Below are 113,976 nucleotides of genomic sequence, written 5' to 3'. Positions count from 1 at the left end.
AATTTTGACAAAATTTCCCATCGATATAAAAATTTGACAAATTTTCTGTAGGAATAAAATTTTGACAAAATTTTCAATAGAAATAAAATTTTGACAAAATTTTTTATAGAAATAAAATTTTGACAAAATTTTCTATAGAAATAAAATTTTGCCAATATTTTCTATAGAAATAAAATTTTGACAAAATTGTTTATAGAAATAAAATTTTGACAGAATTTTCTATAAAAAAAATTGACGAAATTGTTTATGCAAATAAAATTTTAAACAAAATTTCTAGAGAAAAAACATTTTTACAAAAAACTTTTATATAGGAATAAAATTTTCACAAAATTTTCTACATAAAGAAAGTTTTGTCAATATTTTCTATATAAATAAAATCTTGACAAAATTTTCTATAAAAATAAAATTTGACAAAATTTTCTATAGAAATAAAATGTTGCCAATATTTTCTATAAAATTAAATTTTGACAAAATTTTCCATCGATATAAAATTTTGACAAAGTTTTCTATATTAAAAAAAATGTTGACAAAATTTTGTACAGAAATAAAATTTTGACCAAATATTGAAAAAAAAATTCTCTAAAATTAATTTTGCCAATATTTTCTGTAGAAATAAAATTTTGCCAATATTTTCTATAGAAATAAAATTTTGACAAAATTTTTTATAGAAATAAAATTTTGACAGAATTTTCTATAAAAAAAAATTGACAAAATTGTTTATACAAATAAAATTTTAAACAAAATTTCTAGAGAAAAAAAAACATTTTTACAAAAAAAAATAAAATTTTAAACAAAATTTCTAGAGAAAAAAACATTTTTACAAAAAAATAAAATTTTCACAAAATTTTCTACATAAATAAAGTTTTGCCAATATTGTCTATACAAATAAAATTTTGACAAAATTTCCTATAAAAAAAATTGACAAAATTTTCTATAGAAATAAAATTTTGACAAAATTTTCTATAGAAAAAAATTTTGAGAAAAAATTCGATAGAAAAAAATTTTGAGAAAATTTTCGATAGAAATAAAATTTGACAAAAATTGCTTGCAAATTTGTTTAGGCAGTCAGTAGCCGACTATCAAACCTTTTTTCGGTAGGTTCAAGTGTAGTTCATTTCGGGTTGAGTGAATTACCCGAATTTATTGTGATAATTGGTTGATAGTTTTGCTGCAAGTAGAGGATGCTGATGAGGAATGTGGTAATTCCGAAACAACTGTACTTCCAACAATCTTGCTGTCTATAGGGATTTGCCCAAATAAAATTGACAAGCATACTTTTTTCTGTTGGTTAAGCTACACATGTAGTTTAGTCAATGCATGGTTTTAAGCTGAAATCAAACACAAGAATAATGATTGAAGAATAAGCCAGCAATAACAAACAAAACAAATAAAATTTTGACAAAATTTTCTATAGAAATAAAATTTTTGGTAAAAATGAAATTTTGAGAAAATTTTTGTAAACAATGGTGGACAAATTTTCTGTAGAAATAAAATTTTGCTAATATTTTCTGAAGAAATGAAATTTTGCCAATATTTTCTATAGAAATAAAATTTTGCCAATATTTTTTATAGAAATAAAATTTTGACTAAATTTTGTAAAATAAAATTTGCTTGTTTTGTAGTTTTTTTAGGTAAAATTTTCTCCAAATTTTTGTAGATTACTTTTGGCTCGTGCTTCTGAATGAAGATATATTGCTCGTGCTCCAACATGATCCAGTCACAGTAGCCTTAAGAGTCTTACAACTTTTAATGTATGCCCGTCCATCTGCACGGATGAAAAAGACTGTTTTTTATATGTTTGGCTATAAACATTATATGTTTGGAACACAAATTTTTAAACACAATATTTTTGAGTGCAAGCATATAATGTTCATAAACTAGCATAACATGTTTGGGACATATATGTTAATATGTTAGAACATATTATGTTTGGGACATAATATGTTTGTAAATATAATATGCTTGGATGCAAACATATATTAATTTAGAAATAGCCTATAAACATATATGTGTTTAGTAGCTTGGAGCGCTATTTAACAGGGAGCGATATTGAATTAAGTTGGTGGTTGTTGCTTGTTATTACAAAATTAACATTTTATTTTTCGTTGGGCAATTGATCAGCTACTTCTTTGATCCTTACAAACTGTGTGGTCCGCTGTTCGAATCCCCGTCCGGCAAAAGGTAAAATTAAAATAAAAAAAATCATACAATTGAATAATTTCTTCTACAATGTTTGTATTACAGAAAAAGGTGCTAAGAACTAAAAAATCTCGTGGAAGTGAGAAAGATGTGGGGGAATATACAATTGAGCAGAAACAAAATTTTGAGCATTCAGGTCGAAAACCTATGTTGTTAGCACCTATATTACCTGTTTATTTTCATAATTCATTGTGATTGTAAATATATAAATAAATAAATAAAATTTTGAGCACAATATTGTTTGGGAGAATTTTTTTAAGCATATAATATTTTTGGGTGCAAAATGCTTCCAAACATATTATATGTTCACATAATAACATATTGTTTTTTGGAAGACAACATTATTGAATTTGGATGCAAAAATACAAAATGTTTGGAACTTAGACTACCCAAACATATATTGTTTAGACCAATATGCTTTCAAACATATTATATATTGGAAGAGATCAAACATATAAATGTTTGGGCAATACCCAAAAATGTATATGCTTGAAGCAAAATATGTTTGGGAGTATATGTTACAGAAGCGATTTTTTGTGAGAGTGTGCCAATTTATTTCCTGTTCTAAAACAGAAAATGCAATTTTCATTCGATCTTCACAAAATTTGCAAAAATATTTACGACGTCTTAGTGTTGACTAATGTATAGCTACTTTGTTTTCGTTGAAGTCATGTTATAATATCAATTTTTTGTTTTAATTTAATTTTTTTTTTAGTATGAGAACAATTATTTGGTAGTGACTTCATTGGACGGGACCCATTGTATATTGCCATGTATAGTTCTGATAAAAAATAAACACCAACATCAAATGGTGAAACCTAGACCATGACACTTTAACTTTCCAAAAAATAAATGTTGATTTGACATTTCTTGATCAACTGTCAACATATACGATAAGCATATATTAAAAATATCAAAACATTTTGACAGTTGATCGACATGCTACTATCTCTACTCACAGTATTCATTAGTCAGTCAAAGTGTCTTCACCATTGTATTCTTTTGATCCCAAAGAAAATTTTTGGACAATTTCTTGTGAAATAAAACTTTAACAATGCGAAATTTGTTTTATATTCTATGCTGTTCTCAACGTCGGCCTAAATATAAGCGGCCCTTTAAAAAATATCAAAAGAGAGATACTTATGGCAAGTAGATAAAATATTTATAGATATATCATAATTTAAACAAATGTTTAAAACCCAACAACATCAAATTTCTAATATTAAGTGAAAATTTATTTTTGGGGATTTTAGATAAATAGTATACCAAGATAAGGAGTAAGCTTAATTTATATGGGGGGAGATTTAAACCAAAATACAATATATAGAGGAGAATTATTTACTATAAATCTGCTTGCATATTTCACTCTTACAAAAAAAAAAAAAAAAAAAATCGATAAACGGTCGATTTTTAATGATGTCTTAAAAAATTTTTTAAAATATTCGAAGTAAATTTTTGAAGACTTGAAGAAAAACTCTTTGGGCTATTTCGAAGAAAATCGATTAGTCGGCTCTGAAGGATTGAAAAAAAAAATTATATCAAAACGGTTTAATTTGACATTGAAGAGGTTTCATTTGTTTAGAAAAAGTTTCATTTCACGGAAGGTTATCGTAAAGTATATACACGCAGAGAAGGAACATGATTGTCACAATCATATTCGAAGAGCAAAATAATATGATAGGAGCTATTTTTGCGGCGACCATGTAACATGTTCACCTGCAACCATGTTTGCTCAGTGGACATGGTTCTAAGAAAAATGTAATTGTTCTCATCTAAAATGTTATTATATTGATAAAAAGAATTTTGTTTGAATGAAAAGACAATAGTCACGATTTAAAATGTTATGGTATTCATTAAAAATGTTTTTCTCCTAGTTAAAAAAAACATGGTCACAACCTAAAATGTTTTGATCTTTATGAAAAAACTTTTTTCATCGTCGAAAAAAGGACGCCACTTGAGAAAAGAAAACACAAAATTAATTTTATTTGTTTTTTTTTTATTTATTTATAAACTAATTCATTGTTTATTTGTATTTATAATGCCGTTCAAGCAAACATATATTTTTACACACTCTATTTTATTTCAATTTCAACAATAAGTAATTATTCCATATTTACATCGTGCCCATCAAATGTACAAACTCAGACATCATGTAACTGCAAATAAAAATAAATGATACCATATAGCAAAATGCAGAACAAACAAGTAAAGAAAGTCTAAAGTCGGGCGGGGCCGACTATGTTATACCCTTCACCACTTTGTAGATCTAAATTTTCGATACCATATCACATCCGTCAAATGTGTTGGGAGCTATATATAAAGGTTTGTCCCAAATACATACATATAAATATCACTCGATCTGGACAGAATTTGATAGACTTCTACAAATCTATAGACTCAAAATTTAAGTCGGCTAATGCACTAGGGTGGAACACAATATTAGTAAAAAAATATGTGAAACATTTAAATCTGAAGCAATTTTAAGGAAACTTCGCAAAAGTTTATTTATGATTTATCGCTCGATATATATGTTTTAGAAGTTTAGGAAAATTAGAATCATTTTTACAACTTTTCGACTAAGCAGTGGCGATTTAACAAGGAAAATGTTGGTATTTTGACCATTTTTGTCGAAATCAGAAAAACATATATATGGGAGCTATATCTAAATCTGAACCGATTTCAACCAAATTTGGCACGCATAGCAACAATGCTAATTCTACTCCCTGTGCAAAATTTCAACTAAATCGGAGCAAAAAATTGGGCTCTGTGGTCATATGAGTGTAAATCGGGCGAAAGCTATATATGGGAGATATATCCAAATCTGAACCGATTTCAACCAAATTTGGCACGCATAGTTACAATGCTAATTCTACTCCCTGTGCAAAATTTCAACTAAATCGGAGTTAAAAATTGGCCTCTGTGGTCATATGAGTGTAAATCGGGCGAAAGCTATATATGGGCGATATATCCAAATCTGAACCGATTTCAACCAAATTTGGCACGCATAGTTACAATGCTAATTCTACTTCATATGCAAAATTTCTACTAAATCGGAGCAAAAAATTGGCCTCTGTGGGCAAATGAGTGTAAATCGGGCGAAAGCTATATATGGGAGCTATATCTAAATCTGAACCGATTCAGCTGATATTTTGCAAGTTTTTCGAGACTCATAAAATATTCGAATGTACGGAATTTGAGGAAGATCGGTTGATATACACGCCAATTGTGACCAGATCGGTGAAAAATATATATGGCAGCTATATCTAAATCTGAACCGATTTTTTTCCAAAATCAATAGGGATCGTCTTTGAGCCGAAACAGGACCCTATACCAAATTTTAGGACAATCGGACTAAAACTGCGAGCTGTACTTTGCACACAAAAATACATCAACAGACAGACAGACGGACAGACAGACAGACAGACAGACAGACAGACAGACAGACAGACGGACATCGCTAAATCGACTCAGAATTTAATTCTAAGCCGATCCGTATACTAAAAGGTTGGTCTATGATTACTCCTTCTTGGCGTTACATACAAATGCACAAACTTATTATACCCTGTACCACAGTAGTGGTGAAGGGTATAAAAACAGGTACATTTTTTCAATTACACTTTCTTTTTTTGTGTTCACATAAAGCCACGTGCCACTTCTAAATAAACAAATTAACACAAAACACATTAAATCCGTATTCTCCGTCCATTCCAAGAAACAATCAACACACGACTGACGCGCAAAAAGAAAATCGTGTGTACCTGCTCAATGTTTTTATAAAATTCTTTTCGCTGCAAACAAGTTAAAAAATTAAATGGTCACGAAAAAAATGTAAATGGTCTTTATGACCATGTAATGGTTCTAGACATGTCTATACTTAACCTATAAAAATACTTTTGTCCTTGTAAAAAAGTAAAAAAAAAATTGAATGGTCAGGTACATGATTTTTCCCGGATTTCAGCCGGATCAGATGAACTTCGTTCCCATAAGAGGATCCGGAGAACGATTCCTACTCGAGCCAAAAATAATCTACCAAATGTTGGAGAAAATTTTATCAAAAAAAAAAACTACCAGACAAAAAAATTTTATTTTCAAAATTTTGTCAAAATTTTATTTGTATGGAAATTTTTTTCAAAATTTTATTTCTATAGAAAATTTTATCAAAATTTTATTTTTATAGAAAAATCTTGTCAACATTTTATTTCTATAGAAAATTTTGTCAAAATTTTATTTCTATAGAAAATTTTGTCAAAAATTCATTTCTATAGAAAATTTTATCAAAATGTTATTTCTATAGAAAATTTTGTCAAAATTTTATTTTTACAGAAAAATTTTGTCAACATTTAATTACTATAAAAAATTTTGTCAAAATTTTATTTCTATATAAAATTTGTCAAAACTTTTTTCTATAGAAAATTTTGTCAAAATTTTATTTCTATAGAAAATTTTGTCAAAATTTTATTTCTACAGAAAATTTTGTCAAAATTTTATTTTTATAGAAAATCTTGTCAAAATTTTATTCCTATAGAAAAAAATTTTAAAATTTTATTTCTATAGAAAATTTTCTGAAACTTTGTTTCATTTCTATAGAAAATTTTGTCAAAATTTTATTTCTATAGAAAATTTTGTCAAAATTTTATTTTTATGGAAAATTTTGTCAAAATTTTATTTATATAGAAATTTTTTTCAAAATATTATTTCTGTAGAAAATTTTGTCAAAATTTTATTTCTATAGAAAATTGTGTCAAAATTTTATTTTTATAGAAACATTTTGTCGACATTTTATTTCTATTGAACATTTTTCATTTCTATAGAAAATTTGTCAAAATTTTATTTCTATAAAAAATTTTCTGAAAATTTATTTCATTTCTATAGAAAATTTGTCAAAACTTTTTTTCTAAAGAAAATTTTGTCGAAATTTTATTTCTATAGAAAATTTTGTCAAAATTTTATTTCTATAGAAAATTTTGTCAAAATTTTATTTCTATAGAAAATTTTGTCCAAACTTTATTCCTATAGAAAAAAATTTTAAAATTTTATTTCTATAGGTAATTTTGTAAAAATTTTATTTCTATAAACATTTTTGGTCAAAATTATATTTTTATAAAAAAAAAACATTTTCAAAATTTTTTTTTCTATGGAAAATTTTGTCAAAATTTTATTTCTATAGAAAATTTTGTCAAAATTTTATTTCTATAGAAAATTTAGTAAAATTTTATTTCTAAAGAAAATTTTATAAATTTTTTTTGCCACAGCAAATTTTCTAAAAATTGTATTTCTTTAGAAAATTTTGTAAATTTTTTTTTTATAAAAATTTTTATTAAAATTTTATTTCTACAGAAACATTTGTCAAAATTTTATTTATATAGAAAATTTTGTCAAATTTTTATGTCTATAGAAAATTTTGTCAAAATTTTATTTTTATAGAAAAGTTTGTCAAAATTTTATTTTTATAGAAAATTTTGTCAAAATTTTATTTCTATAGAGTATTTTCTGAAAATTTATTTCATTTCTATAGAAAAATTTGTCAAAATTTTATTTCTATAGAAAATTTTGTCCAAATTTTATTTCTATAGAAAATTTTGTCAAAAATTGTTTTCTTTAGAAAATTTTGTCAAAATTTTATTTCTATAGAAAATTTTGTCAAAATTTAATTGCTATAGGAAATTTTGTCAAAATTTTATTTCTATAGAAAAAAATTTTAAATTTTTATTTCTATAGAAAATTTTCTGAAACTTTGTTTCATTTCTATAGAAAATTTTGTCAAAATTTTATTTCTATAGAAAATTTTGTCAAAATTTTATTTTTATGGAAAATTTTGTCAAAATTTTATTTATATAGAAATTTTTTTCAAAATATTATTTCTGTAGAAAATTTTGTCAAAATTTTATTTCTATAGAAAATTGTGTCAAAATTTTATTTTTATAGAAACATTTTGTCGACATTTTATTTCTATTGAACATTTTTCATTTCTATAGAAAATTTGTCAAAATTTTATTTCTATAAAAAATTTTCTGAAAATTTATTTCATTTCTATAGAAAATTTGTCAAAACTTTTTTTCTAAAGAAAATTTTGTCGAAATTTTATTTCTATAGAAAATTTTGTCAAAATTTTATTTCTATAGAAAATTTTGTCAAAATTTTATTTCTATAGAAAATTTTGTCCAAACTTTATTCCTATAGAAAAAAATTTTAAAATTTTATTTCTATAGGTAATTTTGTAAAAATTTTATTTCTATAAACATTTTTGGTCAAAATTATATTTTTATAAAAAAAAAACATTTTCAAAATTTTTTTTCTATGGAAAATTTTGTCAAAATTTTATTTCTATAGAAAATTTTGTCAAAATTTTATTTCTATAGAAAATTTAGTAAAATTTTATTTCTAAAGAAAATTTTATAAATTTTTTTTGCCACAGCAAATTTTCTAAAAATTGTATTTCTTTAGAAAATTTTGTAAATTTTTTTTTTTTATAAAAATTTTTATTAAAATTTTATTTCTACAGAAACATTTGTCAAAATTTTATTTATATAGAAAATTTTGTCAAATTTTTATGTCTATAGAAAATTTTGTCAAAATTTTATTTTTATAGAAAAGTTTGTCAAAATTTTATTTTTATAGAAAATTTTGTCAAAATTTTATTTCTATAGAGTATTTTCTGAAAATTTATTTCATTTCTATAGAAAAATTTGTCAAAATTTTATTTCTATAGAAAATTTTGTCCAAATTTTATTTCTATAGAAAATTTTGTCAAAAATTGTTTTCTTTAGAAAATTTTGTCAAAATTTTATTTCTATAGAAAATTTTGTCAAAATTTAATTGCTATAGGAAATTTTGTCAAAATTTTATTTCTATAGAAAATTTAGTAAAATTTTATTTCTAAAGAAAATTTTATAAATTTTTTTTTTGCCACAGCAAATTTTCTAAAAATTGTATTTCTTTAGAAAATTTTGTAAATTTTTTTTTTATAAAAATTTTTATTAAAATGTTATTTCTACAGAAACATTTGTCAAAATTTTATTTATATAGAAAATTTTGTCAAATTTTTATGTCTATAGAAAATTTTGTCAAAATTTTATTTTTATAGAAAATTTTGTCAAAATTTTATTTCTATAGAGTATTTTCTGAAAATTTGTTTCATTTCTATAGAAAAATTTTGTCAAAATTTTATTTTTATAGAAAATTTTGTCAAAATTTTATTTCTATAGAGTATTTTCTGAAAATTTATTTCATTTCTATAGAAAAATTTTGTCAAAATTTTATTTCTATAGAAAATTTGATTTCTATGGAAAATTTTGTCAAAATGAGTGTAAATCGGGCGAAAGCTATATATGGGAGCTATATCTAAATCTGTGCAAAATTTCAACTAAATCGGTGTATAAAATTGGCCTTTGTGGTCATATGAGTGTAAATCGGGCGAAAGCTATATCTAAATCTGAACCGATTTCAACCAAATTTGCACGCATAGCTTCAATGCTAATTCTACTCCCTGTGCAAAATTTCAATTAAATCGGAGTAACAGATTGGCCACTGTGGCCATATGAGTGTAAATCGGGCGAATGATATATATGGTAGCTATATCTAAATCTACACCGATTTCAATAAAATTTGGCAAACTTGACTGCCCAACTAATTGTACCCCTAGTGCAAAATTTCAACCAAATTGGGGTAAAACTCTGGCTTCTGGGACCATATTAGTCCATATCGGGCGAAAGATATATAGGAGAGCTATATCTAAATCTGAACCGATTTCAATCAAATTTGGCACACTTGACTATAGTACCAATTGTTCCTCTTGTGAAAAATTTTAAGCAAATTAGGCTAAAACTCTGGCTTCTGGGACCATATAAGTCCATATCGGGCGAAATATATATATATAGACATAGCTCCCATATATATATATATATATATATATATATATATATATATATATATATATATATATATATATATATATATATATATATATATATATATATATATATATATATATATATATATATATATATATATATATATATATATATATATATATATATATATATATATATATATATATATATAGATATATATATATATGGGAGCTATATCTAACTGTTAGCCGATTTCTTCCAAAATCAATGGGGTTCTATTCTGAGCCAAAACACATACTTGTGCCAAATTTGAAGTTGATTGTACTAAAACTGCGACCTAGACTTTGATTACAAAAATGTGTTCACGGACAAACGGGCATGGCTATATCGACTCAGGAGTCCACCCTGAGCATTTTTGCCAAAGACACCATGTGTCTATCTCGTCTCCTTCTGGGTGTTGCAAACATTTGCATTAACTTATAATACCCTGTTCCACAGTGTGCCGCAGGGTATAAAAATGCAGAGATAATAAATACGATTTTGGGGTCATTTCATGACCCATGACGTAGTGTGAAGGTTTACGTCGGCCATTTTAAACCGAAATCAAATTCATATTTACTTTTGTTTTAAGAAAATTTACAAGAATAAATGTTTAGTTTCTGTGAAATTTGAAAATTGGTCCGCTGGTGTTAAAATTAGAATACAGGCATCAGTTATCAACGTTTTTTCTTTTATTTTAAATCTAAAGATTCAATATATGAGTTAATTTAAAGACGTTCTTTAAATCAAAATTTTTTTGTTTACTTTAAGGAAAACTTTTCGTAGTAGTTCAAAGATATATAACTGTAACGAAGGGATGCAAATTTCCAAGATTCGTGTCCTAAATTATAAAAAAAAAATTTTTTTGAAGCGAAAATTATAAACTTTGTTTTAATTTGAATTTCATTATTTTAAGGATTTTTTTCCCAAATATTATGTAAATTGCATGTCTTAAAATTTTTGTTGCATAAACTTTCATATTAGGTCAATACTTGCTTCAGTGAAGCAAATTTTCGCTATTATTGAAATCTTAAAAAAATTGAATAAAATTTAGTTAAATTTTTACATATGTTCATTTTGCCTTTAAAAAAGTTTACTTTTCTTTCTGTGTAACACATACTCCCACATGGCTTTTAAAATCTATAAAGGAAATATCTAAATGGAAAATGATATGAATAAAAATACCGCAAATAAATCAATTTAAATATCCGTTTCGTTGTTATTTCCTTCGGTTTTCATCCTGCATAAGTTTTGTCAATAAAAAACCAAAAAGGAAAGGTGCAGAAGAAACCCGAAAAAAATCGTACAAAATAAATGCTAATGAAAAATAAGAAAGAAAATCCTCGCCATCAAATAAAAAGCAATTTTGCGTACAATGGCTTAACATCAATCAGGATTCAAATATAGCCATTTGAAAGATGCTAACAAAACGAAATCGATAAATCGAAATATCAATGTGAAATTCAAGGTGCTAGCTCATACAACCATTGTGTGCATTGGTAACCGCCTTAAATCGATGTCCTTAATCGTTTGAGTGATGCTCGACATTTGTGTTAAGAAAAACAAAATTTATTTCGTTTTTTTTTGTTTCTCTCTTAAATAAATATGTGATGTTTATATAAACCTTCAACTCGCTCTCAACACACACACATTATTATTTATATGCCTTTATTTTGTATAAATGTATGAGTACATGTGTGCACTCTGTGTGAGTGTGTGTATTAAAAATCTATAAAATAAGTGTTAGTGAGTAGCTAAGTGTTTACCGTTACACAAATGAGTGATCGCGTTAGTCTAAATCCTACGGGGCGTTATGCCCGTGTTAGCCCCTCACCAGGTCGTGGCATGAAGGTTGCCTATGCACCATGTCCCCTATTCGATGCTCACGATGTAGAGCTGGGTGGCAATTGTTTGGCCATACCCATGTCATCACTACATCCACCACAATCCAAGTCTTCGAAAACGTCAACGACACCAACAGCAGCATCAGCAGCAACAGCAACATCTACGGCAGTTAAACCTCCAGGGCCCAATGGAAATAAAAAAGGTTTGTTAAGAATAAGAAAGAAAACAAAAAAACAATGAATACTCACACACACACACATATACATACATACACATGATATGTATGTAAATATATATAAGACATAATGATTATCTTAGTATAAGGGTATAACGTGTGGGGATTTTTATTAAAATTGTTGATCAACATAAATCAGAATAGAATATATCAAAAATTGTGAGAGTATACTCAAATAATAGAAAATTTTTGTCAAAAACTTTATCTCTATAGAAAATTTTATCAAAATTGTAATGCTATAGAAAATTTTGTCGAAATTTTATATTTATAAAAAATTTTGTCAAAATTTTACTTCTATACAAGAATTTTGTCAAAATTTTATTTCTATAGAAAATTTTATAAAAATTGTATTGCTATAGCCATATTTAATTTCTATAGACAATTTTGTCAAAACTTTATTTCTATAGAAAATTTTGTCAAAATTTTATTGCTATAGAAAATTTTATCAAAATTCTATTTCAATTAAAAATTTTGTTAAAATTTGATTTCTATAGAAAATATAGTCAAAATTTTATTTCTATACAAAAATTTTGTTAAATTTTTACTTCTATAGAAATTTTTGTCAAAAAATTTGTTTCCATAGAAAATTTTTTCAAAATTTAATTTTTAAAGAAAATTCTAACAAAATTTTATTTCTGTAGAAAACTTATGCTAAAAGAAATTATTTTTATAGAAAATTTAGTCAAAACTTTATTTTTCTACAAAATTTGTCAAAATTTTATTTCTATAGAAAATTTTGTCAAAATCTTATTTCTATAGAAAATTTTGTCAAAATTTTACTTCTGTAAAACATTTTGTCAAAATTTTATTTCTTTAGAAAATTTTATCAACATTTGATTGCTATAGAAAATTTTGTCAAAATTCTACTTCTATTAATAATTTTGTTAAAATTTTATTTCTATAGAAAATTTTATCAAAATTTTATTTCTATTCAAAAATTTTGTTAAATTTTTACTTCTATAGAAATTTTTGTCAAAAAATTTGTTTCCATAGAAAATTTTTTCAAAATTTAATTTTTGTAGAAAATTCTAACAAAATTTTATTTCTGTAGAAAACTTATGTCAAAAAAAATTATTTTTATAGAAAATTTTGTCAAAATTTAATTTTTATAGAAAATTTGCAAAAATTTTATTTCTATAAAAATTTTGTCAAATTCTTATTTCTATAGAAAATTTTGTCAAAATTTTATTTCTGTAAAACATTTGGTCAACATTTTATTTCTATAGAAAATTTTGTCAAACATTTGTTTCCATAGAAAATTTTTTCAAAATTTTATTTCTATAGAAAATTTTATTTCTGTAGAAATATTTTCTCAAAAAATTTATTTCTATAGATAATTTTGTCAAAACTTTATTTTTATAGGAAATTTTGTCAAAATTTTATTTCTAGACAAGAATTTTGTCAAAATTTTATTTCTGTAGAAAATTTTGTCAAAATTTTATTTCTATAGAAAATTTTATTGCTATAGAAAATTTTGTCAACATTTTATTTCTATGGAAAATTTTGTTTAAAATTTTATTTCTATAGAAAATTTTGTCAAAATTTTATTGCTATAGAACATTTTGTCAAAATTTATTGCTATAGAAAATTTGGTCAAAATTGCTATACAAATATTTGGTGAACATTTTATTTCTTATAATAATTTTGTAAAAAAAATTTTCTATGGAAAATTTGGTCAAAATTTTAAATTTTATCAAAACATTTGAAATTTTATTTCTATAGAAAATTTTTTCAAAATTTTATTTCTATAGAAAATTTTATTTTTGTAGAAATATTTTGTCAAAAAATTTATTTCTATAGAAAATTTTGTCAAAATTTTATTTTTATAGAAAATTTTTTCAAAGTTTTATTTCTAGACAAGAATTTTATCAAAATTTTATTTCTATAGAAAATTTTGTCAAAATTCTATTTCCATTAAAAAAATTGTTAAAATTGTATTTCTATAGAACATTTTGTCAAAATTTTATTTCTATAGAAAATGTTGTAAAACTTTTATTGCTATAGAACATTTTGTCAAAATTTATTGCTATAGAAAATTTGGTCAAAATTTCTATACAAATATTTGGTGAACATTTTATTTCTTATAAAAATTTTGTAAAAAAAATTTTCTATGGAAAATTTGGTCAAAATTTTAAATTTTATCAAAATTTTATTTCTATAGAAAATTGTGTCAAAATTTTATTTCTATAGAAAATTTTGTCAAAATCTTATTTCTATAGAAAATTTTGTCAAAATTGTATTTCTATAGAAATTTTTTGTCAAAAAAATTATTTCTATAGAAAATTCTGTCTATAGAAATTTTTGTCAAAATTTTATTTCAATAGAAAAATTTGTCAAAAAAAAATTGTATGACCTCAAGCCGAAGTAAACAAATATAGGTTAAAGGTTAATTATCAAACAACAACAAAAAATTATATCTTTAGAAAAATTTGTCCAAATTTTACTTCTATAGAATATTTTGTTAAATTTTATTTCTATAGAAAATTTTGTCAAAATTTTATTTCTATAGAAAATGTTGTCAAATTTTATTTCTATAGTAAATTTTGTCAAAATTTTATTTCTTTATGCAAAATTGTATTTCATTATAAAATTTGTGCAACGTTTTATTTTAGAAAATTTTTGCAAAATTTTATTTTAGAAAATGTTTGCAAAATCTTATTTTAGAAAAATTTTGCAAAATTTTATTTCTTTAAACAAATTTGTCAATTTTTTTTTCTAAATAAAATTTTTACGAAATTTTATTTCTATAGAAAATTTTGTCAAAACTTCATTTCTGTAAAAACTTTGGTCAAAATTGTATTTCTATAGAATATTTTTGCAAATTTTTTTCTGTAGAAAATTTAGTCAAAATGTGATTTCCATTCCATTTTGTCAAAATTTTATTTCCATAGAAAAATGTTGTCAAAATTTTATTTTTATACAAAAATTTTGTCAAAAGATTATTATTATGGAAAATTTTGTCAAAATTTATTTTCTATGGAAAATTTTGTTAAAATTTTATTTCTATTGAAAATGTTGTCAAAATTTTATTTCCATTGAAAATTTTGTCAAAATTTTATTTCTATAGAACATTTTGTCAAAATTTTATTTCTATAGAAATATTTTCAAAATTTTATTTCTATAGAAAATTTTGTAAACAGTCTACCATATGTGTGTTGAATTCTACCAATTGTGGCAACAGTGATTGTGATACGAATTAAATGGTCTCTTTTTGTGGTCTAAGAACTTCTCCCATAAATCAATATTGGTAAAATATTTTTGACCTTGGTGTCATTTAAAGTATAAAAGAAAGTTTGATTCCTGGCAATATTGTATACTAATAGAACACAGATATAGATTTTTTCTGTACGAATAGAATGTATGTGGATATTGAGATTTATTGCAATTTTGGAGAGTACGCTTTTGCCATAATGTTAGCATGCAAAAAGTGAGCGTGTATGTGCTCTAATGTCATACATATGCTATGATTATATCTTTTATTATTGTTGTTGATTATACGTACCCATGGTCCATACAACAAACTTCTATAAATATTACGTATACGCAATGCAGTACTTTATTTTTCATATGAAACTCGTATTGCTGTTGCTATCATCAAAATTGACTCCATTTTGTAGGGATCTTTGTTTTTGTGATTTTGTGTGTGTTTCCATTTTACTAACCCATGTCATTAGAAATATGTGAAAAATCATTGCAGCAATTTAACATAAAAATGCCCATCATTTTGTTCCGTTTATCATTAAGAGAAAAAATCCGGATAACACAAGAAACCAAACACATTTATGCGAGTGCCAAAAAACTGTCAAGCAAATGAAAATGAATTGGTTTCTTATAAGCCAACTCCAAAAAGCAAGCATTCAACCAGCCAATCATACTGCCAATCGTACTCCTAGCCCCTAATCCCCAACCCATCAGCTCTTAAACTCATCCAAAGAAGTCAAGTCATTGTGCGGATATGGATGTAGCCATATGTCATTTGGCTACACAGCAAACACTCGATGTTGTATGAGTGTTTGCCATTAATGGCAAAAACAAAACCCTACGACAAAAAAAAAAAATGCAAAAACCCAGCGATGGAAAATATAAAGAAGTCATTGCCATGTCATGGCTTTTATGCCAAAATTCTTTACATTTTAATTACTTACCAACCCAAAGGCATGAAGGAGACCCGTTTTGAGTTTCCTATGTACATGGTGAAGGTGTAATTTCTCAAATATGCCAATGAAGTTAATGATCCCTTTACGGTGCGAAATGTTGCTAATTTTTTTATTTAATAACCCAAAGTGTTATTTCGCTTTTTTTAATGCTGACAACAGATGTTCATTAAAATTAAAATTTTATTGCCTCTGTTTTTTAATGGAGAAACGTAGAAAATTGTAGGTGTTATTTTTATGGTTCCAGATTTTGTTCATTCGTTTATTTAGAATCTAGAAATTGTGAGGTTTTATTTAAGAGAAATTTTCTCCTTAAGAAAAATTTGAAAATCTATCGAGATGAGGTTGAAAAATGTTGGAGTTTATGTCGGATTTCTATTGAATTTATAAAATCGAGCATTATTCGAGAATAAAAGTCAGGATCTATATATTCGGATATCGAAACAGTGACTTAGATAATGGACACAGATTTGTCTTTTTACTTCAGATGGCCAGATATGATTCTCACGACCTTTCTGATTATCGTCATACTATATTTCCGTCTCCAGATGAAGGCGGAAATTTTAGATGCAAAATCGGCCATTGGCCAAGACTATGAGTCGGTGTCTATCGGAATAGGGCATGGCATAATACACTCAAAAATTATTGAATATTAATATGAAAGAGTTAATTTTATGATATGCAATTTACACAATTTTATTTAAATGGTTTTTATTAAATTTGGGGAAGAATTTGTGAAATAAGCGTCCCTCATTTTGCTATTTCGTAAATTCGGTTCGTTATAGGCTCATTTAGGCTATTCAGTCCATTGTGCTATCAATAGTGGTGAACTTCTCTCTTATCACTAAATGCTGCCCGAATCTATGTTTATCTCAATGACTAAGGACATAATTTTTAAAGCCGAGTCCAAACGGCATTCCAGGACACTTAGAAACACCAAAAAATGTCACAAGCGTATGTTATCTGAGAGGAAATAAATCAATGGTGACAAACTGAAACTGGGATTGATCCCATGACCCTTTGTATGCAAGGCGGGCATGCTAACCATTGCATCACGTTGGCTACCTAATATAAAGCGCCATATTTTTTTATAAAAAAAAAAAACAAAAACCCAAATATCCGAAATATTATCAAATTTTAGAAGCAGTTTGGATTTGTTCGAAATGGCTACATTTGGCATAAATTATGGCCTTCAAACAGCCGACAAAGCCATCACACGCTGGACGAAAGTGGTTCTGCGTTTTTGAACCCAATCCCGATAAAACGTCGTCTTTAAATATTCTACACTTTGGTAGTTTTTAGTTTCAACCTTACTCTCCAACATGCCTCTGGCACATAAGTTCAACGGATAGAGATCACGATTGCCACAGTTTGTAGGATTCTACCAAAAATTGTAGATTTATTACTGTTTGGTAGAATTCTAAATGTTTTGGTAGATATCGCAACATATTCCTCTCCAACTATGAGGTACTTAATAAAGAAATAAAATTTTTAAAAAATTTTCTAGAGAAACAAATTTTGGACAAAATTTTCACAAAATTTTCTATAAAAATAAAATTTTGACAAAATTTTCTATAGAAATAAAATTTTGAAAAAATTTTCTATAGAAATAAAATTTTGACAAAATTTTCTATAGAAATAAAATTTTGACAAAATTTTCTTTAGAAATAAAATTTTGACAAAATTTTCTATAGAAATAAAATTTTGACAAAATTTTCTATAGAAATAAAATTTTGACAAAATTCTCTATAATAATAAAATTTTGACAAAATTTTTTTTGGAAATAAGATTTTGACAAAATTTTCTATATTAATAAAATTTTCACAAAATTTTCTATAGAATAAAATTTTGAAAAAAATTTGAAAAAAACGTCGTCTTTAAATATTCTACACTTTGGTAGTTTCTAGTTTCAACCTTACTCTCCAACATGCCTCTGGCACAACGGATAGAGATCACGATTGCCACAGTTTGTAGAATTCTACCAAACATTTTAGATTTATTACTGTTTGGTAGAATTCTAAATGTTTTGGTAGATATCGCAACATATTCCTATCCAACTATGAGGTACTTAACAAAAAAATTAAATTTTTACAAAATTTTCTAGAGAAAAAAATTTTTGACAAAATTTTCTATAGAAATAAAATTTTGACAAAATTTTCTGTAGAAATAAAATTTTGAAAAAATTTTCTATAGAAATAAAATTTTGACAAAATTTTCTATAGAAATAAAATTTTGACAAAATTTTCTATAGAAATAAAATTTGGACAAAATTTTCTATAGAAATAAAATTTAGACAAAATTTTCTATAGAAATAAAATTTTGACAAAATTTTCTATAGACATAAAACTTTGACAAAATTTTCTATAGAAATAAAATGTTGACAAAATTCTCTATAATAATAAAATTTTGACAAATTTTCTATAGAAATAAGATTTTGAAAAAATTTTCTATATTAATAAAATTTTCACAAAATTTTGTATAGAAATAAAATTTTGAAAAAATTTTCTATAGAAATAAAATTTGGACAAAATTTTCTATAGAAATAAAATTTGGACAAAATTGTCTATAGGAATAAAATTTTGACAAAATCTTCTATAGAAATAAAATTTTCTATAAAATATAATTTTGACAAAATTTTCTATAGAAATAAAATTTTGACAAAATTTTCTATAGAAATAAAATTTTGACAAAATTTTCTAAAGAAATAAAATTTTGACAAAATTTTCTATAGAAATAAAATTGTGACAAAATTTTCTATAATAATAAAGTTTTGACAAATTTTCTATAGAAATAAAATTTTGACAAAATTTTCTATAGAAATAAAATTTTGACAAAATTTTCTAAAGAAATAAAATTTTGGCAAATTTTCTATAGAAATAAAATTTTGACAAATTTTCTATAGAAATAAAATTTTGACAAAATTTTCTATAGAAATAAAATTTTGACAAAATTCTCTTAGAAATAAAATTTGGACAAAATTTTCTATAGAAATAAAATTTTGACAAAATTTTCTATAGAAATAAAATTTTGACAAAATTTTCTATAGAAATAAAATTTTGACAAAACTTTCTATAGAAATAAAATTTTGACATAATTCTCTATAATAATAAAATTTTGACAAATTTTCTATATGAATTTTGGATGAATTTTGCTCCTCCAAGAGTTTCCGGAGGTCAAATCTGGGGAACGGTTTATATGGGGGCTATATATAATTATGGACCGTGTGGCCCAATTTTAGCATGGTTGTTAGAGGCCATATACTAACACCACGTACCAAATTTCAACCGGATCGGATGAATTTTACTCCTCCAAAAGATTTTCCGGAGGTCAAATCTGGGGATCGATTTATATGGGGGCTATATATAATTATGGACCGATATGGACCTATTTTTGCATGGTTGGTAGGGACTATATACTAACACCACGTACCAAATTTCAACCGAATCGGATGTATTTTGCTCCTTCAACAGGCTCCGGATTCCAAATCTGGGGATCGATTTATATGGGGACTATATATAATTATGGACCGATATGGACCTATTTTTGCATGGTTGTTAGAGACCATATGCTAATACCACGTACCAAATTTTCAACAGAATCGATGAATATTGCTCCTCCAAAATGCTCTGGAGGTCACATCTGGGGATCGGTTTATATGGGGGCTATATATAATTATCGACCGATATGGACCAATTTTTGCATGGTTATTAGGGACCATATACTAACACCACGTACCAAATTTCAGCCGGATCGAATAAAATTTGCTTCTCTTAGAGGCTCCGCAAGCCAAATCTGGGGATCGGTTTATATGGGGGCAAAAAAAGCGTCGCCAAAAAAGTAGTGCAGATGTTCTTTTTGGATACGGAAGTGGTGCAAAATTGGCGTAGAAGCGATGAATTTATCATGGGCTTGTCATAGGACGGATGTCCATCATTTCAATAGCCTTTGAACTGAATTTGCACCACTTCTTAAAGTGTGATCCAAATTCAGTGTTTTTGATGAGAATTAAGAAATTTTGTGATATTTTGAAAAATAAAAAATTTTATTTTTTTTTATAATGTTTAATGCATTATAACGCGTGTCTCGAATGTTTAACATCACATTTTCAAAAATGTTCAATTTTTCTAGAAAGTATTTAGCATTTTTATCGGCAAAATTTTAATAATTTGCTCAATTCTATTAATTCTTAATCTGTTTTTGAAACAAAAAAATTTTAAATTTCCTATTAAAAATATGAAAAAAGCGAGTTATAAAAAATTGACTCAATTGAACTTCCTCTGCAGTTAAAATAAAGAACATCTTTAGGAGAAAATTTTTGGAAGTGCTTTTAAAACTGGGCCTTTAGAAGAACTTCCAATTTTTTTTGCTGGGTAATTATGGACCGATGTCGACCAATTTTTGTATGATTGTTAGAGACCATATACCAACACCATGTACCAAATTTCAGCCGGAGGGGATGAAATTTACTTCTCTTTGAGTCTCCGCAAGTCAAATCTGGGGATCGGTTTATATGGGGGCTATATATAATTATAGACCGATGTGGACCTATTTTTGTATGGTTGTTAGAGACCATATACCAACACAATGTACCAAATTTCAGCCAGATCGGATGAAATGTGTTTTTCTTAGAGGCTCCGCAAGCCAAATCAGGGGGGTCCGTTTATATGGAGGCTATACGTAAATGTGATCCAATATGGCCCATTTGCAATACCATCCGACCTACATCGATAACAACTACTTGTGCCAAGTTTCAAGTCGATAGCTTGTTTCGTTCGGAAGTTAGCGTGATTTTAACAGACGGACGGGCGGACGGACATGCTTAGATCGACTCAGAATTTCACCACGGCCCAGAATATATATTCTTTATGGGGTCTGAGACAGGGATCCGGAGCGGAGCGGAGCGGAGCGGAGCGGAGCAAGCCCTTTTTTTGCCGGAGCGGGAGCGGAGCGGGAGCGGAGCGGGAGCGGCATTTCTAAAATCCGGAGCGGAGCGGGAGCGGAGCGGTTTCCAAATGAAAAACCGCTCCGCTCCGAATAAAATATTACTTGAATGAAATGTGTAACTTTGAAATTACACTGTGTAGGTAATTTCAAATTTAGCTAGTACTTAGCGTAGTGTGAGTAAACGTTTAAAATGTACGATATGTATTTTTGTACGTACGTACATTGGGGAAAACACAACGTGTTTTTTAGTAATTGTTTTCAAAAACGGAAAATGTCAAAATATATATCTAGTATGTGTTGTAAAAGTAACAACAGTACTTTCGATCAATTTCATCCCGTATTACTACAAAGATGTTTGTAATGAACGTCAAATAAATGCAATTAAACGATCTTATTTATATTTATTTTTTTAGTTTTCTACACTGAAAAAAATATTGTCGTGAAGTCAAAGATTCCATGTCCTCAGAATAAGAATGCAAATTTTGCTTAACATGGAAGTCGCATTTCTCTAAAATAAAGTTTTTTATACCCATCACCATAGAATGGTGACGGGGGTATAATAAGTTTGTCATTCCGTTTGTAACACATCGAAATATCGATTTCCGACTATATAAAGTATATATATTCTTGATCAGGGAGAAATTCTAAGACGATATAACGATGTCCGTCTGTCTGTCTGTCTGTTGTAATCACGCTACAGTCTTCAATAATGAAGCAATCGTGCTGAAATTTTGCACAACCTCGTCTTTTGTCTGCAGGCATGTCAAGTTCGAAGATGGGTTATATCGGTCCAGGTTTTGATATAGTCCCCATATAAACCGACCGATTTGGGGTCTTGGGCTTATAGAAATCGTATTTTTTATCCAATTATGCCTGAAATTTGAAATCTGGAGGTATTTTATGACCGTAAAGAAGTGTGCCAAAAATGGTGAGTATCGGTCCATGTTTTGGTATAGCCCCCATATAGACCGATCTCCCGATTTTACTTCTTGGGCTTATAGAAACCGCAGTTTTTATTCACTTTACCTGAAATTGGAAATCTAGAGGTATTGTAGGACCACAAATACGTGTGCCAAAAATTGTAAGTATCGGTCCATATTTTGGTATAGCCCCCATATAGACCGATCTCCCGATTTTACTTCTTGGGCTTATAGAAACCGCAGTTTTTATTCAATTTACCTGAAATTGGAAATCTAGAGGTATTGTAGGACCACAAATACGTGTGCCAAAAATTGTGAGTATCGGTCAATGTTTTGGTATGATCCCCATATAAAACGACCTCCCGATTTGGGGTCTTGGGCTTATGGAAAGCGTATTTTTTATCCAATTTGTCTGAAATTGGAAATCTAGGGGTATTTTCGGACCATAAAGAGGTGTGCTGAAAATGGTGAATAGCGGTCCATGTTTTAGTATAGCCCCCATAAGAACGATCTCCCGATTTAACTCCTTGGGTTTCTAGAAACCGTAATTTTTATCTGATTTGCCTGAAATTGTAAATATTCTGGTATTTTAGGCTCGGTCCATTTGGTAATGCCTCCATATAGACCGACTTCACTTGAATTGCTTGAAACTCAATGTAAAATTTCCAGATTTTACTTCTACATATTTAAGATTTCAAATCAAGACGTTATTTTATAATTTTCTTGCACACTTACAAGAGATGTTAATGATTCCTCTAAAACTCAAACAAAAATGGTTCTTATAAATCCAGAATCTGATATAGTCCTCATAGGTGAAATCTTTAAATTTATCTTCGGGAAGTGTCCTCAAGTCCTCAAGCCCTCCTAAAATTTCAAAGGAAACCCTAATATTTGGTTCATGGTGGTGGGTATTTAAGGTTCGGCCCTGCCGAACTTAGTGCTGTATATACTTGTTTTCTTGTCCAAAAGGCAATAAACGTTTGAATGAAGTTGTAATGTCCTTATAATTAAGTGATTTTACTTAAAAATGTGTATCATAACATGAAAGATAAAATTTTTGACTTTAATAATTAAGAAAAATTCTTTAAAATTAATAAAATTGTATTTAAATTTGTTTCCTTTTTGCATCTTGCCTACAAAGCAAAAAATCGTTAAAAAATAAGACATGTTTTTCAACACTTTATTTTAAAGACGCTTTTTACTTGAAACATAGCATAATTTCTACTGGAAGTCGAGTCTTAATATGAAAAAAACTCGTTTTTAAAGGATTTTGATAACAACTGACGAAAAAATCTAAAAAAATGAAAAATTAACATATGCTTCCTAGAATGCTTCCTTTAATGAAGTCAAAATGGATTTAATATTTCTGAAAAAATCTTCAAAATTAATAAAATATTTCAACACATTGTTTTAAAGTCATTATACCCTAAACCACATAGTGGTTAGGGTATAACAAGTTTGATCTGCCAAAAAATGTGCCTACAAGAAATATTGATTTTAGACCTCATAAAATATATACCGATCGACTCAGAATCACCTCCTGAGTCGATCTAGCGCTTGGCGTCCGTCCGTCCATCCGTCCGTCTGTCCATGTATTTGTTGTTCACAGGATTTCGGTCGCAATTATTAACCGATTTTGATGAAATTTGGTACAGGGAGTTTTTTTGGCACAAGGACGAACGTTACTGAATTTGGAAGAAATCGGATCAAATTTAGATATAGCTCCCATATATATGTATTGCCCGATTTCGACAAATGGGGTCACGTTGCACTTTTTTTACTAACCGATCGTCGTCAAATTTAGCACAAAATAATCTTCTGTATCACCCTTTAAGTCTGAAAATTTCATCGAAATCGGTTCAGATTTAGATATAGGTCGCATATATATGTATCGCCCGATTTTGTTAAATTAGGTCATAAAACCCTTATTTATCAACCGATCTTACTCAAAGTTGGCGAAATGTAATCTTCTATAGCACTAACTATATGTGCAAAAAATCATCGAAATCGGTTCAGATTTAGCTATAGCTCCCATATATGTACCGCCCGATTTTTCTAAATAAAATAAAACTCAATTGAACAAATAATACAATGTTTGTACTATAATTTTCTCGAAGAGGAGCGGAGCGGAGCGATTTTTTTTTCTCGGAGCGGAGCGAGGAGCGAGGAGCGGAGCGGTTTTTTTCTCCGGAGCGGGAGCGGAGCGGAGCGAAAAAAATGGACCGCTCCGGATCCCTGGTCTGAGAGCAATATTTCAGTGTGTTATCCTATGGTGGATGGTATAAAAAACATGTGAAAAGTATGCTGATCGATTTCACGGCAGATGCGGAGATAAAAGTCGAAAAAATTAAAAAAAAAAAACTGAACATAAACTGAACACCATCTGAAAAGCTAATGTGGAATCATGAAATAATGTGCAGTGTATGCTTGAAAAAACTACTTACACGCTGTGACAAGCCTATGTAAAATCCACTGCTTATGCTACTTCTGGATCCAAAAAGAACAATTTTATTGTGTTTTTGGTTTCGCTTTTTTGTTGGGCAATTAAGTCATTCAACTTTGAGCAACTGATTGTTCATAATACTCCACTATAAATACTTTTATTATGACTCATCATTTTCCCAAATTAAATTAAGTTTATTTGCCTAAGTATGACATATTTTCTAGTTATATTCAACTCCCCCCTCCCGCCTTTTATATGTATTACCAGTTGAAACGATTCACAAGCAATGTGATAACAAAACAATTACCTCAATGTTTGACATAAATAACTGTTAGCAAATAAATACAATTGGCAGCTAAATAAACAAAATATCGAAGCATGCAAATACCATAACAGATTATAAACCAAGTGTTAAATATTTGCATGTGTGTGTGTGATATGTATTTCCGTTTCCTATGAGGCTCCCATTTCTCACCATTACCACCACAACATATACAAGAAATATAATAAAAATAACGGTTCCATTAGCATTCAACATTCCAGTGTACAACAAAGCCTTCTTCGAGGTTAGTGCCAAAGTACATGGCTTCTCCCATTATTTGCGGATGATTGTGTGGCAATTGAGGAACCCTCGAAATGCCCTAGTGGTGGAATGTCATGCATCCATGGCAGTGGGGTGGCAAAACACAGCAAAATTGCACGCCCTAAAATTGCAAATAATGTTCTTAAGTGTTTTTGAGAACATTCAAATGTCCTAACACATACATATACACGCATATAGCAATCTACTTAGCCTCTTACATACACATATTCGCATATAGTGACAGAGACATGTGGTGCTATCGATGTTACCCGCTGCTTTGCATGTTCTTTCTTAATGGTTTTACAGCATATTTCTCGCACATTCAATTTTCTCTCTAGTACAGTTGCTCAATGTGAGTTGTGGGAAAAATTTGTCAAAATTTTATTTCTATAGAAATTTTGTCAAAATATTATTTCTATAGAATATTTTGTCAAATTGTATTTCTATAGAAAATTTTGTCAAAATATTATTTCTATAGAAAATTCTCAAAAATAATTTTTTTCAAAATTTTAGTTCTATAGAAAATTTTGTCAAAATTTTATTTCCACAGAAAAATTTGTCAAAAGTTGTGTTTCTATAGAAAAGTTTGTCAAAATTTTATTTCCATAGAAAATTTTGTCAACATTTTATTTCCAGGGAAAATTTTGTCAAAATTTTATTTTTATGGAAAAATTTGTCAAAAATTTTTATCTATAGAAAAATTTGTCAACATTTTATTTCTATAGAAATTTTTGGCAAAATTTATATCTATAGAAAATTTTGTCAAAATTTTATTTCTATAGAAAATTTTGTCAAAATTTTATATCTGTAGAATATTTTGTCAAATTTTAATTCTATAGAAAGTTTTGTTAAAATTGTATTTCTATAGAAAATTTTATCAAAATATTATTTCTATAAAAATTTTGTCAAAATATTATTTCTATAGAAAAATTTTTTCCTCAAAATTTTATTTGTATAGAAATTTTTGTCAAAATTTTATTTCTATAGAAAATGTGAAGATTTTTTTTTCTGTAAGCACTGTTGCCAATCGAGCCAAGAATAATCTAACAAAATTTGGAGAAAATTGTACCAAACAAGAAAATCTTACTTTGCAAAATTTTATTTCTATAGAACAAAAAAAAATATATTTTTATGGAAATGTACCTCTTATGTGGAGATGTATATTTTGCATTTGGAAAATTATCACACTAAAATTAACCTCTCATAGATGGACGGTGTGTGTATCTGCGAGGCTTCACTGTAAAAAAAATTGTCCAAATTTTATTTCTATAGAAATTTTGTCAAAATATTATTTCTATAGAATATTTTGTCAAATTTTATTTCTTTAGAAAATTTTGTCAAAATATTATTTCTATAGAAAATTTTCAAAAATTATTTTTTTCAAAATTTTTGTTCTATAGAAAATTTTGTCAAAATTTTATTTCCACAGAAAAATTTGTCAAAAGTTGTGTTTCTATAGAAAAGTTGGTCAAAATTTTATTTTCATAGAAAATTTTTATTATTATGGAAAATTTTGTTAAAATTGTTTTTCTATATAAAATTTTGTCAAAGATTTATTTCTATAGAAAATGATGTTAAAAATTTAATTTCTGTAAATTATTTTGTCAAAATTGAATTCTATATAAAATATGGTATTTCTATAGAAAATTGTGTCAAAGTGTTATTTCAATAGAAAATTTTGTCAAATTTTAATTCTATAGAAAATTTTGTTAAAATTGTATTCCTATAGAAAATTTTATCAAAATATTATTTCTATAAAAATTTTGTCAAAATATTATTTCTATAGAAAAATTTCTCAAAATTTTATTTGTATAGAAATTGTTGTCAAAATTTTATTTCTATAGAAAATGTTGTCACGATTTTTTTTATGTAAGCACTGTTGCCAATCGAGCCAAAAATAATCTAACAAAATTTGGAGAAAATTGTACAAAATCTTACTTTGCAAATTTTATTTCTATAGAAAAAAAAATATTTTTATGGAAATGTACCTCTTATATGGAGATGTATATTTTGCATTTGGAAAATCTCACACTAAAATTAACCTATCATACCTATAAAAAAAAATTTTATTTCTATAGAAATTTTGTCAAAATATTATTTCTATAGAATATTTTGTCAAATTTTATTTCTATAGAAAATTTTGTCAAAATATTATTTCTATAGAAAATTTTCAAACATTAATTTCTTCAAAATTTTAGTTCTATAGAAAATTTTGTAAAAATTTTGTTTGCACAGAAAAATTTGTCAAAAGTTGTGTTTCTATAGAAAAGTTTGTCAAAATTTTATTTCCATAGAAAATTTTGTCAAAATCTTATTTCCAGGGAAAATTTTGTCAAAATTTTATTTTTATGGAAAATTTTGTTAAAATTGTATTTCTATATAAAATTTTGTCAAAGATTTATTTCTATAGAAAATGATGTTAAAAATTTTATTTCTGTGGAATATTTTGTCAAAATTGAATTCTATATAAAATTTGGTATTTCTATAGAAAATTGTGTCAAAATAATATTTCTGTAAGCACGGTTGCTAATCGAGTCAACAATAATCTACTAAAATTTGGAGAAAGTTGTACCAAACAATAAAATCTTACTGTGCGAAATTTTATTTCCACAGAAAAAAATTTTAAAAAGTTTTGTCAAAATTTTATTTGTATAGAAAATTTTGACAAAATTTTATTTCTATAGAAAATTTAGTCAAAATTTTATTTCTATAGAAAATTTAGTCAAAATTTTATTTCTATAGAAAATATTTTCAAAATTTTATTTCTATACAAAAAATTTGTCGAAACTTTATTTTTATAAAAAAAATTGTCAAAATTTTATTTCTATAGAAAAATTTGTCAAAAAATCATATCTATAGAAAATGTTGTCAAAAATTTATATCTATAGAAAAATTTGTTAACATTTTATTTCTATAGAAATTTTTGTCAAAGTTTTGTTTCTATAGAAAATTTTGTCAAAATTTTATTTCCACAGAAAAAGTTGTCAAAAGTTGTGTTTCTATAGAAAAGTTTGTCAAAATTGTATTTTCATAGAAAATTTTGTAAAAATTTTATTTCTAGGGAAAATTTTGTCAAAATTTTATTTTTATGGAAAATTTTGTTAAAATTGTATTTCTATATAAAAATTAAAATTTTATTTCTGTAGAATATTTGGTCAAAATTGAATTCTATATAAAATTTGGTATTTCTATAGAAAATTGTGTCAAAGTGTTATTTCTATAGAAAATTTTGTCAAAATTTTATTTCTATAGAACATTTTGTAAAACTAATATTTCTGTAAGCACGGTTCCCAATCGAGTCAATGTTGTACTAAACAATAAAATCTTACTATGCAAAATTTTATTTCCACAGAAAAATTAGTAAAAAGTTTTGTCAAAATTTTATTTCTATAGAAAATTTTGACAAAATTTGATGTCTATAGAAAATTTTGTCAAAATTTTATTTCTATAAAAAATTTGTCGAAATTTTATTTTTATAAAAACATTTTGTCAAAATTTTATTTCTATAAAAAATTTGTCGAAATTTTATTTTTATAAAAAAATTTTGTAAAAATTTTATTTTTATAGAAAATTTTATTTCTATAGAAAATTTTGTCAAAATTTTATTTCTAAAGAAAATAGTGTCAAAATTTTATTCCTATACAAAAAATTTGTCGAAATTTTATTTTTATAAAATAAATTTTGTCAAAATTTTATTTCTATAGAAAAATTTGTCAAAAAATCATACCTATAGAAAGTTTTGTCAAAAATTTATATCTATAGAAAAATTTGTCAACATTTTATTTCTATAGAAATTTTTGTCATAGAAAATTTTGTCAAAATTTTATTTCTGTAGAATATTTTGTCAAATTTTAATTCTATAGAAAATTTTGTTAAAATTGTATTCCTATAGAAAACTTTATCAAAATATTATTTTTATAAAAATTTTGTCAAAATTTATTTCTATAGAAAATTTTCTCAAAATTTTATTTATATAGAAATTTTTGTCAAAATTTTATTTCTATAGAAAATGTTGTCAAGATTTTTTTCTGTAAGCACTGTTGCCAATCGAGCCACAAATAATCTAACAAAATTTGGAGAAAATTGTACCAAACAAGAAAATCTTACTTTGCAAAATTTTATTTCTATAAAAAAAAATATTTTAATGGAAATGTACCTCTTATGTGGAGATGTATATTTTGCATTTGGAAAATTATCACACTAAAATTAACCTCTCATAGATGGACGGTGTGTGTGTCTGCGAGGCTTCACTGTAAAAAAAATTGTCCAAATTTTATTTCTTTAGAAATTTTGTAAAAATATTATTTCTATAGAATATTTTGTCAAATTTTATTTCTATAGAAAATTTTGTCAAAATATTATTTATATAGAAAATTTTCAAAAATTAATTTTTTCAAAATTTTAGTTCTATAGAAAATTTTGTAAAAATTTTATTTCCACAGAAAAATTTGTCAAAAGTTGTGTTTCTATAGAAAAGTGTGTCAAAATTTTATTTCCATAGAAAATTTTGTCAAAATTTTATTTCTAGGGAAAATTTTGTCAAAATTTTATTTTTATGGAAAATTTTGTTAAAATTGTATTTCTATATAAAATTTTGTTAAGATTTATTTCTATAGAAAATGATGTTAAAAATTTTATTTCTATAGAATATTTTGTCAAAATTGAATTGTATATAAAATTTGGTTATTCTATAGAAAATTGTGTCAAAGTGTTATTTCTATTGAATATTTTGTCAAAATTTTATTTCTATAGAAAATTTTGTCAAAATAATATTTCTGTAAGCACGGTTGCTAATCGAGTCAACAATAATCTACTAAAATTTGGAGAAAGTTGTACCACACAATAAAATCTTACTGTGCGAAATTTTATTTCCACAGAAAAAAATTTTAAAAAGTTTTGTCAAAATTTTATTTGTATAGAAAATTTTGACAAAATTTTATTTGTATAGAAAATTTTGACAAAATTTTATTTCTATAGAAAATTTTGTCAAAATTGTATTTCTATAGAAAATATTGTCAAAATTTTATTTCTATACAAAAAAATTTGTCGAAATTTTATTTTTATAAAAAAAATTTTGTCAAAATTTTATTTCTATAGAAAAATTTGTCAAAAAATCATATCTATAGAAAATTTTGTCAAAAATTTATATCTATAGAAAAAGTTGTTAACATTTTATTTCTATAGAAATTTTTGTCAAAGTTTTGTTTCTATAGAAAATTTTGTCAAAATTTTATTTCCACAGAAAAATTTGTCTAAAGTTGTGTTTCTATAGAAAAGTTTGTCAAAATTGTATTTTAATAGAAAATTTTGTAAAAATTTTATTTCTAGGGAAAATTTTGTCAAAATTTTATTTTTATGGAAAATTTTGTTAAAATTGTATTTCTATATAAAATTTTGTCAAAGATTTATTTCTATAGAAAATGATGTTAAAAATTTTATTTATGTAGAATATTTTGTCAAAATTGAAATCTATATAAAATTTGCCATTTCTATAGAAAATTTTGTCAAGGTGTTATTTCAATAGAAAATTTTGTCAAAATTGTATTTCTATAGAAAATTTTGTCCAAATAATATTTCTGTAAGCACAGTTGTCAATCGAGTCAAAAATAATCTACCGAAATTTGGAGAAAGTTGTACCAAGCAATAAAATCTTACTATACAAAATTTTGTGAAAATTTTATTTCTATAGAAAATTTTGTCAAAATTTTATTTTTATAAAAAAATTATCAAAATTTTATTTCTATAGAAAAATTTGTCAAAATTTTATTTCTATAGAAAATTTTGTCAAAATTTTATTTCTATAGAAAAATTTCTCAAAATTTTATTTCTATAGAAAATTTTGTCAAAATTTTATTTCTGTAGAATATTTTGTCAAAATTTTATTTCTGTAGAATATTTTGTCAAAATTTAATTGTATAGAAAATTTTGTTAAAATATTATTTCTTTAGAAAAATTTTTTAGAATTTGGTTTGTATAGAAATTTTTGTCAAAATTTTATTTCTATAAAAAATTTTGTCAAGGTATTTTTTCTGTAAGCACTGTTGCCAATCGAGCCAAAAATAATCTAACAAAATTTGGAGAAAATTGTACCAAACAAGAAAATCTTACTTTGCAAAATTTTATTTCTATAGAAAAAAATTTTATTTTTATGGAAATGTACCTCATATGGAGATGTATATTTTGCATTTGGAAAATTATCACACTAAAATTAACCTCTCATAAATGGACGGTGTATGTCTGCGAGGCTTCACTGTACATTACTTTCCTCGACATTAAAAAATTACATGCCTACAAATAAGGCATCCCTTTCGTACATAAAAACATAATTTGACAAACATTACATTTATTTTTTGAAATAGTTCTAGTTTGAGCCACTGTAACTCTCATGTGGATCACCAACAACAATTCCTTATGTATCGCCAAGAAGACATTACCACAATAATTTAAGCAAACGTAATGCAAAAAAAAAAAACCAAACAACAAGGATGTAGTGGCATATCATAAAATAGTGCTAACTAACGTTGTTAGTCGATTCAACCAAATTGAAAAACGGTAAATGATGGTCCCTATATACTCGTAAGCAAACAAATACTCACTCCCTCTTTTTCGCTCTCACCCTTACTCTCGTATATCTAACATAGATGCTAACCAGGTACATTATCACACCAGTCTATTTGTTTGCAGTTTATATTAAACGTGTTGAGGCAGGTGGGGAAGAATCATGTAAACAAATGTCTCAAACTCATGGACAAGAGGAAGAAATGTATCCTCCAAAAAACATGAAATGTTTTTCAGTCATTCCTGTATCAGCACAATGTCGCCATCATTAATGTTAACTGCTACATATAGAAGAGCGATATGATATAGGTGAGCAAATAAGAGAATAATCTCAAGAAAGGCATATAAAAAGGAAAGGTGTATTGCAGTTATTCTATATACTCGTACTCTCTTTGTATGCAAGTTTTGCTGGCGTTTGCATATTTTACAATGACAATCCACGATGTCATAATTTTCCGCGATTTGCTAAAGTAAACAGATTCTTAATTAGGGTCAAGTGCGAAAGTATTTGCATAAATCACGTACGTACATTATTTTAATTTTTTTTTCAAAAACATTTTTTTCATTTTTGGCGGCAATTGCTTGTAAATACTTAGAGGTGTTCAGTCATTGAGAAAATTTCTCTTGCAAAGTAGTCGGGCAAGTGGTGTGGTAATTAAAGAGGCATTCAGACTAAATGCTTCCACTTAGAAAATTGGCAATAGAGATTTGAATAATTAGGAAATGTAGATTTTAATAAATTTGTATAAATTAAAATTCATTAAATTAAATAGTATTTATTTCAGTTAGATGAATTCAAATTAAACCAATAAATCAATTAAAGGAATACATGTAAATCACATTAAACTAAATGTTGGACAAAAAAATATGCAGCTGTGGATGTGCTAAAGATAGATCGAGAAATAGAAACTAGATTTAATTAAAGTAAAATAAAAAATGAAAATAATTTAGTTTTAATTAAACAAAATTCGGTTTGTTAGGGTAGTAACAAATTTAAAGTCGATTAGAATAAAACTGCGACCTAGACTTTGATCACAAAAATGTGTTGGACATGGCTAGATCGACTCAGGGAAGCATTATTGCCAAAGACACTATGTGTCTCTCTCGTCTCCTTCTGAGTGTTGCAAACATATGCACTAATTATAATGCCCTGTTGAGGCTTAGGGTATAAAAATTAAAATCTAGTGAACAGTACTTTTTCACTCAAAAATACCATTTTTGTATTTTTTCAAAAATTGGATTTTTCATCCCCGATGAAGGTGCTTCGGGAATAGAAATGGGTCGAAATCACGGTTGTCACAGTTGCTAGAATTCTACCAAAACTGATCGATATTTTACTCTTTGCTAGATTGGTAAAATTCCTGGTCATTTGGTAGATTTTGTAAAATATTCCTCTTCTATTTTAATTTTTTTACGTTGACAACATTTTCTATAAAAATAAAATTTTGACAAAATTTTTTACACAAATAAAATGTTTACAAAAGTTTTTGTAGAAATAAAATTTTGACAAAATTTTCTATAGAAATAAAAATTTGACAAAATTTTCTATAGAAATACAATTTTAACAATTTCTTCGAGATTAGATAGATTATTTTTGACTCTAGCGGCAACCGTGATCGAAATACCGCAGTTAAAATTTCTTTTTTTTTATGATTTCTATTTATGCAAATAAAAGATAAATTATTTCATATTTTTATCCTACGTTTCGATTGAGATTTCCATCTTGATCAGGAATTTACTGTATTGAAATATTTAATCTTTTGTCATTTTGCATAAATTATTATCTAAAGTGAAACGGCATTTATAAATCCCAACATTAAACACAAAATTTAAAGAATTGCACAAAAAATTACGAAAGTTAACCCAAGCTATCACTGTGTTGTTTTTTATGGCTACGATCACAGTTGAAAGTCTTCTTCATGTATAAATAAAATATTGACAATTTTTTTTTATAAAAATAAAATTTTGACAAAATTTTCTATAGAAATAAAATCTTGACAACATTTTCTATACAAATAAAATTTGACAAAAATTTCTATAGAAATAAAATTTGGACAAAATTTACTATAAAATAAAATGTTAAAAAAATTTTGAAATAAAATTTTGACAAAATTTTCTACAGAAATAAAATTTTGTCAAAATTTCCATTAGAATTAAAATTAAGACAAAATTTCCTATAGAAATAAAATTTTGACAAATTTTTTCTATAGAAATAAAACTTTGACAAAATTGTCTATAGAAATAAAATTTTGACAAAATTTACTATAGAAATAAAATGTTGACAAAATTTTCTATAGGAATAAACTTTTGACAAAATTTTCATTAGAATTAAACTTTTGACAAAATTTTCATTAGAATTAAAATGTAGACAAAATTTCCTATAGAAATAAATGTTGACAAAATTTTGAAATAAAATGTTGACAAAATTTTCTATAGAAATAAAACTTTGACAAAATTTTTATAGAAATAAAATTTTGACAACATTTCCATTAGAATTAAAATTTAGGCAAAATTTCCTATAGAAATAAAATTTTAACAAATTTTTCTATAGAAATAAAACTTTGACAAAATTGTCTATAGAAATAAAATTTTGACAAAATGTACTATAGAAATAAAATGTTGACAAAATTTTTATTAGAATTAAAATTTAGACAAAATTTCCTATAGAAATAAAATTTTGACAAAATTTTCTATAGAAATAAACTTTTGACAAAATTTTCATTAGAATTAAACTTTTGACAAAATTTTCATTAGAATTAAAATTTAGACAAAATTTCCTATAGAAATAAATGTTGAAAAAATTTTGAAATAAAATTTTGACAAAATTTTCTAGAGAACAAAAATTTTGACAAATTTTTCTATAGAAATAAAACTTTGACAAAATTGTCTATAGAAATACAATTTGGACAAAATTTTAGAAATAAAATTTTGACAAAATTTTTATAGAAATAAAATGTTGACAACATTTCCATTAGAATTAAAATTTAGACAAAATTTCCTATAGAAATAAAATTTTGACAAATTTTTCTACAGAAATAAAATTTTGACAATATTTACTATAGAAATAAAATGTTGACAAAATTTTGAAACAAAATTTTGACAAAATTATTATAGAAATAAAATTTTGACAACATTTTTATAGAAATACAATTTTGTCAAAATTTTCTAGAGAATAAAAATTTTGACAAAATTTTCTATAGAAATAAAATTTTGACAAAATTTTCTACAGAAATAAAATTTTGTCAAAATTTCCTAGAGAAATAAAATTTTGACAAATTTTTCTATAGAAATAAACTTTTGACCAAATTTTATATAGAAATAGAACTTTGACAAATTTTTCTATAGAAATAAAATTTTGACAAAATTTGCTATAGCAAGAACATTTTGATAGAAAAAATTGCAAAGCAAGACATTTTAGTTTGGTAGTTTTTTGTTAAAAATTTCTTAAAAATTTGGTAGATTATTTGCGACCGTATTTGAAATACTCCAGTGCTAACAGAACTGGGGCGATTATTTATTTATTTATTTCATATTTATATATATAACTAAATTACAACCATGAAGGGGTTAAGCTACGACATTAAGCTTTAGCGATTGTTAAAATAATAATATTTTTTCTAGTGTATGGGAATCTATTCATTCGAAATTTCGAAATTTCAATTTGCTGGCAAAACTTTCGAAGGAACCATATACAATATTGGACATAATGATCTTATTAATTTTCTTGAAAAATGCCTCTTCTGTTAATTGCGAATTGAGTTGACAAAAATTAATTTCTCTATACGCTAGCAAATGTCCACTCTCTTTGTAAAATTTTGTTAAGCAAAATTTTCAAACTAGTCAGTCAGATTTCAGAGGTCCGAACGTTCAAACCATCGAAAAAGAGACATAACGACGTGATCGATACGAGTAGATAAAGAACAACGCTAGTCCCAATCACAACAACAACAACAACAATTGAAAGAAAACGAAAACAAAAACAAATCTCATAAACTAAACACATATGTATGTATGTATGTATGAATACATATATGTGTATGTATATATTTAGATATAAAACAAAAGAAAACCGTGCTATTATTCTCAAAAGAAATTTCTTTAGAAAACGAAATTTATAAAAAAAAACATAAGCAACAAACGAACAAAAGCAACAAATAGTGTACCAATTATCCCAAAGTCTAAAACAATTGCATAAAATAACTAAGAGTGATTTGTAGCACGCGTTGTTAATTGCTTGGAAAACGAAAAAAGAAAGAAAAGAAAATTATTCACAACGCGCCTCACAACGTAACAAACGCAACTCTTCACAAACGGATTAGAAATATAATAACAGCCATTTCAATTGAGACTTCATGAATTACTACTACTCTGTATGTATTAGTGAGTGAGTTGTGTGCGGAGAGCAGTGTGAGAAACATAAAATCATGAATAACAACAGCTGTTCTAAACCGGTGAAATTGTGTTCAATATTTCTCTCTGTCTCTCTCTACTGCACTTATCCACACACACACGCACCCGCACGCACGTACGCATCCACCCAACCATCCACTAAGCAACTCAATAGCCAATTCACTAAAGAGCACATGCATGCTCCTTCTTCATTCATATGCATAAAAGGGCTGGAAATGATTTATAGCAATGTAGTGGAAGACGACCCGACTTGTATTCAATCCTAGTCTATAAATCCTATTTAGTCTTTAGTACTCCAAATAAACACATACACACACAGGCACAAAAAGTATGTATTTTTTTGTGAATGTCAGTTGGCGTTTCGTTTTTGTTTTTTTTTTGCTAAGGCTAGAATGAACTTTTTATTGCTCACTTGAACATAGAGGCGGGTCAAACAAACAGTTAGGCTTGTTAATGAGCAAATTGGAAGGTGTTTAAAGGCCAGTTTGTATGGATATAGAGTTTGTTGATTATTAATAAACTAAACTCTTGCCAAAAAATAGAAGGTGGCAGGTGTGATCGTTTGGCAGTTTGATTGCCGGTTCATTCAACTGGAATACGACTTGACACGATTCGTTTGTCTAATTGATCTCATTTAAAATAAATTAAAGTAAAATAAATAAAACAAATTAAAATAAAATAAAACCAAATTAAAATAATATAAATAACATACTTAGCTTCATTTATTTTGACAAGAAATCGCTTGTGTCAAGCAAGCAAAATTATTTTTTTTTAATTAAATCGAATAAATAAAATACATGCTTCTGGAAAACATTGAACAAATAAATAAATATCATTACCCCTCGTTAAGTTTAATTAAATTAAAAAAAAATAGAATACGATGAAAAATTTATCTGGGTAAAAAATGGGTACGTTAAGCAAGCAAAAATAATTTAAATTAAATTAAATACATAAAACTGGGAAAAAATTAATTAAATTAATAAATATTATTAAAAAGTTAAATTAAATTAAAAGAAATAAATAGAAACTTTTATCCGTGCAGAAAACTAGGAGGCAAAATTCACTTTAATTAATTAATTAATAATTTTATTTGGATTTTTATAAAATCAAAATAAAATAAATAAATTATTATACACGAATATGGAAAATATTAAATAAATATATTTTAAAATATATTAAAAATGAAGTTGAATGGAAATAAAATATACAGAAACATTTATTTAGACAATAGTTCGGTTGTGTCAAACAAGCAAAATTAATGTAAATTAGATTATTTTTAGTTAAATTCAAATAAATCTCTTTTGTCAAGACAAAAATAATTTAAATGAAATAAAATAAAAGAAAATAAAATAAAATAAAATAAAATAAAATAAAATGAAATAAAATAAAATAATATAAAATAAAATAAAAAAAAATAAAATAAAATTAAATTAAATAAAATACACCAATATAGAATTAATTAGGTAAATATTATTTACAGCGGCTAATTTTAATTAACTTAAATTGAAGAAAAATAAATAAAAAATGCAGAAACATTTGTTTGTTAAATTAAATTAAAATAAAATAAATAAACTAGAAACATTTATCTGGACAATAAAGCGGTTGTATCAAGAAAACTAAAATTAATTTAATCTGAGTTATATTTAATTAAATCTGAATAAAGTAAAATACATGAATCTGGAATAAATAAAAATAAATAAATTATAAAAAATCTTAAAAAGTGAAATTTTTGTAAAGTTAAGTGAAAATAAATAAAATAGGTAGAAACATTTAGTTGGACAATAAATCGGTTGCGCTAAGCAAGTAAAATTAAGTTAAATTAAAATTATTTGTAATTATATTAAAACAAATTAAATAAATAAATTTTAAAAAGTTAAAATAAACTAAAATAAATAAACCATACAGGAACATTTAATTGGGCAATTAATCGGATGAAATAAGAAAGCAAAATTAATTTAAATGAATTATTTTTAATTAAAACCAAATTTAATTAAATACATTAGTCTAGAATAAATTAAATAAAAAGTACTACAAAATTTGAAAGGGTTAAATTAAATTAAGCACACAAAATTAATTTGAATCAAATTGTTTTTAATTAAATCGAAATAAATCACTTTTCTCAAGACACAAATAATTTAAATTAAATTTCGTTAAAATAAATTAAATTAAATAATATTAAAAAAACGTGAATTTGAAGTATAATAAAGTAAAATAAATATAAATATAATACCTAGAATTCTTTATTTGAACATAAATCGCTAATTTAAATTAAATTATTTTTAATTAAATCGAAATAACTACATATAAGTAAATAAAATATACGAATCTAAAATAAATTAAATAAATACATATTAAAAGTAAAATTAAATTAAAATAAAATAAATGAATTAGTTTATTTTAATTAAATCAAAATAAATTAAATTAAATACATGAATTTGGAATAAATTAAAAAAAAAATAAATATTAAGAATTTAAGTTAATTAAAATAAAATAAAAAAATACGTGGAAGCATTTATCTCGATGATAAATGGTTTGGCACAAATAAATAATTTTTTTTTTAATTAAATCCAAAATAAATTAAGTTAAATAAAAATAAAATAATTCAAATTAGAGTAAATTTTATTACAAAATAGGAAGATAAATTATAATCATGCAATTTTCAGCATAAAAATATACATATTTTTTTTTTGAATTAAATCCAAAATAAATTAATTTAACTAAAAATAAAATAATTCAAACTAGAGTAAATTTTATTACAAAATAGGAAGATAAATTATAATCAGACAACATTTCCAACCATTTTAGCGAATAGAAATCCGAATAAAACTTTAATTTAAAAAAGGAAATAACAATATCGACCTCTCTTAATGTCCACATGTACATATACAATATGTACACCCCTGTGGATATGTCTATACATATGGTCTACGAAACGCATCTGTTCAAATTTATTTTTAAACATCTTGCTTTCGCGTATTTAAAATCATAAAAACAGAACACTCATACACACGTGTGCCCGAGACACTTACATTCTTTCAGCTTCTTCTTATTGCTGAATTTTTTGTTCTTGTTTCACTCTTCTATAAATGTTGTTGCAATCAAGGTCAAGGGCTTTGTCGTATTCATCCTCAAAGTCTAGGCATAACAAAAATAAAAACAAATCCGAAGCCAAAAGCCAAAAGATCTCAAACCTGAAAAGAAAAAGAGATACAAACAACAAGCAAAGGAAAACTAGCAACAAAAACAAAACTTTTCTTCACACGCACTCACACTGAGAGTGTCTATGTCTATTGGCCGTAAAAAAAGTCAAAATTAAGCTCTCTTTACATTTGTTCTTTGTCATCGTTGTATCAAGGTGTGCTCTTTTACTCTCCGATAAACAAACTTTAATGTGAGAGAGTCCATATTATTATATCAAGGGGTAACACATTTTCTTAAGAAAACTAGTTCTTAGATTTTTTGCTAATAATCAAAAATTGTTATCAGTTATGGGAAGACTAAGGCAAAATGCAAAATTTTCTAAGTCCCTACCTGTTTGTGTAAAATGCGTATAACTTTCCATTTTGAATGGAAATTTTTCATGTTGTGGATTTGTGGTAGACTGACCCATACATTAAATTGCCACACATTTGCTGCAGCTCACTTCAGTTGCCCCTTTGTAGAAGAGTCTTATCAAAATCAACAGCAACAATTTCTTTCGTAAACACACACTCTCACACACACACATGAACACTCTCACTGAAGAGGAAAACAATCAACAGCAATGGCTACAAATGATACTCAATGTGTTGATGATATTTGTTCATAGTGCTGTCATTATGTGTAGTGGCCATCGGCAATTTGCCATCATTTTTACTATACCCGATGACACAGTGGGTTCTATTTATAACCTGTGTCACACTCAGGGTATTACAAGTTAGTGCATGCGTTTGCAAACACCCACAAGGAGATGAGATAGACACATGACGTCTTTGGCAATAATGCTCAGAGCAGGCCCCTGAGTCGATATAAGCATGTCCGTCTGTCTTTGAACAACTTTTTTTTATCAAAGACTAGGTCGCAGGTTTATTCCCATCGAAGCACAAGTATGTGCTTTGGGTCACAATAGAACCCTATTGATTTTGGAAGCAATCAATTCAGATTTAGATATAGGCCCCTAATTTTTTTCGCATGATATGCATTTATATGGACCCATAAGCCAGAATTTTACCTGATTTGCTTTAAATTTTGTACAAGGAGTACAATTTATAGTATCAAAAAGTGTATCAAATTTGTTTGAAATTCGTTCAGATTTAGATATAGCTCCCGTATATATCATTCGCCCCATTTGCACACATATAGCCAAAGATATACTCTGTTTTAGGTGAAACTATGCACAGGAATTTGTACCCGAGTAGGTAAAAATTGGCCCAGACAAAATATCCTATAGCAAAGAAATTTGACAAAATTTTCTATAGAATTAAAGTTTTGATAAAATTTCCTTTAGAAATGACAAAAAAAATTTGACAATATTTTCTATAGAAAAGAAATTTTGACAAAATTTCTTTTAGTAAAAAAATATGACAAAATTTCGTATAGAAATGAAATTTTGACAAATTTCCTATAGAAATGAAATTTTGACAAAAATTCCTATGACAAAAAAATTAAAGCAAAAAACTTCCTATTGAAATGACAAAATTTCCTACAGCAACAAAATTTTTACAAAAAATTTCCATTAGCAAAGAAATTATGAAAAAATTTCCAATCGAAATTAAATTCCGTTAGCAAAGGAATTTTGACAAAAGTTCCTATAGCAAAGACATTTTGACTAAATTTTCTATAGCAGAGAAATTTTGACAAAATTTCCTATAGCAAAGAAAACATTTTGACAAAATTTTCTTTAGCAAAGAAATTTTGACAAAGTTTTCTACAGCAAAGAAAAGTTAAATTTCCTTTAGAAATGACAAAACAAGAAAAGAAATTTTGACAAAATTTCCTTTAGTAAAAAATATGACAAAATTTCTTCAGAAAATTTCGTATAGAAATGAAATTTTGACAAAATTTCCTATAGAAATGAAATTTTGACAAAAATTCCTATAGAAATGAAATTTTGACAAAAATTCCTATAGAAATGAAATTTTGACAAAAGTTCCTATTGAAATGACAACATTTCCTACAGAAACAACATTTTTATTAAATATCCATTAGCAAAGAAATTATGACAAAATTTCCAATCGAAATGAAATTTTAACAAAATTTCCTATAGTAAAGAAATTTTGACAAAACTTCCTTTAGCAAAGGAATTTTGACAAAAGTTCCTATAGCAAAGACGTTTTGACTAAATTTTCTATAGCAGAGAAATTTTGACAAAATTTCCTGTAGCAAAAAAAGATTTTGACAAAATTTCCTTTAGCAAAGAAATTTTGACAAAGTTTCCTACAGAAAAGAAAAGTTAACGAAATTTCCTATAGCACAAAAATTTTGTCAAAATTCTCTATAGCAAAGAAATCAAAACAAAAATTCATACAGAAATGAAATTTTGACAAATTTCCTATAGAAATGGAATTTTTTTTACAAAATTGCCTATAGCAAAAAAATTAATTAAAAAATTTAAATTTAAAAAACTTCCTATTGAAATTAAATTTTGACAAAATTTTCTACAGCAACAAAATTTGTATAAAAATTGCTTTAGCAACGAAATTATGACAAAATTTCCTATCGAAATGAAATTTTGACGAAATTTTCTATAGCAAGGACATGTCGACACAATTTCCTATAGAAATGACATTTGTGATCAAATTTCCTATAGCAAAGAAATTTTGTAAAATTTCCTATAGCAAAGAAATTTTGTAAAATTTCCTTTAGCAAAGAAATTTTGTAAAAATTTCCATTAGCAAAGGAATTTTGACAAAATTCTATATAGCAAAAAATTTGCTACAGCAAAGAAATATTGACGAAATTTCATATAGCAAAGAATTTTTGACAAAATTCGTTATAGCAAACAAATTATGACAAAATTTCCTTAAACAAAGAAATTATGACAAAATTCTGAATAGCAAACAAATTATGACAAAAATTCGTGTAGCAAAAAAATTATGACAAAAATTCTTATCGAAATGAAATTTTGACAAAATTTCCTGTAGATATGAAAAAGTAGTGAAAATGTTCTTTTTGGATCCGGAAGTGGTGCAAAATTGGCGCAGAAGCGATGATTTTAACATGGGCTTGTCATAGGACGGATGTCCACCATGTGAACATCCGTTGCACTGAATTGTCATCACTTCTTAAGGTGTGATGCGAATCCAGTGATTTGGATGTGAATAAAGAAATTTTATGATATTTTGACGAATAAATAATTTTTATTTTTTTATAATTTTTAATGCATTATGAGTACAACGCTTGTCTGGAACGTTTGACATCAAATATTTTTAAAAATTCGCAATTTTTCTAGAAAGGATTTATAATTTTTTCCGCAAAATTTAAATAATTTATTAATTTTATTATTATTAATTTTTAATCCGTTTTTAACCCCTTTGAAACAATAAAATTTTAAATTTCTAATTAAAAATATGAATAAAACGAGTTATAAAAAATTGACTCAAACGAACTTCCTGTGCCGTTAAAATAAAGAACATCTTTGGGAGGACATTTCTGGAAGTGCTTTCAAAGTTGTGCCGTAAGAAGAACTTCCAAATTTTATTGCTGGGTGTGTTAAAATTTCTTATAATTATGAAATTATCACAAAATTTCCTATAGCACAGGAATTTTGACGAAATTTTTCATATCAAAGACATTTTTACAAAATTTCTTATAGTAATGAAATTTTGACAAATTTTACTATAGCAAAGAAATTTTGACAAAATTTTCTGTAGCAAAGAAATTTTTGACTGAATTTTCTTTAGCAAGGAAATTTTGAAGAAATTTCATATAGCACAGATGTTCTGACAAAATTTCCTAAGCAAAGAAATTTAAAAGAAAAAATTCCTACAACATATAAATGTTGACGAAATTTTCTATAGCAAGGACATTTTAACAAAATTTCCTATAGCAATGAAATTTTGAAAAAAATTCTTTTAACAAAGAAATTTTTAGAAAAATATCTTATAGCAAAGAAATTTTGACAAAATTTTCTATAGCAAAGAATTTTTAGCAAAATTTCTTATAGCAAAGACATTTTTACAAAAATTCTTAAAGCATCGAAAGTTTGACAAACCCTCTATAGAAATGAAATTTTGGTAAAATTTCCTAAAGAAAATAAATTTTGAGAGAATTTTCTAAAGGACTAAAATTTGTAGAAAATTTTCTTCCACAAATAAATTATGACCATCGAAATTAAATTTGACAAAATTTCCTATAGCAATGAAATTTTGAAAAATTTCCCTTAAAAAAGAAATTTTAACAAAATTTCTATAGCAAAGAAATTTTGACAAAATTTTCTATAGCAAAGAAATTTTTGACGGAATTTTCTTTAGCATGGACATTTTGACGAAATTTCATAAAGCACAGACGTTTTGACAAAATTTCCTAAGCAAAGAAATTTTTAAAAAAATTTCCTGCAACAAATAAATGTTGACGAAATTTTCTATAGCAAGGACATTTTAACAAAATTTCCTATAGCAATGAAATTTTGAAAAAATTTATTTTATAAAAAAATTTTAACAAAATATCTTATAGCAAAGAAATTTTGACAAAATTTTCTATAGCAAAGAATTTTTAGCAAAATTTCTTATAGCAAAGAAATTTTTACAAAACTTCTTAAAGCATCGAAAGTTTGACAAACCCCCTATAGAAATGAAATTTTGGTAAAATTTCCTAAAGAAAAGAAATTTTGACAGAATTTTCTAAAGGACTAAAATTTTTAGAAAATTTTCTTCCGCAAATAAATTATGACCATCGAAATGAAATTTTGAAAAATTGCCTTTAACAAAGAAATTTTGACAAAATTTCTATAGCAAAGAAATTTTGAAAAAATTTTCTGTAGCAAATAATTTTTAGCAAAAATTTTTATAGCAAAGAAATTTTTACAAAACTTCTTAAAGCATCGAAAATTTGACAAACCCTCTATAGAAATGAAATTTTGGTAAAATTTCCCAAAGAAAAGAAATTTTGACAGAATTTTCTAAAGGACTAAAATTTTTAGAAAATTTTCTTCACCATCGAAATGAAATTTTGACAAAATTTCCTATAGAAATCAAATGTTTGATAAAATTTCTTATAGCAAAGTTATTTTGACTAAATTTCTTATAGAAATTATATATTGAGAATATTTCCAATATAAGCGAAATTATGACAAAATATCCTATAGCAAAGAAATGTTGAAAATATATCCATTAGAAATGAAATTTTGACAAACTTTCCTATAGATATGAAATATTGAAAAAAAAAAATCCTATAGAAATAAAATCGGTTCAGATTAAAATATAGCTCTTATACATATCTGGGACTTCTTCAAATATAATTCCACAATTGATTAAAAACAAAGAATATGTAATGTTACTCTTCTCGTAAAATGTATGAGTTTTAATACAAGTCAGAACAGGTTCATATGTAGCAGATATCAAGAACACGGACTTTATTTACTATGTTCCTTCTAACTTTCGTAAATTTTTGCTCAATGAATTAGTCTCTCTATTTCACTAAAGCCAATGTAATTTTATTTTAGTTCATGGAATTATTATGGTTGGAGAAAGTTTCCTTTACTCTAATAATTTTTTGCGTACGTTAGTTAAATGAACTAAAAAACGAGGAAAAATTATACAAAAATTAAGTATAACGATTTATTACTAAATTCGTACATTTCACAAGATAGTTCATTATTACTTTAAATTTGTAGATTTTACTACAAATACGTCCATCATGAACTTCCTATGTCACTAATGGCATTCTTGCAATGTTTAACTCCGACTTTTTCCTTCAAACTACAAAATTTTCTTAAACAAGTGAAAAAAATTATTTATGTCTAATAAATTTTCTTAAATTTGTCGAAAAATATTTACTTATTTTTGTGATATCGGCATAATGCCAGCATTTGTAATACTGTTTGGTTAAAATTTTCTAAAAATATTAAAAATTTTCTAAAATTTACCAAAACTTTTCTTCTTGGTGGGTTCACTGTTTTTTTCCAGTGTATCTATACTCCAAAATGTTTTATGTGACTCAATAAATAAAATCAATTCCCCGTATACATTCCAAAAATTCCCCCCATTGTGATTTTTACTATCAATTGATATTTAGCCAAAGTGTATAATGTACGATGACGTAGAACCATAGTATACTTATCTCAAATGTGCTATGATTTGTTGTGTGTGTGTGCGAATGCTTAGGCTTTTGCTATGACAACAAGTCTAACGGTATATACGATCTCATAAATCACATATCCATCCATTTGTGAGAGGGCGGCTAGCAAGCCCAAGAGATAGCCAGCCAGCCAGATAGACAGACATACACAAATTTGCTGATAGTTATCGCATTATTTATTTATGTACGCAACTATGTTGGGATAAATTGTGAGATGTGCGAGACTGGGAGAGAGAGAGAAAAAGAGCTAAAAAGAAACTTTGGGGTTTAGTGTGATTTTCAATGGATTAATGTTTGTTGTGGATATACAAAAGTATTTAGGTCTATTAAAAACAGCTTAGCTGTGATACAAACAAATGAGAAAGAAATATTTACATTTTTTTGCTTTTGTTTTTTCTCATGCCAACAAATAGAAATTATCTCGTCTCTTATTTACATGTCGTAATTTAAATGACATTAGCCTATTAAACAACCATTCAGACAGACAATCCACTCAGCCAACCAGCAAACCTAGCCAACCAACAGACTATGCAACCACATTCTCAAACTTGTTGATTTTTAGGCAATCATTCACCCCAAAACAAAAAGTAATGAACATATAATAGAAATTGTATTTGCAAAAAGAAATGAGGGGGAGAAAATGAAGCTCATTTGCTATGAAGCAATTTGCAAAAATATTAAGTGAATATTTTCTAAACTATTTTAACTTTTCATGATTACATTTTGTGGTCCCTTTTTTTAGAATGTTTTTTTTTCGCCAAAAAGACACATTTTCTATTTCTATTTAAATTTATAGATACCCTTGATATCGTTTTGCCACCCCGTTATTGAGCTAATATTCTATTAATATTGACGTCATGATGTGTGACAACGATTGTTATAATTTAAAAGTATAATTATAGGTTCTCATAGTCCAAGGTGGTTGTTTTAATTCTATTTTTAATCATATATTGATTTGTGGGTTTCTCTTCTATGTGGTTTAAAGTGTTGGAAGGATATATGAACAAAAAAACCAGTCAAGCGATTAATTTTATACATGACTACTAAAATTGACCACGGTGACGTATCACAGTTATGAGTAATTTTTCAGTCATATTACGTATACGTACCAATGGTATTTTAATGTATTCATATTAACTAAAATCAGTAAGCAATAACATACAAAGAGTAAAAATAAAATTTCCTTCAAAATTTGTACTAAACCAAGATGAGCTTATTTTCAAAGAAATTTTAGAAACAATGATTTTTTTAGAAAATTGCTTAAAGAAACGATAACAAATTTCATCTGGAAATAAAATTTTGACAAAATTTTCTATAGAAATGAAATTTTGATAAAAAAAAAAAAATCCTACAGCACCGAAAGTTTCCTATAGCATTTTTGATAAGATATCCTATAGCAAAAGAATTTTAATAAAATTTCCTATAGCAAAGAAATTTTGATAAAGTATGCCATTGCAAACAAATATTGACAACATTTCCTAAAGCAAAGAAAATTATATAACATTTCATATACCAATACAATTTTGACAAAATTTATTTCATTATATTTTCATTTCATTTTATTGAGTACCTACACAACAAGATGAAAATCTTATAATTACAGTGCAGGATTATAAATGTTAAAACATCTCCGACTTATAATAAGTATATACAATAATTAAAATTTAAAGAAAAAAACTTAAAAATTTAAATAAATAAAAAATTAATATTAATAAGTTATTAAAGAAAAAATGAAGAAAATTACTTTTAATATTCAAATCCATTGCATTCTTGATGATTGAAGTTGTGAGTCAATATTATATACTACAAGCAAAATTTTAATATTAAATATTCTAATAGTGAAATAAATTTTGAATACTTTATAGAAATAAAATGTAGATAAAATTTGCTATAGCAAAGATATTTCCACAAAATTTCCCATAGCAAAAACTTTCAACTAAATTTCCCTAAAGCAAAAACAGTTTGAAAAATGTTTCTATAGCAACGAAGTCTTGATAAAATTTCCTATCAAAATGAAATTTTGACCAAATTTCCCATAGAAATGAAATTTTGACAAAATTTCCTATAGAAATGAAATTTTGACAAAATTTCCTATAGAAATGAAATTTTGACAAAATTTCCTATAGAAATGAAATTTTAACAAAATTCCCTATAGAAATGAAATTTTAACAAAATTTCCCATAGCAAAGATTTCGTGGTAAAAGTTTCTCTGGCAAAGAAATTTTAATAGAATTCCTATAGAACTGAAATTTTGAAAAAAATCCTATTGAAATGAAATTTTGAAAAAAATCCTAATGAAATGAAATTTTAACAAAATTTCCCATAGAAATTAAATTTTAACAAAATTTCCTATGGAAATGAAATTTTGACAAAATTTCTTTTCAAAATGAAATTTTAACAAAATTTCCTATAGAAATGAAATTTTAACAAAATTTCCTATAGAAATGAAATTTTGACAAAATTTCCTATAGAAATGACATTTTAACAAAATTTCCTATAGAAATGAAATTTTAACAAAATTTCCTATATAAATGAAAATTTGAAAAAAATTCCTATAGAAATGAAATTTTAACAAAATTTCCTATAGAAATAAAATTTTTTAAAAAATTCCTATAGAGATGAAATTTTGACAAAATTTCCTATAGAAATAAAATTTTGACAAAATTTCCTATAGAAATGAAATTTTAACAAAATTTCCTATAGAAACGAAATTTTGACAAAATTTCCTATAGAAATAAAATTTTTAAAAAAATTCCTATGGAGATGAAATTTTGACAAAATTTCCTATAGAAATGAAATTGTGAAAAAATTCCCTATAGAAATGAAATTTTGACAAAATTTCTTTTCAAAATTAAATTTTAACAAAATTTCCTATAGAAATGAAATTTTAACAAAATTTCCTATAGAAATGAAATTTTGACAAAATTTCTATAGAAATGAAATTTTAACAAAATTTCTTATAGAAATGAAATTTTGATAAAATTTCCTATAGAAATGAAATTTTAACAAAATTTCCTATAGAAATGAAATTTTGACAAAATTTCCTATAGAAATGAAATTTTAACAAAATTTCCTATAGAAATGTAATTTTAACAAAATTTCCTATAGAAATGAAATTTTGACAAAATTTCCTATAGAAATGAAATTTTAACAAAATTTCCTATAGAAATGAAATTTTGATAAAATTTCTTATAGAAATGAAATTTTGACAAAATTTCCTATAGAAATGAAATTTTAACAAAATTTCCTAAAGCAAAGAAATTTTGATAGAATTCCTATAGAAATGAAATTTTGAAAAAATTTCCTATAGAAATGATATTTTGTCAAAATTTCCTATAGAAATGAAATTTTAACAAAATTTCCTATAGAAACGAAATTTTAACAAAATTTCCTATAGAAATTACATTTTGACAACATTTCCTATAGAAATGAAATTTTGACAAAATTTCTTTTCAAAATTAAATTTTAACTAAATTTCATATCAAAGATATTTCGACAAAAACTTCCCATAGCAAAGAAATCCTAAAGCAAAGAAATTTCTATAAAAGATTCTATGGCATAGAAGTTTTAATAAAATTTCCTATATTAATGAAATTTTGACAAAATTTCGTATAGAAAAGAAATTTTGACAAAATTTTCCATAAAAATGACTTTTGACCACATTTTTTATAGCAAGAACTATTGACAAACATTAGCTATAGCAAAGATATTTTGACAGAATTTCCCATAGCAATAAAATTTTGACAAAATTTCCGATAGCAACGATGTCATGGTAAAAGTTTCGCTAGCAAAGAATTTGTAACAAAATTTCCTATAGAAATGAAATTGTTGTTGTTTTTTTATTTCAGCTTAAAACCATACATTGACTAAACTACAAGAGTAGCTTAACCAACAGAGGAAAAGAATGTTTGTCAAATTTATTTGGGCAAAGCCCTATAGACTGCAAGATGGTTGGATGGACGCACGTTTCGGAATTACCACATTCCTCATCAGCATCCTCTACTTGCAGCAAAACTATCAACCAATTATCAGAATAAATTCAGGCAGTTTATTAAACCCAACAAAAACCACACTTGAACCCTCCGAAAAAAGGTTTTACATTGATAGCCGGCTTATGCCGAAATAAATTCGAAACAAACATATCTCTTTTCCTATGCCACTGTCAAATCATCGATTTGAATTCACATGGCTGGGTTTATTTTGAGCGTGCCTCCTCTTCTTTTTCCATTTGTTTTGTTTTGTTATTGTTGGTTTTGTTCTTTAAGCATTGTTGTTGTTTTTTTATTTCAGCTTAAAACCATACATTGACTAAACTACAAGAGTAGCTTAACCAACAGAGGAAAAGAATGTTTGTCAAATAAATTTGACAAAACAAATAAATTTGACAAACATTCTTTTCCTCTGTTGGTTAAGCTACTCTTGTAGTTTAGTCAATGTATGGTTTTAAGCTGAAATAAAAAAACAACAACAATGCTTAAAGAACAAAACCAACAATAACAAAACAAAACAAATGGAAAAAGAAGAGGAGGCACGCTCAAAATAAACCCAGCCATGTGAATTCAAATCGATGATTTGACAGTGGCATAGGAAAAGAGATATGTTTGTTTCGAATTTATTTGGCATAAGCCGGCTATCAATGTAAAACCTTTTTTCGGAGGGTTCAAGTGTGGTTTTTGTTGGGTTTAATAAACTGCCTGAATTTATTCTGATAATTGGTTGATAGTTTTGCTGCAAGTAGAGGATGCTGATGAGGAATGTGGTAATTCCGAAACGTGCGTCCATCCAACCATCTTGCAGTCTATAGGGCTTTGCCCAAATAAATTTGACAAACATTCTTTTCCTCTGTTGGTTAAGCTATTCTTGTAGTTTAGTCAATGTATGGTTTTAAGCTGAAATAAAAAAACAACAACAATGCTTAAAGAACAAAATCAACAATAACAAAACAAAACAAATGGAAATGAAATTTTGACAAAATTTCTTTTCAAAATGAAATTTTAACAAAATTTCCTACAGAAATGAAATTTTAACAAAATTTCCTATAGAAATGAAATTTTGACAAAATTTCTTTTCAAAATGAAATTATTAAAACTTTTTTATAGAAAATTCTTATAAAATTTCATATCAAAGATATTTCGACAAAAATTTCCCATAGCAAAGGAATTTCGATACAAGTTTCTATAGCACAGAAGTTTTGATAAAATTTTCTATATAAATGAATTTTTGTAGAAATTTCCTATACACTCAAAAAAAGTGAAAGTCGATTTAACTCACTTTTAGGTCAAGGAATTATTACATTTTAAAAAAGTTCCCATGACTTTAATATTTTTTGCGTACGTTAGTTAAATCAACTAAAACAGAGGAAACAAGTAAGGAAAGTCTAAAGTCGGGCGGGGCCGACTATATTATACCCTGCACCACTTTGTAGATCTAAATTTTCGATACCATATCACATCCGTCAAATGTGTTGGGTGCTATATATAAAGGTTTGTCCCAAATACATACATTTAAATATCACTCGATTTGGCCAGAATTTGATAGACTTTTAAAAAATCTATAGACTCAAAATTTAAGTTGGCTAATGCACTGTATGAGAAGTTTAGGAAAATTAGAGTCAGTTTTACAACTTTTCGACTAAGCAGTGGCGATATAACAAGGAAAATGTTGGTATTTTAACCATTTTTGTCGAAATCAGGAAAACATATATATGGGAGCTATATCTAAATCTGAACCGATTTCAATTAAATTTGGCACACATGACTATATTACTAATTGTACTCCTAGTGCCAAATTTCAACCAAATTGGGCCAAAACTCTGGCTTCTGGGGCCATATAAGTCCATATCGGGCGAAAAATATATATGGAAGCTATATCTAAATCTGACAGACGGACAGACGGACATGGTTATATCGACTCAGGGACCCACCCTGAGCATTATTGCCAAAGACACCGTGTATCTATCTCGTCTCCTTCTGGGTGTTACAAACATATGCACTAACTTATAATACCCTGTTCCACAGTGTGGCGCAGGGTATAAAAATTATACACAAATGATGCAAAACGATTAACTAAAATCGTGTCTCCCACAAAATAGTTCAGAATTTCTTAAAATTTGTAATTTTTACCAATAATGCGACCATCTTGAACTTTTTATGGCACTAAAGACATCACGCAGAGAAGGAATATGATCACCTCAAACATATTTCAAGAGCAAAATGTTATTTTTGTATGGTGACCATGTAACATGTTTGTCACTAAAATGTTATTTTCTCGTCCAATATAACCTGCTTGCCGAAATCAGATACATGATTTCTGAGAAAACAACATGGTTGCGAAAACCATGTTACATGGTCACCATCCAAAAATAACATTTTGCTCTTAAAACATGTTTGAGGTGATCATATTCCTTCAAACTATAAAATTTTCTTTAACAAGTGAAAAAAATAATTATGTCTAATAAATTTTCTTGAATTTTCTGTGTAAAAATATTTACTTATTTTTGTGATATCGGCGTGATGTCAGCGGTTGTAATACTGATTAGTTAAAATTTTCTAAAAATAATCGACATTTTCTAAAATTAAACAAAACTGTTTTTTCAGTGTAGATATGAAATTTTTACATAATCATTATTATTGTTTTAATTTCAGCTTGAAACCAACTTGTAGAGTAGCTTAACAAACAAATTTTGCAAAATTACAAGAGTGCATATAGAAATGAAATTTTGACAAATTGTTTTTTTAGAGAAATGAAGTTTTGACAAAGTTTCCTAATACAAAAATTTTCCATATTGGTAGTAATAAAATGTTGAGAAAAATTTCTTAAAACTAAGCTTAGCTTGGCAAATATTTTGAAAAGAATCCAATGGCGTTTGTTATGAAATTAAACTTCTAGTAAAACTTATAACAATTGATTAAGAAATTGTTTTTTTTTCTCATAAGCAAACCAAAAACCATAAACATATTGTTATATCCACATAAAAATGTCATCATTTGCCAAATGCAAGGAATTTTCGTTATTTTTTTGTTTGTTTGTGTTTCGGAAGAATAAATAGGAAAATAGAAAAATGTTTATTAGCCATAATAGTAAAACAATAACAATATTTTGTTGTTTAACAAGACAAGAAAGCAATTTCTCTAGAGTTCGTTCTGCACCTTCTTTCTCTTTTCAGTTCACATGTGAGCACAATAGTTTTGCTTTCAGGAAGTCATAGCATTTAACAAAACTAGTTTTACTTGTTAAATTTCTCCATAGCACGCACTATATGGCCAACACGTAAATTACAAATCCTTTAAGACAAATAAAAGTTAATGGATCCTTCCACACAATCAAGGCATTGCTGATTGCATGAATATAATTGGCCTTTTCAATATTGTGGGGTTGTTGGAATTTTCTGTAAATAGAAATGGAACAATCATTAGACACACACTTATATAAATGTTGTGCTGTATCCAATATTAATTTGTATTATGAAAATTTCTTTTCAATACGTAATGAATAAATGATGTGCCGGTAGATGATGGTAATGTCCTTGATATGAAAATAACCTGATATTAATGGGAATTATGTTGATTAGATTTTCAATCGCAAAGCAATTTGCTAATACAAGCATGAAATTAATAACATTCATTGAAGGAACAAAAATATTTTGTATAGGTAAATTTGTAAAAATTTAATTTCTATAGGAAATTTTTTTTCAAAATTTCATTTCTCTAGGGAATTTTTTCAAAATTTCGTTTCTATAGGAATTTTTTCAAAATTTCGTTTCTATAGGAATTTTTGTCAAAATTTCATTTCTCTAGGAAATTTTTGTCAAAATTTGCAAAAAAAAAATCGTTTCTATAGGAAATTTTGTCAAAATTTCCAAAAACAAAATTATTTCTATAGGAAATTGTGTCAAAATTTCTTGGCACTAGAAAATTTTGTCAAATTTATAGTGCTATAGCAGTTGTGGTCAAAATTTCTTGTCTACAGGGAATGTTTTCAAAATTTCATTTCTATGTTAAATTTTGTCCAAATTTCTGTGCCATAGTAATTTTTTTAAAATTTCTTTGCTATAGAAAACTTTGTCAAAATTTCTTTGCTATAGAAAACTTTGTCAAAATTTCTTTGCTATAGAAAATTTTGTCAAAATTACACTTCTATAGGAAATTTTATCAAAACTGCATTTCCATAGGACATTTTGTCAAAATTTCTTGGCAAGAAAAATTTTATCAAAATTTGTTTGCTATAGCAAGTTCAAAATTTCATTTCTATAGGAAATTTTGTCAAAATTTCATTTCGATAAGAAATTTTGGCAAAATTTCATTTCATTCAAGAAATTTTCTTTAAACATTATTTCTAAAAGAAATTTTCTAAAAATTTCAATTCCAAAGGAATTTCTAAAAAATTTTTTCTCTGTCAAAATTTCTTAAATTTTGCCAGGTTTCATTTGTTAAAATTTCTTTGCTATAGAAAATTGTGTCAAAATTTCACTTCTATAGGAAATTTTGTCAAAATTACACTTCTATAGGAAATTTTATCAAAACTGCATTTCCATAGGAAATTTTGTCAAAATTTCATTTCTATAGGAAATTTTGTCAAAATTTCATTTCATTCAAGAAATTTTCTTTAAACATTATTTCTAAAAGAAATTTTCTGAAAATTTCAATTCCAAAGGAATTTCTAAAAAATTTTTTCTCTGTCAAAATTTCTTAAATTTTGCCAGGTTTCATTTGTTAAAATTTCTTTGCTATAGAAAATTGTGTCAAAATTTCACTTCTATAGGAAATTTTGTCAAAATTACACTTCTATAGGAAATTTTATCAAAACTGCATTTCCATAGGACATTTTGTCAAAATTTCTTTGCAAGAAAAATTTTATCAAAATTTGTTTGCTATAGCAAGTTCAAAATTTCATTTCAATAGGAAATTTTGTCAAAATTTCATTTCGATAAGAAATTTTGGCAAAATTTCATTTCATTCAAGAAATTTTCTTTAAACATTATTTCTAAAAGAAATTTTCTGAAAATTTCAATTCCAAAGGAATTTCTAAAAAAATTTTTCTCTGTCAAAATTTCTTAAATTTTGCCAGGTTTCATTTGTTAAAATTTCTTTGCTATAGAAAATTGTGTCAAAATTTCACTTCTATAGGAAATTTTGTCAAAATTACACTTCTATAGGAAATTTTATCAAAACTGCATTTCCATAGGAAATTTTGTCAAAATTTCACTTCTATAGGAAATTTTGTCAAAATTTCATTTCATTCAAGAAATTTTCTTTAAACATTATTTCTAAAAGAAATTTTCTGAAAATTTCAATTCCAAAGGAATTTCTAAAAAATTTTTTCTCTGTCAAAATTTCTTAAATTTTACCAGGTTTTATATGTCAAAATTTCTTTGCTATAGAAAATTTTGTCAAAATTTCACTTCTATGGCAAAATTTGTCAAAATTACACTTCTATAGGAAATTTTATCAAAACTGCATTTCCATAGGACATTTTGTCAAAATTTCTTTGCAAGAAAAATTTTATCAAAATTTGTTTGCTATTGCAAGTTCAAAATTTCACGTCTATAGGAAATTTTGTCAAAATTTCATTTCTATAAGAAATTTTGGCAAAATTTCATTTCATTCAAGAAATTTTCTTTAAACATTATTTCTAAAAGAAATTTTCTGAAAATTTCAATTCCAAAGGAATTTCTAAAAAATTTTTTCTCTGTCAAAATTTCTTAAATTTTGCCAGGTTTCATTTGTCAAAATTTCTTTGCTATAGAAAATTTTGTCAAAATTTCACTTCTATAGGAAATTTTGTCAAAATTACACTTCTATAGGAAATTTTATCAAATCTGCATTTCCATGGGACATTTTGTCAAAATTTTTTTGCAAGAAAAATTTTATCAAAATTTGTATGCTATAGCAAGTTCAAAATTTCATTTCTATAGGAAATTTTGTCAAAATTTCATTTCGATAAGAAATTTTGGCAAAATTTCATTTCATTCAAGAAATTTTCTTTAAACATTATTTCTAAAAGAAATATTCTGAAAATTTCAATTCCAAAGGAATTTCTAAAAAATTTTTTCTCTGTCAAAATTTCTTAAATTTTGCCAGGTTTCATTTGTTAAAATTTCTTTGCTATAGAAAATTGTGTCAAAATTTCACTTCTATAGGAAATTTTGTCAAAATTACACTTCTATAGGAAATTTTATCAAAACTGCATTTCCATAGGAAATTTTGTCAAAATTTCACTTCTATAGGAAATTTTGTCAAAATTTCATTTCATTCAAGAAATTTTCTTTAAACATTATTTCTAAAAGAAATTTTCTGAAAATTTCAATTCCAAAGGAATTTCTAAAAAATTTTTTCTCTGTCAAAATTTCTTAAATTTTGCCAGGTTTCATTTGTCAAAATTTCTTTGCTATAGAAAATTTTGTCAAAATTTCACTTCTATAGGAAATTTTGTCAAAATTACACTTCTATAGGAAATTTTATCAAATCTGCATTTCCATGGGACATTTTGTCAAAATTTTTTTGCAAGAAAAATTTTATCAAAATTTGTTTGCTATAGCAAATTCAAAATTGTTAAAATTTCTTTGCTATAGAAAATTGTGTCAAAATTTCACTTCTATAGGAAATTTTGTCAAAATTACACTTCTATAGGAAATTTTATCAAAACTGCATTTCCATAGGAAATTTTGTCAAAATTTCACTTCTATAGGAAATTTTGTCAAAATTTCATTTCATTCAAGAAATTTTCTTTAAACATTATTTCTAAAAGAAATTTTCTGAAAATTTCAATTCCAAAGGAATTTCTAAAAAATTTTTTCTCTGTCAAAATTTCTTAAATTTTGCCAGGTTTCATTTGTCAAAATTTCTTTGCTATAGAAAATTTTGTCAAAATTTCACTTCTATAGGAAATTTTGTCAAAATTACACTTCTATAGGAATTTTTATCAAATCTGCATTTCCATGGGACATTTTGTCAAAATTTTTTTGCAAGAAAAATTTTATCAAAATTTGTTTGCTATAGCAAATTCAAAATTTCATTTCTATAGGAAATTTTGTCAAAATTTCATTTCGATAAGAAATTTTGGCAAAATTTCATTTCATTCAAGAAATTTTCTTTAAACATTATTTCTAAAAGAAATTTTCTGAAAATTTCAATTCCAAAGGAATTTCTAAAAAAAATTTTTCTCTGTCAAAATTTCTTAAATTTTGCCAGGTTTCATTTCCATAAAGAGATTTTGTATTCGAATTTTTTTTTGTATACGCAGATTATGATTTTTTTGATTATTCCAAAAACAAAATACAAATTTCAGTGGCGATATTTATTCGCATTGTCTCTCATTTGTTTGTTTGTCAAAAGTAATAAATTCAATCAAAAAACCTCAAAACCCTTATCCAAATATAAGCGCTTAAAATACCATTACTGTTAAGTTAACTTCAAGTAGGCGTGCATAGCGGATATTCATAATTTCCGGTTTCCGGTAAAGTGTACGATAAATGGCTAGAGGCCTTTTTTTGAAGTCTCACGGATATTTAGGCAAACAAAAAACGAAACACTCTGTAATAACTGTTGCATGTTACTTTTGCTCGTAAATTTGCTAAACAAAACTCTGTTTTTAAGCTTTAAAGTGCCTTGAAGAAATACCTCGGAAGACATACAACAAAAAGTGAAGAACATAAACAAACATACAATGTAATTGGACTTCATGAAAAAAAAGAATAACAAAAATAGAAAAATTGTGAACAAAACAGCAAACACCCTTTCCCTTTAGATAGAATCACCTCTTTTTCCTGCACAAAATAAAAATTGTATACAAACCAACAAATACCTGTCCACCACCACCACCACCCGTCTCCACTCCACAGAGTCTAGTCAATATAGTGAAGCTTAGTGTGCTTCTGGCAGTCGTCATCAGTCAAAGGCCATTCATTGCATCCATTGTCGTTTTACGAAAACTCAAGAGAACAAACAAACAAACAAAAAAATAATAATAATCCAAAATCATGAATTTAATGTTTCGCAAGAATTTTCGTGAGGGTGCCAGCGGAAAAACCGGTGGTGGCGGTAGTAAGCTACAATCGAAAGCCAACCGTACCAAGCGTTCGCGTGATATGGGCCTCACATCGCAACCCGAGGAAATCCACTATAGGACACATCTGTTTTTTGCACCCAATCGTCCGGGTTATGATGTGGGCGAAGGTAGGCGCTCACTCTAAACACATACAGAAAAAACATTCGAAAAATAATTTCTCTCACAATCACATTACAAACAAAAAACATAAACATTCCAAAACAAAATAAAAAACATCACAAATGTTTACACTAACACTAACACTTATATACAATGGAGTCACAACAAATCACATCAATGTCACAACACGTGCAATGTATGTACGTATGTGTGTATGTCTGTATGATAATCACTCATACGTACTTATGAAGACAATAACACATCAAATCTCTTACTCTATCTCTCTCACTCTCTCACTTTCTCCCACTCTATCTATTTGACATGCTATGTACAGGCTGTCACACACAAATTGAAAATAATAGTAATAATAAATGGCTAACACAATAACAACAACAAATGAAACGTATACATGACAAATTCATGGATGTCCATGGAGGGATATCCTCATGTGAGTAAGTGCATGTTAATGACAATTTTACAACATTTCCTTGATTGTTAATATTTTTTTATAATAATAACTGATAGCGATTTGACTGTCAGGGCGTTTTTTACATTTTATATATATATTTTTAGAGAGGACACCCTATTAATATAAACACTTGGATATACTTTTCATTTCCTTGAAAAAACGTTTTGTACACTGAAAAAAATTTTTTTTGTGCTCAATCACGAAATTAATTGGTTCAATTAATTTTTAATTGAAATTTCTTCAAGCACAGAAATGATAGAATCTATCACCAACATCAATAAAGAAATCACTCGATCAAATTAGGAAATTAATTTAATTGAGCCAATAATATTTTTATTGTTTAGAAAAATACTAAATTCAATTAAAATTTTATTTGGAAATATTATTTTTATGATAATTTTTCGCTTAGACATTGAATTACAAATTTATTTTACCTACCACCATATGATGGTAAAGGGGGTATAATAAGTTCGCTTTTTCGTTCGTAACACATAGTACTATCGATTTCCCACTATATAAAGTAAAAATATTCTTGATAAGTTAGGAGTTCTAAGCACGATTGCCACTCGTGCCAAAAATAATCTACCAACCTATGAAGAAAATTTTATCAAAAATCGACCAAAATTATTAAAAATCAATGTTTTGTTTCTATAGAAAATTTTGTAAAAAAAATATTTCTATAGAAAATTTTGTCAAAATTTTATTTCTATAGAAAATTTTATCAAAATTTTATTTCTATAGAATATTTTGTCAAAATTTTATTTCTATAGAAAATTTTGTCAAAATTTTATTTCTATAGAAAATTTTGTCAAAATTTTATTTTCATCGAAAATTTTGTCAAAATTTTATTTCTAAAGAAAATTTTTCAAAATTTTATTTTTATAGTACACTTTTTCAAAGTTTTATTTCTATATAAAATTTTGTTAAAATTTTATTTCTATAGAAAATTTTGTCAACATTTTATTTCTATAGAAAAATTTGTCAAAATTTTATTTCTATAGAAAATTTTGTCAAAACTTTATTTCTATAGAAAATTTTGTCAACGTTTTATTTTTATAGAAAATTTTGTCAAAATTTTATTTATATAGAAAATTTTGTCAACATTTTATTTTTATAGAAAATTTTATCAAAATTTTGTTTCTATAGAAAATTTTGTCAAAATTTTATTTCTACAGAAAATTTTTTCAAAATTTTATTGCTTTAGTAAATTTTGTCGAAATTTTATTTCTATAGTAAATTTTGTCGAAATTTTATTTCTATAGAAAATTTTGTCAAAATTTTATTTCCATCGAAAATTTTATCAAAATTTTATTTATTTGTTTGTTATTGTTGGCTTCTCTTCAATCGTTATTGTTGTTTTTGATCTCAGCTTAAAGCCATGCATTTACTAAACTACATGTGTAGCTTAACCAATAGAGGAAAAGTATGCTTGTCAAATTTATTTGGGCAAAGCCCTATAGACTGCAACATGGTTGGATGTACAGCTGTTTCGGAATTACCACATTCCTCATCAGCATCCTCTACTTGCAGCAAAACTATCAACCAATTATCAGAATAAATTCGGGTAATTCACTCAACCCAAAGTGAACTACACTTGAACCTCCCTATATAGAAAATTTTTTCAAAATTTTATTTCTATAGTAAATTTTTTCTAACTTTTATTTCTATAGAAATTTTTTTCCAAATATTTTTTCTATAGTAAATTTTTTCAAAATTTTATTTCTATAGTAAATTTTGTCAAAATTTTATTTCTATGGTATATTTTGTCAAATTTTTATTTCTATAGAAAATTTTTTCAAAATTTTATTTCTATAGTAAATTTTTTCAAAATTTTATTTCTATAGTAAATTTTGTCAACATTTTATTTCTATAGATTTTTTTTTTTAATTTTATTTCTATAGTAAATTTTGTCAAAATTTTATTTCTATAGAAAATTTTGTCAAAATTTTATTTCTATAGAAAATTTTGTCTAAATTATATTTCTGTAGAAAATTTTGTCAAAATTGTATTTCTATAAAAAATTTTATCAACATTTTAATTTTTTGAAAATTTTATCAACATTTTATTTCTATAGAAAATTTTGTCAAAATTTTATTTCTATAGAAAATTTTGTCAACATTTTATTCCTATAGAAAATTTTGTCAAAATTTTATTTCTATAGAAAATTTTGTCAAAATTGTATTTCTATAGAAAAATTTTGTCAAAATTTTATTTCTATAACAATTTTGTCAAAATTTTATTTCTATAGAAAAATTTGTCAACATTTTATTTCTATACAATTTTTTTTTCTCAAAATTTTATATCTATTGGAAATTTTATTTCTATAGAAAATTTTGTCAAAATTTTATTTTGTTATTGTTGGTTTTGTTCTTTAAGCATTGTTGTTGTTTTTTCATTTCAGCTTAAAACCATGCATTGACTAAACTACAAGTGTAGCTTATCCAAAAAACAACAACAATGCTTAAAAAACAAAACCAACAATAACAAAACAAAACGAATGAAAAAAAGAGGAAGCACGTTTAAAATAAACCCAGCCAACTGCACTCTAATCGATGATTTGATGGTGGCAAAGAAAAGAGAAATGTTTGTTTGAATTAATTTGGGCATAAGCCGGCTATCATAAAATTTTTTTCAAAATTTTATTTTTATAGAAAATTTTATTAGCATTTTATTTCTATAGTAAATGTTGTCAAAATTTTATTTCTATAGAATATTTTGTCAAAATTTTATTTCTATAGAAAGTTTTGTCAAAATTTTATTTCTATTGAAAATTTTTTCAAAATTTTATTTCTATAGTAAGTTTTGTCAAAATTTTATTTCTATTGAATTTGTTTTTTTTTTTTTAATTTTATTTCTATAGAAAATTTTATCAAAATTTTATTTCTATAGAAAATTTTCTTAAAATTTTATTTATATAGAACATTTTGTCAAAATTTTATTTCTATAAAAAATTTTGTCAAAATTTTATTTCTATATGAAATTTTGTCAAAATTTTATTTCCATAGTAAATTTTGTCAAAATTTTATTTCTATAGATTTTTTTCTTTTTCAAAATTTTGTTTCTATTGAAGATTTTATATTCTATAGAAAATTTTATCAAAATTTTATTTCTATAGAACATTTTGTCAAAATTTTATTTCTAAAGAAAATTTTGTCAAAATTTCATTCCTATAGAAAATTTTGTCAAAATTTTATTTTTATAGCAATGTTTTTCAAATTTTATTTACATAGAATATTTTGTCAACTTTTTATTTCTATAGTAAATTTTGTAAAAATTTTATTTCTGTAGAAAATTTTGTCAAAATTTTATTTCTATATTTCTGTATTTTTTTTATAAAAAAAATTAAAAGAGGTCACTATAGTTATTCGTCAAAAAATGATTGCTGTGTGGCATTTTCTAAAACTTATTTTCATATGCATTGTTTTTTCCTCAAATTACAAAACAATGAATTTAAGTTATTAAATTAATCTGAAAGATAAATAATTATAAAAATAATATTAAATACTTAAAAAAAAAAAACAATCCTGGAAATGTTGTAATAAATGCACTACTATTTATAAATTACTTTCAATTAAATATACAGTTTTAATTAAATATACAGTTTTTTTCTTTCAATATCAAGCATAAGCATAAAAATATTTACTCCATTGTTAACAATTTATTTAACATTATACGAACAAATATTTACTTTGCAACATATATCTGAACAAACATTCAATTAACGAAATATTCTTTTTTTTTAACAATAACATAACAACAATAATAACATTAAAACCCAACGATAATGAAAAATAAAATCACCATAACGACAATGGACAATTTTATCAATGTTATTGGTAAAATAATGTTAAACGGTGTTGTATTTATATAAAAAATAATTAAATAATTTTAAAGACTTTAATATTGTGCTACTAAAAACGCAATGACTATCCTTCGATCAACATTGTTGTTTGTTTAACCTCTATATATATATAATATTTGTATTATGTCTGGAAAAGTCTATGTGTATGTCTACATTGATTTTTGTGTTTTTCTATTTCTATTAACAAAACCAAAAAATTAACAACAATAATAAAACAGCTTTTTAATAAAATTAAAAATCTATTTCGAAAGCAAGTAATTGTAACTCCATGTAAGTTAAATTTTTTCGTCCTTATTTACTATAAGAGTATGCATTAGTATTAGTATTTACTAAAACACATTCATTTTAAATAGACATTGCTAGTAAAAATATTAATTTCAACCCATTTCGCTTTGCTTCTCATCATTAATCTTTATTGCTGAAAATATAACCTTAAATTTTGCAAGGTGAATATTCTATTAATAAGAATTCTTAAGCAGGATAAAATTAAAAATTGGCCACAGAATGCTTTATAAATAAAAAAAAGAAAACAAAAAATATAATCGAGTTTACGATGTGTTAAAGCGGATTCATATCTACCGCCTAAAACTATGCAACGATAGTTGTACTTAGTAGCAGCATTGCCACAATGAATTTTTATTTTGGACCAACATTTTTTCAGAATTGGACCAAAATGTGAGCCAGCAGACCACTTTTCCAAATTAAATTAATATCATTCAAAAGTTAAAATGTTTTCAAAATTTCGATAATTTGTTTTTCAAATTTATATTTATATTCCAAATTTTTATTAAAATTCTATTTTATTAGAAATTTTATTTCTATTTTATTTTTTATTTCTATAGAAAAATTTGTCAACATTTTCTATTAACAGAAAATTTTCGCAAAATTTTATTTCTATAGAAAATTTTGTCAAAATTTCATTTCAATAGAAAATTTTGTCAAAATTTCATTTCAAAAGAAAATTTTGTCAAAATTTCATTTCAATAGAAAATTTTGTCGAAATTTCATTTCAATAGAAAATTTTGTCAAAATTTCATTTCAATAGAAAATTTTGTCAAAATTTCATTTCAAAAGAAAATTTTGTCAAAATTTCATTTCAATAGAAAATTTTGTCAAAATTTTATTCCTATAGAAAAGTTTGTCAAAATTTCATTTTTATAGAAAATTTTGTCAAAATTTTATTTCTATAGATTTTTTTTTTCAAAATTTTATTTCTATAGAAAATTGTGTCAACATTTTATTTCCATTGAAAATTTTGTCAAAATTTTGTTTCTATAGAAAATTTTGTCAAAATTTTGTTTCTATAGAATATTTTGTTAAAATTTTTTATCTACAGAAAATTTTGTCAACATTTTTTTTTCTGTAGGTAATTTGTCAAAATTTCATTTCAATAGAAAATTTTGTCAAAATTTTATTTCTGTAGAAAATTTTGTTAAAATCTTATTTCTATTGAAAATTTTGTCAAAATTTTATTTCTAAGAAAATTTTGTCAAATTTTTATTTCTGTATAACTAATTTTGTCAAAATTTTATTTCTATAGAAAATTTTGTCAAAATCTTATTTCTATTGAAAATTTCGTCAAAATTTTATTTCTAAGAAAATTTTGTCAAAATTTTATTTCTGTAGAAAATTTTGTCAAAATTTCATTTCTACAGAAAATTTTGTCAAAATTTTATTTCTAAGAAAATTTTGTCAAAATTTTATTTCTATAGAAAATTTTGTCAAAATTTCATTTCAATAGAAAATTTTGTCAAAATTTTATTTCTGTAGAAAATTTTGTCAAAATTTTATTTTCTTAGAAAATTTTGTCAAAATTTTATTTCTAAAGAAAATTTTGTCAAAATTTTATTTCTATAGAATATTTTGTTAAAATTTTATGTCTATAGAAAATTTTGTCAAAATTTCATTTCAATAGAAATTTTTTTCAAAATTTTATTTCTGTAGAAAATTTTGTCAAAATAAACTTTCGAAAGAAAGTTTTGTCAAAATTTTATTTCTATAGAATATTTTGTAAAAATTTTATTTCTATAGAAAATTTTGTCAAAATTTTATTTCTATAGAAAAATTTGTCAAAATTTCATTTCAATAGAAAAATTTGTCAAAATTTTATTTCTATAGAAAAATTTGGTGAAATTTCATTTCAATAGAAAATTTTGTCAAATTTTTATTTCTGTAGAATATTTTGTTAAAATTTTATTTCTATAGAAAATTTTATTTATATAGAAAATTATGCCAAAATTTTATTTCTATGGAAAATTTTATCAAAATTTTATTTCTGTAGAAAATGTTGTCAAAATTTTTTTTCTATAGAAAATTTTGTCAAAATGGCCGATTTGTCGAAAATTGTTCAAAATCAATAAAAATCCATTTTATCCGACCACGGGCCAAATTTAAAAATTAATAATTGTTTGGACCAATTTTGGTCCGACCGGACCAAAATGGCAACCCTGCTTAGTAGGCACATCGTATTGCTCCTCTGAACTGCAACCACAAGCGATGACTTTCGATGAAATCGGGGTAAAATGATTGTTAGGATAATTTAAATTTAATTTGAAGACAATTCTGTTTAGAAAAAAAACTATATTCAGAAATAATATCAAATTTGAGAAACATTTTAGTTTTGTTCGAATTTGCTACCTTTGGCACAAATTATGGCCTTCAAATGACCGGCGAATCCATCACATGAAAGTGGCTCTGCTGTATTTTTGTAAAAAAAAATTGGAAGTTGTTCCTAAGGCGCAACTTTAAAAGCGCTTCCAAAAATGTCCTCCCAAAGATGTTCTTTATTTTAACTACACAGGAAGTTCTTTTATTCAATTTTTTATAACTCGTTTTTTTCATATTTTTGTCTCAAATAGGTTAAAAACAGATTACGAATTAATAAAATGGTACAAATTATTACAAAAGAAAATTTGCGAATTTTTGAAAATATTTGAGGTCAACTGTTTCTAATTCAGCATTAAAAAGCTTAAAAAAACATAAACAAAATTATAAAAATTATTTATTTGGCAAATTATTAAACAATTTTTTTAGTTCACATCCAGAACACTGAAATCGAATCACACCTTAAGAAGTGATGCAAATTCAATACAACGGCTATTGAAATGGTGGACATCTGTCCCATGATAAGCCCATGTTAAATTCATCGCAATTTTGACTCACTTCCGGATCCAAAAACAATACTTTTTTGGTGACGCAATTTTTTGCTGGGTTGTGAAGCGCCGTCTTGAGATTACTGACTATTTGGATATTGTTTAGTGCCAACCTTACTCCACAAAATGCACTAACGCATTGTGGCACAAAAATCCAAAGTATTTAGATCCGGAGATTTTTGTTCCCTTTGCCAGGTAGAAGTGAAGCGAGGAACCTCTTTTTTTTTTTTGAGCCATTTTTCGTTGGCACTTACTGAGTACCATGGTGCCTGGTACGATGGAGTCCTGTTGGAACGTCCATATATCAGCCCAGAGCTTCAATTAACCTCTTTGCCAAGTTTGTTCACAAACTAGACAATTTGGAATGGCTTCTCAACGGAGAAACCCAAATACGGTAACTGGCTATTTTTGTGTAAGTAAAAGAAATGTTTGGTTCGATAAGCTCTTTTACATTTTGGCTTTAGTCCAAGCTCATTTTACAATATGTCTTCCATCCTTTCTGCCGATTTCAATCAAATCTGGCCTTCACTTTTTCCAAAAATATTATCGCATAAATTGTTATCCATAAGAATAATTAATTGTGTTCACGATAATATCCGATAAAAATGGTGACATACAAAATACGTTGTTATCGACGTCGAAATCAACGACAAAGGCTAATGTAACCAATTAAATTATATTATTATTATTATACATAGGAATAATTAACTGACTACATCTGATAAATTTGTTATCGATAACATTGTGACAGACACAATACGTTGTTATCGACATAGAAATCAACGATAAAGGCAAATATAGGATTAACTATTATCGCATAATTTGTTATCGATAACAATAACTAATTGTGTTCACGATAAAAACCGACTAATTTAGTATCGATAAAATTGTGTCATATAAAAACGTTATTATCGATACCGAAATCAAAAATAAGAGCTTATGTAGCCAAAAATATTACCACATGAATTGTTATCAATAAGAATAACTAACTATGTTACCGATAACATGCGATAAATTGATAAAAATGTGACAGATCAACTACGTCGTTATCGATAAATAAATCCCTTAAATTTTTATAACTGCGCCACACTGTGGCATATGTTTGCAACACCCAGAAGGAGAAGTTCACCAATGTGGTATCACAATGGACTGAATAGTCTAAGTGAGCCTGATACATCGGGATACCACCTAACCTAACCTAACACACAGAAGGAGACGAGATAGGCTTATGGTGTCTTTGGCAATATTGTTCAGAGTCGGCCCCTGAGTCGATTTAGTCATGTCCGTCTGTCTGTGAACACATTTTTGTGATCAAAGCCCGATATGCACTTATATGGCTCCAGAAGTCAGAGTTTTAGCCTAATTTGCTTGATATTTTGCACAAGGAGAACAATTAGTACTATAGTCAAGTATGCCAAATTTGATTGAAATCGGTTCAGAGTTAGATATAGCTCCCATATATATCTTTCACCCGATATACACTTATATGGCCCCAGAAGCCAGAGTTTTACTCCAATTTGGTTCAAATTTCGCACAAGGAGAACAATTAGTACGGTAGTCAAGTGTGCCAAATTTTTATTGAAATCGGTTCAGATTTAGATATAGCTCCTTTATATATCTTTGGGCCGATATGCTCTTATATGACCCCAGAAGCCAGAGTTCCACCTTTATTAACTAGGAATTTTGCACTAGGAGTACAATTAATACTGTTGTCAAATGTGCTAAATTTTATTGAAATTGATTCAGATTTAGATATAGCTCCCATATATATCTTTCGTCCGATTCAGACTAATATGACCACAGAGGCCAAAGTTGTACTCTGATTTATTTGAAACATTACACAGGGAGTTGAACTAAGGTTCTGGATATGCATGCCAATTTTGGTTGAAATCGCTTCAGATTTATATTTTGGTTGAAATCGGTTCTGATTTATATATAGCTCCCATATATATATTTTTTGCCCGATTTTGCATCATACCCACAGTTTCCTTATAAAATCGCCACCGCTAAGTCGAAAACTTGTAAAAAGGAATCAAATTTTTCTATACTTCTAATTCATATCTATCAACCGAAAATACACTTTTTCGAAGTTACCTCAAAATTGGTTCAGATTTATATGTTGGGAAACACAATCGACGGATTTGATGTGGTATCGAAAATGTGGATCTGGTGCAGAGTATAATGTAGTTGGCCACGCCCTGACTTTAGACTTTCCTTACTTGTTTATAGATACAATTGTTAACAATAAAAGCCAATGTAGTAATTTTAATATATTACAAACTTAATACCTTTATTAATTGTGTTCTTAATATCGAAAACTTTTTATTGGTAAATTTTAAAATAACACCGATAACCCAGAAATATGACTTTGCTTTAATCCCTACATTTTTCCCCAAGGAGACAACGATATCGATATCAAGGTTGAGGACTTAGCTTTCCAAAAAAAAAAAATAAAATAAAATAAAATAAAACCATAAACCTCTCCAATCTAAGCATACACCTCAAAAGCTAGCTATTTTCTTAATAAAGGCTTTGATATAACCCATACACTCACAAAATCATAAATGCTTCGCACACAACCTTGCAATCAGTCTCAGTATTCTGCAGTTACCACATGCGGGCATATGTCTGTAAACATTTGCATGTCGAAAACCGCATCCCACACACACCATACATCTCACAAAAAAAAAGAGAAGAAGAAACAACAAATTCATCTCAAAACCAAATACCAAAACCAAAACGAAAAAAAGAAACTATCAATCAAATCCAACCAAACAAAAAAACCAAACTCATTGCAGAACGGTGCAGTGGCTTCACAGGTGCTTGTACTCCAACCACCACCACCACGCTTCCACTGTCACCCATGCAGCATGAAATGGATGCACCGCAGCCTTTAGTTGATCGCAAGCCTTCTGTATCGCTTTTAAGATGGAACAGCGGCAATAGTAGCCACAACAACTACTCTGCCTCAGCCGCCACCACCACCACCTACAACAACAACAACACCACCTCCAACAACAGCAACACAGCCAACATTCTCAGCAATCAGCAAAACTCAGCGTATAGTAGTAGTATTAGAAATCAGTTTGATTACATACCAATGACAGAAAGCAACCGCAACTACAACAGCAGCTACAATACCACCACCAACAACAACAACAACAGTTACAACTATAGTTCCACAACGGGATCCGCATTGGGGCTTGGGGGATTGCCATCAAACGGTGCTGCTGCTGCTGCTAGGCAAGGTTTGAAATTCATCATCATCAGACAAACTAATATTCTATATATATTTTTTTTCTTACTTTTTGGAATGAAATTCTTCTCGATATTTAATTTAAACTCTCAATTATCCCAAAAACATCCATAGAAACCATTATAAAAATCTTAAATAATATATATTTTTATTTAAAACAAAAAATATATACATACTAAACTTTTATAAACGGAAATTCTGGTTTGCCTAGAAGAGGACATCACCAAAACTTTTTTGCGTTAATATATGTAAGAGATTAATTTTGTTTTTTTTCTAGTCGGTTCATTTTTAAAAAAGGGCCGCTCAAAAAAAAAAACACATGTATAATAAACCTGTATTTTGGCCCATTCCTATACAAAGGCTTTCTGCAGCGCATACACTTAAAAACATATTATCGTGAGGTCAAAACTTATATGCCATTAAAATACGAATGGGAATTTTGCTTAGCATAGAAGACGTTCTATAGAAAATGTTGGCCAAATTTGATTGCTATAAAAAAATTTTCCAAATTTTACTTTTACAGAAAATATTTTCAAAATTTTATTTCTATAGAAAATTTGGTCAAAATTTTAGTTCTATAGAAATTTTTGTCAACATTTTATTTATATCGAAAATTCTGTCCAAATTTTATTGCTATAGAAAAATTTGCCCATATTTTATTCCTATAGAAAATGTTGCCAAAATTATATTTCTATAGAAAATTTCGTCAAATTTTTATTTCTATAGAAAATGCTGTCAAAATTTTAGTTCTATACAAAATTTTTTCCAAATTTTATTTCTATCAAAAAAATTGTCAAAATTTTATTTCTATCGAAAATTTGTAAAAATTTTAATTCTATAGAAAATTTTGTCAAAATTGTATTGCTATAGAGAATTTTTGCCAAAAATTTTATTTCTATAGAAAATTTGGTCAAAATTTTATTTCTATAGAAAATTCTGTCAAAATTTTATTTCTATCGAAAATTTTGTCAAAATTTTAGTTCTATAGAAAATTTTGTCAAAATTTTATTGCTATAGAAAATTTTGTTAAAATTTTATTTCTATAGAAAATTTTGTCAAAATTTTATTGCTATATAAAATTTTGCCCAAATTTTATTTCTATGGAAAATTGTGTCAAAATTTTATTTCTATAGAAAATTTCTGCAAAAAATTGTATATGTATAGAAAAGTTTGTCAAAATTTTATTTCTATAGAAAACATTGTTAAAACTTTATTTCTATAGAAAATTTTGTCAACATTTTATTGCTTTAGAATATTTTTGCCCAAATTTTATTTCTATAGAAACTTTGGTCAAAATTTTAGTTCTATAGAAAATTTTGTCAAAATTTTATTTCTATAGAAATTATTGTTAAAATTTTATTTCTATAGAACATTTTGTCAAAATATTAGTTCTATAGGAAATTTTGCCCAAATTTTATTTATATAGAAAATTTTGTCCAAGTTTTTTTATTACATAAAATTTTGTCAAAATTTTATTGCTATAGAAAATGTTGTCAAAATTTTATTGCTATAGAAAATTTTGTCAAAATTTTATTTCACATTGTTAAAATTTTATTTCTATAGAAAATTTTGTCAAAATTTTATTTCTATAGAAAATGTTGTTTAAATTTGAATTTTATTGCTATAGAAAATGTTGTTAAAATTTTATTTCTATAGAAAATTTTGTCAAAATTTTATTTCACATTGTTAAAATTTTATTTCTATAGAAAATTTTGTCAAAATTTTATTTCTATAGAAAATGTTGTTTAAATTTGATTGTTATAGAATATTTTTGCCCAAATTTTATTTCTATAGAAAATTTTGTCAAAATTTTATTTCTATCGAAAATTCTGTCCATATTTTATTGCTATAGAAAATTTTGCCCATATTTTATTCCTATAGAAAATGTCAAAATTATATTTCTATAGAAAATTTCATCAAATTTTTATTTCTATAGAAAATTCTGTCAAAATTTTATTTTTATAGAAAAATTAATCCAAGTTGTATTTCTATAAAAAATTTTGTCAAAATTTTAGTTCTATAGAAAATGTTGTCAAAATTGTATTGCTATAGAAAATTTTGCCCAAATTTTATTTCTATAGAAAATTGTGTCAACATTTTATTTCTATAGAAAATTTCTGTAAAAAATTTTATGTGTATAGAAAAGTTTGTCAAAATTTTATTTCTATAGAAAACTTTGTTAAAATTTTATTTCTATAGAAAATTTTGTCAAAACTTTATTTCTATAGAAAAATTTGTCAAAATTTTATTGCTTTAGAATATTTTTGCCCAAATTTTATTTCTATAGAAAATTTGGTCAAAATTTTAGTTCTATAGAAAATTTTGTCAAAATTTTATTTCTATAGAAAATGTTGTTAAAATTTTATTTCTATAGAACATTTTGTCAAAATGTTATTTCTATAGAAAAATTTGTCAAAATTTTATGCTTTAGAATATTTTTGCCCAAATTTTATTTCTATAGAAAATTTGGTCAAAATTTTAGTTCTATAGAAAATTTTGTCAAAATTTTATTTCTATAGAAAACTTTGTTAAAATTTTATTTCTATAGAAAATTTTGCCAAAATTTTATTTCTATAGAAAATTTTGTTAAAATTTGATTGTTATAGAATATTTGTGCCCAAATTTTATTTGTATAGAAAATTTGGTCAAAATTTTAGTTCTGTAGAAAATTTTGTTAAAATTTTATTTCTATCGAAAATTCTTTCCAAATTTTATTGCTATAGAAAATTTTGCCCTATAGAAAATGTCAAAATTATATTTCTATAGAAAATTTCGTCAAATTTTTATTTCTATAGAAAATTCTGTCAAAATTTTATTTTTATAGAAAAATTAACCCAAGTTGTATTTTATAAAAAATTTTGTCAAAATTTTAGTTCTGTGGAAAATGTTGTCAAAATTTTAGTTGTATAGAAAATTTTGTCATAATTTTATTTCTATCGAAAATTTTGTCAAAATTTTATTTCATAACGAAAATTTGGTCAAAATGTTAGTTCTATAAAAAATTCTGCCCAAATTTTATTTCTATAGAAATTTTTGTAAAAATTTTAATTCTATAGAAAATTTTGTCAAAATTTTATTGCTATAGAATATTTGTGCCCAAATTTTAGTTCTATAGAAAATTTGGTCAACATTTTATTGCTATAGAAAATTTTGTTAAAATTTTATTTCTATAGAAAATTTTGTCAAAATTTTATTTCTATAGAAAATGTTGTTAAAATTTTATTTCTATAGAACATTTTGTCAAAATTTTAGTTCTATAGGAAATTTTGCCCAAATTTTATTTATATAGAAATTTTTGTCCAAGTTTTTTTATTACAGAAAATTTTGTCAAAATGTTGTTTCTATAGAAAATTTTGTCAAAATTTTATTTCTATAGAAAATTTTGTCAAAATTTTATTTCTATAGAAAATTTTGTCAAAATTTTATTTCTATAGAAAATTTTGTCAAAATTTTATTTCTATAGAAAATTTTGTCAAAATGTTATTTCTATAGAAAATTTTGTCAAAATTTTATTTCTATAGAAAATTTTGTCAAAATGTTATTTCTATGGAAAAATTTGTCAAAATTTTATTGCTTTAGAATATTTTTGCCCAAATTTTATTTCTATAGAAAATTTGGTCAAAATTTTAGTTCTATAGAAAATTTTGTCAAAATTTTATTGCTATAGAAAATTTTGTTAAAATTTTATTTCTATAGAAAATTTTGTCAAAATTTTATTTCTATAGAAAATGTTGTTAAAATTTGATTGTTATAGAATATTTTTGCCCAAATTTTATTTGTATAGAAAATTTGGTCAAAATTTTAGTTCTGTAGAAAATTTTGTCAAAATTTTATTTCTATCGAAAATTCTTTCCAAATTTTATTGCTATAGAAAATTTTGCCCTATAGAAAATGTCAAAATTATATTTCTATAGAAAATTTCGTCAAATTTTTATTTCTCTAGAAAATTCTGTCAAAATTTTATTTTTATAGAAAAATTAACCCAAGTTGTATTTTATAAAAAATTTTGTCAAAATTTTAGTTCTGTGGAAAATGTTGTCAAAATTTTAGTTGTATAGAAAATTTTGTCATAATTTTATTTCTATCGAAAATTTTGTCAAAATTTTATTTCTATAGAAAATTCGACTTTTTGTCATTTTCCAAAATTGGAAAACGTTTCTTTCCGGTTTTTATTTTTCTTTTTAAAAAATTAGTCTTTGAGATTTTAGTCTTTTCGAGTTTTCGATTTTTTGAAAATTGGAAATAGTCGTCTTTTAGAATGTTTTAAAATTTGGAAAATTCGAATTTTTCTAAATTTGGCACAAATGACCTTTCGAGTTTTTCAAAATGCGAAAAAGTTGACCCTCCAAGTTTTTGAAAATCTAAACAAAATCGACTTTCCAACACATTTTGAGCTACAGTCAAATCGGATAACTTTACACATTCATATTCATGGTTTGTCTGTATAGGGTGTCTGATTAGTAAAGCGCTCTATTTTTAAATTGTATTGTTCAAAATCAAAAAATGTCGGTAAAAATTTAATTGGTAAAAATTTTTTCGTGTTTGGTTTTAGAAAATGTTTTTAGGTCGTTTCATACTTCTCTAGTTAATACTATTTCAAGTGATGTCCTTTGTTATTCCCTCAATGATATTATTTAATAGAAAAAGAAAATAAGATTCTCTGCGATATTAAATAGTTTTCCATCTAACTTTCCCCCCATCATAATCCCAAATCATTTCTAATCAATCATTACTAATTTTATTAAACTTCTCACAGAGGCGTCAATCATCGACTAATTCTACAAACTGTGGGAACATAATCAAAAATTGATCGAAATCTATAAATGTAATATTAAATGTTAATAATAAAACTGTAAAGCTTTAAAAGAAAAAAACAGCTTCTTAATATCTGTTAAATGTTTGTTTCCTGTTTAACCAACTTAACAAGGCTCAAAGAGGCATGGGACACACGAAAATAATTGGCTTAAAAAAGCTTTATTTTAACACCTATGAAACTACATGTGTGTGTGTGTGTGAAGCAATTCTATAATCATTTGCTTAGAAAAGCTTAATAATTAGATTCCAAATCATTTACTAAAGCTTTTTTAATTGCTTTTTTTCTATTGCCACTCAATTTGAAATAATAATTTCGTTTTTTTTTGTTTTATATTTTTCAAAAAATTTCAGCTAGCTTTGGCATAGGAGGTCCGGGAGCTGGTATTGGACCCAATAATGGCTTGGTGCCCATGTCGGCGGGCGGTGTGCGTACGGAACCCATTTCGTTGGCCACCTTGGATCGTGATTGTTTTATAATCCCTGTACATAGTGTTGATCGTTTTCTACCAGCTGGCATACCGGTATGTATAATAAGTGATAAGTGAAAGTTTTTAAAGCTTTATATGAATTTCAGTGAAGATACATTTTAAATTGAAATGAGCTACACACCAAAAAATTTTTTCTAATTCAATCACGAAATTAATTGATCCAATTAATTTTTTAATTGGAATGTCTTCAATCACGAAAATGATAGTATTAATCACAGTTTTAATTGGACATTAAAAATACTTGATTAAAAAATTAATTAGTTTCATTAGACAATTTCAATTAGTTTTTATACCCTCCACCATAGGATGGGGGTATATTAACTTTGTCATTCCGTTTGTAACATCGAAATATTGCTCTAAGACCCCATAAAGTATATATATTCTGGGTCGTGGTGAAATTCTGAGTCGATCTGAGCATGTCCGTCCGTCCGTCTGTTGAAATCAAGCTAACTTCCTAACGAGACAAGCTATCGACTTGAAACTTGGTACAAGTAGTTGTTATTGATATAGGTCGGATGGTATTGCAAATGGACCATATCGGTCCACTTTTACGTATAGCCCCCATATAAACGGACCCCCAAATTTGGCTTGCGATTTCTCTAAGAGAAGCAAATTTCATCCGATCCGGCTGAAATTTGGTACATGGTGTTAGTATATGGTCTCTAACAACCATGCAAAAATTGGTCTATATCGGTCCATTTTTACGTATAGCCCCCATATAAACGGACCCCCCAAATTTGGCTTGCGATTGCTCTAAGAGAAACAAATTTCATCCGATCCCGATGGAATTTGGTACAGAGTGTAAGTATATGGTCTCCAACAATCATGCAAAAATTGGTCGACATCGGTCCATAATTATATATAGCTCCCATATAATCCGATCCCCAGATTTGGCTTGCGGAGCCTCTAAGAGAAACAAATTTCATCCGATCCCGATGGAATTTGGTGCATAGTGTTAGTATATGGTCTCCAACAACCATGCAAAAATTGGTTCATATCGGTCTATAATTATATATAGCCCCCATATAAACCGATCCCCAGATTTGGCTTGCGGAGCCTCTAAGAGAAACAAATTTCATCCGATCCCGATGAAATTTGGTACATAGTGTTAATATATGATCTTCACCAATCATGCAAAAATTGGTTCATATCGGTCTATAATTATATATAGCCCCCATATAAACCGATCCCCAGATTTGGCTTGCGGAGCCTCTAAGAGAAACAAATTTCATCCGATCCCGATGAAATTTGGTACATAGTGTTAGTATATGGTCTCCAACAATCATGCAAAAATTGGTCCATATCGGTCCATAATTATATATAGCACCCATATAAACCGATCCCCAGATTTGGCTTGCGGAGCCTCTAAGAGAAACAAATTTTTTCCGATCTCGATGAAATTTGGTACATAGTGTTAATATATGATCTCCACCAATCATGCAAAAATTGGTTCATATCGGTCTATAATTATATATAGCCCCCATATAAACCGATCCCCAGATTTGGCTTGCGGAGCCTCTAAGAGAAACAAATTTCATCCGATCCCGATGAAATTTGGTACATAGTGTTAGTATGTGGTCTCCAACAATCATGCAAAAATTGGTCCTTATCGGTCCATAATTATATATAGCCCCCATATAAACCGATCCCCCGATTTGGCTTGCGGAGCCTCTAAGAAAAACAAATTTCATCCGATCGCGATGGAATTTCGTACATAGTGTTAGTATATGGTCTCCAACAATCATGAAAAATTTGGTCCATATCAGTCCATAATTATATATAAACCCCATATAAACCGATCCCCAGATTTGACCTCCGGAGCCTCTTGAAGAAGCAAAATTAATCCGATCCGGTTGAAATTTGGTACGTGGTATAAGTATATGGTCTCTAACAACCATGCACAAATTGGTCCTTATCGGTCCATAATTATATATAGCCCCCATATAAACCAACCCCCAGATTTGAACTCCGGAGCCTCTTAGAGGAGAAAAACTTATCCGATCCGATTAAAATTCGGTAGCTAGTATTTATATATGGCCTCTAATAACCATGCAAAATTTGGTCCATATCGTCCCATAATTATATATAGCCCCCATATAAACTGATCCGCAGATTTAACCTCCGGAGCCTCTTGGAGGAGTAAATTTCATCCGATTCGGTTGAAATTTGGTACGTTGTGCAATGATATGGCAGCTAACAATCATGCCAAAGTTGTTCCATATCGGTCTATAGATGAACCGATCCCCAATCACACAAGAATTGGGTCATATCAGTTCAAAGCGACCCCCATATTTCACTTCTGGCTATCGAGTTACCACGCAACAGTTTATAGACTCCCCTATATAAAGGGTGGTTAAAATTTCAAGGGCCGATGTTGATTTTGAATAAAACACAATCTATTTAGGAAATTATTGTAATTTTATTTTATTATGATATATTGGTATTACTCAATTATGTATGGAACTAAATATCGGCCAAATGTGCGCTGCGACCTCGGTGGCACACCTTCATCCGATGGTCCAAGTTTTCGATGGCGCTGAGGCATAATGGAGGTTCTATGCCGTTAATGTGCCGAAATATCTCATCCTTTAGCTCTTGAATTGTTGCTGGCTTATCGACGTACACCTTTTCTTTCAAATAACCCCAAAGAAAAAAGTCCAACGGTGTCAAATCACATGATCTTGGCGGCCAATTGACATCGCCATTACGTGAGATAACACGGCCATTGAATTTGTTGCGCAAAAGAGCCATTGTTTCGTTAGCTGTGTGGCAAGTGGCATCGTCCTGCTGAAACCACATATCGTCCACATCCATATCTTCCAATTCGGGCCATAAAAAGTTCGTTATCATCTCACGATAGCGAACACCATTCACAGTAACTGCCTGACCGGCCTCATTTTGGAAAAAATACGGCCCGATGATGCCGCCAGCCCATAAACCGCACCAAACAGTCACTCTTTGTGGGTGCATTGGTTTTTCGACAATCACTCTTGGATTCTCATTCGCCCAAATGCGGCAATTCTGTTTATTGACGAATCCACAGAGGTGAAAATGTGCCTCATCACTGAAAATGATTTTCTTCGAAAATTGATCATCCACTGTTGCCATTTCTTGGAACCATTCTGCCCATTCACGACGTCCATGGTTCAAATTGAGTAAGTCTGAAATAGAGAAATGTCAAATAAAATTCGGAAAAAAACTTGGCGTTTAGGTGTGGTTCACATTCAACATCGGCCCTTACAATTTAACCACCCTTTATACGGATTAAGAACTAAATTATATAAGTATTTAATCGGCCTTGTTTGTCTAATATACCCTATATGGACTAACTTACAATTTAGAAGACGATTTTAAGATGATTAAAGGTACCTTGCCATCGTTTGGTATTACCACAACCCACGTAGTAATTCGATTGTGGATTACAACCTTTAGTAGAAGCTTCTACGCAATCCATGGTGGAGGGTATATAAGATTCGGCCTGGCCGAACTTACTGCCGTATATACTTGTTCAATGACCCAATTAAAAATATAATTGATTTTGATTGCAAAACTCAATTTTTAATTAAAAAAGGTAACTATTTCACAAAAATAAAAAAAAGAAGTATATACGGCCGTAAGTTCGGCCAGGCCGAATCTTATGTACCCTCCACCATGGATTGCGTAGGAACTTCTACTAAAGGCTGTCATCCACAATCGAATTACTTGGGTTGCGATAACACTTGCCGATGGCAAGGTATCGTACAACTTTTTAACACTGTCTTCTAAATTGTAAGTTAGTCCATAAGGGGTATATATTAAACAAAAAAAAAAAGGCCGATTAAATACGTATATAATTCAGTTTGACAAAATTTTCTATAGAAATAAAATTTTGACAAAATTTTCTATAGAAATAAAAACTTGACAAAATTTTCTATAGAAATAAAATGTTGACAAAATTTTTTTTTGGAAGTAAAAAGTTGACAATATTTTCTATAGCAATAAAATTTTGACAAAATTTTCTATAGAAATAAAATGTTGACAAAATTTTCTATAGAAATAAAATGTTGACAAAATGTTCTATAAAAATAAAATGTTGACAAAATTGTCTATAGAAATAAAATGTTGACAAAACTTTCTACAGAAATAAATTTTTTACAAAATTTTCTATAGAAATAAAATTTTGACAAAGTTTTCTATGGAAATAAAATGTTGACAAACATTGCTATAGAAATAAACTTTTTACAAAACTTTCTATAGAAATGAAATTTTGACAAAACTTTCTATAGTAATAAAATTTGACTATTTTTACATGGCTGTTAGAGGCCATATACTAACGAAATGTACCAAATTTCAACCGCATCGGATGACTTTTGCTCCTCCAAGAGGCTCCGGAGGTCAAATCTGGGGATCGGTTTATATGGGAGCTATATATAATTATGGACCGATATGGACCAGTTTTTGTATGGTTGTTAGAGACCATATACTAACACCACGTACCAAATTTCAATCGGGTAGGATGAAGTTTGCTCCTCCAAGAGGCTCCGGAGGTCAAATCTGGGGATCGGTTTATATGGGAGCTATATATATTTTTGGACCGATATGGACAAATTTTTGCATGGTTGTTAGAGACCGTATACTAACATCAGGTACCAAATTTCAACGGGATCGGATGAATTTTGCCCCTCCAAGAGGCTCCGGAGGTCAAATCTGGGGATCGGTTTATATGGGGGCTATATATAATTATGGACCGATATGGACCAATTGTTGCATGGTTGTTAGAGACCGTATACTTAGACCTCGTACCAAATTTCAACCGGATCGGATGAATTTTGCTGCTCCGGAAGGCTCCGCAAGCCAAATTTGGGGATCGGTTTATATGGGGGCTATACGTAAACGTGGGCCGATATGGCCCATTTTCAATACCGTCCGACCTACATCAGTAACAACTACTTGTGCCAAGTTTCAAGTCGATAGCTAGTTTCGTTCGGAAGTTAGCGTGATTTCCACAGACGGACGGACAGCCGGACAGACGGACGGACGGACGGACGGACGGACATGCTTAGATCGACTCATGCTTAGATCACCACGACCCAGAATATATATACTTTATGGGGTCTTAGAGCAATATTTCGATGTGTTACAAACGGAATGACAAAGTTAATATACCCCCATCCTATGGTGGAGGGTATAAAAATTATGGTTCAATAACGAAATTAATTGAAATCAGACACACAATTTTCGAGAAATTAACATGGTTGCGACAAACATGTTAAATGTTTTCGGTCCAAAAATGACATTTTACTCTCAAACCGAAGCCGACCGAATTTGATCTTTTTCCGATGAGAAGCCATTTCAAATTGAGCAGTTTGTGAACCAATGACTTGATCGGATTTACTTATCAGAGATGTCCGCTGAAAATTTAACACCTTCAATTGGTCATCAGGACCCAAGAGCCGCCAATGGTAATGGTATGAGCCGGCCGCCGTAACGGCCGATGGTTGGTCTTCGGTCACTAAACGTGGGGTCTAAAGGCAGTATTGAAGCCCTGGGAAGGCAAACATTTCGGACATTCCAACGGGAATATTGCACTCAGTACGCGTCAACCGAGAATTGCTTAATAGGGATGTCCCAAACTTCATTTCTACTGCACACTACTGGCCACCAAAACTCCGGATATCAATTCGCCTGGAGCAGTTTGGAGAGTAAGGTTGTCATCAAAGTGTTGACCATCTCAAGAGGATGCTCCGCCAGGAATGGTAAAAAATACCACAGAGCAAAGTGTGAAAGCTTTTTTGGGGTTGTTTGATGGCCATAATTCGTGCCAAAGGTAGCCAATTCCAATAAATCTAAACTGATTCCAAAATTTGATTTGAACAATTGTTTTTGAACAATGAAATTTGAAATATATAGCGCTTTAAATAATTTTAATTATTTTCATTCAAAAACTTGTGGTCATTAGAATTGGTGACACTTGGTGTCAGCTACCCTATACAAAAAGATAAATATTTTAAACAATTATTATTTTTTTTATTATAACACTTAATTCGTTCTCCTTCTCTATCTTACTCTCTCTCTCACTCTCTTTCTCTTTTATAGCTACCTCCACCACCGGTTGATGGCCCCTCAACAAAACCTTCCAGTCCTCTAAGTGTTCTAGAGGTATCCGATCCAAAATTATGCATTTTGGTACATTTAATGAGTCCCCTAGAACCCATAGATCCTGTCCTTGAATCCCCTCTAGCCCATCCACTGCTGAAACAACGTTCCGTTGCCTCTGAACTTGTAACTGAAGTGCAACAGGCCAATACAGCTGTGGGTGGTATGCTGTTGGCTAATATGGAAAAAATATGTAAGCTCAAAATCATTATTTATTTATAAGATACAATATAGAAAAATGATAATGTTTTTATTTTGTCGATTTTTTTGTGCTTCTTGGTGTGTGTGTATGGACTACAGCCGAATTTCCCTTTATTGCCTATTATGTTATAAATACAACACAAACGGATCCTTCAAATTTTTATACGGGCATGAGAGTTTCATCTTTATCGAAATTTGAGCCAAAAAATTTAAGGTAAGTTGTGAATTGGTTTTTAATGGATTTTTCTTGTATTATAATTTACGATGGTGCTCTGATATGCACATACTCTAAAAAAGGAAATATTTTGAAATGCCACGCATTCTTGAGACCTGTAAAATAGCGCTATTGACCTTGTTGACGTAATTGCGTATGTTTGTTGTTCAAGTCCCTGGGAATTTATGTATGAAAACAAATAGGGAGAATAAAAGACAAAACAACTTATTAGGATAAGACATTTAGGCTTCTACATCCAGTTCGAGGAAGCGAGCTGCCTATACTGGATAAGTCCAGAGTGAAGTAGGTGTCAGTTCTGTTGGCTTCGCAACTCACAAGAAGAGGTTCCTCGTGATGTGGAGCGAATGTCCACAATACTTGAATTGCCGGGTTCAGAAGGGAAAGCTGGGTTAGCACTGACCTAGTCCCTCTAGGCAGCCGTCTCTCATCATCGCTTACAGGTGGTGGTCTTCTTCCCAGCACAACGCTGCACTGGTTGGAATCTATAGCCTTCTGAACCGCTGTCGCGTGTGCCGCCCTCAATACCGTTCTTATTCCCTCATCACAGTCATCGTCGATCAAGTGGTTAGGTTAGGTTAGGTGGCAGCCCGATGTATCAGACTCACTTAGACTATTCAGTCCATTATGATACCACATTGGTGAACTTCTCTCTTATCACTGATTGCTGCCCCATTCCATGTTAAGCTCAATGACAAGGGACCTCCTTTTTATAGCCGAGTCCGAACGGCGTTCCACATTGCAGTGAAACCACTTAGAGAAGCTTCGAAACCCTCAGAAATGTCACCAGCATTACTGAGGTGGGATTATCCACTGCTGAAAAACTTTTTGGTGTTTGGTCGAAGCAGGAATCGAACCCACGACCTTGTGTATGCAAGGCGGGCATGCTAACCATTGCACCACGGTGGCTCAAGTGGTTAATTGACTGAATATCTTTCCTAAACCGTATGGGCTTGCCGTTTGGTAGCCTCGTGGATGCATGGTTTGGGTACTCTACCCTCTGCACTTTATCAGGCGCTGATGGGTGAGAAGGGTACAGTGTTGCCTCACCGATCGCATTTTAGACTCATGTTGCAGATGTTGCTCTGGTGTTTTGGAGTGACATCCAGTGGCAATCCGCTACGCAGTATTTTGCACCGTTTGAAGGTTTCTCCATTGGATATCGCTAATACTGGTAGTCCAAATGGAGCCGCATAATCGATAATGGGACAACCAATAGGCTCGTAGGTATTTTTGTATCGTCTCTTTATCTTTCCCCCAAGTGCTGTCAGACAATGCCTTCAGGTTCTTGTTTCTACTCCCCACGTTTTGGCTACCATTTCCGCATGTTTTTCAAAGAGGAGCAAACTATCAAATGCAACACCAAGAACCTTGGGCTGTTTGCATGTAGGATACTATGGCCACATATGTGGCTATCGAGTTCCAGGTTCACTGGACCAAGGATCACGATGTGAAAATGGTCACCGTCGATTTAGGGGCAGCACGTTTCAGATTCCTGTTGACAAAGAAATCTCTAAGTGCGGTGAGGTAGTCGTTGATCTTCACTTCAAGATTCCTGATATCCCCACCTGATGTGACTATGGAACAGTCATCCGCATAGGTTATCAGGTGGACATCTGATGGTGGAAGTGGAGCTCCTGTCACGTAAAAGTTAAAAAGGAGGGGGACAGTACACCGCCTTGAGGAATGCTTTGCTTATATCTCTTAGGCGAAGATCTCTTTTCTCTGAATTCCACATATGAGTCTCTGCCACTCATATAGTTCGCAAACCATCTCTTAAGATTATTAGAAGAAGAAGATATTATGGGAACCAAAATATATCCTAAGAGAGTGGCATGCTTCACTGTATCAAACGCTTTAGACAAGTTCAATGATACGAGAATTAAACGTTTATGCGACCCCTTACTATTCAATCCCTCTGCAATGTTGGCTGTTAATTCACACAACGCAGTGATCGAGCAAAAACCATACCATGGTGTTCTGCCAACATTAGATGTTCTGCAAAGTGGGGCAGTAAAATAGCTTCGAGAATTGGTCGATACGAGTTTCCAAGATGTGCATGTTTTCCCTGCTTCAGAATTGGAACGACCTTCTCTATTTTCCAGATGTCTGATTTTTCGAGAGTTTTGAGACAAACATTGAAATTATGGGCCAGGAATCTAGTGTCATTCTCTCCTATGTGCTTCAACATCCTCCTAGTCAAGCCATCTGGGCCAATTGCTGTGGAGCTCTTGGCGGCCTTTATGGCTTGGAGTGACTGATGACCCAAGGGAAGCTGTCCTGTCTGATTGCTCGGAAGACCCGCCTTTGTCTTCTGCTTGCACGATCTACAGTCTGGTGGTGCTAAATGAACTGTCTGCAGAAAGCATTCGCAACACGGGTATCATCCTTCGGAGTTTGCACTCCTTCCCTCCAACGAAAAATAAATGTTATATTTTTGCTTGGGGTTCGAGAGGTTCCGGATCGTAGATCACAGCCGTTTGCTTTCAAGATTATCGGTGGCCACAAGCCGGCCGATCTCCTTAACGAGACTTGGGATCCTGGGATCAGCTGGATCTACTTTCCGAGTCTATTCTCTCTTATGTGTCAACCTTGATGTTTCCTGTGTGATTGCTCAGAAGACCCGCCTTTGTCTTCTGCTTGCACGATCTACAGTCTGGTGGTGCTAGACGAACTGTCTGCAGAAAGCATTCGCAACACGGGTATCATCCTTCGGAGTTTGCACTACGCCGACCCCCAGACCTCCCCCTCCCAACGAAATATAAATGTTATATTTTCGCTTGGGGTTCCGGATCGTAGATCACAGCCGTTTGCTTTCAAGATTATCGGTGGCCACAAGCCGGCCGATCTCCTTAGCGAGACTTGGGATCCTGGGATCAGCTGGATCTACTTTCCGGGTCTCGTCTCTTTTATCTGGCAACTTGATGTTTCCATGGGGAAATTCGGACGGATGTCAGGAATCCGACTCGCTGGTATAAATCTTTTGTACGCCCTATTCAAGACATATAAGACCTAAGTCTTGTTATACAAGATCAATAAATGTTTAACAAACAACCATCCATGAAGATTTTTTCCGCTGAAATTGGTAGTGGGGCAGAGTCAAACTCGAACTCAGCTAGCGAGATACATGGCTCACAGTTAGCTTCACCAAAGTTCATAGTCGTTCTTCTCTCTTGAATAACACTGTCTGTTCCGAAATCAATCTTTACTGCGATCGGGAGATGGTTAAAGTTCATGGCTATGTCTATATGCCATGTTATCTGTGCCACGAGGTGAGAGCTAACCATAGTGACGACAGGGGAACTTCGATATGTGGCCGTTATGTGAGTCCCGTGGTCTTCATTTAAAGCACAGAAATCTGTGTCATCCACCTGATCCGCAATTAATTCTCCTCTGGCGTTACATCAAAGCTTTGAATTTTGAAAAGCTGTTTTTTTGTTTGCCGTGTGTGTTGTGGAGTTTCGCATTTGTTCTGCTAGCATTGGGAAGAAAGTTTGAAAGTTATTGGGAGAGCAAGAGAGTGAGCTAAATCAATAAGCGTAATACGATTTGATATGCATATGATGTGACGAATATACCCAGGGGTGAGATGTTTCAGGAGTGAAAAACGAAAATGATCGGGTTTACTTGCCAAAAAAGTCAAGTGAATATGCACACCTTCGATTGGCCACCAGAACTCAAGCGTCACCGATGGTAATGGTGTGGGCCGCCGTAATGGTCGATTTCAGCTCGTATTCATCGACCGTGGTGACAAAATTATCGGGAAAGTAAAAACGGTATTGAAAACTTGGATAAACGGTTCGGCGGAAGATCATGGATATTCCAACAGGATTAACGACGCGTCATTCAAGAACGGCTTAGACAGGAGGTTCCTCACACCCTTTCTACCGGACAATAACCATCAAAATCTGTGGATCTCAATATGTTGGACTTTTGAGTCTGGGGTATTTAGGGTAACGATAGCACTAAAAAATACCAAAGGGTTGATCATTTTCATCGCTTTTGTCTTTTGAACAATAAAATTAAAAAAATTAAATGGAAAAAATATAACTCCTTACTTTGATGCATTACACATCGGTTACTCTGTATACCAACTCCCATCGTTTTACGACCACACCAAAATTCTTCTATAAACTGATAGAAAAATCAAATACTTCAAAACATGTCATTAAAATTTAGTCAGCGAAAAGTTTCCTAAATGGAAAGTAATTTTACATTATCGCAATGAATTTTCTTCTATGTAAAGAAATATTTCATACTATTAATGAAAATGTTCATAGTAATAATGATAGCCTTTTAAAACTTTAATGATAAACTTTGTTGACTAAGCTTCATGGAATTTTCAATACATGGATTTTTTTTGTATGTCAACCTTAAGATTTTGGCCGGCCGAACCTTCGGAGGTACAAACTTGTTACTTAGTTTTACATGATTTAAGTATATTTGTTACAAAATTGAAAGTATTATGACCCAATTTGCACTCTTAATTCACCGCTATTGTGGTAGTTTTGTGCAATTCGCTTCGGTGGTCAGTAACAAGTTCATAGATTTGAGATAATAGCCGTTTGGATGGTTTCCAAAAGAACACATGGTCATCGTGGTTGTGGTGGAGTGGTAATGCACATGGCAATGACAAACATTTCCTGCTACCATAATGATGTTTTTCAGGATTTCCTTTTTCACTAAACCTCACTCTATAGACCATGAGGGCGGATGGAGCCATTGCATGATAGGAATGTGTGTTTCATGATTTATATTTGCCATATTTTCTGTTTTTTTTTTGTGATCACATTTATCATGGTTCGTTGGCTTTTCCCTGGTTGTAGAGGACTCGAATAGAGCCTATCCAAATGGTATACAAGAGAGCAGGGTAATTTTCAACATTGATGATGACAATCAAAGGAAAATGAATGCATGTTGACCATCTATGTGAAGCTGTAACAAAGAATTTTGGAGCTTTAGCCATACATTTTGGTTTTATGGCCAATTTATCTGCTTTTTGGACCTATTGTCTATGTTGACAAGGTGGGAGGGCAGGGATATAATTTTCATTTTCTGGTTATTTGTGTTAAATCCTTCTTCTTTTTTCCCCTATCTATACCAGAGTCTAATATTTTTTGCATTTTTATTTTTTATTTTTCCAAATCTAGATACACTGCCGCTCATACCTTAGATTTGTATAGTGAAGTGGCTGCCATATGTCGTCCTCCATTGCAATTGGCCCCCAGTGAAAGTGGCAGCTTTAAAAAGACACAAACTCCGGCCACCGGTTATATAATATCAGTATTTAAGGTAGGTATAGAGGGAGAGACACCCAGCGCTACATGACTTCACAACATCCCCATACAATGTTTTAAGGAAATTCTTCATTTATTATGCACCCCACACCCTCAAACCAAGGAGGAGGTTTCCCTTGTCTGTTGGCCTCCAATATCTCTTGTCCCTGTTGAATATCCTGTAAAGCTAAAATAGTTCAGATGAAAGCATGAAAAGGGTGGCATCAAAGGGAATGGGTAAATTTCGTTAAGAAGTATGGGTACAAACACATATGGTTTTATCAGTTCGATAGCCTTAATGAAAATTGATTTAGCCAAGGGAAATCGAAATTGGTCCCAGGACCTCATTCTCAATTCAATTTTGCATTTATTTATTTATTTATTTTAATTATCTATGGAAATAAATTTTTGAAAAAAAATTTCTAAAAACTAAAATTTTGATAAAATTTTCTCTGGAAATAAAATTTTGACTTCATTTTCTATAAAAATAAAATTTCGACAACATTTTCAATAGAAATAATATTTTGAAAAAATTTTGTATAGAATCAAAATTTTGACAAAACTCTATAGAAACAAAATTTTGACAAAATTTTCCAGAGAAACAAAATTTTGACAAACATTTCTATAGAAACAAAATTTTGACAAAATTTTCTATAGAAACAAAATTTTGACAAAATTTTCTATAGAAACAAAATTTTAACAAAATTTTCTATAGAAACAAAATATTGACAAATTATCTATAAAAATAAAATTTTGACAAAATTTTCAATAGAAATAATATTTTGACATAACTTTGTATAGAAACAAAATTTTGACAAAATTTTCTATAGCAACTAATTTTGACAAAATATTCTATAAAAATAAAATCTTGACAATTTTGTCTATAGAAATAAAACTTGGACAAAATTTTCTATGGAAATAACATTTTAACAAATTGTTCCATAGAAATAAACTTTTGACAAAATTTTCTGTAGAAATAAAATGTCGACAAAATTTTCTATAGAAATAAAATTTGACAAAATTTCCTATAGAAATAAAATTTTAACAAAATTATGTATAGAAATAAAATTTTGACAAAATTTTCCATAGATATCAAATTTGACAAAATTTTCTACAGAAATAAAATTTTGACAAAATTTTTTACAGAAATAAAATTTTGACAAAATTTTCCATAGAAATAAATTTTTGGCATAATTTTCTATAGAAATCAAATGTTGACAAAATTTTCTATAGAAATAAAATTTTGACAAAACTTCCTATAGAAATACAATTTTGACAAAAGTTTCTATAGAAATAAAATGTTGGCAAAATTTTCTACAGAAATAAAATTTTGACAAAATTTTCTATAGAAATAAAATGTTTACAAAATTTTCTATAGAAATAAAATTTGACAAAATTTCTTATAGAAATAAAATTTTAACAAAATTATGTATAGAAATAAAATTTTGACAAAATTTTCTATAGATATCAAATTTGACAAAATTTTCTATAGAAATAACATTTTGACAACATTTTCAAAAAAATAAAATTTTGACAAAATTTTCCATAAAAATAAACTATTGGCAAATTTTTCTATAGAAATAAACTTTTGACAAAATTTTCTATAGATATAAAATTTTGACAAAATTTTCGATAGTAATAAATTTTCTGTAGTAAAATGTTGACAAAATTTTCTTTATAAATAAAATTTTGACAAAATTTTCTATTGAAAAAAAAATTTGACAATAATTTCTGTAGAAATAAAATTTTAACAAAATTTTCTATACAAATAAAATTTTGACGAAATTTTAGATATAAAATTTGACAAAATTTCCTATAGAAAAAAAAAATTTTGACAAAATTATATAGAAATAAAATTTTGACCAAATTTAAACTTGAACCGCACACTAGATATGCTAGTGTTCTCAAGACTTCAGATATCACTTCTGATATAACGGGTCGCTGCCTGATAGGCGAATTTGCAAGAACTATTGGTGCGAAGTATAATGACTATTGTATGAGCTGTCATGATGCGGAGGAAAAGGAATCAATTAAACACCTCTTGAGTGAGTGTCCTGCATTTTGTGTAAGGCGTAAGCGAATTTTAGGGGCATATAGCTTTAAATTACTGGCGGACCTGGAAAACGTTAACTTAAGCAGTCTGTTAATGTTTTTGGAACAATCAGGTTGGTTCAACAAAAGAAAATAATAGTGAAGATTCAGTGGTTAAAACTAGAAGTGTCCATATGTAATAGGTACTTTTAGTTAAATGTGGTATCACCATGGACTGAATAGTCTAAGTGAGCCTGAAACTTAATCGGGCTGCCACTTTAACCTAACCTAACCTATTGAAAAAATGCTGGGAAAATTTTCTTTTGAAATAACATTTTGACAAAACTTTTTATATAAAAATATCTTTTCAAATAAAGTTTTGACAAAATTTTCTATAGGAATAAAATTTTGATAAATTTTTCTAAAAAACAAAATTTTCTACAGAAAAAATGCTGAGAAAAAATTTTGACAAAATTTTCTATAAAAAATTTCTTTTGAAATAAAGTTTTGACAAAATTTTCTATAGAAAAAAAATTTTGATAAATTTTTCTAAAAAATAAAATTTTCACAAAATTTTCTACAGCAAAAATGCTGAGGAAAATTTCTTTTGAAATAAAATTTTGACAAAATTTTCTATAGAAATAAAATTTTGACAAAATTTTCTATAGAAATAAAATGTTGACAAAATTTTCTATAGAAATAAAATGTTGACTAAATTTTCTATAGAAATAAAATTTAACAAAATTTTCTATAGAACTAAAATTTTAACAAAATTTTCTATATAAATAAAAGTTTGACAAGAATGTCTGTAGATATAAAATTTGACAAAATTTCCTGTAGAAAAAAATTTTTGAGAAAATTTTCTATTTTCTACTGACAGTTTATCGAAGGAATTTGTATGGTAATAGTAGGCTTAAAGTTTACGTTAACTTTTATGAATATGGGGGATAAAATTTTGACAAAATTTTCTATAGAAATAAAATGTTGACAAAATTTTCTACAAAAACTAAATTTTGACAAAATTTTCTATAGAAATATATAAGTTTGACAAAATTTTCTACAGAAACAAAATTTCGCAAAGATTTTCCATAGAAATAAAATTTTGCAGAAATTTTCTAAATACATAAAATTATGACAAATTAATCTATAGAAATAAAATGTTGACAAATTTTTCTATAGAAATAAAATTTTGACAAAATTTTCTATGGGAATAAAGTTTTGATAAATTTTTCTAAAAAATAAAATTTTGGCAAAATCTTCTATAGAAATAAAATTTTGAGAAAATTTTCGATAGAAATAAAATTTTGATAAATTTTTCTAAAAAATAAAATTTTGACAAAATTTTCCATAGAAATAAACTTTTGGCAAAATTTTCTGTAGATATAAAAAATTGACAAAATTTTCTACAGAAATAAAATTTCGCAAAAATTTTCTATATACATAAAATTATGACAAATTAATCTATACAAATAAAATGTTGACAAAACTTCTAAAAAAATTAAATTGTGACAAAATTTTCTATAGGAATAAAATTTTGATCAATTTTTCTAAAAAGTAAAATTTTGACAAAATTTTCTATAGAAAAGATGCTGAGAAAAATTTCTTTTGAAATAAAATTTCGACAAAATTTTCTATAGAAATAAAATGTTGACAAAATGTTAGATAGAAATAAAATTTTGACAAAATTTTCTAAAGAAATAAAATTTTAACAAAATTTTGTATACAAATATGTTAAAAGTTTGACAAAATTTCCTATGAAAAAAAAATTTGACAAAATTTCCTATAGAAAAAAAATTTTGACAAAATTTTATATAGAAATAAAATTTTATTTGTTGTTTTGATCTCAGCTTTAAAACCATTGTGTTGACTAAACTACAAGAGTAGTTTAACCAACAGCGGAAAATAATGTTAGTCAAATTTATTTGGGCAAAGCCCTATAGACTGCCAAATCGTTGGATGGACTCACGTTTCGGAATTACCACATTCCTCTACAGCATCAACTTGCAGCACAAATATCAACCAATTATCAGAATAAAGTCGGGTAGTTCACTAAACCCAAAGTGAACCACACTCGAACCTTCCGTCCATCCAACCATCTTGCAGTCTATAGAGCTTTGATCAAATAAATTTGACAAACTTTCTTTTTCTCTGTTAGGTTAGGTTAGGTAAGGTGGCAGCCCGATGTATCAGGCTCACGTAGACTATTCAGTCCATTGTGATAGTACATTGGTGAATTTCTCTCTTATCACTGAGTGCTGCCCAATTCCATGTTATGCTCAATGACTAGGGACCTCCTTTTTTTAGCCCAGTCCGAACGGCGTTTCACATTGCAGTGAAACCACTTAGAGAAGCTTTGAAACGTCAGAAATGTCACCAGCAGGAATCGAACCAACTACCTTGTGTATGCAAGGCGGGCATGCTAACCATTGCACCACGGTGGCTCCCTGTTGGTTAAGCTACTCTTGTAGTTAGTCAACGCAATGGTTTTAAAGCTGAGATCAAAACAAGAAATATGATTAAGGTACAAACTAGAGGTGTGCGCGTGACTGAAATTTCACACACACTCACGCACATTCACAAAGCAAAATATTTATTCACGCACGATACGTGTGGTAGCCAATCCCACTAACGCACATTCACGAAATGAAAATCAGTACTCACGCACGCTCACCCACGAATTACTTTTAAAGACTCACGTTCACGCACGATTCACGACAATTCACGTGATTCACGACAAATTCACGAGACTCACGATATTTTCCAAACGGAAATCAGCAAAGGTAACAAAGTTCAAAAATAGAATATGTTCGTGAGCCAAATTAATTTCAGACTACATACGAGTGTGAATTAAATCTTGATTATTTTCGTGAGCGTGATTTTGCAGAAATTTTATTCACGCACATTCACGAACCGATTTTATTTGTCACGCACGCTCACGGACGAAATATTTATTTTAGTCCCATTCACGCACATTCACGAGAGTTCCTTTGGATTTTGTTCACGACTCACGTGATTCACGTGTGAATCACGCGTGTCACGAGAATTTCGTGTCATGCGCACACCTCTAGTACAAACCAACAATAAAAAAACAAAAACGAAAGAAATACAATTTTAACAAAATTTTCTACAGAAATAAAATTTTGCAAAAATTTTCCATAGAAATAATATTTTGCAAACATTTTCTATATACATAAAAAAATATACATAAAATTAAATTATGAGAAATTTTTCTATACAAATGAAATGTTGAGAAAAACTTCTATAGAAATAAAATTTTTGACAAAATTTTCTATAGACATAAACTTTCCATTGCTATACCCAATATCTATCACTCCAATTGTAGGCACCCTCTTTAATTTCATACTCATATTATATTTAAATGTAATTTAACTATTTTTTGTTGTTGCTATTTATTATAATGCTGTTGTTTATTTATTTGAGATGTTGCTTTTTTTATTTGTTGCTTTTGTTATTTTGTTATTAGCTTTTGTTGCTAGTTATTGACATTGCTCTTCAAGAAAACAAAAAAGAAACAAATTTCATATTCGTGTTTACTCTCATTTAAGGTTTTCGAAGGTGATGACGGTGAACGATTTGAAAAAAATTGGCTTTATTGGACTGGTGCTAGAATGTTGTATAGGTAAGTGTGAGGGCTCTGAATGATTTGAATATTTTATGTAAATTTTGTAATTTAAAGACAATTTTCTTGTGACGGGTGATGAGATTAAAGCAATGCTGTTGTCATTTTGTATTATTGGGGAAGTGGGGGGTAATTTTTAAGAAAGTTGAAATACAAATTCACTGAATATAACTTGCGTGTGTTATATGATTAAATTGAACGAAATTTTAATACATGTAGGCATGTTTATCGAAAATAGATAATGATAATAAACTCATATAAACAGGTGGATAAAATTAAAATTTAAACTAAATATGGACAATATCGAAACGACTTAACGACATTAACATTTGAATTTTAATGTCCATATTGGAAATAGTTTCGATATTCGAAATTTTGACAAAATTTCCTATAGGAATAAAACTTTGACAAGGTTTTCTATAGACATAAAACTTTAACAAAATTTTCTATAGAAATAAAATTTTGACAAAATTTTCTTTAGAAATAAAATTTTGACAAAATTTTCTATAGAAATAAAATGTTGACGATATATTATATAGAAATAAAATTTTGACAAAATTTTCTATAGAAATAAAAGTTTTACAAAATTTTGTATAAAACTAGTAAGGAAAGTCTAAATTCGGGCGGGGCCGACTATATTGTACCCTGCACCACTTTGTAAATCCACATTTTCGATACTATATCAAATCCGTCAATTGTGTTGGGTGCTATATAAAAAGGTTTTTGTCCCAAATACATAGATTTAAATCTGACTTCATTTGAACAAAATTTATAATCTATAGACTTAAAATTTAAGTCGGCTAATGCCCTGTGATGGTACACTATGTTAGTAAAAAAAATGGGAAACATTTTAATCTGAACCAATTTTGAGGCAACTGAGCAAACGTGTATTTATGATTTATCGGTCGATAGATATGTATTAGAAATAAAAGAAAATTTGAGTCACTTTTATAAGTTTTCGACTTGACAGTGGCGATTTTATAAGGAAAATGTGGGTATTTTGAAAATTTTTGCCCAAATCGGAAAAACATATTTATATTGAAGCTATATAGATATCTGAACCGATTTCAACCAAACTTGAAATGCATACTTAGTCATTTAATTCTACTCCCTGTACAAAATTTCACGTAAATCGGACTACAACTAAGACCTCTGTGGTCATATGACGGAAAATCGGGCAAAAGATATATATGGGAGCTATATCTAACTCTGAACCGATTTCAATAAAATTTAGCACACTTGATTACACTACTAGTGCAAAATTTCAGCCAAATTGGGCTAAAACTCTGGTTTCTGGGCCCATATAAGTTCACATCGGGCCAAACATATATATGAGAGCTATATCTCAATCTGAACCGATTTCACTCAAATTTGGCCCCCATGACTATAGTACTTATTGTTCTCCTGGTGCAAAATTTCAAGCAAATTAGGGTAAAACTCTGGCTTCTGGGGCCATATAAGTCCATATCGGGCGAAAGATATATATGGGAGATATACCTAAATCTGAACCGATTTCTTACAAAATCAATAGGGTATATTCTGACCCAAAACAGGAACTTGTGCCAAATTTGAAGGCAATTGGACTTAAACTGCGACCTAGACTTTGATCACAAAATGTGTTCAAAAACAGACGGACAGACGGACGGACGGACAGACGAAAATTGCTAGCTCGACTCAGGGACCAACTCTGAGCATTATTACCTAAGACACCATGTGTCTATCTCGTCTCCTTCTGGGTGTTAGGTTAGTTTAGTTTAGGTGGCAGCCCGATGTATCAGGCTCACTTAGACTATTCAATCCATTGTGATACCACATTGGTGAACTTCTCTCTTATCACTGAGTGCTGCCCGATTCCATGTTAAGCTCAATGACAAGGGACCTCCTTTTTATAGCCGAGTCCGAACGGCGTTCCACATTGCAGTGAAACCACTTAGAGAAGCTTTGAAACCCTCAGAAATGTCACCAGCATTACTGAGGTGGGATAATCCACCGCTGAAAAACTTTTTTGGTGTTCGGTCGAAGCAGGAATCGAACCCACGACCTTGTGTATGCAAGGCGGGCATGCCAACCATTGCACCATGGTGGCTGGGTGTTACAAACATATGCACTAACTTTTAATACCCTGTCCCACAGTGTGGCGCAGGGTAAAAAAATTTTGACAAAATTTTCTATAGAAATAACATTTTGACCAAATATTCCATAGAAATAAAATTTTGACAAAAATTTCTATAGAAATAACATTTTGGAAAAAATTTCAATAGAAATAAAATTTTGGGAAAAATTTCAATAGAAATAAAATTTTGACAAAATTTTCTATAGAAATAAAATTTTGACAAAATTTTCTATAGAAATACAATTTTGACAAAATTTTCTATAGAAATAAAATTTTGGAAAAAACTTCTACAGAAATAAAAGTTTGGAAAAAATTTCAATAGAAATAAATTTTTGACAACATTTTCTATAGAAATAAAATTTTGACAAAATTTTCTATAGAAATAAATTTTTGATAAAATTTTCAATAGAAATAAAATTTTTACAAAATTTTTTATAGAAGTAAAATTTCGTTGTTTTTGATTTCACCTTAAAACCATGCATTGACTAAACTACAAGTGTAGGAAACGAATGTTTGTCAAATTTAGTTGGGCAAAGCCCTATAGACTGTAAGATGGTTGGATGGACGCACGTTTCGGAATTACCACATTCCTCATCAGCATCCTCTACTTGCAGCAAAACTATTGACAAATTTCTATAGAAATAAAAATTTTCTACAGTAATAATATTTTGCATATTTTCTATAGAAATAAATTTTTGCAAAAATGTTTCTATAAAAATAAATTATTGCAAAAAGTTTCTATAGAAGTAAAATTTGAAGTAATAAAATTTTGAAAAAAATTTTCTATAGAAATAAAATTCTAACAAAATATTCTATAGAAAACAAATTTTCTATCGCAATAAAATTTTGACAAAAATTTCTATATAGAAATAAAATTTTGACCAAATATTTTATGGAAATAAAATTTTCTATAGAGATAAAACTTTGACAAACTGTTCTATAGAAATACATTTTTGACAAAATTTTCTACAGAAATAAATTTTTGACAAAATTTTCTATAGAAATAAAATTTTCCGCAAATTTTTTACAGAAATAAAATTTTGCAAACATTTTCTATAGAAATAAAATTTTGCAAAAATGTCTATAGAAAAGAAATTTTGGAAAAATTTTCTTTAGAAATAAAATTGTGACAAAATTTTCTATAGAAATAAATAAAAATTTCTATAGAAATAAAAATTTTCTACAGTAATAATATTTTGCAAAAACTTTCTATAGAAATAAATTGTTGCAAAAATTTTCTATAGAAATAAATTATTGCAAAAAGTTTCTATAGAAGTAAAATTTTGGCAAAATTTTCTGTATTAATAAAATTTTGACAAAATTTTCATTAGAAATAAAATTTTAACAAAATAACATATTCTATAGAAATAAATTTTTGAAAAAATTTTCTATAGTCATAAAATTTTGACAAAATTTTCTATCGAAACAAAATTTTGACAAAAATTTCTATAGAAATAAAATTTTAACAAAAATCTTCTATAGAAATAAATTTTTGAAAAAATTTTGTATAAAAATAAAATTTTGACAAAATATTATATAGAAATAAAATTTTCTATAGAAATAAAACTTTGACAAAATGTCCTATAGAAATTCATTTTTGACAAAAATTTATATAGAAATACATTTTTGACAAAATGTTCTATAGAAATAAAATTTTCTGCAGAAATAAAATTTTTTAAGCATTTTCTATAGAAATAAAATTTTGCAAAATGTCTATAGAAATGAAATTTTGGCAAAAATTTCTATAGAAATAAAATTTTGACAAAATGTTCTATAGAAATAAAGTTTTGACAAAATTTTCTTTAGAAATGAAATTCTGACAAAATTTCCTATAGAAATAACACTTTGACAAAATCTTGAAAAATTTTTATAGAAAAAAAATTTTCTACAGTGATAATTTTTTGCAAAAATTTTCTATAGAAATAAATTGTTGCAAAAATTTTCTATAGAAATAAATTATTGCAAAAAGTTTCTATAGAAGTAAAATTTTGTCAAAATTTTCTATATTAATAAAATTGTGACAAAATTTTCTATAGAAATAAAATTTTAACAAAATATTCTATAGAAATAAATTTTTGAAAAAATTTTCTATAATTATAAAATTTTGACAAAATTTTGACAAAAATTTCTATAGAAAAAATATTTTGACAAAAATTTTCTATAGAAATAAATTTTTGAAAAAAAAATGTTATAAAAATAAAATTTTGACAAAAATATTATATAGAAATAAAACTTTCGACAAAATGTCCTATAGAAATACATGTTTGACAAAATTTTCTACAGAAATAAATTTTTGACAAAATTTTCTATAGAAATAAAATTGTCAGCAAATTTTCAACAGAAATAAAATTTTGCTAACATTTTCTCCAGAAAAAAAAAATTTTTTCAAAAATGTCTATAGAAATGAAATTTTGCAAAAATGTCTATAGAAATGAAATTTTGGCAAAATTTTCTTTAGAAATAAAATTGTGACAAAATTTTCTATAGAAATAAATAAAAATTTCTATAGAAATAAAAATTTTCTACAGTAATAATATTTTGCAAAAACTTTCTATAGAAATGAATTGTTGCAAAAATTTTCTATAGAAATAAATTATTGCAAAAAGTTTCTATAGAAGTAAAATTTTGGCAAAATTTTCTGTATTAATAAAATTTTGACGAAATTTTCTATAGAAATAAAATTTTAACAAAATAACATATTCTATAGAAATAAATTTTTGAAAAAATTTTCTATAGTTATAAAATTTTGACAAAATTTTCTATCGAAACAAAATTTTGACAAAAATTTCTATAGAAATAAAATTTTAACAAAAATTTTCTATAGAAATAAATTTTTGAAAAAATTTTGTATAAAAATAAAATTTTGACAAAATATTATATAGAAATAAAATTTTCTATAGAAATAAAACTTTGACAAAATGTCCTATAGAAATTCATTTTTGACAAAATATTCTATAGAAATAAATTTTGGACAAAATTTTCTATAGAAATAAAATGTTCAGCAAATTCTTTACAGAAATAAAATTTTGCAAACATTTTCTATAGAAATAAAATTTTGCAAAAATGTCTATAGAAATGAAATTTTGGCAAACATTTCTATGGAAATAAAATTTTGACAAAATTTTCTATAGAAATAAAATTTTGACAAAATTTTATTTAGAAATAAAATTCTGAAAAAAAATCCTATAGAAATAACACTTTGACAAAATTTTGAAAAATTTCTATAGAAATAAAAATTTTCTACAGTGATAATTTTTTGCAAAAATTTTCTATAGAAATAAATTGTTGCAAAAATTTTCTATAGAAATAAATTATTGCAAAAATTTTAACAAATTTTTCTATAGTAATAAAATTTTTACAAAATTTTCTATAGTAATAAAATTTTAGCAAAATAAAATTTTGACAAAATTTTCTATAGAAACAAAATTTTGACAAAATTTTATATAGAAATAAATTTTGCAAAAAAAAAAAAAACATTTTTTTCGTATAGTAGTTTTTTAGTAAAATTTTCTTTTAGTTTTGGTAGATTATGTTTTGCTCGAGGGGCAAACAAGTCAAATTCATTGGTTCTATTTCGGTCTGGCCTATATTTTGGCTTATGAGTAGCAGTTTATTTTGAGAAAATTTGGATAGACCTTTATGTCAAATATAAGTCAAAAATGGCTTAATTGAAATAGTGTTGCTACGTCAATGTTGCCTAATTATCTCTCTCATTCTCTTTGTCTCATTTTTCTTTTCTATCATCCATAGATATTTACCACGTACTGCCGGTCTGAGACGTATATCGCTACATAAAAGCACATCACAACGGGGTGATAAAATGTACCTGCTCATCTGCGAATGTGCGGAACTGCTAAAGGATATCAATGCTGCTGCCGTTTTAATACCTGCCCTAAGAGCACGTCTATGTGGCTACACAGGACTGTATAGACCAATACAAGCATTTTAGTTACAAATAATGCAGAGGCATACACAAAGCCATATACACACAAACACATACAATGTGTTCTCATTACAAAGGCCCCCAATCTCTCTCTTTCTCACACACAACTATAATGACTAAGGAAACCAAACAATGCTCACAACAGGAAACAGGAAATATGAAATTTGTAACTAAACAACAACACAGCACAATTCCTTGGGTGATATATGATGAAATAAAGAAAATAGCAAATAAAAGGCATAACAAAAATAAATTAAATTAAAATGATTTTAGATTTTAATTAAAATCGAGCAGATGCAAAACAAAAAAGATTTTATTTTTATTTTTATTAAATTTTTTGTTTGTTTTTTGTTTTACGTTTTTGGAATCTAAAAAATTTGTATTTTAGTTTTGTATATCCTTAGATATCCTTAGAATAGTTAACTTAAAGACCTAGCCATCAAGTGATATTGGAGTAGTACAACTTTAAAAGCCATATCCTTTAAGAAGAAATTTCTTAATATTTTATTTTGTAAATTATCATTTCATTTATTTTCATAATTTTTTTCTTCAAATAGTTAAGTAGTTATAAAACTCAAAAAAAAAAAAAAAAATATTAGAAAAATAAATAAATAAAATTTAGCAAAAAATACAAAACCTATAAACCAATGGTGATATCCAATAAATTCTTCCAGATTATTAACACTTTAAAGTCAAATAAAAACAAATATACAGAAACGAAATACCTAGAACTTATGAAGCGCAAATATCCTATAGGACCATATTCAATGAATGAAAAAATCCCCTCCTCCACAAGAAAACCCTTAGGAAAAAAATATAAATCAAAACCAAAAAAAGAAGTACACCAAAAAAAGAAAAACGTAACAATATATTATAAAATAAATTAAAAAATTAATAAAAATCAATATTTTTAATAAAAAATAAAGAAAAAACAATTTTGAGACCAGTCAAATTAAGCTTGTATAACAACATTAAAAAAATCAATAAAAACGCTGCTATTTAATAACCGAAAACAAAAAACATAACCTTCAGAAAACTTAAAAAAAATTCTAACAAACGTTTTTTCTAAAGTAAATCCATTTTTTTCAATTTCTAAGACAACTAAGCCAATTAAAAAATTATACCTTAAAAATGCATTCTAGCTTTTTTATACGAAAAATTATAAAAAATAATAATTATAAATAAAAAATCCTTAAAAAAATATTTCCATGGAAAAGCGAAAACTTTACAAATACAAAACAATCTTTATATAAGTAAATCCCCATAAATCTTTCATTCAATCAGTTTATCAATCAACCAGTTTATAAAATCAATCATTAAGTGCTAAAAGAGAAATTGAACAACCATAAAGGACTCGTATGTTAAAACAGTCATATTGCATGCGTATGTACTATAACCAGATTTTGTTGTGTTTTTTTTTTTGTTGCCTCTATGTCATTTATTGCCATCATTATTATAATTAATTAAAGCTTAAGGACAAACAAAAGGAAAATGAACAACATGAATAAGAATAGCAAACAATCATGCAAATAATATACATACATGTATAAATTTCCACATATATGTATATAGGGATGGGTCGAAATATTATTGCAAAATTTATAAAAAAGGTTGTACACTAAAAAAAAGAGTTTTCTTTGCAGAGGTTCGATATTTTAGACAAACGACATTTTCTTGTGAAGCTAAAAAATTTAAAAAAGCCAAAAGTAGTTTTTCTTTGGTTGTGGTGTAAGCGATACTATTAGGTTAGGTTAGGTTAGGTGGCAGCCCGATGTATCAGGCTCACTTAGACTATTCAGTCCATTGTGATACCACATTGGTGAACTTCTCTCTTATCGCTGAGTGCTGCCCGATTCCATTTTAAGCTCAAAGACAAGGGACCTCCTTTTTTTATAGCCGAGTCCGAACGGCGTTCCACATTGCAGTGAAACCACTTAGAGAAGCTTTGAAACCCTCAGAAATGTTACCAGCATTACTGAGGTGAGATAATCCACCGCTGAAAAACTGCTGTCGACCATTTTTTGCCAGTCGAAGCCGCAGCCGAATATCTAGACTCATCTCGACTCAAATTTATGTCGGCTTAGCCGTCAAGCCGCCGCCGCCGGAGGCAACAAAATAGTGTCAGCCGCCGCCAACAAAAACGGGTCGGCTTCATTCTCTGAACAGTGCAAATGATACATTTATCGTATACATTTAATATAGAGAAAAACATGAAAATCTGGATGAAAACATGAAAATGGTAAATTTTTTACTGTTTTGTAGAGTGGTAGAATTCTTAACGTTTTGGTAGATTTTGCAAAATATTCCTGCCCAATTAAGTGGTACTTTACAAATTTCCTCCAGAAATACAATTTTTACAAAACTTTCTATAGAAATAAAATTTTTAGAAAAATGTCCATAAAAATAAAATTTTGAGAAAACTTTCTTTAGAAATACAATTTTGACAAAGTTTTCTATAGAAATAAAATTTTGACAAAATTTTCTACAAAATTAAAATTTTGAAATAAAATTTGGACAAATGTTCCTATAGAAATAAAATTTTGACCAAATTTTCTATAGAAATAAAATTTTGAGAAAATTTTTCTATAGAAACAAATTTTTACAAAAATTTATAAATATAAAATTTTGGTAAAAACTTCTATAGAAATGAAATATTAACAAAATTTTCTATAGATCAAAAACTTGACAAAGTTTTTTTATAAAAATCAAATTTTTACAAAATTTTCTACAGAAATAAAATTTTGACCAAATTTTCTATAGAAATAAAATTTTGGCAAAATTTTTTAAATAAATAAAATTTTGACAAAATTTTCTATAGAAATAAAATTTTGACAAAATTTTCTATAGAAAAAAAAATTGTCAAAGTTTTTTATAGAAATAAAATTTTTACAAAATTTTCTATAAAAATAAAATTTTTACAAAATTTTCTAGAGAACAAAAATTTTGACAAAATTTTCTGGAGAAATAAAATTTTGACAAAATTTTCTATAGGAATAAAGTTTTTACAAAATTTGCTATAGAAATAAAATGTTGACAAAATTATCTATAGAAATAAAATTTTGACAAAATTTTCTATAGAAATAAAATTTTGATAAAATTTTCTAAATTTTGACAAAATTTTTCTGTAGAAAAAACTTTTTACAAAAATTTATATAGAAATAAAATTTTGACAAAATTTTCTAAATAAATAAAATTTTGACCAAATTTTTGCAATAAATAAAATTTTAATAAAATTTTCTAAATAAATAAAATTTTGACAACATTTTCTATAGAAATAAAATTTTCACAAAATTTTCTAAATAAATAAAATTTTGACAAAATTTTTCCATAGAAAAAAACTTTTTACAAAAATTTATATAGAAATAAAATTTTGGTAAAAATTTCTATAGAAATGAAATATTGACAAAATTTTCTATAAAAATAAAATGTTGACCAAATTTTCTACAGAAAAAAAATTGTCAAAGTTTTTTATAGAAATAAAATTTTGAAAAAATTTTCTAGATAAATGAAATTTTGACAAAATTTTCTATAGAAATAAAGTTATTACAAAATTTTCTATAGAAATAAAGTTTTTACAAAATTTTCTAGAGAAATACAATTTTGACAAAATTTTCTATAGGAATAAAGTTTTTACAAAATTTGCCATAGAAATAAAATTTTGACAAAATTTGCTATAGAAATAAAATTTTTACAAAATTTTCTATAAAAATAAAATTTTGACAAAATTTTCTATAGAAATAAAATTTTGACAAAATTTTCTATAAAAATAAAATTTTGACTAAATTTTCTATAGAAATAAAATTTTGACAACATTTTCTAAATAAATAAAATTTTGACAAAATTTTTCTATAAAAAAAACTTTTTTACAAAAATTTATATAGAAATAAAATTTTGATAAAAATTTCTATAGAAATGAAATATTGACAAAATTTTCTATAGAAAAAAATTGACAAAGTTTTTTATAAAAATAAAATTTGTACAAAATTTTCTATAAGTATAAAATTTTGACAAAATTTTCTATAGAAATAAACTGTTGACAAAATTTTCTATAGAAATAAAATTTTGACAAAAACTTCTATAGAAATAAGATATTGGCAAAATTTTCTTAATAAATAAAATTTTGATCAAATTTTTGAAATAAATAAAATTTTGACAAAATTTTCTAAATAAATAAAATTTTGACAAAATTTTTCTATAGAAAAAACTTTTTACAAAAATTTATATAGAAATAAAATTTTGATAAAAATTTCTATAGAAATGAAATATTGACAAAATTTTCTATAGAAAAAAAAAATTGACAAAGTTTTTTATAAAAATAAAATTTGTACAAAATTTTCTATAGAAATAAACTGTTGACAAAATTTTCTATAGAAATAAAATATTGACAAAAACTTCTATAGAAATAAGATATTGACAAAATTTTCTAAATAAATAAAATTTTGATCAAATTTTTGAAATAAATAAAATTTTGACAAAATTTTCTAAATAAATAAAATTTTGATCAAATTTTTGAAATACATAAAATTTTGACAAAATTTGCTAAATAAATAAAATTTTGACCAAATTTTTTATAGAAATAAAATTTTGACAAAATTTTCAATAGAAAAAAAATTTTGACAAAATTTTCTATAGAAAAAAAAATTGACAAAGTTTTTTATAAAAAAAAAATAAAAATTTTCTATAAGTATAAAATTTTGACAAAATTTTCTATAGAAATAAACTGTTGACAAAATTTTCTATAGAAATAAAATTTTGACAAAATTTTCTATAGAAAAAAAATTTTAACAAAATTTTATATAGAAAAAACTGTTTACAAAAATTTCTATAGAAATAAAATTTTGACAAAAATTTCTATAGAAATAAAATATTGACAAAATTTTCTATAAAAATAAAATTTTGACAAAATTTTCTACAGAAAAAAATTGACAAACTTAAATTTTGAAAAAATTTTTTAGGGAAATAAAGTTTTTACAAAATTTTTGTATAGAAATAAAGTTTTTACAAAATTTTCTGTATAAATAAAACTCTGTAGAAAAGAACATTTTCCATCACGTTAGTTCCATTTTGGACTCCGTCCATAGGAAAGACCCCTTTCCAAAGACCATCCAAATAGAAACCAAACCTGGTGTGATACAATGTTATTTGGAACAACAAAATTGTGTACAGTTGGCACCATTGTCAAATCGCAGGAAGCGAAAATAGGTCTCACTTGAAAATGAAGCTCAAATCCGAAAAGGAAATTGGGGTTCATTTTCATTTGAAATGTTGGGTTTATTTTCACAATGCCAATGAGCTCCAAATGAAACATGACCACAAATATGGGATGACACTTCGTATTGAATATGAATGAGCCCCAGAAAAATGAGCCTCAACAAAAAAATGCAAATGAAGCATTAAAAACGACCCTAAAATAAACTTAGGGCCCATAAAATGAAGTTACTCCTCAAAATGACATAAAAAGTTGTTCTTGTTGTTGGGATCCTGCTTCATTCAGGTTTTAAGGGTTAATTTTCCTGGGGCCCATATTAATAGTGCCAAGAATAAAATGAAAATATTCTCATAGAATTCAATGGCGGTATATAATTCGGCCCCAGGAAAATGAGCACCAAAAACACCCCTCCCCCAAACAAAAAAACAGCGGCATAAATGTGGTACGAATTTTCATAATGCTCAACAAAATTTTACTGAAGTATAAAATTAGGGCTCATTTTTACTTGTGATTTAAAAGAAATGAACCCTAAATGATGTCAACTTTCCGAAAACGAAAATGGGCTTCACTTGACAATAACAAAATTATGTACAGTTTGCACCGTTGTCAAATCGCAGGAAGCGAAAATAGGTCTCAAATCTGAAAAGGAAATTGGGGTTAATCTTCATTTGAAATGTTGGGTTTATTTTCACAATGCCAATGAGCACCAAATGAAACATGACCACAAATATGGGGTGACACTTCGTATTGAATATGAGCCCCAGAAAAATGAGCCTCAATAAAAAAATGCAAATGAAGCATTAAAATCGACCCTAAAATAAACTTAGGGCCCATAAAATGAAGTTACTCCTCAAAAGACATAAAAATTTGTTTTTGTTGTTTTCCAATTTTTTTTTTGGGTCCTGCTTCATTTAGGTTTTAAGGGCTAATATTACATGGGGCCCATATTAATAGTGCCAAGAATGAAATGAGAATCTGTCATAGAATTCAATGGCGGAATGTAAATCGGCCCCAGGAAAATGAGCACCAAAAACACCCCTCACCCAAAAAAAAAAAAAAACAACGCCATAAATGTGGGGCGAATTTTCATAATGCTCAACAAAATGTAAATGAAGTATAAAATTAGGGCTCATTTTCACTTTTGATTTAAAAGAAATGAACCCTAAATGATGTCAACTTTCCGAAAACGAAAATGGGCTCCACTTGAAAACTAAACTCTATTCCGAAAAGGAAGTTGCGGCTCATTTTCATATTGGGGTTAGCTTTCATAATGCAAACGGTCCCAAACATAAATATCTTTAGGACATTTTCCCGATATTCGGCATTTACTTTGACACCAAGGTCGATGAATACAAGCGAGGGGCAGCCATCGATCTTTACGGCGGCCCACATCATTACAATCGGCGGCCCTTGAGTTTTGGTGACCAACTGAAGATATACGGACTTTTTTGGGAAATAAGCGCGATCATTTTGTTTGTTCACAAACCGCTCAATTTGGAATGGATTTTGATCGAAAAAAAACCAAATTCGGTAACTGGCCATTTTCGGGCTAGCTAAGCAATTGCTTGGCTCTACTGAGTCTAACTTTTTGTGCTCCGGTAAGCACTACGTTTTTTGTGGAATTCAACGGTTTATCCCAACAGTCAATGCGTGATGCATTCATTCTCATATCGAGGGCAAATTTTCTACCACTGCGGCGTGGATTTCGATCAAATCTGGCCAATCAGTCATATTTTTTAAAAATGTCGTGCAACCTTTTCGTCATATTATGGATTCATTTTTTATACATGTTGATCCCGAATACCGTTATGATTTCGGATAAGATCGGTATCTTAATAAATATATAAGTTTACCAAGCGAATACTATATTTGTTAACAATTTTCCATTTTGTTGCATTTTGTTTCCACAAGTGTTCGGCCTAAAAGTATGCAAAGAAAATTTTCTATAGTAGAATTTTCTATAGAGAACTGGGTTAGCCTTCTTGAATATTCCATTTCAAGGAATGGTTTTCAACGAAATGAGGATAAAATGGTTGTTATTGTAGTGAGGACGGACTGAGACCCGACACCTGTGGTATCACAATGCAGAGTTAACGTCGTGCCACTTTTTAAAGCGGTTATTCTCAACGGTAGCGCTGCTACTGCTACTATATCCATCCTAATCTAAGACAGATAAGCGACACCCAATATATTAACATTCAGAAATCTGTCCGCAGTACTGCAGAAGGATCTCTCCGCTACACTTTCCTGGGTCACTCCTCCTTGTACGCAACAAATTTTTGTCAAAGCTGTATATACTGGGATGTTTTTTGTCACTATTTTACCACCAAAAATATTTTGTTGTTAAAGTTCTAAAGTCGTTTTGACCTGTTTTACACATCCATGAATTGAAATTATAATAGCTTTTCAATATGCATATCGATTTAAAATGAATTAAAATGATTTTAGGAAGGATACGGCATTTTTGTATGAAAATCTAATATAAGCAGAGCCTAAAAGTTCTATTTGTATAAAGTAACCGGGATAATTTCAAAGCGAAAAGCGAACGTATGTTAGTACTTACCTTTAGCTCGGTATGCATCACTAGCAGAATTTAAGCTACCTATAAAAATTTTATATGTACTTTTTCTCGAAAAGAAATATACATTGGGACGATGTTATCGATTGTTTAAATGTTTTCCCGTTAGGAAAACAAAACATGCCTTATTCGCATTCAATAGGAGCTGCATACCAGGCTTTTAGTCAAAATTTTTCATATAATATTTCCATTTATAATCAAACAAAGCATGCAAAAACATGGTCCAGATTTAAAACAAAAATGTTCAATTTTTCTTAAATAAAAACGAATAAATAAAAACCAAGCACACTAAAATGCTGTGATACTTAAGAATACTCACACATACAAATAAAATAATCAATGTTAATCACATTTAAAAATGGAATATAAGCTGCTTTAATTTATTTTATAATATTAACAAAAAATTAATATACCTATAATAAAAACAAACAACAATCAATTACATGCACTTACAGTATTTAAATACAAAAAACCACAATGCATGGCCCAAACAAAAAAATGCTTAATTTTATTAAAAACAAAAATTCTAATAATTTAATAAATGCGATACTAAATTTAAACAAAAGCAGAGGAAAACAATTAAATTAATCTTATATACATACAACACACCAGACATACTTCAAATTGAAGCATTATAATATGATTGATTCTAACTTTAATTGTAGCAACCACACTTTTTTTGTAATCAACAATCCAACAAGGACAATGAAAAACTAAAAAAAAAAAAATTAACCATAAAATACCATTAATATTGACAAGTGAATGAATTTAAACGAAAAATACGAAAAAAACCCCTACATGACCACTAAATGAGCAAAAAGCGACATGAATGAGGTTTAAAGTTGCCATACAATTAAAAATTAATCAATTATATAAGCTTAATTTAGAGGAAAAAAAAATATAAAATCAAATTGAATTGAATGCAGACAACAAGAAAAGGATTTTAAGAAAATAAATATTGAAACCAACAAATGAAAACCAGGTTGTTTTAATTATTTCAACAGAAATTTCGGAAAAAGGTTCTTATCTTTGCTATGAGAAATTCTGCCCAAGTTTTTAAGGAATTATAATTAAAATTTCCTCGCTTTAGGAAATTTTGTCAAAACTTCTTTGCTTACGGAGAATTTTGTCTAAATTTCTTTGTTATAGGAAATTTTGTTACAATTTTATTGTTATAGGCAATTTTGTCCCTGCTATAGGAAATTTAGTCAAAATTTCTTTCCTATAGGACATTTTGTCAAAATATCTTTGCTATAGGAAATTTTCTGAAAATTTTATTTCTATACGAAATTTTGTAAAAATTTCTTTGCTATAGGAAATTTTGTGAAAATTTCTTTTTGCTATAGAAATTTTGTAATTTTTTTTTTGCTATAGAAAATTTTGTCAAAATTTTCTTGTATAGGAAATTTTGTCAAAATTTCTTTCCTACAGGACATTTTGTCAAAATATCTTTGCTATAGGAAATTATCTGAAAATTTTTTGAAAATCTCTTTGTTATAGGATATTTTGCTAAAGGAAATTTTGTTAAAATATCTTTGCTATAATTTTGTGAAAATTTCTTTGCTATAGGAAATTTTGTGATATCTCTGCTATAATTTTGTGATTTTTTTTTTGCTATAGGAAATTTTGTGAAAATTTCTTTTTGCTATAGGAAATTTTGTCAAAATTTTCTTGTATAGGAAAATTTGTGAAAATTTCTTTCCTTCAGGACATTTTGTCAAAATATCTTTGCTATAGGAAATTATCTGAAAATTTTTTGAAAATCTCTTTGTTATAGGAAATTTTGTGAAATTTTTTTTGCTAAAGGAAATTTTGTCAAAATATCTTTGCTATAAATTTATGAAAATGTCTTTGCTATAGGAAATTTTGTAAAAATTTCTTTGCTATAGGAAATTTTGTCAATATTTCCTTTCTATAAGAAATTTAGTCAAAATTTCTTTGCTGTAGGAAATTTTGTGTAAATATCTTTGCTATAGGAAATTTTGTGAAAATTTCTTTGCTATAATTTTATGAAAATTTCTTTGCTTCAGCAAAATATCTTTGCTATAATTTTGTGAAAATGTCTTTGCTATAGGAAATTTTGTAAAAATTTCTTTGCTATAGGAAGTTTTACAAAAATTTCTTTGCTAGAGGAAACTTTGTGAAAATGTATTTGCTACAGGAAATTTTGTGAAACTTTCTTTGCTATAGGATATTTTATAAAAAACTTTTTTGCTATAGGAAATTTTATCAAAATTTCCTTGCTATGGGAAATTTTGTGAAAATTTCTTTGCTATAGGAAGTTTTATAAAAATTTATTTGCTATTGGAAACTTTGTGAAAATGTCTTAGCTATAGGAAATTTTGTGAACATTTCTTAGGAAATTTCGTGAAACTTTCTTTGCTATAGGATATTTTATAAATTTTTTTTTTTGCTATAGGACATTTTGTCAAAATTTCATTGCTATAGAAAATTTTGTCAAAATTTCATTGCTATAGGAAATTTTGTCAAAATTTCTTTGCTATAGGAAATTTTATAAAAATTTCTTTGCTATAGGAAACTTTGTGAAAATTTCTTTGCTATAGGAAATTTTGTGAAAATTTCTTTGCTATCGGAATTTTGTCAATATTTCCTTTCTATAAGAAATTTAGTCAAAATTTCTTTGCTATAGGAAATTTTGTCAAAATATCTTTGCTATAGGAAATTTTGGGCAAATTTCTTTGCTATAGGAAGTTTTATAAAAATTTCTTTGCTATAGGAAACTTTGTGAAAATGTATTTGCTACAGGAAATTTTGTGAAAATTTCCTTGCTATAGGAAATTTTGTGAAACTTTCTTTGCTATAGGATATTTTATAAAAAACTGTTTTGCTATAAGAAATTTTGTCAAAATTTTCTTGCTATAGGAAATTTTGTGAAAATTTCTTTGCTATCGGAAATTTTGTCAATATTTCCTTTCTATAAGAAATTTAGTCAAAACTTCTTTGCTATAGGAAATTTTGTCAAAATATCTTTGCTATTGGAAATTTTGGGCAAATTTCTTTGCTATAGGAAGTTTTATAAAAATTTCTTTGCTATACCAAACTTTGTGAAAATGTATTTGCTACAGGAAATTTTGTGAAACTTTCTTTGCTATAGGAAATTTTGTCAAAATTTCCTTGCTATAGGAAATTTTGTGAACATTTCTTAGGAAATTTCGTGAAACTTTCTTTGCTATAGGATATTTTATAAAAAATGTTTTTGCTTTAGGAAATTTTGTCAAAATTTCCTTGCTATAGGAAATTTTATAAAAATTTCTTTGCTAGGAAACTTTGGGAAAATGTATTTGCTATAGGAAATTTTGTGAAAATTTCCTTGCTGCAGGAAATTTCATGAAAATTTCTTTACTATAGAAAATTTTGTGAAAATTTACTTGCTATAGGAAATTTTGTGAAAATTTCTTTGCTATAGGATATTTTATAAAAATTTTTTTGTTAAATGGAATTTTGTGAAAATTTCTTTGCTTTAGGAAATTTTGTCAAACACTTTATGTCCAAGGAATTTTTGTCAATATATCTTTGCTATAGGAAATTTTGTCAATATTTCCTTTCTATAAGAAATTTAGACAAAATTTCTTTGCTATAGGAAATTTTGTCAAAATATCTTGGCTATGGGAAATTTTATGCAAATCTCTTTTCCATAGGAATTTTTTTGAAAATTTCTTTACTATAGGAAAGTTTATAAAAGTTTCTGTGCTATAGGAAATTTTGTGAAAATTTCTTTACTATAGGAAATTTTGTGAAAATTTCGTTGCTATAGAAAATTTCTTTGCTATAGGAAATTTTGTGAAAATTTCTTAGGAAATTTCGTGAAACTTTCTTTGCCATAGGATATTTTATAAATTTTTTTTTTTGCTATAGGAAATTTTAGGAAAATTCCCTTGCTATAGGAAATTTTGTGAAACTTTCTTTGCTATAGGTTACATTATAAAAATAAAAATCTTTTTTGCTTTAGGAAATTTTGTGAAAATTTCCTTGCTATAGGAAATTTTGTGAAAATTTCTTTACTATAGAAAGTTTTATAAAAATATCTTTGCTATAGTAAACTTTGTGAAAATTTCTTTACTATAGGAAATTTTGTGAAAATTTCTTAGGAAATTTCGTGAAACTTTCTTTGCTATAGGATATTTTATAAAAAACTTTTTTGCTATAGGAAATTTTGTCAAAATTTCTTTGCTATAGAAAATTTTGTGAAAATTTCTTCGGAAATTTCGTGAAACTTTCTTTCCTATAGGATATTTTATAAATTTTTTTTTTTGCTATAAGAAAATTTTGTCAAAACTTCCTTGCTATAGGAAATTTTCTGAAAATTTCTTTGCTATAGGAAGTTTTACAAAAATTTCTTTGCTATAGGAAACTTTGTGAAAATTTCTGTGCTATATGAAATTTTGTCAAAATTTCCTTGCTATAGAAAATTTTGTGAAAATTTCCTTGCTATAGGAAATTTTGTGAAAATTTCTTTGCTATAGGATATTTTATAAAAATTTTTTTGTTATAGAAAATTTTGTGAAAATTTCTTGCTTTAAGAAATTTTGTCAAACACTTTTTGTCCAAGGAATTTTTGTCAATATTTCTTTGCTATAGTAAATTTTGTCAATATTTCCTTTCTATAAGAAATTTAGTCAAAATTTCTTTGCTATAGGAAATTTTGTCAAAATATCTTTGCTATAGGAAATTTTGGGCAAATTTCTTTGCTATAGGAAGTTTTATAAAAATTTCTTTGCTATAGGAAACTTTGTGAAAATGTATTTGCTACAGGAAATTTTGTGAAAATTTCCTTGCTATAGGAAATTTTGTGAAACTTTCTTTGCTATAGGATATTTTATAAAAAACTGTTTTGCTATAAGAAATTTTGTCAAAATTTTCTTGCTATAGGAAATTTTGTGAAAATTTCTTTGCTATCGGAAATTTTGTCAATATTTCCTTTCTATAAGAAATTTAGTCAAAATTTCTTTGCTATAGGAAATTTTGTCAAAATATCTTTGCTATTGGAAATTTTGGGCAAATTTCTTTGCTATAGGAAGTTTTATAAAAATTTCTTTGCTATAGCAAACTTTATGAAAATGTATTTGCTACAGGAAATTTTGTGAAACTTTCTTTGCTATAGGAAATTTTGTCAAAATTTCCTTGCTATAGGAAATTTTGTGAACATTTCTTAGGAAATTTCGTGAAACTTTCTTTGCTATAGGATATTTTATAAAAAATGTTTTTGCTTTAGGAAATTTTGTCAAAATTTCCTTGCTATAGGAAATTTTATAAAAATTTCTTTGCTAGGAAACTTTGGGAAAATGTATTTGCTATAGGAAATTTTGTGAAAATTTCCTTGCTGCAGGAAATTTCATGAAAATTTCTTTGCTACAGAAAATTTTGTGAAAATTTACTTGCTATAGGAAATTTTGTGAAAATTTCTTTGCTATAGGATATTTTATAAAAATTTTTTTGTTAAATGGAATTTTGTGAAAATTTCTTTGCTTTAGGAAATTTTGTCAAACACTTTATGTCCAAGGAATTTTTGTCAATATATCTTTGCTATAGGAAATTTTGTCAATATTTCCTTTCTATAAGAAATTTAGACAAAATTTCTTTGCTATAGGAAATTTTGTCAAAATATCTTGGCTATGGGAAATTTTATGCAAATCTCTTTTCCATAGGATTTTTTTTTAAAATTTCTTTACTATAGGAAAGTTTATAAAAGTTTCTGTGCTATAGGAAATTTTGTGAAAATTTCGTTGCTATAGAAAATTTCTTTGCTATAGGAAATTTTGTGAAAATTTCTTAGGAAATTTCGTGAAACTTTCTTTGCCATAGGATATTTTATAAATTTTTTTTTGCTATAGGAAATTTTAGGAAAATTCCCTTGCTATAGGAAATTTTGTGAAACATTCTTTGCTATAGGTTACATTATAAAAATAAAAATCTTTTTTGCTTTAGGAAATTTTGTGAAAATTTCCTTGCTATAGGAAATTTTGTGAAAATTTCTTTACTATAGAAAGTTTTATAAAAATATCTTTGCTATAGTAAACTTTGTGAAAATTTCTTTACTATAGGAAATTTTGTGAAAATTTCTTAGGAAATTTCGTGAAACTTTCTTTGCTATAGGATATTTTATAAAAAACTTTTTTGCTATAGGAAATTTTGTCAAAATTTCTTTGCTATAGGAAATTTTGTGAAAATTGCTTCGGAAATTTCGTGAAACTTTCTTTCCTATAGGATATTTTATAAATTTTTTTTTTTGCTATAAGAAAATTTTGTCAAAACTTCCTTGCTATAGGAAATTTTCTGAAAATTTCTTTGCTATAGGAAGTTTTACAAAAATTTCTTTGCTATAGGAAACTTTGTGAAAATTTCTGTGCTATATGAAATTTTGTCAAAATTTCCTTGCTATAGAAAATTTTGTGAAAATTTCCTTGCTATAGGAAATTTTGTGAAAATTTCTTTGCTATAGGATATTTTATAAAAATTTTTTTGTTATAGAAAATTTTGTGAAAATTTCTTGCTTTAAGAAATTTTGTCAAACACTTTTTGTCCAAGGAATTTTTGTCAATATTTCTTTGCTATAGTAAATTTTGTCAATATTTCCTTTCTATAAGAAATTTAGACAAAATTTCTTTGCTGTCAAAATATCTTGGCTATAGGATATTTTGTGAAAATACATTTTTGAAAATTTCTTTGCTAAAGGAAATTTTGAGAAAATTTCTTTGCTATAGGAAATTTTGTCAATATTTCCTTTCTATAAGAAATTTAGACAAAATTTCTTTGCTATAGGAAATTTTGTCAAAATATCTTGGCTATAGGAATTTCCTTGCTATAGGAAACTCTGTGAAAATTTCTTTGCTGTAGAAATTTTCTATAGGAAATTTAGTCAAAATTTCTATGCTCTAGGAAATATTTTAAAAATATCTTTGCTATAGCAAATTTTGTGCTGATTGCTTTGCTAAAGGAAATTTTGTCAAATTTTTTTCCAAGGAATTTTTGTTATTTTTTTTTTTATAGGAAATTTTTTATATAGTTCATTTCTGTTATTGTTTGATAGTTGACCTTTAAACTATTAATTATATTTGTTTAGTTCGGCTTGAGGTCATATGAGTAAAAACAGATGTTTTTGTTTTTGTTGAGTTCTATTTTTATTTAAAATTATCCAATATTTCGAAACATCTCCGATGTTCGTCTTCAGGGAAATTGTTCTTTAGAAGTAAAGGACAATGAACTTATTCGCAAACGAGTAAATTTTCAAGTTTTCTATAAGAAACTTTGTCGAAATTTCTTTTCTATAATAAATTTTGTCAACATTTCTTTGCTGCAAGAAATTTTTGCAAAATTTCTGTGCTATAGGAAAATTTCCGAATATTTAATTTCTATCGCGAATGTTGTCAAAATATCCTTGCTGTAGGATATTTTCTCAAAACTTCCTTTGCTATTGAAAAATTAAATTAAAATTAAATTAAATCAAAATTACTTTGCTGTAGAAAATTTTGTTAAAATGTTCATTACTATAGGATATATTGTAAAAACTTTTGGAAGTTTAATCAAAATTTCCTTGCTATTGGAAATTTTGTTTAAAAGTCTTTGCTATAAAAAATTTTCTCAATTTGTTCATTGCTATAAACAATTTTTACAATTTTTATACCCACCACCATAGGATGGGGGGTATATTAACTTTGTCATTCCGTTTGTAACGCATCGAAATATTGCTCTAAGACCCCATAAAGTATATATATTCTGGGTCGTGGTGAAATTCTGAGTCGATCTGAGCATGTCCGTCCGTCCGTCCGTCCGTCTGTTGAAATCACGCTAACTTCCGAACGAAACAAGCTATCGACTTGGGCCATATCGGTCCACTTTTACGTATAGCCCCCATATAAACGGACCCCAAAATTTGGCTTGCGAGGCCTCCAATAGAAGCAAATTTCATCCGATCCGGCTGAAATTTGGTACATGGTGTTGGTATATGGTATCTAACAACCATGCAAAAATTGGTCCACATCGGTCCGTAATTATATATAGCCCTCATATAAAACGATCCCCCGATTTGGTTTGCGAGGCCCCTAAGAGAAGCAAATTTCATCCGATCCAGCTGAAATTTGGTACATGGTGTTGGTATATGGTATCTAACAACCATGCAAAAATTGGTCCACATCGGTCCGTAATTATATATAGCCCCCATATAAAACGATCCCCCGATTTGGCTTGCGAGGCCCCTAAGAGAAGCAAATTTCATCCGATCCGGCTGAAATTTGGTACATGGTGTCAGTATATGGTCTTTAACAACCATGCAAAAATTGGTCGACATCGGTTCATAATTATATATAGCCCCCACATAAACCGATCCCCCGATTTGGCTTGCGAGGCCCCTAAGAGAAGCAAATTTCATCTGATCCGGCTGAAATTTGGTACATGGTGTCAGTATATGGTCTTTAACAACCATGCAAAAATTGGTCGACATCGGTCCATAATTATATATAGCCCCCACATAAACCGATCCCCCGATTTGGCTTGCGAGGCCTCTAAGAGAAGCAAATTTCATCCGATCCGGCTGAAATTTGGTACGTGATGTTAGTATATGGTCTCTAACAACCATGCAAAAATTGGCCCACATCGGTTCATAATTATATATAGCCCCCATATAAACCGATCACCAGATTTGATCTCCAGAACCTCTTGGAAGACCAAAATTCATCTGATTCAGTTGAAATTTGGTACGTGGTGTTAATATATGGCCTCAAACTCCCATGCAAAAATTGGTCGATATCGGTCCATAATTATATATAGGCCCCATATAAACCGATCCCCAGATTTGACCTCCAGAGCCCCTTGGAAGAGCAAAATTCTTCCCATTCGGTTGGAATTTGGTACGTGATGTTAGTATATGGTATCCACCAACCATGCAGGAATTGGTTCCTATCAGTCCATAATTATATATAGCTCCCATATAAACCGATC

At 27.3% G+C, this 113,976-nt stretch overlaps 1 protein-coding gene across 15 annotated transcripts; it reads left to right on the top strand.

Annotated features, from left to right (window-relative positions):
- The first annotated feature begins 11,844 nt into the window (after window positions 1-11,844).
- LOC142239111 (uncharacterized) lies at window positions 11,845-97,498 on the top strand. 15 transcript variants are annotated; one of them, XM_075310879.1, is made up of 10 exons: window positions 35,626-35,679; window positions 35,873-36,221; window positions 57,455-57,629; window positions 67,903-68,352; window positions 73,527-73,696; window positions 79,739-79,991; window positions 80,099-80,213; window positions 85,382-85,523; window positions 91,105-91,178; window positions 97,042-97,498. In XM_075310879.1, the coding sequence occupies exons 2-10, from the start codon at window positions 36,195-36,197 to the stop codon at window positions 97,238-97,240; spliced, it is 1,605 nt and encodes a 534-aa protein (XP_075166994.1). In that variant the 5' UTR covers window positions 35,626-35,679; window positions 35,873-36,194; the 3' UTR covers window positions 97,241-97,498. The 15 variants fall into 15 exon arrangements, with proteins under 15 accessions (XP_075167003.1, XP_075166994.1, XP_075166998.1 ...); XM_075310883.1 differs by having other exon boundaries at window positions 35,630-35,775; window positions 35,873-36,140; XM_075310874.1 differs by having other exon boundaries at window positions 35,630-35,775.
- The last annotated feature ends 16,478 nt before the right edge of the window (window positions 97,499-113,976 follow it).

This window comes from Haematobia irritans, chromosome 5, assembly GCF_050003625.1.
Source record: "Haematobia irritans isolate KBUSLIRL chromosome 5, ASM5000362v1, whole genome shotgun sequence".
Lineage (NCBI taxonomy): Eukaryota > Metazoa > Arthropoda > Insecta > Diptera > Muscidae > Haematobia > Haematobia irritans.
This window is presented reverse-complemented; position numbering and strand designations above follow the sequence as displayed.

Coding starts and splice junctions, on each gene's coding strand:
- LOC142239111 (XM_075310879.1), top strand. CDS start 36,195: ATGAATAACAACAGCTGTTCTAAACCG. Junction 79,992..80,098: donor GGCTAATATGGAAAAAATAT/GTAAGCTCAAAA, acceptor TATGGACTACAG/CCGAATTTCCCTTTATTGCC. Junction 91,179..97,041: donor GGTGCTAGAATGTTGTATAG/GTAAGTGTGAGG, acceptor TATCATCCATAG/ATATTTACCACGTACTGCCG.